General features: G+C 39.9%; 1 protein-coding gene and 1 long non-coding RNA gene across 8 annotated transcripts; one reads left to right on the top strand and one right to left on the bottom strand.

Moving 5' to 3' along the window:
* Positions 1 to 49,184: 49,184 nt before the first annotated feature.
* TMEM260 (transmembrane protein 260) lies at positions 49,185 to 133,429 on the bottom strand. 7 transcript variants are annotated; one of them, XM_064292529.1, is made up of 17 exons: positions 133,270 to 133,429; positions 127,699 to 127,730; positions 126,818 to 126,969; positions 97,508 to 97,685; positions 96,195 to 96,308; positions 92,244 to 92,423; positions 90,692 to 90,732; positions 87,158 to 87,241; positions 85,904 to 86,018; positions 83,794 to 83,966; positions 81,353 to 81,524; positions 78,497 to 78,645; positions 69,282 to 69,458; positions 67,682 to 67,735; positions 64,705 to 64,795; positions 55,365 to 55,479; positions 49,185 to 54,009 (listed from the first exon to the last, which is right to left on the bottom strand). In XM_064292529.1, the coding sequence occupies exons 1-16, from the start codon at positions 133,427 to 133,429 to the stop codon at positions 55,411 to 55,413; spliced, it is 1,941 nt and encodes a 646-aa protein (XP_064148599.1). In that variant the 3' UTR covers positions 49,185 to 54,009; positions 55,365 to 55,410. The 7 variants fall into 7 exon arrangements, with proteins under 7 accessions (XP_064148599.1, XP_064148598.1, XP_003408713.3 ...); XM_064292528.1 differs by having other exon boundaries at positions 49,185 to 55,479; XM_003408665.4 differs by lacking the exons at positions 49,185 to 54,009; positions 55,365 to 55,479 and adding an exon at positions 58,482 to 60,970.
* On the top strand, positions 133,378 to 140,295 carry LOC111750160 (uncharacterized). Its single transcript, XR_002785307.2, has 4 exons — positions 133,378 to 133,487; positions 134,543 to 134,563; positions 135,478 to 135,724; positions 138,835 to 140,295. It is a non-coding gene; the product is annotated as an uncharacterized LOC111750160 (long non-coding RNA).
* The last annotated feature ends 3,884 nt before the right edge of the window (positions 140,296 to 144,179 follow it).

Here is a 144,179-nt window from a genome sequence, read left to right as displayed (position 1 = left end):
GAGTTACTAAAGGGAGTCCTTTGGTTTGAGAACAAACAACATCAGATGACAACCTGAATCTAAGAGCAAGACCACACCAGCCAGATACCAACCTAGGAAATGAACTCTCAAGGATTAATCAGAACTAAAAGATTTACAACAGGGAACCAGAGAGGTTAATTTGTAAATGACAGCAACATCAGAACAATACAAGAGGCAATAAATAAACAGTGTAGGTATAGAACTTTCTAATGGAGAGGAAGGCAAGGTGATACCAAGTAATAAAAAGACTGGTTCAAACTTAGGAATATAACCACCAAGGTAACCATAAAGTTAACAAACCTATTCATCAAAATAAAGAAGAAAAACATAAAATCTCAGTAAACACAAAATCTACAAAAGCAAAAGAAATGAAAAAAAAAATACACAAACAAAAGGAATTCAGCACAAGAGAATAAGAGGAACAAAGAAAATGTCAGCACCACAAAAGAAGGCACTACAAAAATGACAGCAATAAACTCACACATATCAATAATTACACTGAATGTAAAAGGCCTAAATGCACCCATAAAGAGGCAGAAAGTGACAGAAAGGATTAAAAAAAAAAAACAGGATCCATCAATGTGCTGTCTACAAGAGACACACCTTAGAAGACGTAAATTTATTAAAAATCAAAGGACGGAAAAAATTTACCAAGCAAACAGCTACTGAAAAAGAGCAGGAGTAGCAATACTAATCTCAGATAAAATAGACTTTAAAATAAAATCCACCATAAAAGACAAAGAAGGATGTTATATAATGATTAAAGGGACAATCCATCATGAAGACATAGCCATAAAAAATATCTGTGCACCCAATTACAGGTCTCTAAAATATATAAAAGAAACTCTAACAGCACTGAAAACAGAAATTCACAGTTTCACAGTAATAGTAGGAGACTTCAACACACCACTGTTGGTAAAGGACAGAACATCTAGAAAGAAACTCAACAAAGGTACAAAAGATCTAAAGACCACAATCAGCCAACTTGACCTCATAGACATATATAGAACACTCCACCTAACAGCTGCAAAGTATACATTCTTTTCCAAGGCACATAGAATGTTCTCCAGAATGGACCACATCTTAGGCCACAAAGCAACCCTCAACAAAATCCATAACATTGAGATAATACAAAGTATCTTCTTTGATCACAATGCCATTAAAGTAGAACTTAACAACAGAAAGAGCAAGGAAAAAAAAATCAATTTCATGGAAACTTAGTAACAGCCTGCTTAAAAACCACTGGTAACAGAAGAAATCAAGCATGGAATCAAAACATTCCTAGAATCAAACAAGAATGAAAACACATCATACCAAAATCTTTGGGACACAGCAAAGGCAGTGCTCAGAGGCCAATTTATAGCAATAGATGCACATATCAAAAAAGAAGAAAGGGACAAAATCAAGATGTTAACTGTACAACTGAAACAAATAGAAAGAAGACAGCAAAAGAAGCCCATGGCCACCGGAAGAAATGGAATAATAAAGACCAGAGCAGAAATAAATGAAATGGAGAACAGAAAAACAATAGAATGAATCAACAAAACCAAAAGTTGGTTCTTTGAAAGAATCAGCAAAATCATAAAAACTCTCAATAAAATAGGTATAGAAGGGAAATTTCTCAACATAATAAAGGGCATCTATACAAAACCAACAGCCAACATCATTCTTAATGGAGAAAGGCTGAAAACATTCCCCTTGAGAACAGGAACAAGACAAGACCCGTTGCCATCGTGTCAATTCTGACCCATAGTGACCGTACAGGACAGAGTAGAATTGCCCCATAGGGTTTCCAAGGAGCTGCTGGTAGATTTGAACTGCTTACCTCTTGGTTAGCAGCTGTAGCTCTTAACCACTGTGCCACCACTGCTCCCCTTTATCACTACTCCTTTTTAACATTGTGCTGGTAGTTCTAGCTAGAGCAATAAGGTGAGAAAAAGAAATAAAGGGCATCCAGATTGGTAATGAAGAACTAAAACTGTCTCTATTTGCGGATGATATGATACTATACATAGAAAGCCCAAAACACTTCCTGAGAAAACTAACCCAAACTACTGGAATTAACAGAAAGATTAAGAAGATTAGCAGGATACAAGATAACCCACCCACTACCGTCGAGTCAATTCTGACTCATAGCAGTCAAATCAGTTGGATTCCTATACACCAATAAAGAGAATGACTCAAATCAGTTGGATTCCTATACACCAATAAAGAGAATGACTCAAATCAGTTGGATTCCTATACACCAATAAAGAGAATGACTCAAATCAGTTGGATTCCTATACACCAATAAAGAGAATGACAAAAAGGAAGTCAGGAAAACAATAGCATTTATAATAGCCCCTTAAAAATAAAATACTTAGGAATAAATCTAACCAGAGATGAAAAAGATCTATACAATGAAAACTACAAAACACTACTGCGAGAAACCAAAAGAGATGTACGTAATATACCATGCTCATGGATAGGTAGACTCAACATTGTGAAAATGACAGTTCTACCCCCCCAAAAAAGCAATCTATAAGTACAATACAATCCCAATCCAAATAACAACAACATTCTTTAAAGAGATGGAAAAACTAGTCACTAACTTTATGTGGAAAGGGAAGAGACCCTGGGTTAGTAAAGCACTACTGAAGAAGAAGAAAGTAGGAGGACTCACTACCTGACCTCAGAAGCTACTCTACAGCTACAGTAGTCAAAACAGTCTGGTAGTGGTACAATGAGAGATACATCAACCAATGGAACAGAATTAAGAACCCAGATGTAGATCCATCCACCTACGGTCACCTGATCTTTGACAAGGGCCCAAAGTCCATCAAATAGAGAAAAGTCAGTCTTTTTAACAAATGTTGCTGGCAAAACTGAATGTCCATCTGCTAAAAAGTAACAGGACCCATGCCTCATACCATGCACAAAAACTAATATGAAATGGATTAAAGACCTAAATATAAAGCCAAAAAGTATAAAGTTCATAGAAGAAAAAACAGGATCAATGTTACAGGCCCTAATACATGGCATTAACAGGATACAAATTATAACTAACAACACACAAACCCCAGAAGATAAGCTAGCTAACTGAGATCTTCTAAGACAGATTTGTTCGTTCTTTTGGCAGTCCATGGTATATTCAATATTCTTCGCCAGCACCACAATTCAAAGGCGTCAACTCTTCTTCGGTCTTCCTTATTTATTGTCCAGCTTTCACATGCATATGATGTGATTGAAAATACCACGGCTTGGGTCAGGCGCACTTTAGTCTTCAGGGTGACATCTTTGCTCTTCAACACTCAGAAGAGGTCCTTTGCAGCAGATTTGCCCAATGCAATGCGTCTGTTGGTTTCTTGACTGCTGCTTGCATGGCTGTTGATTGTGTATCCAAGTAAAATGAAATCCTTGACAACTTCAATCTTTTCTCCATTTATCATGATGTTGCTCATTGGTCCAATTGTGAGGATTTTTGTTTTCTTTATGTTGAGGTGTAATCCATACTGAAGGCTGTGGTCTTTGATCTTCATTAGTACGTGCTTCAAGTCCTCTTCACTTTCAGCAAGCAAGGTTGTGTCATCTGCATAACGCAGGTTGTTAATGAGTCTTCCTCCAATCCTGATGCCCTGTTCTTCTTCATATAGTCCAGCCTCTCAGATTATTTGTTCAGCATACAGGTTAAATAGGTATGGTGAAAGAATATAACCCTGACACACACCTTTCCTGACTTTAAACCAATCAGTATCTCCTTGTTCTGTCCAAACAACTGCCTCTTGATCTATGTAAAGGTTCCTCATGAGCACAATTAAGTGTTCTGGAATTCCCATTCTTCGCGGTGTTATCCATAGTTTGTTATGATCCACACAGTCGAATGCCTTCACATAATCAATAAAACACAGGTAAACATCCTTCTGGTATTCTCTGCTTTCAGCCAGGATCCATCTGACATCAGCAATGATATCCCTGGTTCCAAGTCCTCTTCTGAAACCGGCCTGAATTTTTGGCAGTTCCCTGTCGATATATTGCTGCAGCCGTTTTTGAATGATCTTCAGCAGAATCTTGCTTGCGTGTGATGTTAATGATATTGTTCTATAATTTCTACATTCGGTTGGATCACCTTTCTTGGAAATAGGCATAAATATGGATCTCTTCCAGTCAGTTGGCCAGGAAGCTGTCTTCCATATTTCTTGGCATAGACGAGTGAGCACTTCCAGCACTGCATCTGTTTGTCAAAACATCTCAATTGATATTCCAACAATTCCTGGAGCCTTGTTGTTCGCTAGTGCCTTCAGAGCAGCTTGGACTTCTTCCTTCAGTACTGTTGGTTCCTGATCATGTGCCACCTCTTGAAATGGTTGGATATTGACTAATTCTTTTTGGTATAATGACTCTGTGTATTCCTTCCATCTTCTTTTGATGCTTCCTGCGTTGTTTAATATTTTCCCCATGGAATCCTTCACTGTTGCAACTTGAGGCTTGAATTTTTTCTTCAGTTCTTTCAGCTGGAGAAATGCCGAGCGTCTCCTTCCCTTTTGGTTTTCCATCTCCAGCTCTTTGCACATGTCATTATAATACTTTACTTTGTCTTCTCGAGAGGCCCTTTGAAATCTTCTGTTCAGTTCTTTTACTTCATCAATTCTTCCCTTCGCTTTAGCTGCTTGACGCTCAAGAGCAAGTTTCAGAATCTCCTCTGACATCCATTTTGGTCTTTTCTTTCTTTCCTGTCTTTTCAGTGACCTCTTGCTTCTTCATGTATGATGTCCTTGATGTCATTCCACAACTCGTCTGGTCTTCAGTCACTAGTATTCAATGCATCAAATCTATTCTTCAGATGGTCTCTAAATTCAGGTGGGATAAACTCAAGGTCATATTTTGGCTTTCGTGGACTTGCTCTGATTTTCTTCAGTTTCAGCTTGAACTTGCATATGAGCAATTGATGGTCTGTTCCACAGTCGGCCCCTGGCCTTGTTCTGACTGATGATATTGAGCTTTTCCATCGTCTCTTTCCACAGATGTAGTCAATTTGATTTCTGTGTGTTCCATCTGGTGAGGTCCATGTGTAGAGTCGCCATTTATGTTGGTGAAAGAAGGTATTTGCAATGAAGAAGTCGTTGGTCCTGCAAAATGCTATCATTTGATCTCCAGCATTGTTTCTGTCACCAAGGCCATATTTTCCAACTACTGATCCTTCTTCTTTGTTTCCAACTTCCGCATTCCAATCGCCAGTAACTATCAATGCATCTTGAATGCATGTTCTATCAATTTCAGACTGCAGCAGCTGATAAAAATCTTCTATTTCTTCATCTTTGGCCCTAGTGGTTGGTGCATAAATTTGAATAATAGTCGTATTAACTCGTCTTCCTTATAGGCATATGGACATTATCCTATCACTGACAGCATTGTACTTCAGGATAGATCTTGAAACATTCTTTTGGACGATGAATGCAACACCATTCTTCTTTGAGTTGTCATTCCCAGCATAGTAGACTATATGATTGTCTGATTCAAAATGGCCAGTACCAGTCCATTTCAGCTCACTAATGCCTAGGATACCGATGTTTATGCGTTCCATTTCATTTTTCACGATTTCCAATTTTCCTAGATTCATACTTCGTACATTCCTGGTTGCAGTTATTAACGGATGTTTGCAGCTGTTTCTTCTCATTTTGAGTCGTGCCACATCAGCAGATGAAGTTCCCGAAAGCTTCACTCCATCCACGTCATTAAGGTTGAGTCTACTTTGAGGAGGCAGCTCTTCCCCAGTCATCTTTTGAGTGCCTTCCAACCTGGGGGGCTCATCTTCCAGCCCTATATCAGACAATGTTCTGCTATTCATAAGGTTTTCACTGGCTAATGCTTTTCAGAAGTAGACTGCCGGGTCTTTCTTCCTAGTCTATCTTAGTCTGGAAGCTCAGCTGAAACCTGTCCTCCATGGGTGACCCTGCTGGTATCTGAATACCGGTGGCATAGCTTCCAGCATCACAGCAACACACAAGCCCCCACAGTACGACAAACTAACAGACACGTGGGGGAGAAGTTCCATAGACATGTCCAAACTCCCTGAGGGACGGAATTACTGAGCTGAGGGTTATGGCGACCATGGTCTCAGGGAACATCTAGTTCAAGGCATGACATAATTCATAAAGAAAATGTTCTACATTCTCCTTTGGTGAGTAGTGTCTGGGGTCTTAAAAGCTTGTGAGTTGCCATCTAAGGTACTCCACTGGTCTCACTCCATCAGGAGCAAGGGAGGATGAAGAAAACTAAAGACACGAGGGAAAGATTAGTCCAAAGGACTAATGGACCACAGTTACCACAGCCCCCACCAGACTGAGTCCAGCACAATTAGATAGTGCCTGGCTACCCCCACCGACTACTCTGACAGGGATCACGATAGAGGGTCACAGATAGAACTGGAGAAATATGTAGAACAAAATTCTAACTCATGAAAAAAGACCAGACTTATGGACGTGACGGAGACTGGAGAAACCCTGAGAGTATGGCCCCAGATACCCTTTTTATCTGAGTAATGAAGTCACTCCTGAGGTTCACCCTTCAGCCAAAGATTAGACAGGCCCAGAAAATAAAACGAGACTAAAGGGGCACACCAGCCCTGGGGCAAGGACAAGAAGGCAGGAGGGGGCAGGAAAGCTGGTAATAGGAAACCCAAGTCTAGAAGGGAGAGTGTTGACATGTCATGGGGCTGGTAACCAATGTGACAAAACAATACGTGTACTAACTGTTTAATGAGAAGCTGGTTTGTTCTGTAAACCTTCATCTAAAGTACAATAATTAAAAAAAAAAAAAAAGAGAAACATGGAAGGAAAAAAAAAGCAAATCAGATCGTCTCACTCCTCTGATTATACCCTCCAGTGGCTCCCACCTCACTCAGCGGAGTCAAGCTAGAAACTCTGCTTTCTTTACCTCTGCTTCTCTGAAAACAAACAAAAAACCAAGGCCCCTCCCTTTTTTTCTCCCTCTCTCTTACTGGAGATCACCAGGGCTGTTGAAGTTTTCAGAAACGCACCCTTCCTGCAGCTGGAGCTATCTATCTTCACACGCTAGTCAGTAGATAATTGTAAAGTTAGTCAAGGTTAGATTTGCTAAGAAATGTATGTATGCCTCAGATCCGAGAGCTCTCTACGCTATGCCCTAGAAGATAAGACCATCACATGAGTAAGGAAAGATTGTCTGCCTTTGCTCCTACGCATATAGGAATTGCCATTCTTTCTCCATACAGCAACTCAGACCCCACACCTATAGCAAAAAAAAAAACAAAAAAACGCAGGCTTATTTCAAGTAACATTGGACCCAGCAGCTTTTTTCTACTTGGCCCCTCAAATACTTCTTCTCTTATTTCCCTTTATGAAAACTAAGTCCATTTTAATTTTATGGGTTTGACAGAACTAGGACAATAGGACAATGTTTCTTCAGATCGTATTTTTTGTGCGTGAATTTGTTTGGCAGAATCAGTGTTTGCAAGGAGCAGATAAAACTTGACTGTTGGAGAACCTCACTGTAGCAAGCAGCTGCCTGCCAGCAAATCTCCAGTTAACAACAGAGCTGGAGTCATTGTTAGCCAGGTAGAAGAGATGGGGGGAAGAGAGCCCAAAAGCTTCCTTGTTAGTCTCTAAATAGATTGGTTGTTTAGCAATTACTGTGAGACAGCAGATCTGGGTACATGAGCTTTCTAAAGATAACATCTCAACTTGGTTTGCCCTCCTTACACAACACGGTACACATACATCAAGGAAGCCCCACAGCCCTGAGATATTTTATTCACCTCACACTCAGAGGGGCTCACTGACTGGAATTCAATAGAAACTGTTCTCTGTGTAAAAGTAATTTCAAAAAGTAATCTAGTTTATGGAAATGAAAGGCATCAAAACACAAAAAAACACTGTTTCTGAACAAGTGCTTTGCCTCAAATATTTGACATGGAAATTTGTATAATCCCTCTGGGGGCATGTGGGTTTCACCAGTGTTAACATCTTTTGAAATGAATTTCACAAATGTTTATTTGCTGTGCCAGGCTGACAAATAATTTAGACTATGGAGGCATCTTACTGGAATCAAACTTAATGATATGGATCTCAGGTGATTGTGGAGGTTAAAAGGTGTGAATTTGAATTGGGTAGTGGGGGTGATGTCACTTTCTAATACCACTCCAGGGAGCAAAGGTGTCATTTAGCTGCTCAGGGCCCCAAACCTCCTTGCTCTGCAATGCACCTCACAAATGACAATGGATTGTCCACTGCCACATTCTGCTTGATTTCTTACACAGAAATAAGTCTTGTTGGACATGTCTGGAGGGAGAGGGAAGGGAAGGAAGTAAAGCATCTGCAGGCTGGGCTCAGGTTTGATGTGGGTAACTAGTAAAGTGGGTTGAACGCCTTCCCACCATCGTTAAGAAAAGAGTTGGCACTAGACGAGCAGACCTTAGGTTAGAGTAGAATCAAGGAAGAGCCAGAGAGGAAAGCTTATCATCTGCTGAATCTGAATGCCCCTTGAGCACCTCTTTTCTTCCCTTGGGGGAGCACTGGCTTGTCATTTTAGAAACCCCCATGTGGTCCTGTGAGACCCGTTTCCCCACATACAGTGGGTCCTCAGGCCTGGTAAAGATGGCCCCTTCCCTGGAGCTGTGGTCCCCAGGCAAAGATTTAGAGTTGACATAATCCTTAAGGCTCATCTAGTGGTTCAAAGTTAAACCACTGTTCAAAAACAATGGCTCCTGTTTCATAAAAGAAGAAACTGAGACCCACAGAAGGATTCCCAGCTTGCCTACGACTGCATGGTGGGTTAGGAGCACAGCCAGTTGCAGATGGAAGTCTCCTGCCTCTTGGTCTAGCATCTTCTCTGCCCCATAACCACCTTCTCAAGCCACAACGATCACTGCATACTGATTGTTGTACCCAGGCCAGAGAGGGATCTGCTGGAGCAGGGAGATATGCACCTTATATAGGACCTAAAACGGGAAATTATGCAGATCCTCAGCCACTGCTGCCCCCTGGCTGACCTCACAGAGTGGTGGAAGCCACAAATGGGATAGTGGGCTCCTGGCTTTACAACATCCTGCTACCTGTGGATCATCTCCATCTGGAGGCCTCAAACCCTTCAGCATCTGCCCAAGCCTCCTCCTTTCCCTGAATTTCTGTCTCTATTTATGACACTAGTCATCTATTCTTGAAACTTCTGCATGGCCGTTGACTCATATTTAACCCCTTGCTCCACCTCTGTTGAATTACTTGCTAAGTTCTAATGACTCCACCAGGGTAACATTTCTTCTGTCTACCGTTATTCCTTAGCAGTGCATGGTGGGTAGGAGGATGTTTCATTCTGTGGAACTGTCCTATGCATTGCAGGTCATTTAACTTTCTGGCCTTTCCCCATCAAATGCCAGTAATGCCTCCAGTCACTATGAGACACATAAACAGCCCCAGACAACCCCAAATGTCCCCAAGTTCAACGTCATCACATTGAAAAACACAGGAACTTTTCTTCTGTCACTACCCTGGTTTCTGACAATTTACTTTTCACCTGAGATGCTGGATTTTGGATAATCTAACTGGATTTCACACTCCCTAATCTCTCCCTTCTTCAATCCATTTTGGACAAAACTGTTAGGTAATGTTTGTAAAGCATAGCTCTGATTACATTATACCCTGCTCAAAATATTTAGTGGTTCCCTACTCCCTATGTTATAAAATCTGACTTCTTAGCCTTGAATTCAATGATTTGTACAAATTGGCCTTAATATTTCTTATTCTCTACTGCTTCCTTTTGTTGTTGTTAAGTGCCGTTGAGTCAATTCCAACCCATAGCGGCCTATAGGACAGAGTAGAGCTGCCCCATAGGGTTTCCAAGGACTGGCTGGTGGATTTGAACTGCTAACCTTTTTGGTTGGCAGTCGAGCTCTTAACCACTTTACCATCAGGGCTCCTGCTTCCCTTTAGAGACCCTATACTCCCAAAGGAATGGTTTGTGTCTAGTGAATATTGTCCAGAATGCTGGTGCTGTCCTGCAAACAAAAAACCAACAGTGAATGGTTTGCTGGTTGTTTAGCTAACTAGTGCTGCATCATAGACCACTTAGTGGCTTGAAACATCAACAATCTTTATTTTCATCATAAATTTTTGAGTAAGGAATTTGTGCAGTATTCTCATGGGTGATTCCTTTGATCTACATGGTGTTGACTGGGTGGTATCAGCTGGTGGCTGGTCTGGTGGCTTCACTCTCATGTCTGGCGTCTTGATGCACACAGTTGGCAGGCAGGGCTCAGTCGGTTCTCTGCTTCTTCAGGTAGTCTCCAGGCCTTTCCATATGTTCTTTCCAGAAAGGTAGCGGAACTTTTTACATGGTGGCTCACAGCTCTAGAGGAAGGGAGCAGGAACTGCTGGCCCTCTTAAAGGCTAGAACCCGAACTGTCAGAGTGGCACCTCTGCCACACTCAATAGGTGAAGGCGGTCACAGAACCTGCCCAGATTCAAGGGGAGGGGTCACAGACCCACCTCCTGATGGGAGGAGTGTCGAAGAATTTGCAGCTGACTCTAACCCTCTGCTATTGTTGCTGGTTGCCATCCTGCGCCAACTTCACAATTATTGGTATGCTCAAGTCCCTGGCTGCAGCCACTGTGATCTTGGGTGTCTTCCAACCTAGGGGGCTCATCTTCCAACACTGTATAGGACCATACTCTTTGTGATCCATAAGGCTTTCACTGGCTAATTTTCAGAAGATCACCAGGCCCTTCTTCCAAGTCTGTCTAAGTATGGAAGAGTCGCTGAAACCTGTCCACCATGGGTGACCCTGCTGGTATTTTAAATACTGGTGGCACAGCTTCCAGCATCATAGCAACAGGCAAGGAGCACAGTACAACAAACTGGCAGATGGGTGATGGAACCCTCCACAGCAGGGTAGATTAAACTGTGTGGGTGATATGACGGTACAGACGTCAATCTGCTACTTCCAGTTTACAGTTCTTCCCATTTCGTTCATACACTCAGTTGTCAGCATATCCCCATAGTGGAGCTCAGGCTGCTAACCAAAAATGTCGGCAGTTCAAATTCACCAGCCCGTCCTTGGAAGCCCTGTGGGACACTTCTACTCTGTCCTAATGGGTTGCTGTGAAGCACAATCGACTTGATGGCAATGGGTTTTGGTTTACACTGACAACACATCTCCCTTCAGACTAGTCTCATTTCAAGTGCTCAGTAGCCACACATGGCTTCCATATTGGGCAGCACAGGTTTAAAATTGTCGCTACTATTTGCTGTTCCACCTCACTGCCCCCCCCAAATCCTCTGCAAGTGGGTCATGCTAAAATAAACATTCAGGCATCCTTGAAGGAGAAAAGCCACCACAGATGTGCAGATGAAGAGAATCCTCCCTTTTTGCTTAGGAGGGGTGGGACAGAACAGATGGAAGCCAATTGGAATATTTTTTGATAAGCTGCAGACCCACCACCTGCTCCCTCAGTGGTTGCCCTTCTAAGTTGGGATCCTCAGTCTTTCTCACTTGAGCAAAGCACTTGATATAAAAATTCAGATTGTGAAGGAGCTTGGTGGCCATTCAATTTAAATGGTAGTCAGCTTTACAAAAGGATTCACTTCAAGATTGCTGAAGCTAGAGCATTTCTCTTGTGTATTTACAGTAAATCCATTTATTTTTAAAAGATTTAATCACATCTGTTGAATAAAATAAATGATCCCTACGTGTGAAGTCTTCCAGCAAGTTGATTTTGGGGTTGCACATGAGCACAGAGACAAAATACTTGAAGAAGTTAGGGCTGCAAGAGAACTTGGTGCTTATAGAGTCTAGTCCAGGATGGCAAATACAGAAAGCTTGGCTGTCACTCATGGCAGATTGTGTGGTGACCCGCCCTCCTTGCCATCTGGTGTGGCCCCAGGCACCTTCTCAACACATCCCTCTAGGCAAAAAAGAAAAGTTGCTGTGGTCAGGGGCAGATTATCCAATAAGTAAAGTAAGCACAGGTTTACTTGTGCTTATTCACTCATTTGTAGTGAAGTTGTTCACTACAGATGAGTAAGTAAGCACAAGTAAACCTGTGCTTACCTTGCTTACTGGGTCATCCGCCCTGTCAGGGATTATAAATTTGAAAAGAGGCTTTGAGTCTGCAGGAAGGTGCTGTGGGGTTGGGAGAGAGACAGATGCCACCCACTCCTAAAAGCAGAACCTTTGATGTGGTAAAAAAAAAAAAAAAAATGTGGAATTGTTCACTACGGATTAGTAAGTAGCACAAGTAAGCTCATGCTTACCTTACTTATTGGATAATCTGCCCACATGGAGTCCATTCCTACTCGTAGTGATTCCATGTATGTCAGAGTACAGCTGTGCTCTATAGGGTTTTCAATGGCTGATTTTTTGGAAGTAGATAGCCAAGACTTTCTTCCAAGGTGCCTGTGGGTGGTCCGGAATCTCAAATCATTCAGTTAACAGCTGAGTACAGTAACCATTTGTACCATTCAGGACTTCTCCCTCTAGGCAGCAGCTACCAATCGACCAGAGGCAGCAGTGACATGAAATCTACTATCTCTGTTCTTAAAACGTGTAGACCACCTGTGGGATTATCTGTCAAGACCGCACCAGTATTCTGAAGATCACCCTAGGCCCCCCATCCATGGTTGATTGGTCCAGAGTGTGTACCTGACATAATATGAGACAGTGAGGCTCTTCCCAGGTGTTATGGATTGAGTTGTATCCCAAAAAGGATATGTTGAAGTCCTAGCCACTGTTACATGTCAGTGTGACTTTATTTGGAAATAGGATCTTTGAAGATGTTACCAGTTAGGTTAACATGAGATTATGCTGGAATGGGGTGGGTCCTAACCCTTTGTGACTTGTGTCAGATAGAGACAAGGAGAGGAAGGATGCCATGTGACACTAGCTGCAAGCCAAGCCAAGAAACAGCTGGAGCTCCGAGAAGCTGGGAGAGAGGCATGGGCAAATCATCCCTCATGGCTTCAGAAGGAATCGAAATAGCCGAGACCCTAGTCTTGGACTTCCAGCATCCAGAACTATGAGACAATATATTTCTGTTCTTGTAAACTACCCACTTTGAAGCATTTATGGCAGAGTTGGGTACTGAACCCACTTCCAGCCCAGTGGAGCTTGGGTTGAGACTGAGAAATTGACATAAGCAGGTGAAAAGAGGGGAAAGAAAGAATAATTTAGTTTCTGTTGCTTCTTCCGTGACGCAGATGCTCCCCAGCCCCAAATTTTACTGCCATTGTATTGTTCCTCAGTTTTCATATAAATCAGCAGAAGAAAGGGTAGGTAGAAAAAGAAGGCCGACTAGTGTCACAGACCAGTTGTTCTGAGAGAAGGAAACATTTGCCATTTTGCCAAAGCCGACCTCATTTCCCAATTTCTCAAAGACCCAATTTCCCCAGCTGCTTTGTTGACATAGCAACAGTGAATTCTGAAAGGGTTGTTATAATATTAATATGTGTTTCATGGAGGGCTTGCCTTGTGTTCTTCCCTGACCTTGTGATTCAGGTCAGGACGGAGGTGCATTTGGCTTCTGGCCACTGAAAATAAGAAACCCAAGGGCCAGGTCCCTGAGTGAGATGAAGAGTAAGGAGCATGTGCCTCTGTCAGCACATTCTAACAGTGGGTGGAGAAGTGGGGGACCCCCAACCCCCAGGCTTCTCAGCCTTCCCTAGAGAGAACGGGCTGACTATGTAGATATTTTAAGTAATAGCTGCACCTTGGGATACATTTCCATCCTCCTACTACTCAGGGTGTTAAACGTAACACCTGTGAGCCATTGTGCAGAAAAATCAATTATACCTTGGGCCCAGTGATAAGAATTCATCCCCCTGAGCTCAATTTTCAAAAGGCTTCAAAAGGCCTCCCACCTTTTTCCCTTTTTCCAATGCAAATGAGCAACACTCAGGAAATTTGCATGCCAAATTCCAGCATGGGTTTCAAGGGAGTAAATGGTCATATTTATTATTAATAGCAGTAGTAGATGGGTAAGAGGTATTTAATAAATGTATGTTGAATATGTAGAGTTTCTATAGCACTTAGTTTACAAAGCATTTTTTCCTGTACATCATTTGCTTCTTAAACAAGCAAAACAAATGCAGAAGTCCTATGAGGAGGACAAAGGGGATGATTCATAAGTGTCAGAACTCTGATTAGAACTTGGGTTTGACTTCCAGTCACTGCCTTTCCACTGTATCGCATTGCCTTGTGCTATTTCAGAAGGGACAGAGGGACAAAACAGGAATCGCATTAAGTGGTTGCAAGAAAGTGTAATCAATAATAGCTAAAATGTATTATAGGCTACTGTGTGTAAAATGCGGCGTGGCTGCTAACTGAATGGTTGGAGGTTCAAGTCCACCAAGAGGTGCGTTGGGAGAAAGGTCTGGTGATCTACTTCTGAAAAATCATCCGTTAAAAACATTATGGAGCACAGATCCACTCTGACACACATGGGTCGCCATGAATCAGAATCCACTCAAAGGCAACTGGACAAAAAATGTGTCTGTGATGGATATTATCTTGTTTGGTTTTTTTAATTAAACTTTTTATTTTGAGATATCGTAGACTGACATACAATTGTAGGAAATCATGTAGAGAGAGCGCTTGGCTGCTAACCAAAAGTTTGGCAGTTCAAATCTACCAGCCGCTCCTTGGAAACCCTATGGGGCCATTCTACTCTGTCCTATACTATGAGTCGAAACCAACTCTTTGGCATCTAACATTAGTGACATACAGAGAGATCCTCTGTATCTTTTAGCCAGTTTTCCCAATGGTAACATCTTGCAGAACTGTTGTACAGCATCACAACAGGATATTGACATGATAGAGTCAAGATTCAGAACATCTCCATCATCACAAAGAGCTTTCATATTGCCCTTTTATAGCTACACCCACTACGCTCCCCCAAGTCCCACCCCACCTCCTCCTTAACCCCAGAAGCAACTAATCTCTTCTCCATTTCTCTAATTTTGTCATTTCAAGAATGTTATGTAAATTCTGTATGTAATCGTCCAGAATTTTTTTTTTTCCACTCAGCATAATTCTCTGAAAATCCATCCAGAATGTTGGGTGTAATAATAGGTCATTCCTTTTTATTGCTGAGTGTTTTCCATGGTATGGCTATAGCATGGTTTAACTAGTCATTGGTCGAAGGACATCTAGGCTATTTCCAGTTTGGGCTATTATAAATAAAGTTTCTGTAAACATTTGTGTACTGCTTTGTGTGTGAACACAAGCCTTGATTTCTCTGGGATAAATAGCCAGGAGTGAAATTGCTGGAGTGTATGAGAGTTGCATGCCTACTTTTTTAGGCAACTGCTAAACTGTTCCAGTGACCCAGTTTCTCTGATCCTCACCAGTATTTGGTGTTGTTACTATTTTTTATTCCAGCCCTTCTGATGTATAGTGATATCTCATTGAACATCTTTTCATATGCTTATTCGCCATCTATATACCTTCTTCAGTGAAATTTCGCTTTGTCTTTTGCCCATGTTCTAATTAGATTTTTTTTTCCACTGTTGAGTTTTGAGAATTCTTTGTATCTTCTAGATACTAGTCCTCTGTCAGATATATGATTTGCAAATATTTTCTCCCACACTGTAGTTATTGTTACCCTCTTAAAAGATTCTTTCACGCAATCCCACTCCTTGGAATATATCCTAGAGAAATAAGAGCCTTTACGCGAACAGATAAACACACACCCATGTTCATTGCAGCACTGTTTACAATAGCAAAAAGATGGAAGCAACCAAGGTGCCCATCAACAGATGAATGGATAAATTATGGTATATTCACACAATGGGATACTACACATCGATGAGGAATAGTGAGGAATCTGTGAAACATTTCATAACATGGAGGAATCTGGAAGGCATTATGGTGAGTGAAATTAGTCAGTTGCAAAAGGACAAATATTGTATAAGACCACTATTATAAGAACTCGAGAAATAGTTTAAACAGAGAAGAAAATATTCTTTGATGGTTACGAGAGGGAGGAGAGAGGAAGGGTGGGAGAGGCTAAGTAATTAGATAGTAGATAAGAACTACTTTAGGTGAAAGGAAAGACAATGTACAATACAGGGGAGGTCAGCACAGTTGGACTAAACCAAAAGCAAAGAACTTTCCTGAATAAACTGAACACTTGGAAGGCCAGTGTAGCAGGGGCGGGGGTTTGGGGACCATAGCTTCAGGGGACATCTAAGTCAATTGGCGTAATAAAATCTATTAAGAAAACATTCTGCCTCCCACTTTGGAGAGTGGCGTCTGGGGTCTTAAACTCTAGCAAGCAGCCATCTAATATGCACCTGTTGGTCTCGACCTACCTGGAGCAAAGGAGAATGAAGAACACCAAGGACACAAGGTGATTACGAGCCCAAGAGACAGAAACGGCCACATAAACCAGAGATTACATCATCCTGAGACCAGAAGAACTAGATGGTCCCCTGCTACAACCGATGACTGCCCTGACAGGGAACACAACAGAGAACCCCTGAGGGAGCAGCAGAGCAGTGGGATGCAGACCCCAAATTCTCATAAAAAGACCAGACTTAATAGTCTGACTGAGACTAGAAGGACCCTGGTGGTTATGGCCCCAGACCTTCTGTTAGCCCAGGACAGGAACCATTCCCGAAGCCAACTCTTCAGCAGGGATTGGACTGAACAATGGGATGGAGAGGGATGCTGGTGAGGAGTGAGCTTCTTGGATCAGGTGGACACTTGAGACTATGTTAGCGTCTCCTGTTTGGAGGGGAGGTGAGAGGGTAGAGGGGGTTAGAAGCTGGTGGAATGGACACGAAAAGAGAGAGTGGAGGGAGGGAGCGGGCTGTCTCATTAGGGAGAGAGTAATTGGGAGTATGTAGTAAAGTGTATATAAGTTTTTGTGTGAGAGAATGACTTGATTTGTAAACTTTCACTTAAAGCACAATAAAAATTAAAAAAAAAAATTCTTTCACGGAGCAAAAGTGTTTAATTTTGATGAACTTCCAGTTAACAATTTTTCCGTTTATGAATTATGCTTTTGGCATCAAGTCTAAAAACTGTATGCCTAGTCTTAGATTCTGAAGATTTTCAGCTTTTTTTTTTTTTCCGCTAGAAGTTGTGCAGTTTTCCATTTAAGTCCATAATCCATTTGGACTTAATTTTTATATAAATAAGGTGTGAGACTAAGGCTGAGTTTTTTTTTTTGCCTATGGATGTCCAGTTGCTCCAGTACCATTTGTTGAAATTCAATTTCCTCTACTGAATTTCTTCTGACCTTTGTCAAAAGTCAGTTGGACATATTTGTGTGGGATTATTTCTGAATTCTCAGTTGTGTCTCATTTAATTTTTAACAACTCTTTGAAATAGATGTTACTACTGTCTCCATTTTACAGATGAATAAACTGAGGCACAGAGAGTGTAAGCAAGATAGCTATCACCCAAGGTTTGTTATTGTAAGGGGTAAACAATGAATACTAATAAACACTTCTTGTAATAAGAGAAAGTGATACTAAAGATGATCTTAATTATACTAAAATTCACTCTATAAAAAAGTATATAACAATTCATTCTATAAAGAGTCAAATCAGAGAGCAGAGTCTATACTTTCCTTAGAAACATCTTCATCAAGCTCATCAGAAAAGTGTCAAGAAACATAACCAGTCTTGGACACAATAAAATGTCTACAAACTGGATTTATTCTGTTAGACTAAATAAACATCACCTTGTCACCCTAACAAGCTAATGAGAACAGCCATTTGTTAAATAAACTAACCAACAGGTGAAGAAAAAAACTGTCCCTAGGAGACCCATTACCTGTTGTCAGACAGCTGTGATGTAAAACCTGGTAACACATCATGATTACTTGAAAAGTTTTTTTAAAAATGCAGATTCCTTAGCCACATACTATAGCCACAGAAGCTCAATCTCCAGCCTTGAGCCTCTTCTGCTTATATTTATTTACCTTCTTTTTTTTTTTGTAAATGTGTGTGGGCATGGTTTTAAAGACCTCCAGGTGATTTGGATGTAGCTGGCCACTGGATGGGTTTTTGGGTATCACTGAATAAACAGGCAGAGGCTACCTTTTGGAGACCAGGCCAGCTCCCACTTTGAGAAGTGGAGAGGACATGAATAATTCCCTTATGGTGCTGCATATTTGGCTTTGAAGGAAAAACAAGATTCCAAAAGATGTCCACCAGCTTCTTCCTCATATCTAGGACTGAGTTTCCTCTCTCTGTGAAGAGAGTTGCCAATCTCTATTAAAAGAGTGCTCTGCAGGACTAAAAAACATTTTCTAAATCCTCAGATATTCAAATGTGATTTGTAAATGAACCCTGATGCTGTGCAGAGTACCTACATCTCCAAATGAAAATTGTTTAAGCAGAAGGGACTTTTCTTGTGGAGGGTGGTGATGTGTTTCGGTGAAATTCCTAACATGGATGACTGAAATCATCATTCTTCCCCATTTTTCTGATGATCAAATCAAAGTTAGGGCAATCAATACATGAGCAATATAGAATGAACTGCTTTTTGATTTCTGTATCATCTTCCAAGAGTCTAAAAGGTTTGTATTTGTTGTCTTTTTAGTCTTCAAACCACATGAAATGGATTTATGGTTTATTCCCCAACATACATTCCACTTTAAAAGATTAGCCTAATCTTAGTTCACTGCCCTCCCACCACTACCCTTGCCATTGACTGGTCAGAATTGGCCATGGTAGTCGAGACCGTCCAATGCTGTCCATATTTGATTCTACCGTCTTTCCAAGCACATAGGAAAATTACACTTCCTCATTCACTTGCAATTGTATGGGGTCATGAACAAAAGTGCCAAGTACCATTCTGGGATTAAGCATTAATTGTTGTGCAAGATCCTCTACCACACTCTTCCTCTGCCACAGGGATTGAGGAGGAATATTTTGAGATGCACAAGACTTCTGAGCCAACCCCTGGAGACAGCACCCTGAAATGTCTCTGGACCCACTGCAGACTTCGCATGAAGCACAAGACAAACCTTTGCTGTGTTAAGCCCCTGAGGTTTTGGAACTGTTACTAGATATAATTTAAACTATTACAGCAGGTGATCATACTCTCGATAATGAGGTGTGAGATATAAAGTCTGAATGGGAGAGTTTTAGAAAATACTACTTCTCCTAAAAAAGACAGCAGGAAGAGTAGTCTCTTTTTCTTCTGGATTTTGGGTCTGGATATGAGGCCTTCAACTGGTACAGCCATGTCATTCCCAGCCCAAGAATGAGGCTTACATCTAAGAGAGTGGAGTAGATGATAGAAAAGCTCAGTATCAGTCAGAACAAGGCCAAGGGCCGACTGTGGAACAGACCATCAATTGCTCATACACAAGCTCAGGCTGAAACTGAAGAAAATCAGAGCAAGTCCACGAGAGCCAAAATGTGACCTTGAGTATATCCCACCTGAATTTAGAGACCATCTCAAGAATAGATTTGACGCATTGAACACTAATGACTGAAGACCAGAGGAGTTGTGGAATGACATCAAAGACATCATACATGAAGAAAGCAAGAGGTCACTGAAAATACAAGAAAGAAAAGACCAAGATGGATGTCAGAGGAGACTCTGAAACTTGCTCTCGAACGTCGAGCAGGTAAAGCAAAAGGAAGAGATGATGAAGTGAAAGAACTGAACATGAGGTTTTTTTGGCTGTACATAATCAGCCTCAGCAGCTACTCTTTTTTTTTTTTGTCATTGTTGTAAGTATATCTATCACACTAATTTTGCCAGTTCAAATTTTACACGTCTTCAACTTATTGACAGCAAGTAATTAACTCTTTAAGACCCCACTTAAGCTACTGAGATAATTCATCTTCAGCTGTGGGGACAACACAGTGGTTCTAAGCTTTGCTGGCTACGGAGGGGTATTCAATCACTGGAGCTGCATTTGCTCTTAGAGCTCCTGCCTGCAGGCCTGCTTGGTTCAGCATCTCCCCAAATGGAATGTTCATGTTGCAGAGATACACATGATATTACCGATGGAGGGTAAGAGAACCTGAATTGTGGGCCCCCTTGAAAGATGATTTTCTCTTCTGGGTGCCAGCTTCCCAAGATGGGTTGGTCTTTTATTATGGGGTAGCTCAGGCAAAGTATGGACACTATGTGACTGGTCACTCCACTTGAGTGCTCCTAAAATTCATAGCCCCCACATGTCTGTCAGTTTGTTGTACTGTGGGGGCTTGTGTGTTGCAGGGTCACCCATGGAGACAGGTTTCAGCTGAGCTTTCAGACTAAGACAGACTAGGAAGAAGGACCTGGCAATCTACTCCTGGAAAGAATTAGCCAGTGAAAACCTTATGAATAGCAGCAGAACAGAGTCGATATAGTGCTGGAAGATGAGCCCCCCAGATTGGAAGGCACTGAAAAAATGACTGAGGAAGAGCTGCCTCCTCAAAGTAGAGTCAACCTTAATGACATGGATAGAGTCAAGCTTTCAGGACCTTCATCTGCTGATGTGGCACGACTCAAAATGAGAAGAAGCAGCTGCAATCATCCATTAATAATCGGAACCTGGAATGTACGAAGTATGCATCTAGGAAAACAGGAAATCGTCAAAAATGAAATGGAATGCATACATATAGATATCCTAGGCATTAGAGAGCTGAAATGGACTCATTGGCCATTTTGAATCAGACAATCATATAGTCTATTATGCTGGGAATGACAGCTTGAAGAGGAATGGTGTTGCATTCATTGTCAAAAAGAACATTTCAAGATCTATCCTGAAGTACAATGCTGTCAGTGATAGGATAATGTCCATACGCCTACAAGGAAGACCAGTTAATACAACTATTATTCAAATTTATGCACCAAACACTGAGGCCAAAGATGAAGAAATTGAAGATTTTTACCACCTTCTGCAATCTGAAACTGATTGAACATGCAATCAGGATGCATTGATAATTACTGGTGATTGGAATGTGAAAGTTGGAAACAAAGAAGTATCGGTAGTTGGAAAATATGGCCTTGGTGATAGAAACAATGCTGGAGATTGAATGACAGAATTTTGCAAGACCAATGACTTCTTCGTTGCAAATACCTTTTTTCACCAACATAAATTGTGACTATACACATAGTGGATCTCGCCAGATGGGACACAGAAGAATCAAATTGACTGTATCTATGGAAAGAGACGATGGAAAAGCTCAATATCATCAGTCAGAACAAGGCCAGGGGCCGACTGTGGAACAGACCATCGATTGCTCACATGCAAGTTCATATGAAGTAAAAGAACTGAAGATTTCAAAGGGTGGCTTGAGAAGACAAAGTAAAGTATAATGACACGTGCAAAGAGCTGGAGATAGAAAACCAAAAGGGAAGAACACGCTTGGCATTTGTCAAGCTGAAAGAACTGAAGAAAAAATTTAAGCCTCAAGTTGCAATAGTGAAGGATTCTATGGGGGAAAATATTGAAGTTTCCCTGGGGTATGGCCTTTACCACCTTTTATCTTACAAGACATAAAAGGAGAGGGAAGCGTGGGGGAGGCAGGAACCTTGAACCACCAAGAAAGCAGCACTGAGAGCAGAGTGAGTCCTTTGGACCTGGGGTCCCTGTGCCTGAGAAGCTTCTTGACCAGGGGAAGATTGATGACAAGGACCTTCTTCCAGAGCCAACAGAGAAAGAAAGGCTTCCCCTGGAGCTGATGCCGTGAATTTGGACTTCTAGCCTACTAGACTGTGAGAGAATAAATTTCTCTTTGTTAAAGCCATCAACTTGTGGTATTTCTGTTATAGCAGCACTAAATAACTAAGACAAAACCAAAAAAACCCAGTGCCGTTGAGTCAATTCCGACTCATAGTGACCCTATAGGACAGAGTGGAACTGCCCCATAGAGTTTCCAAGGAGCGCCTGGCGGATTCAAGCTGCCAACCCTTTGGGTACCAGCCTTAGCAGTTAACCACTACGCCACCAGGGTTTCCAATAACTAAGACAGGAGATGATAATTATGGGGCTGAGAGGAAGGTTGCTGCCCCATCATACATCCCATAGCACCGAAATTCCACCCCGGAGAATCTATTGTCTTAGATTAAGGGAGCCCTCTTAAAAATGATTGTGTTTAAAAGGAAGTTTTACGTTGGTATCTTGGTTTCCTGGGGCTACCATAATAAAACGTATACAAGTGAATGGCTTTAGAGAACAGGAATTCATTGTCTCACAGCTTTGGAGGCTGGAAGTCCAAATCAGGGTATCAGCTCTAGGGGAGGGTCCTTCCTTGTCAGTAGCCCCAAGTGTTCCTTGGCTGCTTGCAGATGTATCTTCACCTGGCTTCTCTTTCCCCCATCACCCTTCCTATGATGTGTTTGTTACTCTTTTTATAAGATACCACTCAGGAGTGATTAGGTTTAGGACCCACCGTACTAGGCATGATATCATCAACATAACAAAAGAAAACTATTTCCAAACAGGGTCATATTTATAGGTACAGGGGTTAGGACTTCAGCATAACTTTTGGAGGGACATAATTCAATCACAACACTTGGGTTCTTCAAAAAGGAAAGTCTGAGATAAGGGCCATGTTCAGGTAATTAATTTTGAGATGTGATCCTAGGGATCTGGAGTGGGGAATTGGGAAGAATTACACAAGAAGGAGGGTAATACAATCCAAGGGTGCATTATGAGCTTGTTACCACTGTGGGCAACTTGGGATCAATCCCACAGTAGGACCTGCTGAGGAACCAGGTAGAAAGTCTTAGACATGGGAAAGGGGAATTTTTACCCATTGACTCTTGTCTCTGTTGGTCAAAGTTTGCTCTGGAAAGTGTGGACTCCTTCACACATACAGACTGGTAGAGGCATACACCCATAGGGCTGAATTGGCTCCCCAGGGCAGTGGAGGGAGAGATGCAGAAAGCTTAAGAAAGAAAGTACAGCTGAGGAAATGTGTTCTTAGGCGACAACTGTGCATGGGTAGTTTCCACAGTAACCGCTGGAGCTGAAATGTGGGCTGAGTCTATGTGAGAAAGGGCATAAAAGAGGTGTGGCATCAAGGAAATATTATATGAGGGAGAGTAAGTCACTCTTACTTTAGGCTAGTGCCAATCATTGAATATATATATTCAGTTTGGATCAAGCATTTATTGAGCTATTAGTCCTTGGATGGTGTAAATGGTTAACTCGTTCAGCTGTTAACCAAAAGGCTGGAAGCTCAACTCCACCAAGAGGTACCTTGGAAGAAAGGCTGGCCATCTACTTCAGAAAAATTAGCCCCTGGAAACCCTATGGAGCACAGGTCTACTCTGACACACATGGAGTCACTGTGAATTGAAGTCGACTCAATGGCAACTGGTATTTTTATTTATTTATTTTTTAGAGTGCCAGTTTGCTCATTCAGTGTCCTCCTGAGGGGATGGAACAAAGGAAAGGTACATTTTGATGGGAGGAGAATAGTTTGAGAGGTGTAAGCAGTAGTGGAAAGGGAAGACCCAGGATAGCAGACTCATATCACCAGCTGCCTGAGGAGAACACAGAAATGAGCTCAAGCATTCTCCTATAGACAAGGAGGAGAAAAGTGCCCAAGGCAAACTTCTCGACTTTCCTCAGGAGTCTCTCTAAAAGGAGCTGAAGTGGAGATACTTACAGACATGAATGAGGACATCAGGGGCTTCAAGGAGAGATAGGTTGACAAATTTTTGAGTTGTCTGAGAAGCCTGCATCCTTAGCATATTTTCTGAACTAAGGCCACGCTGCAAACCCAGGACATTCCACATGCTTGAAACACAAGACACATTTCCCCAGAAGGTAAGGCCAGTTTCTATAAAGATTGGTCACAATGAATAGCCTTCTCACTGCTGCATCTAACTTGGGTTTCATTGGAATTGAGTTACACCATTGCTGCTTTGAACATACAATACTCCTCAGCTGGGATGTAAGACACCACCTCTGTGGCCTGAACTATGCACTCTAATAGAAGAACTGTCAGAACCATTAGGCATCAATTCTGACCCCTTTTTCCTTATTGGTGCTGGAAAATTCTTTAGATGTGTTTAAGAGTAAATGCCCTAGTGCTTTATCTCAGAAGGCCAAGCACAGCCTGGAATTCCTCAAGCAGCGTGTAGCCCCAGATGCCCTACTTGGTTTCTAAAGGCATGCCCAAACCTACAGTTACAAAATCCCATGTGCATGGGCCGCAGTTCCCAAACCAGGAAACAGTAAAATAGAGATCAGGATCCAAAAATAAATGGAGAGTTAAAGTTTCAAGTTTTCCAGAGTCATAATTTTTTTATTAATAAAAACCATCATCTCTCGCAGGTCCCTGAGTGGCACAAGCAGTTTGCAGTTGGCTGCTAATCTAAAGATTGACACTTCGAACCCACCCAGCGGTGTCATGGAATAAAGGTTCAGCTACTGCTTCTGTAAATAGGTACTGTGGTTGATGTTAGTTGCTTTTGAGTCGATTGCAACTCATGGCAACCCCAGGTGTGCAGAGTAGAACCACTCCATGGGGTCTTCAAGGCTGTGACTTTTCAGAAGCAGATAGCCAGGCTGCCTTCCAAGGCTCCACTGGGTGCATTTGAACCACCAACCTTTTGGCTAATAGTCCAGTGCTTAACTGTTTGTACCACTCAGGGATGAAGAAAACTCTATAGAGAAATTCTACTCTGCAACACATGGGTTGCCATGAGTCGGAATTGACTCGAAGGCAGTGAGTTTGGTTTTTTTGTTTTTAACATTTCTTGCACGTTTCTTCTGTGCCAGCCCTGTACAAGAGGTAGTTATCTCATTTAATTCTCACAACAGTGTGAGATTAGGTGTTAGTTTTCCTATTTTTATAATCAAGGAAACTTGGTAAAGAAACTTGCCTGGGATCACACGGTTTGAAAAGGAAGAGCCAGGATTCACATTGACTCTGAAGCCCAGGCTCTGGGGAAAATATGATATTTATAAACCATGCCTTCAAACTGGTTCACTCCAGTTCGAACCCCTGCTGAGAATTTGCGTTTCCACTCCCAGATATACTGAATCAGGATCTACAGTTTAATAAGATCGTAGGTGATTCTTATGTATAATAAATTTTGAGACCCACTGCTCTACTAGTGGTTCTCAGAATTGGTCCCTAACCAGCAGCATTAGCATTGCCTGGGAACTTGTTAGAAATGCAAATTCTCAGCAAAAATGTGAACAGGAAGGAACCATTTCGAAGCTCTGTTATAAACAAGAATAAAAATATCTTCCATAAAAACACCCTTCTGCTATTAATCTCTCTGAAAGGATAAGTGTTGAGACTTTTCTAATAATTTGTTATAACTGCTCCAGGTTCTAGGAGCCCTGGTGGCACAGTGGTTAAGAGCTCAGCTGCTAACCAAAAGGTAGGTGGTTCGAATATACCAGCGGCTCCTTGGAACCCCTATGGGGCAGTTCTACTCTGTCCTGTAGGGTCATTATGAGTCGGAATCGACTCGACGGCAATCGTTTTTTTTTGGCTCCAGGCTCTTGGCTCCATGAGCAGAAAGCCTTACGCTGTCTCCTTTTGACAGTTCTTCCTGCGAAACCAAGCCACCTAGCCAACCCACCAACACAAAGCCAATTACTCCTACACATTCCTGCTGATTACTCCAAGTTACAAGTTATTCAAGTGCTTTTGGGGGCAGAGGGAGTGAGTGGTAGGGTCAGGGTGAGTGTTAGTCAGGGCCCCCTCTAAAAACCAAACCAGCAGCCACTGAGTCTCTTCTGACTCATGGGAACCAGTACTCCATAGGGTTTTCAAGGTTGTGGACTTTGGAAGCAGATTGCCAAGCCTTTCTTCCAGGCTCCTCTTGGTGGGTTTGAACCACCAGCCTTTCAGTTAGTAGTCAACCGCTTTAACTGTATGACCCAGGGACTCCAGGTAGGGCCAGTCAGCCATAAAATATCCACTTTCCACAATATTCTTCTCTTGGGCTGAAGACTGTTTTTGGCCACCCAGAGTTGAGTCCTTGAGCAGAGTAGAGAGACTTTTTTCTTCTTTGTGACCCCAAAAGATGCTTGATTGCATGCTGTAGTGCTGAAGGGAGACTGGACTGGGTAGATAAGTAGTTAATTTTGACTCTCCTCTGTGGTCTGGGTACAGGATGATTGATTCGCCTCCCTTGATTATGGAGACTTCCTCTTCACACACATGGATGCCCACTGAACCTGTCAGAGGCCACTTGTCAAGTAAAATGAGGCACTTGAAAACAACTAAATGAACAACCTCCCTCTTTTTAAAATTTTAATCAATTCTTTCATTTTGATTTTGCTCTTGGTAGGTGACTTAGGATGTTAAATGCACACCTTTTCTCTATTATGCCCTCTTACCTGCTCATGGTGGCTTTTACCTCCTTCTTGTGGAGCACAATCAATATTCTGTTATTCTCTGTCATTTGGATGTTACTTTGTGGAAACCGTAGTTTAGGGGGGAAAAAAAATGTCAGGAGCTCTGCTGTCTACACAAATCAACAACAAGGAGAAACAAGAAGTGGATTACTACCAAAATCCTTTTTGTTCTAAATTGTAATCAACTATATTGGATGCGAGGTTTGTCCATTTTAAATTTAATAATGGGTTTTGGTACTCTTGGTTCTATAAAAAGGGCATTTATAAATATTAATATGGAATACCAGGGAAAGAACAATACATAACAATAATGAGAATCACAAAATCCCATCACATTTGACACTGTCATATCACCAGCTTAAGGCTTAGCAGGTTAACCTTAGAGTTAAAAATACGGCTTCATGATTAAAAAAAAAAAAAAAAATCTCAGAATAAAAAAGCTCCTTGTTGCATTATATATTTATATATTCCTTTTGGCTTCCTTATTTTTCTTCAGGTTATGGAATCACTGCTTCGATTACCATTTTTGGGGAGAGTGGGCTTAGAGGAAGGTGGTGAGTTGACTTATCTGCATTCTTACCTCCCCTAGTCGTACTGAGCTTGGCTTTTGTCTAATTCTAACCCCTGACACTCCTTGAGTCAAAGGCCTCATGACTAATATCCCCATGTTAGCTGGGGTTCTTTATCCACCCAAAGCTTCATTTTGAATGATAAAGTTACCCAAGGTGTCAGTTTTCACCAGTATTTCTAAATACATCTAGTAAAAATGCAGCAATTTCATAGAAAATCCAAGCTATTGAGATCTAATCACTGCTTAAGCTGAGGCTTTATTCAAATCTGGATCACCAATATGGCTTAAGATGTAAATGAAGTGCAGGGAGAAAGAAAGCAAGAAAACCTCCGAGGGCCTTTCTCTCTGCTATTTGATGCCCAGCTCCTTATCAGCCAGTTAATGCAGCTCAAGTTCAGTAGCAGCATCAGTTCAACAGCTCCAACAGCTGTCCTCCTCCAGCCTTAGCCACACAAAACATACTTGCCGGAGCCTTACTATGGAACGGAAAAAAAAGGTCAAAATAGACAGGCTTTGCCAAATAAATCCCAAAGATCCATTCTAATTTCCAACTCAGGATCTTTTAAGTTGTCCTGGATGCTCTTTTTGATACGTTGATCCACATGTAGTTTCATTAAAACTTTGTGACTTGGTATTTTTCAACCTGATAGCTTCGCTAAACTAGTTGTCAAAGTATTCGCTAAGCCGCTCTGCATAAAACCACTTTGCTGTCATGGTGGCTTCTAATATCACCCAAACGCAGGCAGCGGCAGTTCTGGCAATGCACCTGATCTACATGCATTCCATCTGAGCTCAGGAATTACTTTGCTTTTGCTTTTACTGGATGTCTTAGGAGGAAGAGGTGCTGTCCTCCACAGCCCCCTTCCCAAGCCCTCCTGAAACCTAATGCTAAATTATCTACTACCCTGTATTTGTTCTGGAAGCAATCTACACAGAACACGACTTTTATCTGCTAAGGTTTCCAACTGGGATTAACAGATGCTAAAACATTTGGGGAGGAGGGAGAAAGGGAGGGACCTGCAGGAGAGAAAAGAATTAAAATTAAGGTCTCTTCCAACAATGGCCTGGCAAATACAGAGGAGATTCAGATGAAGCTTAAAAAAGCAAGAGGTTTCTCAGAGGGGCACACCAAGAACCTGGCTTTACTGACATGAATTTAAAAATGGTCAAAGAAAAAAAGAAAAGCCACTCTGGGCTCTTGGGTCCCCTGAAAATTACTTCCGGGCTGGCTAGGTCTCCATCACCGATTAGTGCCCCCTAGGCTTCCCTCCGCCCCAAGGTCTGACAGAAGCCTTTCTTTCTTTATCAGTTGCTGTGGTCAGTGTACATTACTGCAGTCAACAAAACTATTGGCAAAGGGTTTCAAAAGAGGTAGAGATCATTTTTCTAGGGGAAAAAGGGATTAAACTAAAATAAATAAACCAGCACAGCAGAATAACAGATTCCTAGCCCCGGCTGAGCACGTGGTTGTCCTGTGTTCAGGTAACACAGTATCCCCCAAAGCACAACCCAACACCCCAGGTGGACGGGCTTCCTCAGCAATCACTTGCTGGGATAGAGGGGGAGCCCAGTCCTCACTTTGGCTGATGGAGCCTTCCTCAGTGAGCTCTTTCTCAGGCTGTGGGAAACAGAGGCCAAGACCAGATGCCAGGCCTGCATTTACACTTATCAACAGTCCAGCTTTGCAATCAAATACACCCGGGTTGGAAACCTGACTCTAACCGTGTGACCTTGGGTAACTTCTGTGATTCCCAGTTTCTTCCTCTATAAAATGGAGATGATAACAATACCCGCTTCTAGAGGATTAGATGAGATAATTTACGTGAAGCATCTAGCCTGGTGCCTGGTACCTGTTTGATGCTTAATCCATGACAGCTAATATGACACTGTTGTTGAACAGTGACTTGACAAGGACTGAAGACTGGGCTGAGCGTGACTCTTCACTGGGTCTACTGACTGAAGCAAACCACATCCTGTAGCATAAACCTCCATCTTTGTTAGTGTTGTTGAGACTCCATACGCTTCCTACTATAACCAAAATGGAATCCCTGGGTGGCACAAATGGTTAAGATGCTCAGCTGCTAACTGAAAGGTTGGAGGTTTGAGGTACCACAGAAGAAAAGCCTAGTGATCTATGGCAGAAAAACCAGCCAAGAACCTTACGGAGCACAGTTGACACACATGGGGTTGCCATGAGTTGGAGTCAACTCTGTGGCAATTGGTTGGTTTTAACCAGAATGACCTGGATTCTCCCCATTACCTGGGAATCAAAGATATTAATTCTAAATTCTACCTACTCCCTATCCCTTCACCAGATTGTATGTTGTAGAAACATAGGCCAACCATGAGTAAGCTGCGGTCCCCAGGAATATTGGGAGAAGGTGAACAGACCTTTGGAAGAACTCTTTGGAACAGCACATGGGCTCTGCTGGGGGCTGAAGCGCTTCCTGCCTCGCCCTCTCTCATCTTCATATGGCCCTTTCCAAGACGGCTGTGCTGTTGCTAGCTTGCCCACCCGGAGACATTTATGGAACATGCTCAGGTTTCTTTCTGCATTGGAATGCTGTAACCTCTGGGAACCTGGTTCAGAAAAGTGGAGCCTGGTGATGAGAAGTTGGTGGGTAAAATGGCCAGAGGGGTGGAAGAGGAATCAGCCACAGGGTGAGTCTGCTGTAATCCAGAAGAATCTGGCTTTGAGGTGTGGTCTCAGGCTTCCAGATCAGTGTGCTGGCCAACTTTCTGATGCATGAGGAATGGTTTAGTCACCTCCTTGTTGATGGCATCAAACAGTTCCTGACAGCCTGGGGTGCTGGGAGAAGCCTCCTTCAAAGAGGAGGGTGGTGTGGAAAGAGCACTGGGCCGGGCAGGGGTGTGGGGACTTCAGGGACTCCTGTCCTTGCTTTGTCACAGAATCACTGTTTGACTTCACCTCTCTGAACCCCAGTATCCACATCTCTAAAATGAGACGGTTGATACCATTAACAGGGATTATCTCTGAAGGTTCAGAGTACAGGGAGGATTTTCACTTGCCTCTTTAGACACCTCTACTTGTTTAACATTTTTTTTCTTTAAACAACACACTCATATGACTTTTACAATATAAAATTTTCACTAAAAATACAACAAAGGTAAAAGACTAGGACTAGGTCCCTGTAAGATCCAGAGATGATGGTGAGTAAGCACCTCAGAGATGGCTAGCATAGGAAGAAGCTTCTGAACTCTTATCCTGACCAAGACAAGATAGGGGCTGGAATATTAGGCATTAAGATGTTGTTAGCTACTGTTGACTCGACTTCACCTTATGGTGGCTATTGTGCCAGTCCATGTCACTGAGGGTCTGGTATGCCCTCATTGACCCTCTATTTCACTAGACACGATGTCCTCCTCTAGCGATTGATTCCTCCTGATGACACGCCCAAAGCAGGTGAGTCAGACAGTGTTCTGTTGTGACCCATAAGGTTTTCAGTGGCTAATTTTCGAAAGTAGATCACTAGGCCTTTCTTCCTAGTCTGTCTTAGTCTGGAAGCTCTGCTGAAACCTGTCTACCATGATGAGCCTGCTGGGATTTGAAATACCAGTGATGTAGTTTCCAGCATCACGGCAACACACAAGCCGCTGAAGTACATCAAACTGACAGGTCGTGGGCCACCAAGATAACCAGATGAGAGTGGGTCTGTTAAACCCAGTCTCACTGAGACCTTCTTCTCACAAGTTGGATAATCACATGATCAAATAGGTTTTCTCCCCTAGGCCTGCTGGTCCTTGCAAACACTTCCTGGCACCCTGAAATGGGATCCTTGGGGGAAGGGGAGCAATGGGGCTGGAAGCCACTCTGCAGTCTCTCTTGGCTCAGAGAATGACTTTACTGCTCAGGGTAGGTGCATAGGATGGTCTTTTAAAGCGAGGGTTCATTTGTACTCTGCAAAGAGTGGTACTACCTCCTAGCAGCTTCAGTCTATACTCAGAGGCCATGGGTCTAATGTCCCTTTTTTAGCGAAGACTATCTTGCTGGGAACTCCCACCCTTCTCTCCACTTAATGCTCATGTCCTCTCACCAACATAAAAAATGAATAAAGGACTTGAACAGACATTTCTCCAAAGAAGACGTAAACCAAAAAACCAAACCAGTTGCCATTGATGTGGGAGCAGATTGTCAGGCCCTTCTCCTGCAGCACCGCTGCATGGGTTGAAACTGCCAAGCTTTAGGCTAGTCGTCAAGTACTTAATTATTTGTGCCACCCAGGGATTCCTAAAGAAGCTATTCAAATGGCCGACAAGCACAGGAAAAGATGCTCAACATCATTAGTCATTAGGGAATGCAAATCAAAACTACAGTGAGATACCACCTCATACTCACTAGGATGACTATTATCAGAAAAATAGACAATAACAAGTGTTGGTGAGGATGTGGAGAAATTGAAGCCCTAGTGCACTGCTAGTGGGAACATAAAATGGTGCAACTGCTATGGAAAACAGTTTGGTGGTTTCAAAAGTTAGATATAGAATTACCATGTAACCCAGCAATTCCACTCTTAGGTATTTACCCAAGGAACTTGAAAGCAAGGACTTAGACAGAGATGTGTTCATTCACCAATGTTCATTACAAGACTATTCAAAATAGCCAAAATGTAGACACAACCCATCTGTCCATCAACAGATGAATGGATAAATAAAATGTGGTATATTCATACAATGGAATATCATTCAGCCGTAAAGAGAAATGAAGTTCGGATACATGCTAGAGTGTGGACAAACCTTGAAAATACTATGCTGAGTGAAACAAATCAGATACAAAAAGACAATTATTGTACGTTCCCACTTGGATGAAATATCTAGAATAGGCAAATACAGGCGAAAGTACGTTAGTGATTACCAGAGACTGGGAGGAGGGGGAATGAGAGTTATTGCCAAAGGGCACTGAGTTTCTGTTTGAGGTGATGTAAAACTTCAAAAATGGATAGTGGTGATGGTAGCACAACATAGATGTAATGAATGTCACTGAATTGTACAGTTAAAAATGGTTAAAATGGCCAAAAAAAAAAAAAGGTTAAGATCAGACTGCCTATCAGAAGTAATTGGGTGGTTTGTGTTAATAGCACAGATTCCAGAGCCCCAACCCAGGAGGTTCTGGTTCAGTAGGTCTGGGGTGGGATCCAGAAACCTGCATTTTATTATAAAGCACCCCAGGTGTCTCATGCCATGAGGCCTATGCAGTGACATTCACTAGGAGGACATGTTACCAGATGGCTCCTTTAGGTCTTCCCAGGTACAGTAGTCCAAGCCTGAGAACAGTCACCCATGGAAAGCCATCTAGACAGGTGAACCTAAACATTAAACCCAACCAGCCAAGGCTGGGTGGTTAGTGATGGGAGCTCCACATGGGGCTGCTGATGTTTTGATAGTAGCAAGTGGGCCTCTCCCCTGTTCCACCCACAACGCACCACTTCCTCCCCCTCCTCTGCCATCTCCACCCAACGACAACGCAAGCATGCATAAATAAACCTTGTAAAGCAAGGAAAGCTCTGCATGAAGCCTTCTTGGCTTTGGGAGAATTCAGTCCAATTTGCCACCAATATCAAGGCTTGCTTTTGATTATGTTGATGATAAAGACTGTAAACAAACAGTTTTCTCTAGTAATTAATTCCCTTCGAAGTACTCCAAGGATCTTTAATTACGCAGTTTGAAAAGCAGCAGTTAACCTGATTGGGCTGATGGGCCTGCGCACTCCTCCCTCTGCCCACCTGAACGAAATATTTTCTTGTTTTCCTTGCTTCACACACCTAAGATGGGCCTGCAGTAAATCCTGTCAACTAAATGCCTGATAAAAGTGCTCTGATGTCAGGTATAAAGAATGCCACCTACAGCTTAATGTCTGGAAAAAAAATACTGAGCGTTGCCGACAATGAAGGTTTTTGTCTTCTTAATGCCCTGTATGCAATCGAGTGGAAATGCTACTTCCATCTGTAATCTACAAATGAAATTAAAGTTGTTGAAAGACACAGGGTAAACCAGAAGCCTTTGTTTCTTTGTGGGACAGGAAGAATTTAAACCACTAAATGTTTTAGCAGATTTACTAAATTTCCAATTAAATCATGACATCTATGATTGGAGTGCTCTGAGAGGTCTCTTTTCATTCTGTCTCTGTCTCTCATTCTCTCCACAAACATACTGTGTAAGCAAGCCAAACTCCTATGCACCCCAACATATATATAGCCTCACGCTATTTGACCTGTGAGGAAGTTAGGGTGCAGAGACGGGTGTATAAGATTGACAATGAATAATGTGGGCTCAGCAGGTCTTGGGCAGGGCCTAGGCCAGCTTTCGGGAGACTACAATTTGTCCCACGTGGAGGGTTCCTAGGCCCCCAGCCAGTTGAGGCAGCCTGGCTGGAGTGGTAAGGCCCTGGGAGCCCGGGCTGGGTAGGAAGTCCAATCTGCTATACAAGAGCACCCTCTGCCAGTTGGCACGGAGGGCTGGCTAGAGGGGCCTGTGGCCCAGAGTCGGGAAGGGCACGGGACCCTGCATACAAAGCCAGTGGGGCTGGGGACCAGGCAGGAGCGAGATTCTATCTGCAACAAAGAGAGCGAACACTTACCTCCGGAACAATAGCCAGTGCAGGCAGGGGCGATGCTGATTTTCCAAGGGCTCTCTACTTTAATCCTCCCCACCAAATCCAGCCACTAGGAGCCTGAATGGTCCTCCAGACCCCCATTCAGTAGAAAATGACGGGTGATTTTTGCCCTTGTCTCCTGAGATCTCCGGTGAGCACCACTGCTATGGCTGACATGTGTTTGTAAAGATAAAGCACCAGGCTACTTTGGGGCCCTCCCAGGCTATTACAAAGAGCAAGTGGTGCCAACTTGGGCTCTGCATGGCTTTTTAGAATTGAGCTGTTACAGTTTTTTTTTTTTTTTAAATACTCACCTCTTTCCGAAAAGGATTTGAAGTAACTTACAATAAAAGGCAAACACAATAAGGTCATTCAACTAAAACTAGAAAAAAGCAAAGCCATGGAAAGGAGGAAGAAGCAAGCACTGATAATGAGATGTGACATAGTTACGGTGATTTAGCATTAGATTAGACCCTGAGCTTCCTGGCAGCCAGGGCAAAAAAGAATACCCAATTAGATAGTCCATACAGCCTACTAGAAGGAAGCAGAAGAGTTCTCCGACAGGGATATGCCTTTGCCTAATATTGTTTCTTTTAGGATATTTTGTATACAGAATTCTGAAAACATCATAAAACGTATTTGACAGTCTTTTTATGTAGCAAATACAGAAGATATTCTGATATAGTTATTTCTATAATCCTTGGCACTTGCTAAGGGCATAACATCAAATCACAACAATGGTAAATCTTAATGGAAGATAATAACCTGGGGATCGGGTGGGGAGCAGCTAGATGAATGTGATTCAGATTTCACTGTGTGGGTGTTTCATTTGTTCACTGATGTATTAGACATTTATCAAGAACCTGGTAAATGTCAAGTTCTGGGTATGGAGGAAGGAACAGTGAACAAGACAAGCAAAGACCTGATCTTGATACTAAGACAGAATTTAGCACCACCAGTGCGGCAGGTGTATAGCAGACAAGCATCCTGTGACTTAGTTGCCAAATAAGGACAGGTGGAGCCGAGAAGATGGTTTCAGATGTAAGCCTCAAATACCCCAACTCAAACTACCTGACACAATAAAGCAGTGTGGTTGGGTTGATTCAGCAGCTCAGCAATGCTTTCTCTATGCTCTGCCGCCCTCACTATTGGCTTGATCCTTGAGCTAGTAGCTATGTGGCCACAGCAGGTCCAGGAATCACAGAGACAAGGACAACCTTCAGAACAGGGCAAGAGACCATTTCCTCCTGTGGCTTTCTTTTAGGATGGAGGAAAAAATTTCCAGCCTCTGTCTCTGCCCCATCCAGAAGACTTCCCTTTTTGTCTCATTGGCCATAATTGGCCTGTGTTTATTCTAGAACCAGTCTTGGTAAGTTGTAAAGCATTGCCCTTAGGCCCCTAGGAGGAGGAAGGGTGAAGAATGAATTGGCGGGTCCCTTGCATCCCATCTCCCCATGAGTAGTTAACTTTCCTGCAATGTGCATTGCAGTATCCAGCCTCTCTGCAGCGCTGGGAAAGCCAGAGCACCGTGGGAGCCATCCGGCCAGTGGCAGTGCAGCCACGCATCCTTGCACACAGTGTCATGCGTGAGGCTGCTGGGTCTGCCGCGGTGGTGGCAGCAGCCATGACCTGCTCCACCACCTGGTAACAGTCAAGGACTGCTTTGGCCAGGATAGCACACAAACTGACTTCAGTACCTGCAGAGCTCAACCCGAAGGCTGTGTAACTTCCTCTGTGTTTTTCATAAAACACAGAGAAATACACTGTTTAAGAACAGGGGAAGGAAGGGAAAACAGGTTTGAAGAGCAACTCTGCCTAGTCCTATGATATGTGTATAATAATAGCAGTGGATTTTGAATAACCACTTACTGTAACCCCAAAACCCATTGCCGTTGAGTAGATTCTGACTCATAGTGGCCCTATGGGGCAGAGTAGAACTGCCCCACAGAGTTTCCAGGGAGCGTCTGCTGGATTCGAACTGCCAGGCTTTTGGTTAGCAGCCACTTACTACAGGGTCACTATACTGATGGCATAGCTTCCAGCATCACAGCAACACACAAGCCCCCACAGAAGTCCAAGCTGCACTGAATGCATTGGTGAAAAACAAGGCCCTGGGAATTGATGGAATACCAATTGAAGTGTTTCAACAAATGGATGCAGCACTGGAAGTGCTCACTTGTCTGTGCCAAGAAATTTGGAAGACGGCTACCTGACCAACCAACTGGAAGAGATGCATATTTATCCCTATTCCCAAGACAGGTGATCCAACCAAATGTGGAAATTATATAACAATATCATTAATGTCACATGCAAGCAAAATTTTGCTGAAGATCATTCAGAAGCGGCTGCAGCAGTGTATTGACAGAGAACTGCCAGAAATTCAAGCCTCATGTAGAAGAGGACATGGAACCAAGGATATCATTGCTGATGTCAGATGGATCCTGGCTGAAAGCAGAGCATACCAGAAGGATGTTTACCTGTGTTTTATTGACTATACTAAGGCATTTGACTGTGTGGATCATAACAAATTATGGGTAACGTTGCAAAGAATGAGAATTACGATATACTTTTTTGTGCTCATGAGGAATCTGTACCTAGATCAAGAGGCAGCTGTTTGAATAGAACAAGGGGATACTGCATTGTTTAAAGTCAGGAAAGGTGTGCATCAGGGTTGTATCCTTTCACCATCCCTATTCAATCGGTATGCTGAGCAAAAAATCCAAGACGTTGAACTATATGAAGAAAAATGGGGCATCGGGGTTAGAGGAAGACTCATTAACAGCCTGTTTATGCAGATGACACAACCTTGCTTGCTGAAAGTGAAGAGGACTTGAAGCACTTACTGATGAGGATCAAAGGCCACAGCCTTTAATACGGATTACACCTCAACATAAAAGAAAAATCTTCACAACTGGACCAACAAGCAACATCATGATAAACGGAGAAACGACTGAGGTTGTCAAGGATTTCATTTCACTTGGATCCTCAATCAACACCCATGGAAGCAGCAGTCCAGAAATCAAAAGATGCATTGCACTGGGCAAATCTGCTCCAAAAGACCTCTTTAAAGTGTTAAAAAGCAAAGATGTCACCTTGAGGACTAAGGAGCCCCTAACCCAAGCCATGGTGTTTTCAGTTGCCTCATATGCATGTGAAAGCTGGACAATGAATAAAGAAGACTGAAGAAGAACTGATGCCTTTGAATTGTGGTGTTGGTGAAGAATATTGAATATACCGTTGAGTGCCAGAAGGACAAACAAATCTGTCTTGGAAGAAGTACAACCAGAATGCTCCTTAGAAGCAAAGATGGTGAGACTATGTCTCACATACTCTGGACATATTATCAAGAGTAATCAGTCCCTGGAGAAGGACATCATGCTTGGTAAAGTAAAGGGTCAGAGAAAAAGAGGAAGACCTTCAAGGAGATGGACTGACATGGTGGCTGCAACAATGGGCTCAAGGATAGTAACAATTGTGAGGATGGCACAGGAACAGACAGTGTTTTGTTCTGTTATGCATAGGGTCAGTATGAGCTAGAACTGACTCCATGGCAGTAGGTATAGGCCAACTTCTACCACCTGTCAGTTTATCTTACTGTTGTGGCTTGCATGTTGCTGGGATGCTGGAATCTGTTCCGCCATCCAGCAGGGTCACCCATGGTGGACAGGATTCAGCAGAGCTTCCAGACTAAGACACGCTAGGAAGAAAGGCCTGGTGCCCTACTTCTGAATATTACCCAATGAAAACCTTAGGAATCACAACAGAATAGGAGGGATCAATTGTTGGGGGACGACATCATGTTTGCTGAAGTAGAGGGACAACAAGGGGAAGGGAGACCCTGGGTGATATGGATTGGAACAATAGCCACCTCGATGGACTCAAACACGCTAGTGATTGTAAGGATGACATAGGACTGAGCAATGTTTTGTTCTATTATACATAAGGTCACCATGAGTTGGAGTTGACTTGATGGCACATATCTACCTATCTGCTTGTCTACCTATATATCATGTCGGCCAGTTTACATTTGTTACATCATTTACTTCTTTTAAACCCCTATGAAGTAAATACTATTGCCCGCATTTTACAGATGAAGAAACTGTGTCTCAGAGGTTTAGTAACTGGTCCAAGACATCCCCCCCCACCCTCAACTGGCAAATGGTAAGGGAGGATTGGATTACTAGCTCATGCTCCTAAATACATGCCACACACCAGCACCTCACCCAGGGACCAGTGCTACTGGAAAAGGGTGCTTGGGACACAAAGAGTAGATGCTCTGCAAACACATAAGCTGGAGTGGGCAGGCTGAGTGCCATCTTAATAACTAGGGAAACACAAGGTCATCTCAAGGGAGCAAACAGGTTATGTCAGTGCAACACCAAGATGTGTCAGGCAACCGACTTAGCGAATGAAGTGTTTGAAGGCTCTGTGTGGCTCACTGAGTTCCCCTGGGAAAATCTCAGTTTACAATAAAAATTCTACACTTTGTTCTGAATGTGTGCATAGGGAGCTATGTGGGATGGTTTCTGCCAGTCTCCTAAGAAAAAGAAATAGGACTGTAGTCAGAAAGCAGTACTGAGTTGGGTGTTCCTCTGGAACTTTGGGGTGCTGGGGGTGTCCTGCTTCTGGTCTTGCACAGGAAAACAAGGTCAGTGTCAAGCCCTGAGGGGCCAAGGAATAGTGGGGTGACATTCTGACCACACAGACACCACCCGCATTGATTCTGAGCTGTGGAATAAAGGACAAAAGCATACTAACAATTTAGCAAAGAAACAGCATCATAACGCTGAGGGGTCCCTTTCTCTTTTTGAGCATTTAACAAATAGCATCCAGAACACACAGGGTGATGTTGAGAGAGACCCTGTGATAGGGACTGTCATTACTGCCAATCTAGGTTCCAAAGGGAGCCATGGAACTCTCTGCCAAGCAAACTCAGGCTTCTGTGGAGGGTGTCTGCAAACACTTTGGGAAGATGTAGGAAGATGAAAGTCATTTTTTACCCCTCATCAAATTAACTATAAGTTGAAGATCAAGTCTAAGTTAGCAGGGCCTAAAAGGACACCCCACTCCCTGGCAGCAGTAAAGCGGGCCTGGTTGGTGCTCGCACAGCCCCATCCCAGCATAGGGAGGCCATTGTTCAGTACTCCAGGAGGTAGTTAGGAGACTCCAGGAACTGTGGGAATGGGGAACCACCAAGTCATCTCAAAGATCCCCTGTTCTGATTTGGGCTGAGGTATCTTAATCAGGAAAGCGGCTCTCGATACACATTTAGCATTTGGGTCCCATTTGTAGGGCTAAAAACCCTCATGGGTAACCCTGAGAACAAACATACACCCCCATGCGTTCTCCTCTGTCCCCTGCTACCCTAAGAGGTTCAAACTCATGAGCGTGACACACAAAGCCCTTCAGTCGATGGCCTTAGCCAATCATTTCACACTCTTTCCCTGTGACTTTAGCCCTCCCTCCTATTTATGAGGTAGAGAGACCTACTTGCTGTTTCCCAAACTCACCCCATTCCTTCAAGTCTCTGCCTCTACCAATGCTATTCTCTCTGCCTGTAGCATCCTGGCCCTTCTTCTGACTAAAATAACCTCGTTCATCCTCTGGATCTCACCTTCTGTTTCCTCTAAGTCTGGGAGGGGATAGTGTCCCTCCTCTGGGATCTCATGACATCCCATGCTCACCCCAGGACAGCATTTATCAGTTTGTATTGCAATTACCCCTTGATCCATCTGTTCCCAATACTCAATGGGAAGCTGAGCAAGGGCAGGACTCTGTCAGGTTTACCACTCAACACCCAGCTCCTGGCATAGGCCAACCAAATATTAGTTTGTTGACAAAAACAAAAGGATGTTGAGCAAATGTTTGTTCAGTAAATATATAAATAAAAACATATACATAATTCAAGTCCCACCTCACAACTCTCAGTTTGTCATACTGTGGTGACTTGCATGTTGCTATGATGGTGGAAGCTATGCCACCAGTATTTCAATACTAGCAGGGTCACCCATGGTGGACAGGTTTCAGTGGAGCTTCCAGACTAAGACAGACTAGGAAGAAAAGCTTAGCAATCTACTTCCAGAAATTTACCAATGCAAACCTTATGGATCACAATAGAACACTGTCTGTCTTGCTTGCTTCGGACACATCATCAGAAGGGATCAATCACTGGAGGAAGACATCCTTTTTCGTGAAGTAGAGGGCCACCGAGGGCAAGGGAGACACTAGGTGAGATGGATTGGCACAATATTCATCACAACGGACTTGAATAAGCTCGCAACTGTGAGGATGATGCAGGACAGGGCATTGTTTCATTTTGTTCATAACGTCACCATGAGTCAGAGTCCACTTGATGGTAGTTACCTACCTACCTACCTATCATCTATCTATCTATATTCAAGATATATAATTAAGTTTTAAAAGGGTAACATAGACTCTATTGACATGTAATTATGGGAGTGACTATATGACATGAATTATAATTCAGAGGAGAGGTTGAGGACTTTGGGATAAATTTATAGAAGCTTGACCTTAGGTGAGAAACCTTTAGGTACCTGATGAAGTGGTTAAGAACAGGAGGTTCTGACAAAGGGTTCCAAGGGAGGGTGAGTAGAGTTAGACTGGCCTGAGTGGAGAGTTCATCTCAGAGAGTGAGGGGAATACAGTGGAAAGGTTGGGTTTGAAGGACTTACTTGGATACCTGGCCAAGAACTTTGGGCTTTATCTTATAGGCGGAGATTTGGAAAGTGTGACATCATGAAAATGGCCTGTGAGGAGGATGAGTTTGGTGTCAGGCAGAATCAATCAGAGGTGGGAGGCTGGTTGAGAGCTGCAGCACTTGTAGCACAAGGAGCCTAGATGAGGTGATAATAATAAAAATGATAATAGCATTGCTGTTGTTACGTGCTGTTGGTTCCAACTCATAGTGACCCTATATACAACAAAACGAAACACTGCCCTGTTCTGCACCATCCTTATGATCATTGTTATGCTTGAGCCCATTGTTGTAGCCACTGTGTCAGTCCATCTCGTTGAGTGTCTTCCTCTTTTTCCCTGACCCTCTATCCTACCAAGGATGACATCCTTCTCTAGGGAGTGGTCCCTCCTGATAACATGTCCAAAGTATGTGAAACGAAGTCTTGCCTTTCTCGCTTCTAAGAAGCACTCTACCTGTACTGCTTCCAAGACAGATTTGTTGGTTCTTCTGGCAGTCCATGGTATATTCAATATTCTTTGCCAACACCATAATTCAAATGCATCAATTCTTCTCTGGTCTTCCTTATTCATTGTCCAGCTTCCACATGCATATGAGGCAGTTAAAAACACCATGGCTTGGGTCAGGCACACCTTAGTCCTGAAAATGATATGTTTGCTTTTAACACTTTAAGGAGGTCTTTTGCAGCAGATTTGCCCAATGAAATGTGTTATTTGATATCCTGACTACTACTTCCATGGGCATTGATTGTGGATCCAAGTAAAATGAAATCCTCGACAACTTCAATCTTTTCTCCATTTATCATAGTGTTGCTTATTGGCCCAGTTTTGAGGATTTTTGTTTTATGTTGAGGTGTAATCCGTACTAATGGCTGTGGTCTTTGATCTTCATCAGCAAATGCTTCATATCCTCTTTCAGCAAGCAAGGTTGTGTCATCTGCATAAGGCAGGTTGTTAGTGAGTCTTCCTCCAATCTTGATGCCCTGTTCTTCATATAGTCCAGCGTCTCAGATTATTTGCTCGGCATGCAGATTGAATAGGTATGGTGAAAGGATACAATCCTGATGCACACCTTTCCTGACTTTAAACCATGCAATATCCCCTAGTTCTGTTTGAATGACTGCCTCTTGATCTGTGTACAGGTTCCTCATGAGCACAATTAAGTGTTCTGGAATTCCCATTCTTCACCATATTTTCCATAATTTGTTACGATCCACACAGTCAAATGCCTTTGCATAATCAATAAAACACAGGTAAACATTTTTCTGGTATATTCTCTGCTTTCAGCCAGGATCCATCTGACATCAGCAATTATATCCCTTCTGAATCTGGCTTGAATTTCTGCAGTTTTCTGTTGATGTACTGCTGCAGCCACTTTTGAATGATTTTCAGCAAAATTTTACTTGCGTGTTTTTTTAATGATATTGTTCGATAATTTTCGTATTCAGTGGGATCACCTTTCTTGGGAATAGGCATAAATATAGATCTCTTCCTGTTGGTTGGCCAGGTCGCTGTCTTCCAAATTTCTTGCCATAGACAAGTGAGTACTTCCAGCACTGTATCCATTTGTTGAAACATCTCAATTGGTATTCCATCAATTCCTGGAGCCTTGTTTCTCGCCAGTGCCTTCAGTGCAGCTTTCTTCCTTCAGTACCATTGGTTCCTGCTCATATGGTACTCCCTGAAATGGTTGAACATTGACCAATTCTTTTTGTTATAGTCACTCTGTGTATTCCTTCCATCTTCTTTTGATGCTTCCTGCGTCATTTAATATTTTCCCCATAGAATCCTTCAATATTGCAACTCATCTATGGCAAGAAATTTGGAAGACAGCGACCTGGCCAACCAACAGGAAGAGATCTATATTTATGCCTATTCCCAAGAAAGGTGATCCCACTGAATATGAAAGTTATCGAACCATATCATTAATATCACACGCTTCAATTTTCTCTTTAGTTCTTTCAGCTCGAGAAATGCTAAGCGTGTTCTTCCCTTTTCGTTTTCCATCTCCAGGTCTTTCCACATGTCATTATAATACTTTACTTTGTCTTCTTGAATCTCCCTTTGAAATCTTCTGTTCAACTCTTTTACTTCATCATTTCTTCCTTTTGCTTTAGCTACTTGATGTTCAAGAGCAAGTTTCAGAGTCTCTTCTGACATCCATGTTGGTCTTTTCTTTCTTTCCTGTCTTTTTAATGACCTCTTGCTTTCTTTGGTCATTAGTGGTCAATGCATCAAATCTGTTCTTGAGATGGTCTCTCGATTCACATGGGATATACTCAAATTTGTTCATACAAGCAAATTTGTCTTGGAAGAAGTACAACCAGAATGCTCCTTAGAAGCAAGGATTATGACACTACGTCTCACATACTTTGGACATATTGTCAGGAGGGATCAGTCCCTGGAGAAGGACATCATGCTTGGTAAAGTAGAGGGTTAGTGAAAAAGAGGAAGACCCTTGATAAGATGGATTGACACAGTGGCTGCAATAATGGGCTTAAGCATAACAATGATTGTGAGGATGATGCAGGACTGGGCAGTGTTTTGTTCTGTTGCACATAGGGTTGCTATGAGTCAGAACCGACTGGATGGCACCTAAGGAGAGCAACAACAACAACATACTCAAGGTTGTACTTTGGCTTTTATTGACTTTTTCTAACTTCCTCAATTTTAACTTGAACTTGCATATGAGCAATTAAAGGTCTGTTCCAAAGTTGGCCCTGCTCTTGTTCTGACTGATGATTATTGAGCTTTTAAAAAAGGTATCTGCAATGAAGAAGTTGTTGGTTTTGCAAAATTCTATCATGTGATTGCCAGCATCCTTTCTGTCACCAAGGCCATATTTTCGAACTACTAATCCTTCTTTTTTGTTTCCAACTTTTGCATTCCGATCTCCGGTAATTATCAATGCATCCTGATTGCATGTTTGATCAATTTCAGACTGCAGAAGTTGGTAAAAATCTTCAATTTCTTCATCTTTGGCTTTAGTGGTTGATGTGTGAATTTGAATAATAGTCATATTAACTGGTCTTCCTTGTAGGTGTATGGATATCATCCTATCACTGACAGCACTGTACTTCAGGATAGATCTTGAAATGTTCTTTTTGACAATGAATGCAATGCCATTCCTCTTCAAGTTGTCTTTCCCAGCGTAGTAGACCATATGATTATCCAATTCAAAATGTCCAATACAAGCCATTTCTGCTCACTAATGCCTAAGACATCAATGTTTATGCTTTCCATTTCATTTTTGACAACTTCCAGTTTTCCTAAATTCATATTTTGTACATTCTGCGTTCTGATTATTAATGAATGTTTGCAGCTGTTTCTTCTCATTTTGAGACGTGCCACATATGTAAATGAAGGTCCCCAAAGCTTCATTCCATCCGTGTTACTAAGGTCAACTCTACTTTGAGGAGGCAGCTCTTCCCCAGTTATCCTTTGAGTGCCTTCCAACCTGAGGGGCTCATCTTCCAGCACTATATCAAACAGTTTTCTGCTGCTATTCATAAAGTTTTCACTGGCTAAATCTTTTCAGAAATAGACTGCTGGGCCCTTCTTCCTACTCTGTCTTAATCTGGAAGCTCAGCTGAAACCTGTCTGCCATGGGTGACCCTTTTGGTATTTGAATACTGGTGGCATAGCTTCCAGCATCACAGCAATGCGCAAGCCCCCATAGTACAACAAACTGACAGACACGCACCTGACGTGTAGTAGATACTAAAAAAAAAACAAAAAAACCTGTTAAATAAATATATAAATGAAAAGATTAAAACAGTAAATGTCTGTGTCAAAGGTCATAAGTAACTCAAAAAGTTTTAGAGCAGTTGACTCTACTTCCACTCAAGGCACAATGGGATTGGAAGTTACACAAGTGACATCAGAGAACTGTGCTCTGTGTAGCTATCAGGACTCAGTCCTGGTCTCAGTTGGACATCTGACTTTCCATCATAAATTGTAGGAGGCTTTGGAAGGGTTCTTTGCAGGATAATCTCGGCTTATTGCCCCATCCACTTCCTGTCTCTTCTGTAAACTATGGTCCCAGTTCTGTGGTTGTTAAGTGGTCCTCCAGCTTCTGAAAGCCTTGGAACAGTGTATGCCTTGCAGTCTCTATCTACATAACCACTTGGGTCACTTGATTTTGTGTTCCCAGAATTTCTTCTTTTCAGCTGTTCTTCTCCTGGAGCATAAAGAGTTTTGTCCCAGTGCTGACACCAGTGCAGCATTTCCTACTCTGCCTTTAAGTGGCATCCCAGGATGTACTTATTATACTCATGTCTATGTTGTCCTAGGACGGCTTCTCAAATGACAGTGGGAAAGAGAAAGATGCTCTGACTTCTGTTTCATGTTTCTTCTCTATTTGTAGCCCCCAAGCCTTGCTCTTTCTGGAAGAATGCTGATTCCATCAGATCATGCATGCAGACCCAATTCCTGCAGGCCGACCATGACCAGTCACATCTTTAGCCCATTCCATTGATGCTATAATAGATTCCCTTCTCAGTTCTGGTCTTCACAGCAAGGGAGGCCTGCCAGCTTTTGCATCGTTAGTGGCTAAAACAGGCTACTTTTTGCTCTTCTGCTCCATGTTCTAATCAATGTACTGATCACTGTGTTCTAGATGTCATGTAAACAGATGGAATTGCATCAACTTTTGCTAATTCCTCTGTCATTTGGGTAAAAATAAAAGAATTCTTATCCTTCTTTATTTTGTGTTGACCTCAGTACCGATAAACCCTTGTTGGAACAATCTTGCCTTACCAATTTGTCCATTTCTGAACGTGCACTTAATTTTGGTTCTATTTTTGGTTTATTTTAATTATTTGTTCTTGTGTACGGTTTGTAAATTTTTTTTTAAATAAAGCATGTTTTCATTTCCGTAATTGTTTGAATTGTGGCAGATATGGTGTACTGATGTTCAACATTTAATCCAGTTACCCTCTAGAATGCCTTCTGTACTGTGGAGGTTGGAAAATTAAAATATTTCCCAGACACCCTTGCAGCTAGGGTTCCAAATGTGAATGAGGTTCAGCCATTCAGATGTACTCCCATGAGATTTGGAAGGCGGCAGTGAGACATATCCTACATTTCTGTTCTTCTTGCTGGCAAGCACAGTCAGGGACATTTAATTTCCTGTATGTGTTGACAGGCAGTGGTGGGGTCAGCCATTTCATTGGCGTGGATTCTAGTGACACTGGTTGGTTCTAGGTGTAGCAGTTGCAATGACTTTCCAGCCACGGTGGCTTCCTGATAGTGGCAGTAGTGTCATGGTTCTTGAGTTGGAAGCTGGAGCAATAGCTTCCCTTTCAGCAAGCAGCTTTCTGGTAGTAGAAGGCTGCAGTTCTCTTGTTGGCCAGGCTCTGCAGTACAGTTTTGAGAGTCATCCTGGAAAGGTTAAACCTAGAGCCTATTTCTTCAGCCCTCCTGATGATTCTATAAGCCACTTAATTCCTTATAAGTCCCTTTCTGCTTCAACTAGCTAGAATGGATTCTCTTCTGTGTAAGAGAACCTTCACTGATACACCATGGGAGTTGTTATTTAAATATAACTAGTAGTTATTTAAATACAACTTTTGACTGGAAGGACTTTACTACAAGAGAAGCAGCTATCTGAGAAAAGGGGCAAGATGTAAATTTTTTATCAGCAGTTGCAGCTATGTAGAAGCCAAATCACAGCTCTTGCCATTTTGGGTATATATAGAACTTTCCATGACAGTACTTCCAATTGGACAGGTGGAAGGGAGGCAGAGCTCTGGAGGCTCTAACTTTCACATTGAACTTAAACCCATCCAAGAACTCAACCCTAAACTCATTAATCATTGAAGTCAAATTCTTCTGCCATAAACTTTGTAATAACGAATGGTGTCTCTCCTCTCTCCATGTCTTCTCTGTTCTCGCTTTCCTTCCTCCTTCTCCTGTAGGACCCTTTACCATCAACACCTATTCCCACCACACACACACACACACACACACAACACACACATACAAACACATGGGGGAGAAGCCCATTTGTCCATCTGTAAAGTAACAGTATGATGTAAGCGACACACTGAAGTCTCAGAGGAGAAACAAGATCTGCAGTAGAGCAGGTTTCTGTGAGAAAGGATACCTGTATGAAACACACAAGAGGGAGAAAGCAATTCAGGTGGCTGGGAGAGTGACTGACAAGAAAACTGGTGTAGGAATGGGCAAGTCACTCCTTATCTATCAGTCACAGTTCCATTTTGCCACAATTTTCATTCTTTTACAAAAGCAATTTAGATTTTTTTTAAAACTAGGTAATACTTGCTGGGGATGGGGGCTGATGGTCCAGTGGTAGAATTCTCTCCTCCCTTGTGGGAAACTCCAATCTGATTCCTGGCCAAGGCACCTCATGTACAGTCACCACCTGTCACTGGAGGCTTGCATATCGCTATGATGCAGAACAGATCTCACTGGAGCTGCCAACTAAGACAGACCAGGAAGAATGGCCTGGCAATCTACTTCTGAAAACCAGCCAATGAAAGCCTATGGATTATATGTGCCCAACCCGCAGCCAATCACGAGGATGGCACAAGACTGGGCAGTGTTTTGTTCTGTTGTGAATGGGGTCACCAGGAGTCTGGGGCCCACTCCATGGCAGCTAACAATACTTGCTTCTGGTAGAAAATTCAAAGATAAAAAGAGCACAGAGTGAAAACTGGGTCTCCTGCCACCCTTGGACTGGCGATCACCAGAAGCAAGCACTATAGTGTGCTTCTTCCCCAGCTCATTTCCCCAATCTGATCTGGGATTGTACGGACACATTCTAAGCTGTGGGAAAGAGCTCCAGAAGGGAAAGGACGAGTCTGGTGAAGATGGCTGTGACAATAACCAGGACCCGGGCCCACCATACTGGTGCTTGGGAGACTGTTGGATCACATGGGGCAGAAAGGTCTTGCCCTACTACTGAGCATGGGGCAAAAGCAAGGCATGGTCTGGCGATGCCACTCCCAGCCACCTGATCCTTCTTCAAGAAATAGCTGATTCCTGGGGGCGGGGGGGTGTAGGCCTATACCTTTTTCTATAGTATTATTGTTCATTGGTGCAGTGGTTAACCGCTCAGCTGCTAATTGAAAGGTCAGTAGTTCCAACTGACCCAGTGGCTCCCAGGAAGAAAAGATATGACAATCTGCTTTTGTAAAAATTACAGCCTCGAAAACCCTATTAGGTAGTTCTACCCTATCCTGTAGGGTCGCTATGAGTCAGAGTCGACTCGACAGCACACAACAATATTGCCTGTTAGGTTTTATTATTTTTATTCCCCAGCTTTCCCTTCAGCTGCAGATTAGAGTGCTTATGGGTGAATGTTTGTTTATATATGTCATGTTGCTTGTCCCTTCAGGTCCCAATACGTGCATTAGAGGCACAAGACTTTGTTTTTTAAACTAACTGGAAATGCCAAACACCCTCTGCCTAGATGGTAGAAAGATGCTCTGTGAGGAGCTTACACAAGAAAAACCTGTGCCAATTATGACAGGTAGAGAGAGAGAGAGACGGAGTAAGAAGGAGAGAGAATAATAATCCTTGGGCAATTCTGAGTGTGATACAAAATTCCCTTCCTTCTTAGCAATTCCATGCCTCGTTCCTGATAATTTTAGGGTCTGCCATATCTCTTGCTATGAGAATTAGCATCAACAGCTTTCAAAATGACTTACCAGTTAACCCCTCCAGAAATCTTAAGACATTATTCTTTTCTTCTTCAAATTTCCCATCTCTAAGCCTTCTAATTCTCCTTCAAATTTCCATCTGTAAAGTTAATACAATCCAATAAGAAAATAATGTGCTCTTGAGACATTGACATGCTCAGAGCCATTTTATCCTGCCCTCAAGCCTGGAAAGTTTGAATTTTCCTTGGGATAAAAAAAAAAAAGTAAGAAATAATAGAATAATTCACTGTTCTGTAACAATTAAATCCAGCAATTTAACATCGCACATTGGTAAATATAATGCTTGCAACAACCAAAAGTCTCCTATGTATTGACAGATGAAAACAAAGTTATAAATCTAAACCTCCTATTCTCAACCACATTCCTAAATGTAAATAAGCATCCAAGCATGCTGTTACATATCTTTACAGAAGCAATTACAAACAAGCCTTATCAGTCGCGGTAAGGCACCAACACACACAACGCTTATCTGCTATGCCCTCTACTGGACAGAGTACATGAGGCAAGTCGCCATGATTTCCAATTAATTTCTGGCATCGCCGCACTGCATCTGCTTTAGGAATGCAAGGCGTGAAATTTATAGTAGCAGATTTAATATTCCATCCAGCCAAAATTATTTTGCTACAAGGACTTACCTTTGGTGGAATATTTAGGGCTTTTTTCTTTTTAATACATCGATTGTGTCTCCCCTTCTTGCAAGTCACTGTCCAAACTCTCAAGCTGTCACCAAACTCAGTACGTGGCCGGAATAATTTCATGCTGAGGAAAATGTGTTTAATTTCACATCCTGTAAGAATAATTACTTAGCATAATGCTACTTAAAAATGTATTTCTATCTGCAAATGCTAATGAAGCTACAAAAACCTGAATCATCTTTTGAAAGCATTAAGGTATTAAGGGTGCTTTACCTCCACTCCGTCTTTTCCCATAGTGGCTGCCTGAAGAGAGCAACCTGGACCAGAGGAATAATCCGAGACTGGATCCTGCTGGCCTCAACTGGGTGCGAGCCCAGTGGCTTGGAGGGAAATTTAATCCCATAGAGCCATCCCAAGGTGCTGGAGACAGCCTCACAGCTCCCTGGAGAAGCCTTGTCCTCACCAAGGTCCCATTGGACAGCCACTAGGAGGGAGCTTAGGTCTGGGCCACTGTGAGCCACCTACCCTAACAGCTGGCTAGCAGCAGGCCTGTTGCTTTTGGCTGTATGATCTTATTTGTTTGATGATTGGTGCACCCAAGTAATGAAGACCACAGGTCCTATCTAGTGCTCATCTTGAGGTCTACAGGAGTCAACAAAGAATGACAAGGGGTAAGAGGGAAAAGGTGTGCTATGCTTTTTTTTTTTTAGCTTTTTATTTTGTCATAATTTTAGATTTACAGAAAAGTTGCAAAAATAATAGTGTTCCTGTATACCCTTCACCCACCCAGCTTCCCCTAATGTAACATCTTACATAACCGTAATACAATTATCAAAGCCAAATAATTAACATTAGCAAAATATGCTTAACAACACTATAGATTTTAATTCCCATTTCACCAATTTTTCCTTTCCAGGATGCAATCCAGGATCCTGCATTGCATTTAGTTCTCCTATCTCCTTGGAGGAAATCCTGGTGGCATAGTGGTTATGAACTGTGGTTGCTAACCAAGAGGTCAGCAGTTCGAATCCACCAGATGCTCCTTGGAAATTCTATGGGGCAGTTCTACCCTGTCCTGTAGGGTTACTATGAGTCGGAATCGACTCGACAGCAACGGTTTTTTGGTCTCCTTGGTCTAATCCAGTCTGTGACAAATTCCTCAGTTTTGCCTTGTCTTTCATGACCTTGACACTTTTGAAGAGTACCCATCAGGTATTTTGTAGGCTATTTTCAGTTTGGGTTTCTCTGATGTTTTCTCATGATTGAGACTTCGCATTTTTGGCAAGAATACTATGGAAGCAATGATCCCTCCTAGCTTTGTAGAAGCCAAAGCAGGACCTGTTCTTCCAGCAGTGCTGTTAAGCAGGAGCAAGTGCTGAAGGCATGAATGAAATCAGCCAGCCCCCCTAGTGGACCTTGAGTGGGGGCTTGAGGAGAATTAGACGCCAAGCCTCAGGGCAATTGATACGCTTCTCTTCCTTCCCTCTCCTTTGTCTGTTACCATGAGTGGCAGTGGGAGAAGTGAAGATATTTCTTTGCTACAGGTAGACAGTGCTAGTGTTTCCTTAATCCAGGGCTGTTGAGATGAGCAGAGGGATGAGAGGTAGCCCCTCGCTAAACCCATTGCCGTCAAGTCGATTCTGACTCATAGTGACCCTACAGGACAGAGTAGAACTGCCTCATAGGGTGTCCAAGGAGCGCCTGGTGGATTTTAACTGCAGACCTTTGGGCTAGCAGCCATAGTTTTAAACCTCTACTCCATCAGGGTTTCCAGGGTAGCCTGGGAAGACAAAATATTATAAATGTTGGTGTGTGGGGAGTGCAGGGAAAGGTACCCCATAATGAGAGTTTTGTGGCCCAGGACAGCACTTTGTGCATTCCGCAGGGCTCCAGATAACCTGAGGATGAGATGCAGACAGCTCAAGGGGGAGAAACCCTGCTACTTTGTGTTGAGGGTGTGGTGCTCAGCATGTCTCAAGCAGCATTTTCAACAGTGAGAGAGCAGGCTTGAGTTTCCTGGCTGGGTAACATGTGCTTGTTATTGTTAGCTGCTGTAGAGTCAGCCCCAGTTCATGGCGACCCCATGTACAACAGAACGAATTGCTGCCTGGTGTCGTGCCATCCTCCTGACTGTAGGCATGCCTGAGTCCATTGCTGCCTGGTGTCGTGCCATCCTCCTGACTGTAGGCATGCCTGAGTCCATTGCTGCCTGGTGTCGTGCCATCCTCCTGACTGTAGGCATGCCTGAGTCCATTGCAGCCTGGTGTCGTGCCATCCTCATGACTGTAGGCATGTCTGAGTCCACTGCAGCCTTCTAACCTAGGGGCTTATCATCTGGTGCTATGCTGACCAGGATTCTGTTGTGATCCATAGGGTTTTCATTGGCTAATTTTTGGAAGTACATCACCAGACCTTTCTTCTTAGTCTATCTAGTCTGGAAGCTCTGCTGAAACTTGTCCGCCATAGGTGACCTGTTGGTATTTGGAACACCTGTGGCATAGCTTCCAGCATCATAGCAACACACAAGCCACCACAGTATGATAAAGTGACAGACAGGGTTGTGGTGATGAAAAAGGATCTTTGGGGCAATTTTTAGACTTGCTTTTTGGCTTTCTTCCCCCCTAGAAGGAGAGCTCCAGAGGGGACAGGGCCCTTGTCTGCCTGGCCCCCTTCTGTAAACCTAGTATCCATGCCTGGGACATTGTAGGAACTCAAAAAATGGCTACTAGATGATTAAAGAAAGAAATGGAGTGCAAAACATACTCATGGGCACACCATTCATCTCCACTGGGAAATCTATGACCACTTCCCCCAGTATGATTTTGAAAGTCCAGCAGCAGTGGCCCCTGAGAACTCCAAGATTTCTGTCTTGTATCAGTCCTGTAAGTACGTGGAGAAGCTAGCTGTGTTGGGAGAAGACTGTTCTTTGGGAAGTCTCTGGGGCCAATGGAATCCATCACCATTTGGGGGAAAGTGGAATCAGATCAAATGTATACAAGGCCAAGTCTAAGTTTGGGAAGGAGGCCAACAGTAGTAGTGCTGAAGCTTCCTGTATGGTGGGCCATAATTTAGGACAGCCAATAGGAGGGAAGAAAGGCCGTAAAGGTCAGAGTGATGGTGACATGAATGGACTGTGGACATTGGGATTTTGCTCCTTGTACACGTGGGTGTGTTCATGCAGATTGAGACATGTTTCTCTTGTTGATGGAACTATTTCATTTCTTCATCTTCTCAGTGCTTCTTGGTTACCCTCTTATAACTTCCAATTATGCATATAACTTAACACATTATTTATAACTGTAATTTAACTATTTTTTGAGTTTTCCAGATGCATTTTCAGTAAGGACTTTTTAAAAGCATTTAGGAGAGAAACAAAACAGCAGGAGGTTTTGAAGACTTGTTTTATACAGGTGCCTGAAGTAGATGAGAAATGGTTTTTTCTGGCGTATTAATGAAAACAGCCAACACTACGATCTCTTGGTATACACCAGGCACTGTTCAATGCACTGCATATATACCAACCTATTTAATCCTTATAACCACACCATTGGCTAAGTCCACTGCTGTTGTTGTTAGTTGTTCGTAGAGTTGAGTCTACTATATCCCTATTTTACAGAAAAGGAAATTAAGGCACACAGCACTTAAGAAACTTCCTTCAATAATAGCTAGTAAGTGGCAGAGCTGGGAGTCCAGCTCTAACCACTATACTATAAAGCTCCTGAAGTGTGATCCTGAGAAGGTATGTACTTGTGGGACAGTTTGCAACTTGGAAATGCAAAAACTTGGGGATAGAAAACTTGGGAAGGACTAAGTTTCTGCTCTTTGCTCTTTTAGGGACAAAATGAACACACCAGGCATACATCCTTGCGTGTGCTTCTTCGTGCAGGTAATAAGAATTACAGGTGTCCCTCTCTCACTGGGAGGTCGTAGGGAGCTCCTGTAGGAGACAGCACACTGGTTTTAGAGGCATTAGGGATGACATGAAGGTGTTTGTTAACATATTTATTTGACCCAGGAGAACCAAAATAACTTCGGAACTATATCTTACCAAAATTTCAAGCAAGTCACACAATTATGTTTCATATGACAATAAAAGTACAATAATTATGGGATCTCATGTATTACTTTAAAACAAAGTTCTAGTTTTGCTAGATTCTTGCATTGTTGTTGCGTGCTGTCAAGTTGATTCCAACTCATAGCAACCCCACATGACAGAGTAGAACTGTCCCATTTCATTTTCAAGGCTGTAATCCTTATGGGAACAGATTGCCAGGCCTTTCTCCTGCGGAAACACTGGGCAGGTTCGAACTGCCAACCTTTTGGCTAGCAGCCGAAAGTTTACCTGTTGCGCCACCAGGGCTCCTTAGATTCTTGCACAGGTTCACATATTCACTTCCTACAAATTAGCTCACAGTATTCAACAGGTTTAGGCTCTGTAAATCAACTATTTGTCCACAAGGAGACAAGCGAAAGGAGGAAAGTACTTTGATATAAATGGTAACCTTGTGAAGTAGGTCATCATTACCAAATGCACAAAATACATGTAGCAGTTGTTTGTGTGGTGACATCAGAAGGGTCTGTGTCTCATGAATGGCACCAAATTTACTTCCCTCCAAAAGATGCAGGGCCAAATTACTTCTGACTCTGACACTAACCAAATGCAGGAAACCGGGTGATTTTGAATCACTGAAGCCATTCGGTGGGTAACAGGTCTCACCAGAGATTAGTTGTTACAATAACAATTGTTGCTATTATTACCACACATTTTTACAAATCATACATATGACTCAAGAGCCAAATTTGGAAGAAGTCATTATCACCTAAACACTGATTTGGTAAAGTTCATAATTAGGAAATCAGCCACATAGGTCTTCAGGAGCCCCTGTAAAAATTTTAGTAGAGTGGCTGAACCAAACAGAACAATCATGAATGCCAGCTCTGGGTTTCTCGGAGGCCAAGTCTAATTCCCAACTCAACGAACATTCCAGTGGAATTGGGATGTATTTCCTTTTGTGAAACATAGAAATATGATTGTGTTTTGAACCCTGCGTAAGAGGGGAAGGAATACATAAACTAGTGCATCATTTTTCAAATGGACCTTTCAGCAGCTGATTCAGCTGGAATGTAGTTTATGCTAATAATTTCCTGGATTTCAAAGTGACTTTTTTCTATCACGCCAAAACCCTTTAATTTGGGTATGTATTCCTAAATCCAAAATGGGTAGGGAAATTCTCTGTCACAAGCCGGGGCTATAACTGGCCCTGTCTAAAACAGGAGGGAAAAAAATTTACATTCCAGTGGGTTGGAGGAGGGGGAGAAAGAATTCAGTACATGACTTTGGCAAGCATTTCAGGCAGCTAGTTCTTGATTTCACACACCATTTGCCTCTTGAAAAGTTTATCGTAATTTTAATATGGCTTCATTATTTGGGGACTTTAATGTAACGAAGAGTTGATGGTGGAATGTAGGCGGTTTCATTTAACTGCAATGGAAGAAGGGCAAGTATAACAAATGGAGCCAAGAAGCTCATGTTCTCTAGTCCCAGTTCTTAAGTCACTTTTGTGGTACAGATCTCGGTTTCTTCATTCATAAAACCAGATTAGTCATGCTAGTTTGTACTAGATGATTCCTTACTATCCTTTGTGGTATTAACATTCAATAAAGCTGGTTAAGTTCTCCTAGGCCAGTGGCTTTCAAACATATTTTTTACTGCAGCCCCAAATAAGTATATTTTATGTTGTGACCCAGTACACACATTTATAGATTGATACGTAAATTTTTTATATACACGCACATATCTGTATGATATATAGGTTGTATACATATAAAACCAAACCAAACCTATTGCTGTCGAGTTGATTTCAACTCATAGCAACCCTACAGGGCAGAGTAGAACTGCCCCACAGGGTTTCCAAGGAGTGGCTGGTGGATTTGAACTGCAGACCTTTTGGTTGGCAGCTTAGCTCTTAACCACCACGCCACCAGTGCTCCAGATCTTTATGGAAGCAGACTGTGACATGTTTCTTCCACAGAGCAAGTGATGGGTTCAAACTGCTGACTTTTCAGTTAGCAGCTGGGTGCTTAACCACATCAGGGCTCCTCCTATATACACACATATAATAAACATATAAAACTGAAATGAAATTGGAACAAAAAGTTTCATGAAACAATACCTAACCCTTGTTACCTCAGATGCACTCTGATATTTTTATTCTATTTCATTAAAAAGATGCTGGTTAACTCCCACTAAACTGATTTGATGACTGACAGTTTGATAATCACTGTAACTAGTTACAATCCTGCACTGTGAGGAACGGCTCCAGATGAATACAGATGACTTTCTGATCACAGAAAGCACAACTGTGCAGATACTAGTCCACATAGTGAATTAATATAATTTTAGCAAAAAATAACACTCACTAAATGCAAGCACTCTCCATCAATGAACTGTTTTAAGCTCCGCATAATTTAACTTTGGTTTTTCATTCTTCTATAAGCAAAACTGAAAGGATGATTGAAGAAGAACTGATGCATTGGAATTATGGTGTTGGTAAAGAATATTGAATATACATACCATAGACTGCCAAACAAAGAAAAACCCAAACTCATTGCCGTCAATCCCGACTCCCAGCGACCCTACAGGACACAGTAGAACTGCCCCATATGGTTTCCAAGGGACGCCTGGTGGATTTAACTGCCCACCTTTTGGTTAGCAGCCTGGGTTCTTAACCACGAGGCCACCAGGGTTTCCATGGACTGCCAGAATGAAAAATCTGTCTTGGAAGAAGTACAGCCAGAATGTTCCTTGGAAGCGAGGATGGAGAGACTTTGTCTTACCTACTTGGACACATTATCAGGAGGGACCAGTCCCTGGAGAAGGACATCATTCTTGGTAAGGCTGAGAGTCAGTGAAAAAGAGGAAGACCCTCAAGGAGATGGACTGGCACAGTGGCTGCAACAGCAATTCAAACACAGGAATGATTGTGAGGATGGCACAGGACCGGGTAGTATTTCTTTTTGTTGTGCAGAGGGCCACTGTGAGTTGGAACCGACTTGACAGCACTTTTTTTTTTTAACTTCCTCTTACCACTAGACTGTCTTTTAATTCTTCAGTCAAAGGAACTCCAGTTTTTTTTTTTAATAAATGATTGTTCCTTTTATAAAAACCTCCTTTTAAAGCTTCTGTAACTTTTGCTAGATTATTTTAAGAGTCCTTACTTTTTTACATTAGCTTTTAAAAGCACCATTAATAATAAAGTTTTCTTTCCACTTTCAAAACTTAAAATCTTATGGGAAAGACAGTATAAGAAAATTCTAGTCCTTGCCTCTTTTCTCCTTCCTCAGAATTCTCAGTGTTGCAGATTTTGTGTTCAAGTCTTGGCATGCCAATGTATCATGGGGATTTCTTGAGTCTTAGAGGATATTCAAGGTTCTGGGGTGATGGGTGGGTGATTTATTTAGGATCAAAACTTCTTTGTCCTGATTTAGAGCCTGGGTATAGGCTTTGAGGTTTCATAATACTGTAATCTAGGGATGAGGAAATTGGGTCTCATTTCCCAAGCAATGTCCTCTTTTTGGTTTTGCATATGAGTAATGACCACAGGTAGGAAGGATATTTCCAATAGTTCAACCCTCTAGTGAATATTTAATTTAGATGAAAGAAATCTCAAAATGTTTTCTTTAAAGGATTACATTACAAAATAACCTCTTTCTAGGTAACACTTATAGATGATTTTTTTTAACAGAACATAAACTGTCTTTATTAGTTTATGAAGATTGTACTCCACTTCCATCCATAGTACTTTTTCCCAGTACTAACTATAGCTATAGCAGACTTATACAAATTCTAAACAATTAAAATTATGAAAGTGCTAAATCCTAGATTTGGCTTATTCCTATATACCGTTTTATTAGACCTTAACAACAGTATCCTCCTCTAATGGCAACCATGTACAAAGAGACTTGAGACTTCTCGGGTGCTCTGTGAAATTGGACCATTGGGATAGGAATATGGTCCAATTATTTGCCTTTGTGTTCTTGACCTGTATCTTGAACCTTTCTCAGCCTTATCAACTCAACTTTTCTAAAAACAGCAAAATACCTGTATTGCTGAAAATTAACCCTCACCAAGAACACCCTGGATCTATAGAAAAGATCCAAATAACTCTGCTTATAGGTCAGCAATTGTTGGATTCACATTTACAGTTTTGGAATCTCTACCCACCCATCCCCCACCCTTTTTTTTGGTAACATGACATAATCTAATATTTCTAGTACCTATAATTTCCACAAAATAGATATTACTTTATTTAAAAGCAGTCAGGATTCCCCCCCCCCAGAAAAAAACTCTTACACAAGATATATTCCTGTTAGTTTACTTTCCTATATCCAAGTAATCACACGCTACTATTCCTGGGCTTTTTTTTATGCCATCCATGTTGATCCAAATCAAATAGACCTTTAGAGGGTACTGACAATGACGTCTTCATTGAATATGATCACTGCAAAAACTTTAGCTCCTTGTTGGTGCTGTAACGCTGTGCCAAGATCTTGGCCTTCAGATGTTCCCCGAATCCCTGGAAACGTTATTTATCTGTTTGTGAGTGTAAGCTTTAGAACTGTGGTGCAGCCACAAAAAAAAAAAAAATTGAGGATGAACAAAGCAATGTGAATCTCTTACTGGGTTGGAATATTTTTCATGATGTAGCCATAGGGCTTGGAGCCTGGTAGAATAACATTATTTGAAGTGTGGCCCTATGTTGGTGCATCTGTAAAATATACCCAAAGTAAAACAGAGTGAAAGAATTTGCTGCAACATGATCCATTTTTTTCAACCTGTGGTGTTAAAACTTTTTTTCTTGTGAATATTTAAATTAGTGTTAACTCTGAGGGATTTTGGTGGGAATGATGAGACTCATATTGTTTAACTTTCAAAATATAAACTTAAAAAAACTACTGTTCACATCCTAGCCTGATGACTTAAAGACAGTATCTTATAATAAAACTCTCAAAATGGGCCTTATTTAAATATCATAAAGGCTAAATAGCACAGTGGCATCATCAGAAAGTACTAGCATTATGAACATAAGTAACATTTCACAATTCTATTGGAAGATTTCAAAATAGTTCACTAATAATTGACTGCCTTCTATTTTGGCTACAATTTGAGTAATAGAACATAAGCTTTTTTTTTTTTTTTTTTAAATGGGTCATTTAAACTACAAAGCAAAAAGGAAAATCAATTCTAAGAACCAAGCATATCTCCCATCAGAGGGAACAGGAATAGGGAGTCAGCGTGTACTCAGCGGCTAGATAACATGGAAGTCACAAATCCCTTCTCCCCTCACCCTCGGTGCCAGGGCAGCAGGGCACCAAAGCATGTGGGAAGGCAGACAGTTTTGCTGGCTCCCACTTGCTCCTCAGGCCAAAGTCCAGGCAGAAGTTGGCTTTGTGGGGTTCCTGTCGCCCTGCCAACCCATCCCACTCCTGGGACATGGCTAGGAGAACGCTCGCCAAAGCCTGCATGAGAAGCCACCTCCTTCACATTCTCTTCCATGTCGGGGGGTTAGACTAAAGGAAACCCCTTCTGTCAGATTTTATGGTGCTGTGAACTAGCCAAGGGGAGTATGAGAAAGAAAAAGAGAGACTTGTTTACCCTCACACAGTAGAAAGGAAGGAATGCTTCAAAGTAGTTGATCTAAGAACGAAGCCCAACATCCCTAACCTCAGCACAGGTTACTAGTTTTCCATTAACCAATGGATTTTAAAGATTTAAGTAATTACGATCCTCTCGACTTTTGGCCATCATGTCATTGCTTTCCCAAACAGAGTGGTCCCAAGCCACTGTTGCACAAATACAGAATATCTATGTCCTACTTGACAAAAATCAATACATAAAGCATATTCAGACACGTATGTTGTTCCATAGTGTAGACACAAAATTAAAAGCAAGCATTCTCAAAAAGAGGTCTTCATTTATCATTCTTAGTGGAGTATATACAGGAAATATCACATATAATAAGGTTCCTCAAACACCACACGGATACTCAGATACTCAGATGAATATTCACCTACGTATATGTAGATATTCAGAAACAAACATGTTCACCTCACACAGGCACCCAATCTCTTTTCTAAACCAATAAAGACATTGCATTTTGGGGGGGAAAGTTTATTTTGAATATTTTCCCTTTTTTTTAGAAAAGTGAAAAATCATAATCTTACACAATTTCTTTCAAATGGGTAAACTTAGACATTTTATCAACGCTTCTTTAAATTTTTACACCACACTGAACCCCAACAGGTTTTTGTTTTAAGGTAAACCAGGTTTTCACTTCTTCCCTGTGGAGAAGTTACTTTCAAGTCAGTGAAAGTTCTTGGCCTGTGATTAAAAGTCTTTGCCAATTAGTACTCAACAACTTCAATTCATTTTTTTCTGGTTCAAGATGAGTAGGAGCCTAATAAGGCTGTGATAAAAGGGCAAAAGGCACTGAGAGCCAAGAGCGGATTAATGAGCTCCTCCGTTTATTTGTCTTCCTAACAGCTGAACTGTTACAACTATTGACACTCTTCAAAAGGGTCCGCTCTGAACCCTGGCCAGGCCCTGCAGGCTCCAATGGACATCTTCAAATCCAGAGAATGGCGGGGCAAGAGCTTCCCCTGTGTGATGCCAAAACCAACAAAGCCCCATGGATCAGGTAATGAAACTTCAGCTTTTCCCCCTTTGAGATTTATTTACTGGCAGCTGACAAGGGGCAAATTCAGCTCGAATTGTGCAGTCAAGGCCCTGTCAAGCTTTTAGAGGCACCCTTGTCTTGAAGCACCTTCATGACTGGCATTTCACTCAAAAGCCCTCGGCACTGGTCCTTAACAGCTTATGACATCACAAAGGACACTCCAGACAGATGCCTACATGGCATCCTGCAGCATTTTAAAAGAGAATTAGTGGTTTTAATTATGGTCGTAGTATGAAAGGGAACCATGCAAGCTCCACAGGAGGCCTTTGATCAGACCCTTTTGCTAGTACAATGCCACGGAACTGTGACTATTCCTGGTAAGGGGTCTTTTCTTGCTGAATGACTCACCAGTGATCTTTGAATGCAGACAAGCTTCTAGCCCTCCCTCTTCATTAGTGAGCATTTCTATACAGGGGCCTATATAGTTCTTGGAGTCTAGGAGCTATACAATTGGGGGGAAAAGAATCCCTACAGATCCTGGCCTCTACTTAGGAAGTGGTGAAGGACTCTGAGTGACTTTATTCATTAAAACAGGTTGCTATTAATTAACTGTCATAATAAAATAAAGAACTATTATTTGCATTTCTTTCTATGTTCTCTTTAGTAATATGTATAAAAGATGCTTGTAACAGAAATGGATTTATTTGAACCACTTCCCCATCCCCCTGGTCCTCCCTTTTTTTTTTTTCATTTTGGCCATAGGAGCCTACTAATTATTGGGCCCAGACCTGAGTCCGAATAGAAGTAAAACATAAATATAAAATTAAGGAAAGACAAAATCCTTTTTACTTGTCCGTCAGTTTATGCCACTGAAATCAGCAAACATCAAATTAGCTTTCCTTTCTGGTGATGTCAGAAAACTCTCTAAGACAATAAAACCCAGACTTTTTTCCCCAAAATATCACCCAGTTGGTGTTTAGCTTGACGTGTGAGATTATGTAACAACCACAGTTACTTGAAAGAAAAAAAAAGTATTCAAAGTAGAAGCATAGCAAGATTCACTTTTTTTAAAAACTATTTCACTTGCAGGAAAAAGAAAATGACTTTGGTCTGGTATTAATACTCTAAGAATTTACCTTCAAAACCGATTCCACTAAGCAGGGCCCTTAAAAGGTCCATGGCAGGTATTTTAAGTATATGAAAATAGTTCATTCTCTTCTAGAATCCAATCAAGCGCTGTCATAAGGGGAAAGACTGTAGAAGTAGGAAGATTTTTCAAAAGATCCTCACCAAAATGCTAACTTGGTAACACAGGATGAAGGGAATTTTGTATAAATAGCACATCTCAGTCCCTAAACACTTCATTAAACAGTACGGCTGCCCCCCGTTACTTATAGCTGAGAGAGGACTTAATTTTCAATTTTTATACACTTCCTTTTTTTGGAGGAAAAACTTTTGGACTTCAGAATTCTGGAAGCTGAATGACAGGCAGGTTTTCCCCATTTTGCTATCTCAAACATTTTTCATATTTCTCAGACTTTGCAGCTCTTTTCTTAGGTGCTTTAGAGCAACTAAAATATCAGCCAGCTGGGGGTCATTCTGCGCTTTCTGAGTGTAGAGACGGAAATGTCGGATGGTCTCAGATAGCAGGACCTCAGGGTCCGCGACCCTTTCCGGAAGACGCAGCATCCGCTCACAGGCGATGGCATAGTTCTTGTGCCAATTCACCGGGGGGTCCTTTTGTAAATAGACAATCTCCTTATAAAGCTAGAAAAAAAGCAAAATGTTGGTATCCCACTGTTATTCCTTGACTTTTTTCAAAAACAGAAAACACAGAGGAATTAATAACACGAGGGGAAAAAAAAACGCGAGCAGCCTGCAGTAAAAATCTAATTGTTGCTAGGCCATGCAGAAAATGCAAGGACGTGGCTGTAATTATTACAGTAGCAGGAGGCAAATATGCTTCATCTCAGACTGCTTCTGGGTTTCTCCGGATGTTGCTGGGGGAACCTGAGACACACTGTGTCGGGACAAAATGCTCTTCCTCCAGAAGGATGTTCTGGGAAAGGGATTTAGTTCTAATTCATGGAAAGCGATTTACTCAACAGGCAGAAAGGTTGCAAGTCTAAATTTAGCTGTTGGAGGAAAAAAAGATAGCTTTCTTTAGAAGACTGCCTGAAAAAAGGACTTGAAGGTATTTACATTTTGTGTCACGTGATCTACATACATTTCTCTCTGCATTAAAAACAACAATAATAACAACAAAACAACCCAAACCGATCCATTACCAAGTAGGCTGGGCATAAAAACGAAATGTGAGAGACTTGCTTACAGTAAGATATTTAAAATCTTGACAAGATCCTATAACTACAATTTTGATGGTCATTAACTTTGCCTGCAGGAATTCAGAGTTTTGTTTTTTAACATCAGCAATAGTATTAATTAGACAAAGAATTTCTGATATTGAATTTTCCAGAGGAAAAAAAATCATTAAAATTTAACAAATAAAAAAGCAGACCCAAAGCTGCAAAATGGAATACTACACTTGTTTATTGGGAATTTCACAGCCTTCTTAGGGACTGTCAGATTGGAATCGCATTTCCAGGAACTTGAGTTTACCAAGCAAGAATGCTTTATTCAGGGGCAAGTGCTTTTTGGATTAAAACTGTATTCATAAAATCATTCAGTTGAAAGGAAGCCAGTTAGATTACCTATTTTCACAACTCCTACTCCAGAGCAGACAAAGGCATACCTAACCTATTTTACACAAGTTGCACTTGAAAAATTCCACAATCCACATCTGATATGTCATTTTTATATTTTATAGTCCTCATTCTTCAAGCTGCCTTTTAAGGTGATTTTTCTCTTCGTTCCCTTCATTTTATAAAACGGCAAAGAGCCACCACATATTTTCATACACATCAAAGCTATAAAGTCAGTCTACCACCTTTTTATTTTCTTGGTAAAATAGTCAAAGTTTCTCTGTCCTTTCCTCAGAGTCCTTTTTGCTCTAACCATTGTGACCGTCAGCACATTTCCAACCGCCCGGGAGAACGAGAGGCTCACTCATGGCTGACCTACTTGGGTCACAACCACACCGCCTTCTTCTGGAGCACTGTGTTACTGATGCATAATCCACTTATTTTTGATGACCCACTGAGCCACATGTGGCAAATCTTAAGAAGCAAGTCATTTTCTGTCATGCGGAATACGTTTTCTTCTGTGTGTGTGTTGCCTGCCATTATTCTTAGTGGACTCTGTTCTCTTTATTGGGGCCATCTTCAACTTATCAAATTTATTCCTAAGGAGTTGGCAACTCTGTGCTTAGCCACTACAGTGTAATGTTAACTGAAATTAATGTCCTTTATAAGCTACTGAGTGGGATAATGTAAATAATAACAAAATTATACCTAACAAGAATGCTCTTTAAAAACCCGTACCAGGGGTGGATTTGGGTTGAACCATTGAGTATTTGGTCCCATTTGTCTTGTATACAATGGCACACATCCGGGGACACACATGAAGGAGATACCTATAGTCTATGTTCACTGAAAAGAGTAAAGCTAACTGGCCTAAAAAGACAATAAATCCACAAATTAGCATCAGTAGTGGCCTAAAAACTGACCATGGAACCAGAACACTGATGAGAGTATTAAATATTAGTCAAGTCTCAGATCTCTCCCAGCTAAACACTTGTCTTTCACAGAATCACAGGGCATTAGGGATGAACAGAATGTGAGATGACCAGGATATGAGAGATAATCTGGAAAGGGTAAAGCGCAGAGTTTTTTAAGACAAAATTGAGGCCAGGAAAGGTTAAGAGACTCATTCACAGTTGACAGTGAGTGGCTGGGCAGGACTAGTGCTTGGACATCCTGACTGCCAGACAGCTCTCCAGCATGCTGTCCCCTGCAATCCAGTCCCTTACAGTCCTCCATGGGGCACCTTGGAGGGCTCTGCCTTTGTCCCTGGGGCTCTCTCCGTATGGACTGCTCTCCCCTCCCCACCCCTTGCTTGCCCCACCATCTGTCTGGCTAGCTCCTTCTGATTTTTCAAGATGACACTCACGTGACATGTCCTCTGGAGGCTTCTCCTACCTTCCTCACCAGTCTTCTCTCCAGCTTGCTCTGACTAAGGTATGGCTATGTCCAAAATAGAAGTATATACCTCTCATAGCACTTATAGCACTGAACTCTAACTGAGGATTTTATCTTCTTTCTCCTCTACTAGCCTGCTAGCTCTTGAGAGCAGGGACAATGCTTGATCATCTCCAACACCTTATTTGGTATGGAGTGGGTGCTCAGTAAATGCTCTGTCAATGAACAAATAAATGAATAAGCAATAAACCAGTCATCACAAAATCAAGGAGGAAAATCAGTCACACTAATTGGACACCTTGCTATTTCGACTCAGCACAAACCAAGTCCTGCCTGAGTAGATCCACAGTGGTCTAGAGGTAGCAGAAATACCTGGGCTCTTTTCATTACTCCTTGCTGGCATGTTTGCTTCTGACAGAGCAGGCTCCCAGACTATCTCAGAAGATGTCTGAAGAGCCCAGCACTATAAATAACAGAAAAGTAGGTGCCTGCTCAAACGCTGTCCTTGGTGCACCCATATCCCGTCAGAGACGACAGATTTGTGTAAGAGCCTCATGATAGTGCAACTGTCTTCTGCAGGTCTGTTCCGCTTCCTGGGGCCCTAGTTAGAAAGCACAGCCACTCTCCATGACCCTTCATCTTCCCTTATGAAATTTCAACCAGTCATGGACCATCATTTAAAGTGAAGCCAGCGTCATGGTTTTGCATTTGGTTGGGACTTGGTTTTTACAAAGTCATTGTATTAGTTTCCTATCGCTGTTATAACAAATTGCCACAAATTTAGCAGCTCAAAACACAAATTTATCATCTTACAGCTGTAGAGGTCAGAAGTCCTATAATCAAGGTGGCAGCAGTGCTGTGTTCCTTCTAGAGGCTCTAGGGGAGAATACATTTCCTTGCCTTTTACAGCTTCTAGAGGCTGCCTGCACTCCTTGGCTCTTGGCCTCTTCTCCATCTTCAAGGCCAGCAGCATAGCATCTTCAAATCTTTCTCTCTCTGATCTCTGTTAGCATTGCCACATTTCCTTCTCTAACTCTAACCCTCCTGCCTCCATTTTATAAGGATCCTTGTGATTACGTTGGGGGTACCTGCATAATCAAGAGTAATCTCCCCATCCAAGATCCTTTACATTTGCAAAGTCCCCTGTGCCATGTAAGGTGATATATTCACAGGTTCTAGAAACTAGGATATGGATATCTTCAGGGGTGGGGGTATTTATTCTATTACAGCCATTTAATTTAGAGAGTATTTATGATATACAGATATTTTTCCACCTACTCTGCCTTATAATGCCCAAATTAAGCTGGAAACAAAAGAATACAAAGTCTACTGTGATACACCTTTTCTTTATCCCAAACAATCCCACCTGTCTAATACTTATATATGTATAAATTTATGACATACATTATATGCGTGAGTGTAGAGTTGAGTTTTCACATTTGAAGGCACATTAGCAGTTTCTGCCAGGTTAAAGATGAAGAAGGCTGTTTTCATCCTGGGGGTGGGAGATCAGAATCTTTGTTAAAATCATGCTGTCAATTTCACTTTCAAAGATAAATCTGCCAGACTTTTCCATTGATAAGGAATGCACAAAGCCCTTTACTATGTTAATTTTAATTATCTCACAACGATGGAAGTTTACTCTGAAATAATATCAGCCCTCCTTTTCGCCCACTGCCAAGACACTGCATTCACACTGATTACCAGACCTTTTAGGAAAAAACTGACATTCATCATCACAGTTGTACAGAGTTCTTCCTCCAGATGTGCACTATTATGCTAGAGCATCTGTGAAGGGGAGACTCGCTGGGTTCATCAGCACATCCCTGAAGGTTTGCATCATGACTGCTCAGGGCACGTGTGACCAGTTCTTCAAAGGTGGCCAGGCTGTCTGACTAAATGAACACATCCAGACTATATTCAGCACACCACTTAAAGGAATACCTGCCTAAATGATGACCTGCTTTCTTATTTTATGTGACCATCCCCCTAGCTTTCCTGCAGTCACAGTGAAGAATTGTATAAACATATACCTTTGATCAGTTTTTCAAAGCAAGTATTTGTTCCTATAACTAGACTGATATTCAAAATATGCTTTTTTCTGACTTTTTCAAAATCATCACTGCATAAATTATAGTATATCTAGTTTTTTTTTTTTAATTTATAGAAAAATTTTAATGTATTATCAAAATCTTAACCAAGTAATTGTCTGGAATAAGAAAATTTTATTTATAGTTTCATTATGTAATGGACTATAACATGTAAGTAATATTTTTCCCAAAAGTACCTAACATCATACATTTAGCAGTTACTTGCTAACACCAGTTGAGTTCTCTGGCTTTTTTTTTTTTTTTTAAATATTTCATTGAGTTTTTAGTAAAAGTTTATACAACAAATTAGGTTCCCATTTAACAACTTCTACTCATATTGTTCAGTGACGTTGATTACATTCTCCACATTGTGTCAACATTCTCATTGTTTCCATTCTGATTGTTCCCTCCCCTCCCCGACCTTCTCATCTTTGCTTTAGGGTGAATGTTGACCATTTGGTCTCATATAGATTATAATTCTTATTTTAAAAGGAGCACAGTACTTATGGGTGGTATTGTTTATTTTACGAGCCACTCTGTTATTTAGCTGAAAGGTGACCTCCAGGAGTAGTTTCAGTTCAAAGTTTAAAGGGTATCTCAGGGTTATAGCCTCAAGGGTTCCTCTAGTCTCTATGGTCCAGTAAGTGTGGACTTTTTTTTTTTTTAAGAATTAGAGTTTTGGTCTATGATATTCTCCATTCTATCTGGGACCATCTATTGTGTCCTTAGTCAGAACCGTCAGTAGTGGTAGATGGGTACCATCTAGTTCTTCCAGTCTCTGGAGAGATGAGGCCATGGTTTGTGTAGGCAATTAGTCCTATAGACTAGTTTCTTCTTTGAGTCTTTGGTTCCCTTCTTTCTCTTTTCCTCTAGATAAGTAGAGACCAACAGGTGTATCTTAGATAGCCACTTGCAAGCTTTTAAGACCCCAGATGCTACTTACCAAATTACAATGTAGAGCATAAACTTTATAGACTATGTTGTGCCACTGACTGAATTGGCCCATGAGACTATGATCCTAAGCCTTCAAACTCAGTAAACTAATCCTGCGAGACGTTTGGTTATGTCTGGAAGGTACCCATGACTGTGTCCCCTATGTGCTTTATTATATAAATATTTGTGTAGTATGTATTTTTGAAATCATTATTTTGGAGCTGTACTTAACAATTTTTTAAAAACTTACTTAAGCTCTTTATATTATTGTCATTAGCTGCCACTGGGTTGACCCTCTGATTCATGGTAACCTCATGTATTACAGAGCTGCTCCATGGGTTTTCCTTGGCTGTAATCTTTATGAAAACAATTTGCCAGTCCTTTCTTCTCTAGAGCTGGTGGGTGGGTTCAAACCACCAACTTTTAGGTTACTAGCCCATCGCAAACTGCTTGGCCACCCAGGCTCCTTAAGTCCTTTACATCGTAATCTAATTCTCAGTGTAAAGCACTGTCCCTGGCACTGAGTGGGTATCAATACATTTTTGCTGAAGGAGGTAGTTTATATATATATATATAGTGCCCTGTCCATATCACTTACATTGATATTTCACTTTAATATTTAAGCCAGAGTTTGTTAGTGTTAATTATTTTGACTATTTTAAAATAATGATAGGATGTTAACCAAGAGAATCAGTACCATCGCTATGAAGTGTTCCAGCCATTTCATAGTGTATGGACAGTATGACCTCTTTTTCCAAACAACAGTAAATTACAGCATCTGTCACCTTAATATTCAAATCTTTTTTTTAACATGTCTATCTGCTCCATCAGACTATGAGCTTGTTGAGGGTAGGGACTGGATCATATTCATGTGTGTGCCTTCAATGCCTAGCACAGTGCCTGGCCTCTAGAAGGTATTAAAAAGTGCTTAAATAATGAACTGCCACATTAAAAATGGAGACAAGATTGTACTTATCAACTTTTACTCAACCAGTTGTATATACTTTGGTTTAGTTGAGGTAGTACAGACAAGATTAAGAGTCTTCCAGAGTCAGACACACATGAGTTTTAGATTCTAACACTAATGGCTGCATGGCTTTGGAAAAGTTACATAACCTCTCTAAGCTCCAGTTTGTTCTTCAGGAAAATGAGGATAATAACAACTTCTTCATAGGTTGTTGTGAGAATGAAATAATTCATGTATAATGACTAATATAATGTTTCAAATAAAATAATTGCTCAATAAATGTTATTTTTATTGACATCACTCACCCTACTCCCAAAATGAAAAGTGCTAAGGCTACTTCTCTGAAATATCAAAAAACAGACTGAAAACACAAAAATGTGGAATAAGTTACCTTGCTTGCCACATCTCCTCATTGGCCACAGATTCCCAAGAAGATGGATCAAACCTATAGTTGTGAGAAAATAATGATTTTTTTTTTCTGTTAACTACATTTACTGCTATGGGCATGTAATCTCTGTTTTATAATTACAAGGCCAATACAATAGGCAGGATCTTTAGTACTGATAGGGACCTCAGTCATGTTAGTAATTTTGGGTTCTGGTAAATATGTTCTTAATCTGTTAATGAGCCAGAGAAAACAAAGGATTTATGGGAATAGGCTGGTGGCATTTGGGAAGTCTACTGCTCCTAGAAACCATGAGAAAGGCAGAGATGAGTCACACTATTAGCACAGCTAAGAGCCAGAAAGCTGTGAACTAAGAGGATGAACCTGAAGAGAGGGCTGCCTGCCTCAGCCAGTCAATACTGGAGCTATGATGCTACTGGAAGAACACTGGCCAAAACTTTTGCTGATTTTTCTTTCTCATAATTAAACTTTGTCTTATTATATATCTGTTGTAACAGAATGAAGACAATGAGTGATGATGATGATGTATACTTGTACTGTCTTCAGCTGTTTAAAGAATCCTATTTTCTAGCTTTTCCTCCTGATTGTCACAAAGTGCTTTGATTTAGACCTCACTGTCCATCTCTGGCTGTTATACAACAATGTGCTGTTAGCTAATACTGAAACGAAAAACCTTTGTAGTATTTTTCCATATGATCTTGTCTGTTGTTCTTAAATTATAAGCAATCAGTTATATAATCTTTAAATAATTTTAAAAACAGGCAACGGAAGCACTTTTCCTTACATAGTAACCCATTTTTCATATTGGAGAGAGTAAACACTATGTAGAAATGCTTAAAAGAAGAACTAAAAATGCTCAAAGCAATATAACTGGGCTGAGATCAAACAACTATGAAGACAAAGTTACTCCTACAGAGAAGCTATCTGTCATATATGAAGACAGGAAAATACGACAAGTGTATGCAGGTAGAAACTACCATGGGCAACCCAGGGCCTTTTAAAGTCCAACTGCAGTTAATGAATCTCTTCCACTTTTAGGATAATGAGACATAGGATGGAGGCCAATATTGCATGGAGGAGTTGGAAGTGGAAGATGCCATGGCACCTAAGGATTGTGGTGCTCACTCAACCACAGCCTCCCTTTCCCTTCCATCTCCCATTGTCCTTCAAACAGAAGGTCAAGAAGGACACGTTCTCTTTCTGTATCATTCTTATGACTAGTTCGGTCATAGCTAGCAGCTGCTTGAGTTACTCCTGAGGTCACCAGGGACTACCAAACCACCACTGGGCCTTGTGAGAATAAAGCTGTTATGGTGGCTAGTTTGTACACCAAGTAAAAGCTGCCAAAATACTCTGAGCTTTACCAGCGGGGAACAACCAGGCTAGTTAAAAAATGACTGCCCAGAAGTAGATGCTATGGGTCCTGCTTCAGCTTATTTATTTTATGATACTTTGTGGGCCACAAATAACAATATTAGCAATTAATTAAAAAAAAAAAAGTGAAAAGGCATCTCAAAATTCAGTTACTTTTTTTAGGCATATAAAACTACTATCCTCCGATTAAAAATACAACTGATGTTCATACCGTCCATATTCTTCAGTCCAGTTATAGATATTTCTTGTAAGTTTAATCCATTCCTCAGGGTTGAATACAATCTCTGAAGGAACTAATTTGTCACAAGAGCCCCATGGCCAAAGTGAATAGTTCTTTTTCCAAGTGGGGTCACCTTCATGAATTCCTATGCAAACAAATGTTTCTTTTCTATTGAAGACAGAAAAATATATGATATACTTTTAACTTAAAATTCTAAATGTGAAATAAAAATAATTAATGATAGATCATGTTTTAAGTCCTTAAACTTTGGTTACCAATAAACCATTTGTGAACATTTTGGTTTTTTTGACACTTATTGTAAAAAAAGCTGTTTTTTGGGGGTGGAGGGAAGCAAAGAGACACGGCCAATAAAACCTAGCTATTCCTAACAGTTTAAGAATTCATTTGAGGACAGCATTCTTATAAGGAAAACTCTTGTGGCACCGTCTCACATGCAAACATAAATATTTTTTGATACTTAAAAAAAATTTTACAGTGGAAATATGTCTTCTTTTGTGTTCCTACTAACAAGTAATCTCTCCTTCCTCTAATTCCCATTGCACTTTATTTTTGTTACTCTTTTATCACTAGTGTATTATACGTATTATCTGCATTTGTAATTCTCCCTGGTTAGCCCAGAAGCCTCCTAAGGATAGGAAGGATAGGCACTCTATCTCTGAATTAGCTCTGAGTCCCACACAGCATGATGCACAGCTAGCACACAATACATATTTGTGAAATGAAATTAATTAGATTTGAATGACTATTAGGAGCTTCAAATGCTGCAAAAAAAATTGGTACAAATCCTGCAGAAGAAAAAAAAATATAAATGGCTTTGGTTAAAAAAAAAATTATAATCAATAGTTCTATTCCAATTTTCACTTTATGCCTCAATAACTCAGTAGAGAAAAAAAGGGACATATTAGGGGGATCATTTAAAAGTAAAAACTTCATGAACTTTGAAACAAGACACTTGAAGAAACAAGGCAAATCTGGCTTAGAATTTTTTTTGTCCACCATTTAATACCTCTATGATTTGAAGAAAATTACTTAACTACTTGTGTCTATCTCTACATCTGTGAAATGGGTATGATAACTATCTTTCAGAGCTGTTTAAGGTATCAAGTACAGTCTTAAAACATAATAGGGCTCGGTTCTGGGGGAGATGGAGTAATACACACACAGCCCTGTCTATCCCACTGGACACAATTAAAATTCCTGGACAGAATACACGAAGCAGCTATCTGAGGACTCTGGAAATAAATGGTAGAAAGAAGACTAAGGAAGGAGACCAGAACTCGAAGTTCCACCAAACCATGAGTGAGTTTATCATTTTCCCTCTTCAGTGTTGCCTGGCCTGGATTTAAGGACAGCCTGAAACCCAGAAGTGTGTACCAAGTGAGACAGAAAGAGCTCCAAGAAAAGCCCTTTCTTTCTTGCCCAAGGAGCAGGCAAGGGGACTCCTAAGGGTCAGAGAGAGGAAAAAAATCCCTGGGGAAATCCCTCCTCTCTATGGCTGCTAACCAAAAGGTAGGCAGTTTGAATCTACTAGGCGCTCCCTGGAAACTCTGTGGGGCAGTTCTACTCTGTCCTATAGGGTCGCTATGTGTTGGAATCAACTCGATGGCAACAGGTTTGGCTTTTTCTTTGGTCTCCTTTCCCAGGCACTGGGCAATGCTGTGGCAGTGGTGCAGAGAACAGCACAGGGATGACAGAGGCAGCTGGGCCCATGCCTAAAACTCTGAGGGAAGGGAACCCTTTTCTCTGACCAGAAAAGCTAGCTGTGAGTTTAGCAAGGTTGCAGGATATAAGGATTATACCCCCAAATCAATTGCATTTCTATACAATAAAAATTGGAAACGGAAATTAAAAATAGTATACATTAGCTACCAAAATTAAATGTTTAGATATAAATATAACAAAATGTGTAGGGTCTGCATGCTGAAAATCACAAAATGTTCATGAAAGAAATCAAATTAAGGCCTAACTGAATGAAGAGACATACCATGTTTATGGTTGGAAAGATTCAATATCATTAAGATGTCAATTCTCCCCAAATTGGTCTGTAGATATAAGCAAACCCAATTAAAAATCCTAGATTTTTTTTTTTTGTAGCTACAAAGAAAGATGCAAATGAAGTTCAATGGAGAAAGGACAATCTTTTTAACAAATGATGTTAGCACAATTTGATACTCATATGCCAAAAAAAAGAAAAAGAGACCCTCATCCTCATTCTCACACCTCACAAAAGTTAACTCAAAATTGATTATAGATCTAAAATGTAAAACTATAAAACTGTTAATGACCCAGGGCTAGGCAAAGAGTTCTTAGGTATGACACCAAAAGCATGGTCCATAAAAAAAAAAGGTAATTGGATTTCATCAAAATAAAATTTTACTCTGCAAAAGACACTCTTAAGGGAATAAAAAGATGAGCTATAGGCTGGGAGAAAAAAATTACAAATTATATTTGACAAAAGATTTGTATCTAGAATATAAAAAGAAATCACAAAATTCGACAATAACCCATCAATCCCTCTCCTAAGTATGAAAACTTACAGATACACAGCAGTCTGAACATGAAAATTTATAGCAGCTGTATTCATAATTGCCCCAAACTAGAAACAACCCAAATGCCCTTCAACAAGTGAATGGATAAACAAACTGTAGAACATCCATATAAAGGAATACTACTCAGCAATAAAAAAAGGGACAAACTATTGGCATATGCAACTTGAACGGATCTCGGGGCATTATGCTGACTGAAATATGCCAGTATCAAAAATGACATACTTATGATTCCATTTATATGACTTTCTGGAAAAGACAAAACTGTAGCAACAGAGAACAGTCTGTGGTTGCCTGGGATTAGGGTTGAGGGGACAGTATGACTACAAAGGAACAGCATAGAGAGTTTTGGGGTTATAGGCCTATTCTGTATCCTGACTGTGGTGGTGGTTACATATATCCACATATGCGTTGTAACTCTTACATCTGTACACAGACACAAAAAAGGTCAATTTTGCTGCATATTAATTTAAAAATAATAAAAAAAAATAATAGGTGCTCAATAAATATCAACTCCCTTCCTTTTAAAAGGGAGTCCCTGGGTGGCACAAATAGCTAAGTGCTCAACTACTAGCCAAAAGGTGCTTCAAAAGACAGACTTGGTGACGTGCTTCTGAAAAGTCACAGCCTTGAAAACTCTATGGAGCAGTTCTACTCTATACACATGGGGTCAGATGAGTTGGCATCAATTCAATGGCAACCAACAACAACAACGTTTTATTAAAAGTATCCACTTAAGAGGGCTTCCATATGATGCTGATGGTCCAGTGCTGTGGGGAAAAAAATCTTGATCAAATGTCTTTAAATCATTCATGTCCTTTCACTTAGTAATTTCACTTCTGAGAATCTATTCTATCTACTGATGCAAAATTCTACTTCCTACACACATATCCACACACACACAAACTATATACACCAAGGCATTTATTATAGCTCATAATTTTAATATAGTTAAAAATTAGATGACACATTAAATATTCATTAATAGTTCCATTAATTACTATTATTAAATTATACTACATGTGCCTACTAAAAATATTTACAAAGAGTTTGTAAAAGCACAACAAAATGGTTATATCATACTTAATGAAAAAAACACAATTCTATTTTATATTATGCTTTCAACTTTGTAAAAATTATGCATTTTTAATATATTGGTTGTTTCTGAATGACAGGATCAAATGTGATGTTTAAAACTTTAGCTTTTATAATTTATTTCTGTAATGAATATATATTACTTTTTAAATTAAAAACTATTTTAAAAACTGAAACCAACAGGCAATATTTATCCTGAGGCCTTTGGGAGTCAAAAATATTAATGAAAATTTATGTCCCAGAATGTGCACCACCATGTTATATTACAATAACAAAAATCTAGAAACAAAAATCTCCAAAGATTGAGTATTTGGTAAATTATCATGAACCCACAGAAGAATATTATACAGTGAAAAAATGATGGTTATTAAGAGACTTTAATAATTACATGGGGAAATGCACATGATATAATGTTAAGTTAAAAAAAAAAAAAGCAGAAAAGGTAATATCTCAGTTATATAAAATACAATGTGCATATGTTGAGTATATGTATGTGTGTGTGTGTGTGTATAAATATTTAGTTCCCTGGGTAACATAAGCCGTTTGTGCTTGACTGCTAACCTAAAGATTTGTGGTTTGAACCTGTCCGGCCGCTCCACAGGACAAAGGCCTGGTGATTTGCTTCTGTAAGATTACAGCCAACATCACTGAATGTTTTGATCAAAGATTCTATAGAAGAATTTCAAATTCTCATGGAATCCAGACTTGCTGGAGCCATTGAGGCTGGATAACCCCACAAAACCACTGCCCTTAGGAATTCTTTAAACCTTAAACTGAAACTATCCCCTGAAATCAATTGTTTAGCATAATTAGAAAAGAATGTTTGCCTTGACCATTGTGCTTTTTTAAAGAATTAGCTACATGTGATCAAACCGACAACAGCAACTCAAAAGGTTAGGGAGCGGTGAGTTTGTATTAATGATGGTAAAATAATCTGGAAAAGGTGGCACAACTTGAAGAATGTAACTGAATCGTACATGCAGAAATTGTTGAATTGGTGTATGTTTTGTTGTGTATATGTTCACCAAAAAGAAAGAGGTAACAGCCAAGAAAATCCTATGGAGCAGATGGGGTCACTATGAGTTGGAAGCAACTAGACAGCAATGGGTTTGGTATAAACACATAATTTACGTTAAAAACAAATGGAATAGAAAAATGTCTATCAAAATGTTAACAGAGGTTGTCCTTGAAAAATAGATAATACTGATCTTCTTTATACTTTTCTGTATTGCCTAGATTTTCCATAAGGAGTATAAAATATTTCCTTCATGAGGAATCCCAGGCCTACAGGATAAAGGCCTTCACAGTCTGTGCCCCATCATCCCTGCAGACTCATCCCCTCATCTAGCCTGCTAAACCCAGAGCTCCGAACATACTGAGCTACTCCAGGTCCTCCAGAGGTCAGCAGACCATTCCCATGACTTTGCACATGCAGTTCCCCTGAGTCAGCCTTCTGCCACCCACTTACCAATTTCCTACTTAGCCTTTAAGACTCAGTATAAGTGTGCAACAAATTTTACCCACAGTCTATCACACTTACCAGATGATATTATAATTTATCTGTTTCATATTTAAAACACCATCTGAAACTCTCTGAAAGGCTGCAGCAGCAGGGATCATGCCTCATTTATCTTTGGCTAGTATAGTTCTTAGAATATTTTGAACACACAAAATGTATTAAATAAATGTTGAATGAATGGCCCCAGGCAGAATTAACTGCTTTCTCATCCATGCTCCTAGAACACTTTCATTTTTTTTTATAACAAGAACACTTCATTTATACTGTCAGTTAAATCACCCATTCAGTACATACTGAACGTTTACTATGATGCTTTTACGAGGCAAGTATATAGCTTATCCCCCAATATTATGATTACTTACATTCATATCTGTGTATTTATATAACTAAATTGTGATCTAACTGAACTTGGAAATGAGTGTCATTCACCTTTTTATTGCCAGGGCCCAATATAAATTTGGACACAGTAAATATTCAACACTGTTTATGGGACTGAGTTAAATAAAATTAACATAAATGCCTATTTGGGGATTTTGATGGTTCTTACTATTTTGTTCCAAAACAGAAAAATATTACTCTCAATGAGAAAGCCCCCATGAGATGGAATGACATAACAGCTGCAATGATGGGCTCAAACATACCAATGATTGTGAGGATGGTGCAGGACCAGGCAATGTTTTGTTGTGAATCAGAGCTGACTGGGTGGCAACTAATAACAACAAGCACATTTATATCCATTACCTTCATAAGTATTATTCATGAGTCACAATACACTTCACACTCTGAACACGAAAAGTACCACATTATGATGTTCTTAGCATAGGATAATTTAACTTTGGAATTTACAAAGAATTTCTGAGGTTTCCTTTACGAGAAAATAGAAATAATGAAGTAGATCTTTTTTTTTCAGCTCTGGACAATCCCAAGAATTTCATAGACAGGAGAAATGTTCAACACTATACTATTGAACTAAGGCCCAAAATGAAGAAATTGAGGATTTTTACCAATTTTTGCAGTCTTAAACTGATCAAGCATGCAATCAGGATGCAGTGATAATTACTGGTGATTGGAATGCGAAAGTTGGAAACAAGAAAGATCTGTAGTTGGAAAATATGGCATTGGCGACAGAAACAATGCTGGAGATCACATGATAGAATTTGTAAGACCAACAATTTCTTCACTGCAAATACCTTTTTTCACCAACATAAATGGTGAACTGTACATGTAAACCTTGCCAGATGGAATACACAGGAATCAAATCAACTACATCTGTGGAAAGAGATGATGGAAAAGCTCAATATCATTAGTCAGAACAAGGTCAGGGGCCAAGTGCAGAACAGATCATCAATTGCTCATAAGCAAGTTCAAGCTGAAACTGAACCAAATTAAGTTCATGAGAGCCAAAGCATGACCTTGAGTATATCCCACCTGAATTTAGAGACCAACTCAAGAGTAGATTTGATGCATTGAACACTAATAATGGAAGACCAGACGAGTTGTGGAATGACATCAAGGACATCATACATTAAGAAAGCAAGAGGTCATTAAAAAGAAAAGAAAAAAAGAAAAGACCAAAATGGATGTCAGAAGAGACTCTGAAACTTGGTCTTGAACATCAAGTAGCTAAAGTGAAAGGAAGAAATGATGAAGTAAAAGAGCTGAATAGAAGATTTCAAAGGGTGGCTTGAGAAGACAAAGTATTACAATGACATGTGCAAAGATCTGGAGTTAGAAAACCAAAAGGGAAAAACACGCTTGGCATTTCTCAAGCTGAAAGAACTGAAGAAAAATTCAAGCCTCAAGTTGCAATAGTGAAGGATTCTATGGGGAAAATATTAAATGACACAGGAAGCATCAAAAGAAGATGGAAAGAATACACAGAGTCACTCTACCAAAAAGAACTGGTTGATGTTCAACCATTTTAGGAGGTAGCATATGATCAGGAACCAATGGTACTGAACTGAAGGAAGAGGTCCAAGCGGCACTGAAGGAATTGGCAAGAAAAGCAAGGCTCCAGGAATTGCCGGAATACCAACTGAGATGTTTCCACAAATGGATGTAGCGCTGGAAGTGCTCACATGCCTAAGCCAAGAAATTTGGAAGACAGCTACCTGGCCAACCGACTGGAAGAGATCCATATTTATACCTATTCCCAAGAAAGGTGATCCAAATGAAGGCAGAAATTATTGAACAATATCATTAATATCACATGCAAATAAATTTTGCTGAAGATCATTCAAAAGTGGCTGCAGCAGTGTATCAACAGGGAACTGCCAGAAATTCAAGTCAGATCCAGAAGAGGAGGCGGAACCAGGGATATCACAGCTGATGTCAGATAGCTAAAAGCAGAGAATACCAGGAACAAGTTTACCTGGGTTTTACTACGTAAAGGCATTCTGCTGTGTAGATCATAAAAAATTATGGATAACACTGCGACAGATGGTAATTCCCGAACACTTTAATTGTGCTCATGAGGAACCTGTACATAGGTCAAGAGGCAGTCGTTCAGACTGAACTAGGGGATGCTGCCTGGTTTAAAGTCAGGGAAGGTGTGCATCAAGGTTGTATCCTTTCACCGTACCTAGTCAATCTGTATGCTGAGCATATAAACCAGAAGCTGGACTATATGAAGAAGAACGGGGCATCGGGATTGGAGGAAAACTCATTAACAACCTGCATTATACAGATGACACAACCTTGCTTGCTGAAAGTGAAGAAGACTTGAAGCACTTACTGATGAAGATCAAACACCACAGCCTTCAGTATGGATTACACTTCAACATGAAGGAAACCAAAATCTTCACAAGTAAACCAATGAGCAGGATCACAATACATGGAGAAAAGAGTTGTCAAGGATTTCATTTCCCTTGGATCCACAATCAATACCCACAGAAGTAGCAGTAAAGAAATCAAAAGACGCATTGCTTTGGGCAAACCTGCTGCAGAAGACCTCTTCAAAGTGTTAAAAAGCAAAGATGTCGCCTTGAAGACTAAGGTGCACCTGACCCAAGCCATGGTGTTTTCAATTGTCTCATATGCATGCGAATGCTGGACAATGAATAAGGAAGACTGAAGAAGAATTGACACCTTTGAATTGTGGTGTTGGCCAATATTGAATATACCATGGACTGCCAAAAGAACAAACAAATCTGTCTTGGAAGAAGTACAACCAGAATGCTCCTTAGAAGCAAGGATGGCGAGACTACATCTCATGTACTTTGGACATATTATTAGGAGGGATCAGTCCCTGGAGAAGGACACCATGCTTGGTAAAGTAGAGGGTCATTGAAAAAGAAAAAGAGGAAGACCCTCAATGAGATGAATTGACAACAGTTGTTCCAACAATAGGCTCAAGCATAACAACGATTGTGAGGATGGCTCAGGACTGGGCAGTGTTTTGTTCTGTTGTACATAGGGTTGCTATGAGTCAGAACCAACTGGACGGCACCTAACAACAACAACAACATACTACTGAAGGAGATACTTATGCTCGACTTTAACTACAAATAATTTTGTGTTCCCAAGTAGAGAATTCACAATTCTCATATTTTATCTCAGCTAGCATAGCATAACTGGAGGTGTTTTTCTTCCTTATAAAAATTTCTTATCCTTTAAAAAAAAAAAAACCTAGACTATTTTTACACAGTGATTATTCCTGGAAAACATTTGCTGTACACTTAAAAGTGGGCCCTGGTGTGCATCTGGGGAAACTATAATTGCTTGTGATCCACCTGCAATGATTTCAAGTCGGCAGACACATCTCCAATTTCTCTGAATTGTACTAAGATCTTATTTGCTGTTCTTGCTAATCTGTCTTTATTTTTCCTTTACCCAGAACAATAACATTTATTTCTGCCTGGTCTCATTTATGTGCAGATATTCAATTTAATTACAAAGATAATCCCACCAGTGACAGGGAAATAGGTGGAGAAAATTGGTCTTTTGGATGAGGCACAGCTGCTACATAAACAATTTTAGAAAAGCTTAAGATTTTAGAAAGGTTATTATATGAAAATAATGCTTACGGTTTGTTTATTTCAAGAAAATGATAAAGATTAAATGTGACCATCCCACTAGGTAATATGCCTTCCACAGGATTCCACCGGTTCCCAGGAAAGTTGACACCTGGTAAATGCTTTGCCGTCTTAGGCAAATACCACTCGTAAGTCATCATCTGTCAGAAAAATCACAAATAATGTCAGACTTTTAATATATTTCTTAGAAGAATCAAGTGTATCAAGTACAATGAAAAGAGTTTAACATGTAAATACATTCAGTGAACAGAGACATACTACAAAAAAATACATACAAGCACAACTTTTCTGTGTGGTACCGATTACTTTTCTTATGACTTGGGTTTTGTATCTTAATGTATGATTACCACTGATAACATCAGCGCTTCATTTCATTTTACCTCCACGCATTTGGCTAACTACCTAGAATGACCTTTCCCCATTTTTATACCTACAGAATGCATACTCAATTTTCAACACCAGCTTAAATATCACTTCCTCTATGATGTTCTCCCCAGTGTCCACGGCCAGAATGATATGCTCCTGTAGCACTTCGTATCTGCCCCTATTATAGCTCTTAGCCTATTCCTCACTAGACTGTGAACTCCTAAAGGGAAGAGACTGTATCTTGATTTTTATGCATCTGCATCTAGCACACTGCCTGGCACAGAATATTTCTCAAAGCTGGTTTGCTGAAGTTGAGATTTCTTTGATGGCCAGGCTAGACATGCCTAGACAAAATATAAAGATGTATCATTACTGTTATTTTATTTTTTCAAAAAACAAGTGTTGCTCACCTATAATAAGACATAATCCCTGCCCTTGAGAAGCTCAATCACATGATAATCTAGGTCTCAAACTGAAAAGCCTTTTTGGCTAAATTATCTGAATTCATTTTGTTGTCATTATTTGCTGTCGAGTCAATTCCAGTTTGTAAACCCAAATTAATTACATGTCCTTAAGTCTTGAGTCTTCCTGTCACCTCGAGGACTAAGGTGTACCTGACCCAAGCCATGGTATTTTCAATCGCCTCATATGCATGTGAAAGCTGGAAAATGAATAAGGAGACTGAAGAAGAATTTACACCCTTGAATTATGGTGTTGGCGAAGAATATTGAATATACCATGGACTGCTAAAAGAACGAACAAATATGTCTTGGAAGAAGTACAATCAGAATGTTCCATAGAAGCAAGGATGGCAAGAATTCATCTTAAGTACTTTGGACATGTTATCAGAAGGGACCAGTCCCTGGAGAAAGACATCATGCTTGGTAAAGCAGAGGGTCAGTGAAAAAGAAGACCCTCAACAAGATGGATTGACACAGTGGCTACAACAATGGGCTCAAACATAAGGATGGCACAGGACTGGGCAGTGTTTTGTTCTGTTGTACAGAGTGTCACTATGAGTTGGAACTGACTTGAGGGCACCTAACAACAATAACCTTATATCTTCCTTTAAGAAGCCCTGGTGGTGCAATAGTTAAACGCTCAACTGGCTGCTAACCCACCAGCCACTCTACAGGAGAAAAGACCTATGATCTGCTCCTACAAAGATTACAGCCTAGGGAGCACAACAGAGAATCCCTGAAGGAGCAGGAAAGCAGTGGGATGCAGACCCCAAATTCTCGTAAAAAGGCCAGACTTAATGGTCTGAGACTAGAGGGATCCCAGAGGTCATGGACCCCAGACCTTCTGTTAGCCCAAAACAGGAACCATTCCCGAAGCCAACTCTTCAGACAGGGATTGGACTGAACTATATAACAGGAAATGATACTAGGAAACCATATGGAGCAGCTCTACTCTGCTCTATAGGTTTTCTCTGAGTCAAAATTGACTCAATGGCACACAATAACAACATCTTCTTTGGATTAAAATAAATCAGTTATACCAGAAAGATATCTCTGAAATAATAATTATATACTTTTATATGTACAGGTCTCTTCTTTCAAAGTCAAGTCTCCTGCTTATACTTTTAAAGCCTTATTACAGTTTAGAGATCATCAGCCTAAAAATTATGTTTATGTTTTGCTTAGCATTTAACTAACAAATGACAAATTAATTTTAGTCTAGCTGTACATTGTAAGAACTCAAAAATACTTACTGAATTAAATTTTGTTTGGGTATATTAATAAGTACCCACTGTGTGCTATGACCTTAACGTATTTCTATCATAGGATCAATAAACCAAAACCAGACTTTATACAAAAGTTCCACAGCAGAACTGTGGTTAATGATTTCTATTTTGAGTAAAATGTTTACTTACCCACAGTATTATTATTTTATATTTAACCTCATTTATTTTAATTCCTGGACCAGTGGCTACTATTAATCTGAATGGCTGAGTTGACTGAATGGAAAGAACAATTTAAAAATAAGCTCACAATACAATAAATATTTCCATTGTATGTCATATGAACTAGTTGTTGCTAGTTGCCATTGAGTCGATTCTGACTCAGGTGTTGCAGAGTAGAACTGCTGCATAGCGTTTTCTTAGCTGTAATCTTAATGGAAGCAGATTGCCAGGCCTTTTCTTCTGTGGTACCGCTGTTTGGGTTCAAACTGCCAACCTTTAGGTTAGCAGTTGAGCACAAACTGTTTGCGCCACCTAGGGACCTACAGGTGAACTAGAGACTTAGAATATTACTTGAATCCAACATGAAACACATTAATTCTTAAAACATTCAGTTAAAATGAGAAAAAAGCAACTCATATGACTTATATTATTAGTCAAAATACATAAAGGAATGTGTATGTATTCTACCTAAGCGTGAGCATGAAAACTGCACCCACCTACTGTTAAAAACAGTTTTTCAAAAAATGCTTTAAAATACTATTATTATATTCTAAGTATATTTTTCATATACTTACTTCCTGATCCACTAATGAAATATCTGGCCTCAATCCCTCACAGTAATGCATGTAACGGAGAGAATTCCCTGGCAAATCTCCTCTGAGTAAAATAATTGCATCATGAGGCATAGAGGCTAGAAGGTTCTTTGCAAATTTATCAATCACATAGTTGGTCCTTTGGTCACAAATGCTAAATAAAAGGATGAAAAAGCATTAAAACAGCAACACTTTGCTATAGCTTTAATAAAGACTAGGCTTATTTTCCACCCCATTCCTTTCCCGTCACACAATCTACATCTAATATGTCAAAGTATTCTAATGTATTTCCTCTGAGAAGATACATGTATTTGAAAAGAGAACACTATCACCTGAGAAAAAGGAGAACTAATTATGCAGTTTAAAAAATTAGTCTACTGCTTTACTCACGGAATTTATCATCTTTTCCATAAAAAGGAATCATTTAGTGCTCAAGAAAAGGGTTTTTTTCCCTCTAAAAACATGTTAGTTCATTAAAAAACGTTTCTAATTCCACTTGGAATTTAAAGTAATTTCATGTTACCATATTTTTTCTCAAATAATGCTCCCAAGTAACTAACGTAGCCACATGTATAATGTTCAGAAATTGGCATAGTGCGCTTACAAAAATAAAGTGTACAGGGTTGGGTAGCTGGCAAAAAACGTATAATGCATGCTTTTTTCGTATAAAAATACGGTAATTCCACTTACTCCAAAGGACTTTTGAGAAATGCAAAGGAAATCTGCCAATTTCTGACATAAATTTAGTATTTGTATGACTCTCTTCCATCTAGAGTTTGACCCTTTCCACCGCTCCCCTGAACCACAGGCTCCCTGTGTTTCTCTCTCCCATCAAGACCAAAAAAAAAAAAAAATCCCACTAGGAATGAGGCCATTGAGAAAAAGGGGAAGGAATAGTTGGTTAAGTTGTTTACTTCTCTCAGGCATTATTTGCTATTACCAACAGCAGTACAACTCTTTTCAATAATGAAGTGGACTTTCTAACTTGAATGAAAAACTGGCATGCATTCTGAAAGCATTCCATGAAAAAAGAAAAAGACTGAATAAGAGAGTAAATGCATCAAAAAAAATGGAACAAGCAATTTCCTTCCTGCTATTATCAGGTTCATTACATTTAAGAGAGCTGAGAAACAACCTAAAGTTGAAACACTGGGTTAGTATCAGAAAGCAAGTAAATACTTCTAGGAACAAAATACTATGCCTGTCTTTGTAATTGAGGAAATAATGAGCATTTCCCTGTTATGATGCCCTGTTTTGCACTGTGATGCCTCACATTTTGCCACTCAGCAAAGATGCTATCTTTTCCTTCCTCTGGGGCAAATAAAGAAATCTAAACAAAATAAAACCCAAGCCTGTGCAAGCATCCCTGGTGTTGAACTTGAACTGCCCTAAAGACCTGAGGCAATAGACAACTGGGATCGGGGAAAACAAACAAACAAACAGTGGGCTTGACGAACTCTTCTTAAGCCAGCTTGCAGAAGTATCCGGGAGCCTCAATCCCTTCCCACAAGGCCGCCTGGTGATGCAGCCTTCCTAACACTGGCTCTATCCGGGTATTATAATGAACATCAGTTTTTAAAGCGGACTGTGCAAATTTAATCTTCAAAAAATAATACTGGTATTACTTTAAACTTGAAAGACCTCGCCTACTTCTGTTATGGTTATTCAATAGTGCTGGAAATAAATGAACTTTCAACTGAAACTTGGACATCTTTTCTGTTAGATGGAGATTTTCACTGTCATGGTTATGAAAACAATTAAATATATATATATATAATGCATAAGGGTTAAAAACTTTATTTTAAAATTAATATTCACTTCTACAGGGTGTACTAGATAAGAGCCAGGCATTATTCAAGATGAAATCATCAAAGTATAAAGTGAATTATTTTAGAGCATACCAAAAGCCCCAAATGCCTTTCCATCTGAGCGGTGTTTTACATATACACCAGATGCCACAAAGTATCTCTAGGGGTCTTTAGAGGAAAAGACACAGATTACACATGCCACGCCACTCAAATTCTTGCTTGTCACAGTCTGGAACTACACATCACCCATGTTGACATTCTGGTTCAGGAGGTTTAAAAACCCAAAACCAAACCTGTTACCATAGAGTGAATCTTGACTCACAGCGACCCTACAGGACAGAGTAGAACTGCCCCACAGATTTCCAAGGATTGGATGGTGGATTTGAACTGCCAACCTTTTGGTTAGCAGCCGAGCTTTTAACCACTGTGCCACCAGGGCTCCTCAGGAGGTTTAGCAGCCCCAAAATTTTAAGAATCACTGCATTCAGACCAAGCTGCCTCACTTTGAGCCTTGAAAAATCAGTGGGAGTTAAAGATGAAGTAAAATCCTAGAATCTAAATACTCAAATGTCTCTGGCTTGAATGCTACTTTTCATAAAAATAACCCTGTGTTACCTGTAATTAGAATATATTTGGTAAGTTACAAAAATCATTGCTGAAAGCCACTCCAAACACTGAAGCCCAATGCTGTTGTGCAGCACTCGGTTACTCTCAGACAGAAGTGCAGCCAACCCAGTGCCGGCAAGGACGGCCACCACCGCATTGCTCTGCATCCAGAATCGTTCTACCTGCAAAACAGCACGTGCAAAGAGTGTGTCCAGTTGACCAGCTCGTGCACTCAGTCACATGCTTATACATTGAAAAATGTATTGCATACACTCAGTTGCTTATGCCTCCTATCATTCAGGTGCTGTTAAGTGACTTTCCCAATCTAACTCCATGGCACTTCATTTTTCAATTTCCAAACATTCCTCCTTCCCCTTTTGACATATGTGTCTTCCATTTTGGGTCCACACATTCATTTCAATACTGCAGCTTTGCTTCTGAGCTCCTGGAATATATAAACAGGAGGGACTAGAGAAAGGCTTTTGCTTTACTCCTCATGCTTCCTTCCATGTGGAGAAGCCCGACTAGTATACACTTGTCTTAGCTGTGTAGTGCTGCTGTAACAGAAATACCACAGGTGGGTGGGTTTAACAAACAGAAGTTTATTCTCTCGCAGTCTAGTAGGCTAGAAGTCCAAATTCAGGGTGCCAGCTCCAGGGGAAGGCTTTCTCTCTCTGTCAGCTTTGGGGGAAAGTCCTTATCATCAATCTTCTCTGGTCAAGGAGCTTCTCAGTCCATGGACCCCGGGTCTAAAGGATGTGCTATGCTCCCAGTGCTTCTTTCTTAGTGGCACGAGGTCCCATGTCTCTCTGCTCGCTTCTTTTATATCTCAAAAGAGATTGGCTTAAGACACAACCTAATCTTGTAGATTAAATTCTGCCTCACTAAAATAACTGCCTCTAATCCTACCTCATTAACATAATAGAGTAGGATTTATAACATATAGGAAAATCATATCAGATGACAAAATGGTAGACAATCACACACTACTGGGAATCACGGCCTAGCCATGTTGACACACATTTTGGGGGACACAATTCAATCCATGAAAACACTCCTGGCCTCTATGTCCTTTCACTTATTTTTCCCTGTAGCAGTACAGGGACTGATTGGACTAGGGGGTTTGGGAGATAGGATGGGCATGCATAGTCCTGTCCTTTCCTCTCTTTCTCTGGGAAGTGAGCTGCCCACAGGAGACACTTGTCTGGGGCAGACTCTGTCCCTGTGGCAGCACTGCCTGTGACTAGTGGGTAAGTCTGACAATTCTAGGATTTGATATGAGGGAACTCCTTTAACCACAGATATAAGCCATGTTCTCCAGTCCCAGCACTACCTGTAGTAAAGGTGATTCTTTCACCATTTGTGCTGGTTTATATTGTTTCTCAACTGATTCAGAATTCAGGTAGTGGAGTGGGGTATTATTTATTAGGCCTCTTGAACACAAAACAGTTTGTTGGTTTCAGCTGCTAAAAAACAGCTACCTAATTTACAGAGTTTCTATATAAGACGAAATACCCCAAAACTCAGAAATGGTAGCCAGGGAAAAACAAAAATGTGATTGATCTTATGTTCAGGCCTAGGACTTGTGAGGTAAGAAATAAGGAAATAAGTTGGTAAGAACCCTCAGTTAAAACCCATACTTCTTTTGCTATTTCAAAAAAAAATTTTTCAGGAGAAATACAGTAGTGCGTATGCACTTATATAAGTAAGTATATAGGCACTATTCGAATCTGCAAGGCGCTCCTTGGAAACTCTATGGGGCAGTTCTACTCTGTCCTATAGGGTCGCTATGAGTCGGAATCGACTCGACAGCACTGGTTTTTTTTTTTTTTTATATATATACTTATAAGCATACACACACACACACACGAGGACTAACTTAAATGTACCTTGGATTTTTTTTTCCTGACTATTGTGTTTATTAAATGTTACTTTTTTTTCCCCTAAAATTTTTTTTTAGCTTTACTGGTTCAAGAATTTTAACTTTTGAATTATAATAATGTATATAAGATTCCGACTATTCCAGAAATAATTTGCCCTTCTACAAGATTCATGAGGGACACATTTGTACATTCTTCACAAATTTTCTGGTCAAAGGATATAGCTAAGTAAAACTTACCACACCCATGAAAAGTGGTTTCGAGATATCTAAATTTGCCCTCCAAGCAAAGAACAATGAATAAACACAAAACATCCCAGTAAAAAGCCATACTAATGATGGATTTGGTCTGTCCCTAAAAAAAAAAAAAAAAAAAATCCAAAAATTATTTATTTGTGTGAATATCAATAATAACATTATACAGCTTAAGCTGCAGAAAAAATATTTGGATCTATACAAGTTTCCATTTTTAACTAGTAACAGGGAAAGATCTTGGTTTTAAAAATCTGAGAATGGGCAAACAAAACAGAGTAATGAGCTACATATTATATACAACTTGGAACTATGCAGCAAAGAACACAAAGTTAAAATTCACAAAAGAAATACAAACTATATTTAGGAAGTAATCAAACATGCAAAATAAAATAACATTTTTATGCATCAAAGTGACAAGTTTCAATGCTGGTGAGAATACAGTAGAATGCTCGTACAATCTTTGAGGAAAGGAATTTGATGATACATACCAAGAGCCTTAAAATATTCACATTTGTTGACTCAGTAATTTAACATAGAGCCGTAACTCTTAAAGAAATAAGCAGATATGTAGATTAAGGTTCAATCCATAAAGATACTTTAGTATTACTGATAATAGTAGAAAAAGTGGAAGCAATCTAAATATCCTTGAGTAAGTGAACATTTAAATAAATTCTGCTATGGTCAGGATAGAATATTATACAGTTATATGATCTTAAGAATTGTTTGTACTACAGGGAAATGCTTGCATGCAATGTTAAGCAGGTGTTAAGGAAACGGAACTGTAGCTGTATGTACCTATATATACTTTAAATACACTTCATGTACAGATGTTAAGTACATATACTCAACAGATTAGAAAGTGACAAAAAAGGTAAATGGAAGCCAACGGTCCTATATTTTTTAGGTTTTCTTTTATCATCAGAGAAATTTAAATAATTATTTGCTTCTTTTGCAAGGCAACAGTAGAAACGGTATTGGCAGGGTAAGGGATCAAAACAGAAGTTTAAGATATCAAATGACTTGTTTAGTTAGATTGTAATATACTGTTAAATTTTTCAAAATCATTTGATTTATAATTGGGGGAAAAACACTGGCAAAAAAACAATATATATTTGTCTTGATAGAAGTGAGCAAGAGTCATTTATTTGAAATATAAACTAATACCGGCAATATTCTACAATGACATATTAAAAACATCAATTCAATTAATGAGCATGGGAAAAGGAATACATTACTTACTTTCTTGCTAAACATATATTTGCCCAAACTGCAAGGACTTGGATGTTGAATGAGAGCTCTGTCCTCATATTTGTTACCTGAGAACTATAAAAGACAATCTAATTTATTGCTGGCACAAGGAAAATCTAGTTAATCCCAAATAAAATATTCTTTGAGGCATAAATGATTATGCACTGAACAACTTTAAGGGCTGGAGTCAGATTTTAAAATTATTTTCTGTTCTTTTAAAGATAGGAGAAAAAGCATCAGAAGAAAGAATTAAACAGTTCTAAAATGTCTCCCAATTGTAACATTTGGTTACCAATTTGTATACCTTAGGATAGGATCAGAACAAATAATTCTTATGTCTTTCTGATATTGGTATACTTTATAGGCTCTCCCTGACTGGGTTGATAATAAGTTGTTTGGAATGGGTTTTGACCTTTCTCCTGGCAGCAATGTAAACAAGGCCTGCGGCAATATAGCAATTGGAAACAAACTTAATTCCAGTAGTTTGCCAGAGATTAAATCATGAAGAAAAAAGGAAAACAGGAGTGATTTTCAACCATTATTTTCTGAGTTACCTTCTTCCTTAAAGGCTTCTTTGTTTTCTGTAATACTTGGTTTTAAAAATGTTTAAGCAATCTCAAAGAAATGTGTCTTTTCCTTCTGTCTTAGTCATCTAGTGCTGCCATAACAGAAATACCACAGGTGGATGGCTTTAACAAAGAGAAATTTATTTTCTCACAGTCTAGTAGGTTACAAGTCCAAATTCAGGGTGTCGGCTCCAGGGGAAGGCTTTCTCTCTCTGTAGGCTCTGAAGGAAGATTCCTTGTCCTCAAAATTCCCCTAGTTGAGGAGCTTCTCAGGAGCAGGGACCCCAGGTCCAAAGGACACGCTCTGCTCCCAGTGCTGCTGACTTGGTGATATGTGGTCTCCAACTCTGTGCTTGTTTCCCTTTCGTTTTATCTCTTGAGAGATAGAAGGTGGTGCAGGCCACACCCCAGGCAAACTCCCTTTTCTTTGGATCAGGGATGTGATGTGGGTAAGGGTAGTGTTACAATCCCACCCTAATCCACTTTAACATAAAATTACAATCACAAAATGGAGGACAACCACAGTATACTGGAAATCATGGCCTAACCAAGTTGACACTTTCCAATCCATGACACTTTCCTACAGTTAAAATTCTTCCATTAACTAATATGCATTTTCCAGGTGTTATCTGAACTCTAAAATAGCACTTAACTACTGCTCTAGCAGTCTCCAATTTTTTAAAAAAGAAATGACTATATACTCACCATCTCAAAGAGCTTTCTTCTCCCTAGTGGCAACTTTACCAGAAAAAATGTGATGCCCTAATTATGGGAACCACACAATGTGCATTTTACTAATGGAGACTCATCTACTATGAGAAGACATCCTTATGAATTTTCAAACACACTTGAAAATTGATTGCTGCATGCGGCCCATTTCAAACCATTCTTCAAAAAGGAATGAAGTCAGTCCTTAAAATTAATTCTTGGAGACCTGGTGCTTAAACGTGAGCTCTAAAAGATGGTCACTGCCTAGGGTTAGATTCAATAATTTCCTTGTCCAGGATTGCAATTTAGAGATATCATTGGGAATGAATTTAATTTGCTTGACTGGAAAGGGATAGATGATTAGGTTCCATCATTTCGAAGGGTTTTCTTGTACTTATGACTTGCCTTTCTCAACATTCCTGTCCACCTGAAGCAAAGACTGGAGATTCTCTCACTCACTCAGAGAGTGCTAAGATTATGCCTCTATTCTACCTTATAATTTGGTTCCAACAAATAGTGTAGATATGAGTGGTCATTATGTATACCAAGTCTTTTTGAGAATACAACGTAAATGCTAATTTTTAAAGTAAAGAAGGCCTTTAAATTCCCAAATAGAGTACTTTTATGTGCAACTAATATAAGTTAGATTTATGGTCTAGGCTTACTCCTCAGCATTCATTTGGAGGTCCTGTGGGATTTGTTAAGGCAAAACGTATCAGTAATCCAGAATGCTGTAACAGCTACTAGAAGGCAGATAGAAGAGAATAGGGAGTGGGTCTTCTGGCACAGAGAAAGCAGAATAAAGCCAAAATTTGGAAACACTGATAAAATAGGTAACAAACGGAGCTTCTTGCTACCCTCTCTCCAACAACAACAACAAAAGGAGCCACAAAAGTTATTGAGACATTAAAATAAATATTTAAAATAAAATGTGAGAACCATTAAAATGTTATATAATAACCAATAATGGGGAAATACTTTTAAGATATAAGGTGAAAACCACAAGCTAATAAAACAGTATATATAGTATAAGCCCAGGTTTTACAAAGTTTTTCATATTTGAAGGATATACATAAGAATGTCAATAGATTAACAGTGGCTCTCTGCATATTGAATGATAGGCAATTTTACTTTAAAAAATTTTGCTTATCTGTATTTTCTAAAATTTTTATGATTATGTATTGTATTTAGGAAAAGGAATAAAGTTATTTAAAAAGAAAGGAAGAATGGAAGCAAGCCAGCTAGCAAGAAATTGTGAAAGCCTATGAACTGCCTCATTTATAAAAAATTGAAATATTTTCCCCATATTTTTAAAATGTTTCTGTTAAAAAGTCTGGAGAGTCCCAAATCAATAATTAGTTAGTAGATCACTTTAGTGTTATAGAAAAATATTCCCCTTCAATATTATATTGCAAACATTATACAAGTATTACTGGATTGGTATAGATATTTTTCAAGTTTTCTTAATCTGTGTGAGGTTTAAAGCAAATATTAACCCATTTTTCAAAGAACGCTAGTAGATAATATCAGTGAAAATACTTTGCTTAAGCTGGTTCTAATAATAATGTTGGATGCTAAAAACACTGAAGTAAAAAACACAGCTTACTACCAGACCAGTCTAAAGGAAAAGTCTCAAGAGACATTAGGAAACGATTAAGCTTTGAAGGATTAAAAGAGCACTACACAAACAAAAATAATTGTTCAAACTTTGCTAAATATAATGTTATAAAATGTCTCTAAAAGGAGATATAAAAACCAGAAAAAGGAACAAATTCTTTCTAAAGCAACACTACATTGGCTAATTTTGAATACAACTAAAAGTTGAAACGTTTTCATTTTAAAGACTCCATATATTCATCATGGACATCCTGGCAGCGTAGTGGTTAAGTGCTACAGCTGTTAACCAAAGGGTCGGCAGTTCGAATTCGCCAGGCACTCCTTGGAAACTCTATCAGGCAGTTCTACTCTGTCCTATACGGTCGCTATAAGTCAGAATCGACTCGACAGCACTGGGGGGTTTTATATATTCATCTAACATTCTCATTTGCTGGTGTATTTATTGCTCACTTTAAGCTTCATCTTGTTGAAGGAAATGCTAGACTATTTGACAGTGTACACAAACAACTCTTAACTGTAGAGCTGAAAACTATTTCTCAGGCATACTTCACAAAGAGATAAACTCAGCAATCTCTAAAACCACTTAAAGGAATAGAGAAGTCATTTAAAATAGTTTCAAATATTTCATACTCACAGCAGTATCTCAGACATACTGGATCCTATTTCAGATTTTGCCTAAATACAAAAGAGAAGAGTTTATTTGTACAAACATTAAAATGAAGCTTTGTTAGACTATTGTATTTTAGCATCTTGGTTTAAAAGATACATGTTTTAAATACACAATTCAACACCTCTCTTGATTCAAAGTCTTTACTTCAGTGACTTACAGAATTTTTACAGAGAAGTCACTGAAAACTAACCCTCAACGTCCTTTAGGAAGAATTTCAGAAATAATGCCCTGGCTACAGACCAGCTAAACTATTCCAGCAGGAACAATAACACGTCAATGAATTAATATAATTTTTACACTTCTGTTATGCACTCTCGGTCTTTCTGGGCACTTTGATTAGAGTTCACTAACTTCTGGTAGCTTATAATTTCACACTTATGTGTGAATTATATGATTTTCAAATATGGAATGGCCCTAACATAATAATTTTATGGAGTAACCAATATAAAGTAAACAAGAGTATAAACTTAAAAGTATCAAACTCTCTGTCAAAATAATAATTATCCTCTTATTAGTCCATTACGAAATACTTCCTAAATAAAAAGTGTGTAAAGTATATTTAAGGGATAAAGACCTAAAAAAAATTACAGACTCAACATTCATTTAAGAAACAGAACCTCATCAATACAAAAAATTATCGCGCAAAGCCCTCGAGGACCTCTCTTTCTCTTTCTCACCCTCCCCCCACCCCCGTAACTACCTTGAATTTTGTGCTACACGATATATTAACAAAAATTTTTACTACTTTTCTATGTATCCTTAAACAACAGTTTAGTTTTTACATGGTCTTTTAGAATTTGTATAAATGATATCATATAATATGTACTCTCTGGAACTTACCTTCTTAAATAAGAGACAAAAAGCACAAACCATAAAAGAAAAACCTGATACAACTGCATATATTAACATAAAAAACCTTCAGTTTATTCCTTCATTTGTCAGACAACATTTACTGTAGCCACATTTAACATTTTCTCCTGATTTGTGCCTTAGGGAAAGCAAGACCTTTTGAACTTTTTAAAAGCACATTTTCTCCATTAAGTATAACCATATTTTACGAAGCATTTAAAAATACGTCTTTGGTTTTAAAAATGAAATACTAACGTGAACACTGTTCATCAAATATGTGGAGGAAAAAAAAGTGTTTTGGTCAAGGTAAATTAGAAAAAATTCTTTTTCCCTCAATCTTTTCCAAATATTTTGATTCACAGACCAAGTGTCCACAGTGACACTCGATGCTAACCAGTCCACATTGCTTCCACTGCAAGCAGCGGAGCCCCAAATGTTTGTCATCCTGAAAAGTGCGCTCTACCACAACAGGGTGATGTTGGCTTAAGGGATTACAATTTTTTTTCTAAACCATTTTAATGGCCACATTCCAAGGACACATTTGTTATGTAAATAACTGAAATAAAAATTCTATCAACTGTCTTTTTTTTTTTTTCAATCAAGGTCCAAGCAGAACACTGAAATTTTGTAACTCATTTCCTTAAAAGGACTTTAAATACAGATTTACCAGACTGAATGTTCCATATTCTTCCCTGAGAAAATGTGTCAAAAATCCTAGCACCGTTGTCTGGTCTCCCCAGGTCCAACGGGCTTGACTGAGGTAGGATGAGATGGGAAGGTGGACATAGGGCAGCAAACCAGCAGAGAAGTACAGACTCAACTTCAGCAGGGAACCCATGGACAGCTCCTGCATTAGAACACAGCGGGTTGTATAATAATGTTTATTTTAGTCCAGTCATCCTGGAACTTCAAGAATGCATCAAGGAAAACATCAAATATGTTTACACAGAGCTGATCTCTCAATTTATATTAAGTCACGACAGAATACTATGTTAAACCTTCTGATTACTGTAGATTACTAGAAAATTGCATCAGCCTGAACTACTTTGCATGGCAGGTGAAATATGAATGAAGCAAACAGTATTAGTATTTACGCTTCAGTATCATGTTTGGTTGATCATGTTTATTGCATCTTTTACATTTAAAACCATGTCATGACATGCAGCATTGTAAGCTGAGATAACACACTTGGAGGTGATTAAGTGTTGTTTGGTTGATTTTAAATATGCCCAAAACATCGTTCTAACGTCAATGTGCTTCACTCATTACAATCATCCGGCGTAAACTTAGAACCATTAACTTTATCATGAATATACATTTTCGTGATTCTTTATAGAAGAGTTCTGGATATTTCATGGAAATGTTTGGCACAGATTAAGTTAGCTTTTATATAACCTCCAACCTCAACCAAATGCTCTTAAAAAAAAAAAAAGATGTAAAAGAATATGAATTCTGGGATACTAGAAAGATTCAAACATTGGTTGCTTCAGTAGTTGTGGGTTTTAGTAGTTGGGAGTCTATTACAAATATCATAAATGGAAATTATATTTTTTCCTTTAAAAGTAGAGAAATTTATACATAAGAGTGAATACAAGAACTAAGGTTCACATTCACCAGAACTAGAAGCAGTTGACTTACATTAGCATTTTCAAATAAACATCCTTTAATTGAGAATGGAGTGTTTTTATTACAGTATTGATTTCATACGTGATTTCTATGGTGGTAATGAGATACATAAAAAAGGACAGCATGAAAAGAGTATAAGAAATAACTAACGCATGCCTTTGCTGTTCTTGAAAATGGTATTACAGAAAGTAAATGTTTATATTTTAGCAGTTTCTGTATGTTGTAAAGTTGAATGTAGAATGGCAAGAGGTGGTTGATGAATTTTCTGGTTTTGTGTAGAAATAAACAGGTAGACAATTAGATAAGAGCTACTACATAGAGTCCAGAAGAGTGGTTTATAGCCCTAGCTACACATTAGCACCTGGGGAGCTTTTTAAAAATACTGAGCCCAGGTCTCACCTCAGATTGATCACGTCAGAGTTGTTTTGCAGTGGGGCCATGATCAGCATACGTATACACATGTATGTAAAATCTGCACAGGTACACACATACATACATTAACACATGTATGTATACACCAGCTGCCATCAAGTCAACTTGGACTCATGGCAACACCGCGTGTCAGAGTAGAATTGTGTTCTACGGGGTTTTCTTTTTTTTAAAACAATTTATTTTATTTTTGTTGTTAAGAATATATGCAGCAGAACATACACCAATTCAACCATTTCTACATGTACAATTTAGTGACACTGATTACATTTTTTGAGTTGCACAACCATTCTCACTCTCCGGTGTTAATATAAACTCACTGCCCCCCAAACCTCCTATTTAATCTTTTGGGTTGCTCTTGTCAGATCTTAAAAGAGCACACTGCTCAAGGCAGCCATTCTTTACTAGTTAACTTAATCTATTGTTTGGTTTTAAGAAGACTTCAGGTGAAATTTTTGGTTTAAGGTTTAAAGATTATTTTAGGGCAATAGTTTCAGGGATTTATCCAACTTCCATGACTCCAGAAAGTCTGGATTCCATGAGGATTTGAGATTCTGTTCTGCATTTTCCCCCTTTTGATCAGGATTTTTCTGTAAATCTTTGATTAAATGTTCAGTAATAGTAGGTGGACACCATCCAATTCTTCTGGTTCATGGCAAAGGTGGCAGTTATGGCTGATTTTGGAAATAGATTGCCAGGTCTCTGGGTGGACTTGAACTTCTAATCCTTCAGTTCACAGCTGAGCACATTAACCATTTGCACTACCCTTGTATGTATATATGTGTGCACATGTATGTGTATATATATACATATATATGGGTATGCATGTCGCACACAAGAGATATTTTTAAGCTTCCCAGATAACTCAAGTGAGCAGCCAGGGTTGGTACCAACTGACCCAGGACTTCTTGCTCTGCATTATATCACCAAGATCCAACTATCACAGTTGCTCTGGTATTTAAATAATGGAAATGAAAAGTCTGTTGAATAGTCATAGCTCCCAAAATTTCATCATTTATTGGAAGCTTACTTTACTACAAGGCAAACAGGTCCCCAGTCCAGGTTTCTAAACTGTCAACTCCGAGTCCTGCATGTTTGTATACAAAGCATATGGCTTGTCTGTCAATCAACTAACACAAAATATTTGCCTTGCAGGTTCTTACCAGAGCGTACACCTGTCTGGTCTCTGCTGATGCCAGAAGCCTGGCTAAGATGATGGGCACAGAATGAGAAAAGCTATGGGATATGCTATCCACCCTGTCTGTGCAGCTATCCAATTCACAAGAAAATATTTGGGTGTCCTCAGTTAGGTATTCTATGGAAAAGTCTTCACTGAGGTATACTTTTTAATGTTATATTTCCATTTTTTAAATCAGTGGCTTATGTAAGACCATATAAAGAACTTTCTGTATACTCTATAAAACCCCTATTAAAGACATTGCCTGTTATGCTATTCAATGTCCTTACTACATAAGGACTTGTATGATTGACTTAACAGAAGTCAGTTCCAAGAAAAAGTTTATCTTTCCTGCCAACTGTTATGTTTTCCTTTTATTCATTTTTTTTCAATCACATAATAAGAATCTCGTAACTGCCACATTACCCCCTTTGCTTTGCTGCCAAGAAGCTAAGAAACAAAATGAGTTCAAGTATAGTAAATACAGTTACCTAAAACTTTGGTATAATTATTTCCCTATTTATGCACAATAATTTTATCATATGTGTGTTTTCTATTATGATTCTGATTATAGCTGGGTGTAACTGGCAAATAATAAAACGATACATAAAAGCAGCTGAAGTGTAATTCACAAACACACAAAAAATAAATAAACTAGTAGGTAAAATGACCTAGGACTGGCTCTGTATATAGACTATTTTAACCTGTGGGAAGAAAGATGGGCAGAATAAGGGACATCTATCCTGCTAAGGGAAACCTTGGTTGTGTAGTGGTTAAGAATTCAGCTATTAACCAAAAGGTCAGCAGTTTGAATTCACCAGGCGCTCCTTGGAAACCCTATGGGGCAGTTCTGCAATGTTCTACAGGGTCACTATGAGTTGGAATCAACTAGACAGCAATGGGTTTGGTTTTGGTTTGGTTCTTCCAAGGAACTCTTGGCTAATTTAACTCTCTGCCTTCTCCTTACCTACATCTCCCAGTGCTTTAACAAATTTCCTTACCTTACTTTATAAACAGCCATTTTAATTTATAATCACTTTCCTCACAGTATTATTGGTACCCCATCCCTGGCCTTAGGATATATAATAAAACAACCAAGGAAATTTGACATTGTTGTTTTAAGTCCTTTTTAGCCTATCCTCTTTGAGGTACTGTTCAAAATCAGTTAAAGGAAATTATGAAACATGCTAGATGCCACTGTAATCAATACTGCATAATTTTTTTACATCTTCTTTTTTCAGTCAGTGTTGTTAGGATCTAAGGTTATTTATGATTTACATAAAACACAAGAAAAATTAAAGCCCAGGTTTTCTGGTGCTCTGAGTGTTATATTGGGCCTAAGTAAAATATTAGAAATTTTGATTTTGACAAAGTTAGAAAACCTACCTTCTCTTTGAAAAGTCGAAAGAGAATCCATGGTATTATGCAGAGAACATAGAGTACTATTGTATGCTGGTTACATAAGCTGAGGCCACAGCAGAAGGCACCAATTTTAACTATCTGAAAATAAATAAAATGAAAAAAAAGTCTAAGTTAAAAATTCACCTGGAATTCTAAGTAAGCACAATAGTAAAAAGCTATTCTTTATGTTAAAACCAAGCACTTGTACCACAGGTAAGATTTAAATCAACCTCTTAGGTGCAAAGAGTCATGCTTTAACAGTTACTAATATTTACATCATTATTTTTTACTAATACCTTTTATTCTCACTAAATCACTGCAGTTTGTCCTTAAATGTCTGTCTCCAAACTTATTTATAGAAAGTCCCTTGTGTTGACTAGGTAAGTCCTAACTATAATGGTTAGGACTAATAAAAGCAGTCCTTAACTGTAATTCTTACTCAAGCAAAACTATAACTGAAGCTCAGCAATTCTTTCTGTTTTACTTTTTCTCCTATTAAATACATGGAATATGGCAGCTTTTATAGAGAAATATGGTTATCTGTAGGGTTTTTTTTCCTTGAACATGTATTATTTTCTAATTAGAAAAAAGTTATCTTAAACAAAAAAACTGTAACAATATCACAGATCTGTTTATGTGAAACACAGACAAACCATGATGTTCTTTTGTTTTTGTATTCTTTAATGAGACAAGGCTGTCCTTACTAGGATGACTTGGTATTTTCTACTGGGCGGACTATAAACTCCTGGGTTCCTGCACATTTCCAATGATTTTGATGATGATGGTTGCCTTAGAATACATTGTAATCTCTTCTAAACTACTTTTTTCTACATTTGATATTTTTCTTTTTGCTAAAAAAATTATAAATTTGACTTTTTGCAATTAGGGAGTAAGTCTATGTATGGTACATAATTTAAGTTAGTCAATTTAGAGCTTGGCATTTTATGATCAAACACACACACACACACACACACACACACAAATACTGGTGGGATTAGCCAACACGCCTATCATCTCCATAGGACTCACAGTGGATTTGATAATTCCCTCATCCTCTTCCCCTCCCCCAAAAACTTTTGAGCTCTGGGAGTGAGGGAGGGGAGATGAGGTCCCACGTTTGATAAAGGCTATAGTGGTTCCATTCACAACAAAAGAACTGAGAACAGTTTCTCTTCTAACATGCCTAGATTACTTTGACAGTAATCGGGATAGACAAACAGTATCTAAACTTTAAGTAATACAGTGTCTGTCTAAAAATTAAAACAAAAAATTATTTCACTTTGATCAAAATAGGTTACCTTTGATCTCTCTTTTGCAGTTGCTGCCTCCTCAAAATGTACAGTAAGAGCCATAAGCAGCCCCACAAACAGATTGTTTAAGCTGAAAACCTCTGCTGAGATGGACCACTGCCATGTTAGACGAGAAAATGAAAACACCCCCGCAGCAAGGATTCCTCCAGCATATGAGCCAGAAAGCCTGCAAATACAGATAACAAGAAATCTTCTTTCCTGACAAAAGCAACCGACTTTATTTTCCTTTCTGTAAACCAGCAGCAGCAATTATGACAGCCGCCCAGCACTATCCCAACATGATACATGGTTAATACATTCCTTCATGGAACAATTTCTTTCAACAGGTTTTAATTAGGAAGTCCACATATTAACCTGTTAAACAAATGAACAGACCTGCTGGGTACCCTATAGATAGAATGTGGTGTAGTCCTCAGATGTCACTTTTAACACTTCAGCCAGTTCAGAAAACCTGATAACAAACCTAGCTAAAGAGGTAACAAACCTGTGTAATTTTTCTTGCTATATCCATGAAGGAGAATGATGACCTGGTTTTAGATTAAGAACAAAGTAAGTTTAATTGTAAAAATTAATAAAATGGTAAAATATTTAGGAACATTTGTTCTCACTTCTTGTGGAATGTATGAAACTAGGTACTTTCTACCTTTATCTCCCAATAGATGGTAAAGAACGTCTTGGCTGCAATATTTGGCAATTTAAAAAGCTTGTATAGCTAAGTTCTTAGTTTCTGATGGTTTCTTCTTTAGACAAAGTTGAAGTTAACAATAATTTTTTTTTAAATGGGGGAGAAAAATGTGAGTTTCCGTAATACCCAAAGAATCAAATGCCGCACTTAGAAACTAATGTCTTACCCCAAGAGCCACACATTTGAAAGTAAGCAGGAATCTGGATCTCAATCCAGAGATCTGATTTTAGACTGGTAATGTGGCTGAATATACTACAGCATATCAAACCAAAACAGTTTTCTATTATTACTATAAACCTGAAACAATGAAAATTAAAACTATTACCAAATATCTATTTCCAACATGGTGTTGTGAAATTCAACAAATATTACTCTGTCTAGTAATTACGATATTGTATGCCCCCAAGTTGTTATTCTTCAAGCATACTGTTTTGTATAAAAAGATATTGAGTAATTCTACGGCTTTTACTCGATCATTGTAGAAAAAAAATTAGTTAAATAAAAATTTCAATATCACTAAATCTGTTTTTCTTTGAGTTTCTATTTGCAGATGAATTCTGTTTTTTTCCCTCGAACATCATCACTTTCCCATTTCTCTGAGTTCCCTATTCTCCAAGTGATCCTGATTCAAGGACTTGAAGCACTTACTGGTGAAGATCAAAGACCACAGCCTTCAATATAGATTACAATGCAACATAAAAAAAAAAAAAAATCCTCACAACTGGGCCAATAAGCAACTTCATGATAAATGGGAGAGGAGATTGAGGCTGTCAAGGATTTTATTTTACTTGGATCCATAATCAACACCCACGGAAGCAGCAGTCAGGAAATCAAAAGACGCACTGCATTGGGCACACGTGCTGTAAAAGACCTCTTTAAAGTGTTGAAAAGCAAGGATGTCACCTTGAGGACTAAGATGCATCTGACCCAAGCCATGGTGTTTTCAATCGCCTCATACACATGAGAAAGCTGGACAATGAATAAAGAAGACCGAAGAACTGACACCTTAAAATTGTGGTGTTAGAGAAGAATACTAAATATACCACAGACTGCCAAAAAAAATAAACAAATCTGTCATGGAAGAAGTACAACCAGAATGCTCCTTAGAAGGATGGCGAGACTACATCTCACATACTTTGGACATCTTTTCAGGAGCGATCAGTCCCTGTAGAAGGACATCATGCTTGGTAAAGTAGAGGGTCAGCAAAAAAGAGGAAGACCCTCAATGAGATGGACTGACACAGTGGCTGCAACAATGGGTTCAAGCATAGCAACAATTGCAAGGATGGTGCAGCATCAGGCCAATGTTTTGTTCTGTTGTGCATAGGGTCACTATGAGTCGGAACTGACTTGATGGCACCTAACAACAACAACAAAGGCATTTCTTCCTTCCAAATTATTTTCATATCTATCCATTCTTACTTGTACTCCTACTATATTAGACTCAATTATTTTAGGGATTTCCTAATTATCTTCTGTTTTCCAATCTATTCCGCAATATAACATCAGATTAAACTTCCCAAAGCATACGCTTTATGACTACCCAGCCCCGAAAGTTTAAAGAATATTTCATTGCTTGCAGAATATATTCTAAATGGGTCAGCCTGGAATCCAGATTCCCAATAACCTAAACCCTATTCATTAATTCTCAGTATTTTTATCTCTACCAACTAGTCATGCTCCTTAAAATTCCCTAATAAACCATGCTTATTGTTGGCTCCACATATTTGCTCAGGCTGTACCCCTGAATTGAATATTCTTCCTGCTCCTTTCTATCTATTCGAATCCTAGCCTTTTCTAAATTTCTCTTTGATTCCAAGTTTTCTAGCCCATCTCTGTACACCTATAGCATTTAATTGTCTGCACCAATTATTTTGATGTTGTTTTGAAATGTGAACTGCAGTTTGTATTATGAGCACCTAACCCGAAGCACACAAAGGAAGCTTAATGATTTAGAGAATGAATGAATCTTAAAGTGTTTCTAACATATATATTAAGGATCTTCTCAGTTTCATCTGTAAATATCATTTTGGAAAGCCAGCATAAAATACGAGATTCCTTCCTCTGCTTAAAACATAAACCAGCATCTTTGGTGAAATGGGTGATTCCAGGGCTGGGGCAAAATGAGTCTGAAACATCTTGTGCCAGAAAGTAAGGAAGCGCTCAAAGAATGATGGGCACAGGACAAGAGGGCACATGAAGCCAGCTTGAAGGAGCTCCAGATGCCCAAATGGGGGATAATTTGAGTATAAAAATAATTATTGTAATAGATTATAACCCATTTAATAAAAACAAGAAACCATGAATCTATAGTGATATAAGAGGGGAGCGGGGAAAGCACTTCCTTTCTGTAGAAAGTCAACTAACAATTGTAGGAGAGATGAAGGAATTAGAAATCACCACTTGGCAACCATCACAGTTATAGTCAAAGAATGCCAAAACTAGTGGGTGAAAGTCGATGGAGTAACGTGATATCTGTGCATAGTCTCCAAGTGTCTCCCTGTAAGTATATTCATTACAAAGGTAAAAATGGTAACTTTAGAGTGGCAAAATCTGCCAGACATAATCTTAACCAAGTGATCAAATTTAACAGCACTAGTAATGAGACAAACAAACATCATGTGCTTCCTGATATAGTGCGATTAGAAGAATGCAGCATCATTTTCATAGTTTTCCTGCCAGAAGTGCATTTACTCAAATTAACTATGAGACCAAAAAAAAAAAAAAAAAACCCACGGCCATTGAGTCGATTCTGACTCATAGCAACCCTATAGTATGGAGAAGAACTGCCCCATAGAGTTTCCAAGGAGTGCCTGGTGGATTTGAACTGCTGACCTTTTGGTTAGCAGCCACAGCTCTTAACCACTACACCACCAGGAAGTATGAGACAACTTCAGACAAATCCAAAGTGAGGGACATTCTACAAAATAACTGGCTGGTACTTAGCAAAAACGTCAAAGTCTTTAGGGACAAAACCAAACAAACCAACACCTGAGGAGCTCTTCCAGATTAAAGGAGGCTAAACGGCTATGACAATGGAATGAAATGCAGGATCTGGAATTTTCTTCTGCCATAAACGGTATTATTGGGACAACAGGCAAAATCTGAATCAGGTCTGTAGATTAGATAATACCAACTAACCAACCAACCCATTGCCATCGAGTCGATTCCAACCCACAGCAACCCTATAGGACAGAGCTGAATTGCCCCATAGAGTTTCCAAGGAGTGCCTGGTGGATTCGAACTGCTGACCTTTTGGTTAACTGCCAAAATCTTAACCACTAAGCCACCAGGGTTTCCAGATTATATAATAGTGTTATATTAATGATAATTTCCTGATTTTGATTATCGTACTCGGATATGTAAGAAAATGTTCTTATTTTTAGGAAACACTCTGAAGTATTTAAAGGTAAAAGGGCATCATGTATGGAACTTACTTTCAAATGGTTAATGACAAAACAATACACATGTATACGCAGAGTCAAAGATAAAGCAAATGTGGCAAAATATTAACATTTGGGGAATCTGGGTAAGGGTGTACAAAGTGGGCTATTTTTGTGACTTTTCTGTAAGTATGAAATTACATCAAAATGAAAAGTTAAAAAGCTAAATCAACAAATTTCTGAAATAATAATTTGCTAGCTTTTTTTTTTTTGCTATGTGCCAAGTATTATATACTAAGTGCTTTCCTCATATTAACTCATTTAATTTTCACAATAACTCTAAGAGTGGAACCCTGGTGGTGCAGTAGTTAGTAACCTGGCTGCTAACCAAAAGGTTGGAAGTTCGGATCCACCAGCTGCTCCTTGGAATCCTTAAGGGGCAGTTCTACTTTGTCCTACAGGGTTGCTATGAGTCGGAATTGACTTGACAGCAATGGATTTGGTTTGGTTTTGGTTTATGGCAATTAACTAGCAGATCCAGGATTCAAACTGTTGCTGGCTTCTTAGTGCTACTACGTTATGGAGTTGAGACAGTTATTTTAGTTTTATTATAAAAAAATTTATATCAGATTAATAATAGCACTTTTATTTGGTTGAATATATTCCTCCTGGGGTGAACAGTAGGATAGTATAAAATTTTTGTGAATTATTAGATTTATGTATATTGCTATGTTTTATTGAAACAACATACTACCAAGCTTGAATTGTATTCAAAACCTCTTCAGTCTGGTTTTAACCTTTTTTTTTTTGAAAGGGCAATTAGTCAAAGTTTTAAACCACCGAACAGCTAATTAAAGAGAACTGAGAAAAAAAGTCCTGTTATCTATGAATCCTCATGAAGAAAACTTAAAATTCACCAACCTATAATGTTATTATTATTATTATGCTTAGGAAGATATCCTAAGGTGTTTGAATTGTTGATATTAATTACTGGAATTATTAACTGCCTTTTCAAATACTTTATAATGAAATTTTAAAAACTGAAGAGTAAGGTAAAATTACCAACTTCAGTGATAAAATTTATCCAGTTACCTTACAGGCAGGCATGTATATTAGCATTTTCTTGAAAACTAACTCTACATCAGCAAAATCTATAATCTGAATTTTTTCTTCCTAAGGTCAAAATGGCTCTACAATGACTAATCCATATATTCTTTTATCTGACTTTCTTGGCATCAGAGAAATAATTTGTGAAACTGCTGAGTGAAGTTATGGAAGAGATGATAACGAACTGATTATAACCAGGAATGGAAATCAAACCTATAATCTTGAACTTTTTAACTTCAAATGAGTATGCTTAGAAATCAAACTAAGTCTGTAGGAATCTGGAATGTAAACTGAAATAGTGGACCTTTTTATTTATTTTTGGCTGCTCAATATCTAAAGCCTCACCCTATGTTTGAGGGACACCCAGCTTATGAGGCACACCCCCTTCCATTACACATGCTGAAAATACAGTCTCCCTTGCAGCTAGAGCACAGGCATATGACCTAGGCTCTGCCTGTCAGAAGCACCTGCTCCGTGCTTTGAACTGGAAACTAACGAGGTAAAGAAGCAGGGACAGGGCAGAGTCCATTCAGACATTGCTGGTGGCATCTATGCCTCACTTCCATAGGCAATGATGGCAGCGTTTCCGTGGCAATGTCCAGAGTTCAGTCTTGGTGGTGACTTCACTAGAACATACCAGCAGTGGGACTCTGAATGATGTTTCAGGCTCCGAGCCTGATAATCCAGCCCTCCTAGAGATTCTTTTCTCTTAAACGCAGCCAACAACAATTGCATGCAACCTGAAGGAAACACGCTGCCTTACTTCTTTATTATTTCTATTAAGTTTTCAAAGGAAACTTTTTGAAGACATTCTGAAAATAAATGCTGAAGTTCTCCAGTTATTGTTGTTAGTTGCCATCAAGTCAGCCCCCGACTCATGGCGACTCCAGGCACAATAGAAGGAAATGCTGCCTAGTCCTGAGCCATCCCCATGGTGTCTCACAGATTAGACTGTTGTGATCCATGGGGTTTTGACTGGCTGATTTTTGGAAGTAGATCACCAGGCCTTTCTTCCTAGTTCACCTTAGTCTGGAAGCTCTACTGCAACCTGTACAGCATCATAGCAACATACAAGCCTCCAGTGATGCGCAGGTGGTAGCTGTGCAGAAATTCTCTTACCCTTGTGGAAAACAGAAGAGAGGGCAGTATGGCTGAGAGCAAAGAGTTATGAGTATATTCATATGTAGAATAGCAGACATTGGAGGCCCCATTGTTTCACTATTTATGTTTTCCATGAAATAATCTGTATAGGCTAAACCTGTATAAATTCCTTGATTTCAGTCTTTTTAAAGTCAAACTGTGAATGCTCCTTAAAATGAACATATTTTAACATGCTGCCTTAAAAAGTCTGCTTTATGCTAAAATCCAGGATTAATCAACACTGACTGACACATGCATGTACAAATTAGTGGACTAAGAAAAGCAGAAATGCATTTGAAACATCTGTTGTGGAAAACTCAACAAGCTGAGAAGGGAAACATACAACATTTGTAGGTAGCAATAAACAGCTGAGGTTGGAGACCCTGGGCTGTGTAAAGGTCTGCTGTAGCCTGAATCAGGCCTGGAGAAGGTGGATGGAGCCAGGATAGGGGGTGTTGCCAGGTCAGTGGGACAGAAGGACAAGAAAGGAAGGGAGTTAAAATAATGAACCATGGCCTTAGGTGGATAGGAAAGAGAGTAAAGCCAGGAGGGGGCTGACAGAGGAGATAAAATGGATGAGCAAGAAGTTCTAGGTCTCAATTAAACTGAAGACAAGTGTGTGGAGCATCAAGAAAATTAGAGGAATGAAAGCAAAAATCATGCCAGGGAGTGGAAGGTGAGTTGAAGAAGGGGGCATCAAATTGCTAGAGGATGGAGTAGGCCAGTTAAGCAAGACTGGACTCCATTATTGAAAAAGCTCATGATGGAAAACAGTTTACTAAAGCTGGCTTCAAAGTCACAAGATTTTAATCAAAACTAAGTATCCTGAAAGCCAATCAGTGCTTGATGCACCATGCATTAATAACCCGCAGACTGAGTGCAATGTAGGAGTACAGGTGCATGGCCCAGTGCCAAGACATCACACTCATGTTGACTGGGAGACGTGAGCCACCACATCAGTACACAACTAGCTCAGTCTGTTATCTGCGCTGACAAGTCAACCGACGAAGTCAGCAAGAGTAAAGATGATGATTTTCTGGAGACTTTGGAGAAGGTCTTTTATTTATTCACTGACTCTATAGTAAGACAGTCTCATTATGCTAATCAAGTCATGTTACCTGAGCTTTATTTGAGCATGCTTCATTTCACCTTAACGAAGAGATAAATGACTGAAAAGCATGCTGACGTCAAGGATGTTTGCATGAAGACAAGATTCAATAGTGGCTAGGCTCAGTATCAGCCTCCCACTATCCACATAAGCAGCCTCTACCGTCAGTTCTCTCCCTAGCCCTCTACTGAAATTCCTCCTGCTGAGGCTGACCATCTAACTGCCACATACAGTGGGCTTTTGTTGATCACTGTTGATGATCACTCCCTGAGACACACTCTGCTCAATTGACATTTGGAATCCCACACTCCTCTGGTTTTCCTTCTATGGCTCTGAATCTTCCTTCTGGGTTTTCTCTGAGTAGCTCCTCTTCTTTCATCAACTCTTTTAAAGCTGTTATTTCCCAAGATGCCATTCTCAGAAAATTGCTCTTCTCACTCTATACACCCTGCTCGGGTAGTTTTATCCACTATCTTCATTTCAACTGCCAATTACAAACTGAAAAAAAAAAAAAATCTGTCTCCAGCACTGTCCTCTCCCTTAGTTTCAGACTTACATACCTCCAACTGACTGCATTACACCCCATCCCGATACCACTCCAACTCTGGGTGTCCCACAGAATCCTACAGTCAACATGTGGACAATTAATTTCTCATCCTCTCCACTAAAATTATTCCTGCTCCTGTATTCTCTATCTTAGTGATCTTCACTATATACCTATTTTCTTTCCATCACATTCATCATAATTATAAGGAGTCCATGGGTAGTGAAAATGGTTAAGCTTTTGACTGCTAGCCGAAAGGCTGGCAGTTCGAACCCACTCAGAGATGCTTCAGAAGACAGGCCTAGCAATCTGCTTCTGAAAGGTCAGAGCCTTGAAAACCCTAAGGAGCAGCCCTACTCTGCACATATGGGGTCACTGTGAGTTGGAATCAACTCTATAGCAATTAGCAACAACAACTAGTCATCTAAGTTTAGAGACCTAGGAGTTACTGTCAAAGATTCCTGTCTTGCACTCTCAAACATGCCACATCCTGCCCATTTTACTTCATAAATATTTTGAGACTCATCCTCTTCTCTCCATTCATACCATCACTACCCTATTTCAGCTACAGTAGACCCCCTTAACCTGTGGGGGATATGTCTCAAGACACTTCCTCACCCCCTGCCTCCATGGATGCCTGAAACTGCAGATAGTACCAAGCCCAATATATACTACGTATTGTTTTTATTGTCCTATACATACATACCTAAGATAAAGTTTATAAATTAGGCACAATAAGAAATTAACAACTAATAATAAAATAACTATAACAATATACAGTAATAAAAGTTATGTGAATGTGGTCCCCAGCCGGGATGGAGCTGGACAGCCCAGGATTTCATTACACAACTCATTTACAATTTTCTGACTGCGGTTGACCAAGGGTCACTGAAACCTCGGAAAGCAAAACCACGGATGAGGGGGAGACTTGGGGTGGGGACTATTATACTATCATCACTTCAGGCTCAAAACAATGAAACAACATCATACGCTGTCTACCTCCAGTCCTATGGTCCCGTTGCCATCAGAGTGATGGGGCTTAAACATACCTGATCCTGTACTTCTCTGTCCCCAAGCCTTTAATTCAAGCCTCGAGTTGCAATAGTGAAGGATTCTATGGGGAAAATATTAAACAACACAGGAAGCATCAAAAGAAGATGGAAGGAATACACAGTCATTATACCAAAAAGAATTAGTCAATGTTCAACCATTTCAAGAGGTAGCATATGATCAAGAACCGATGGTACTGAAGGAAGAAGTCCAAGCTGCGCTGAAGGCCCTGGCAAAAAACAAGGCTCAAGGAATTGATGGAATATCAATTGAGATGTTTCAACAAACAGATGCAGCGTTGGAGGTGCTCACTCGTCTATGTGAAGAAATATGGAAGTCAGCTTCCTGGCCAACTGACTGGAAGAGACCCATATTTATGCCTATTCCCAAGAAAGGTGATCCAACCGAATGTGGAAATTATAGAACAATATCATTAATATCACACGCAAGCAAAATTTTGCTGAAGATCATTCAAAAACACCCGCAGCAGGATATCGACAGGGAACTGCCAGAAATTCAGGCCGGTTTCAGAAGAGAACGTGGAACCTGGGATAGCATCGCTAATGTCAGATAGATCCTGGCTGAAAGCAGAGAATACCAGAAGGATGTTTACCTGTGTTTTATTGACTATGCAAAGGCATTTGACTGTGTGGATCATAACAAATTATGGATAACATTGCGAAGAATGGGAATTCCAGAACACTTAATTGTGCTCCTGAGGAATCTTTCCATAGATCAAGGGGCAGTTGTTCGGACAGAACAAGGGGATACTGATTGGTTTAAAGTCAGGAAAGGTGTGCGTCAGGGTTGTGTTCTTTCACCATACCTATTCAATCCGTATGCTGAGCAAATAATACGATAAGCTGGACTATACGAAGAAGAATGTGGCATCAGGATTGGAGGAAGACTCATTAACAACCTGCGTTATGCAGATGACACAACCTTGCTGGCTGGAAGTGAACAGGACTTGAAGCACTTACTAATGAAGGTCAAAGACCACAGCCTTCAGTATGGATTGCACCTCAACATAAAGAAAACAAAAATCCTCACAACTGGACCAATGAGCAACACCATGATAAACGGAGAAAAGATTGAAGTTGTCAAGGATTTCATTTTACTTGAATCCACAATCAACAGCCATGGAAGCAGCAGTCAAGAAATCAAAAGATGCATTACACTGGGTAAATCTGCTGTAAAGGACCTCTTTAAAGTGTTGAAGAGCAAAGATGTCACCTTGAAGACTAAGGTGCGCCTGACCCAAGCCATGGTATTTTCAATTGCATCATATGCATGTGAAAGCTGGAAAATGAACAAGGAAGACCGAAGAACTGACGCCTTTGAATTTTGGTGTTGGTGAAGAATATTGAATATACCATGGACTGCCAAAAGAGCGGACAAATCTGTCTTAGAAGACGTACAACCAGAATGCTCCTTAGAAGCAAGGATGGTGAGACTGTGTCTTACATACTTTGGACATGTTGTCAGGAGGGATCAGTTCCTGGAGAAGGACATCATGCTTGGCAGAGTACAGGGTCAGCGGAAAAGAGGAAGACTCTCAAAGAGGTGGATTGACACAGTGGCTGCAACAATGAGATCAAGTGTAACGACTGTAAGGATGGCTCAGGACCAGGCAGTGTTTCGTTCTGTTGTGCATAGGGTCGCTATGAGTCGGAACTGACTTGACAGCAGCTAACAACAACAACAACAAGCCTTTAATGACGTCCCTTTGATTACAGAACATATTCCAAGCTCCTCATCATGAGATGAGACCCTCGTTATCTGGTCTCAGCCTACCTGTAGCTTCATTTCTTGACATGACCCACCTCAAACTTTAAGTTCCAGGAGTACTAAATGATTTTTAAGTCCCTATACTTTTTTTTTTTATATATACTTACATGCTGTTTCTCACCTCTGGGGTTTTTTTTGCACATGTTGTTCGCTGTACTGGAACACTATATTGCCTTCACTTGGGTCACTCCTGCTATTGCTTACACTCAGCATACACATCACCTTTCCCCAAAACTTTTCTTTAGACTATTTTCACCAAGACTGGGGTAACTGCCCCTTCTCCAGGTTCTCATAATACTGTCTACATATCTCTACCATTCTCTATTAGACTGTAATAAACAGGCAGTAGATAGATTTTTCTATATTTCTAAGAAATTATGACCCAAAGAATAGGAATTTTTAATTTTTACTTAATCAAAACATAAGGAAACCAGATTCGAAGAACTTAAAATCCTCTATATAATGCATTATAAAGCCAACAGAATTATTTTTAGACTATTGATATCACTGGAGAGCCATGCCATATTAATGAACATTTTTAATTAGAAAAGCTATTTGATTTTTGAACACTAAATATTTTCCCACTTATATACATGTTTTAATTCAGACATACTTTATATTTAGTTTTTAATGCTCTCTAAATAGCAATGTGTCTTAGGCTGGATTATCTAAAGAAGCAAAACCAGTGAAGTGCATACAGAGAGAGAGAAAGAGATTTATCTCAAGGAAATGGCTCACAAAGCTGCAGGCTGACAACTCCCAAGTCTGTGAGTCAGGCATCAGGCCGGAGATTTCTTCTGACTCATGCAGCTGTAGGGGCTGATGAACTCAAGATTCAAGGGGTGGCAGGCTGCTGGCTCACAGGCTGCAAAGGTTTACGAATCCCAAGATCAGCAGGCAATATGGGAGGCTGCTGGCTCAGGTCCCAGCAACTAAAGGTCAGATGATGACAAGCTGGATGCAGGATCCAGAACAAGAAAGTAAGCTTTGCCAGAATGTCCATATATATATATATATATATATATATATATATATATATATATATATATATATATTGGATGCAGGCCACACCCATGAAGAAACTCCCCTTAGAACTGATTGGATGATCACATCAGATCACACCATGGAGGATGATTACATCATTATATAACTGCCAAACTACATCATTACACAACTGCCAAACCACTGAGAATCATGGCCCAGTGAAGCTGACACACGTTAACCATCACAATCCACCCCTTGTCAACTTGGCACCTGTACACATCTCCTTAAACCATACACAATCTCTAAATAAGGATAATTACAAAGTCATACTTGTGCCTAACACAACTAACATACATACAACTGAAAACGCACTGGCCCCATTTATATCTTACAAAAGTGAAGGAAATAAAAATATTTGATGTACACATACAAGGAAGAAATAGTCATAACAAACAGTTTTCATTTCTGCAGCTGGTCAGGTGGTTGCAGCTGGTCAGGTGGTCGTAACTGGTATTTAGAACTACCTTCTTTCACCACCCATTCCGTATTTCCTTTACGCTCAGCAAGCACCTCAGTAATTCATGGTTCTTTGCCTGGTGGGGTGATTCAAACCTTCATTCCTGAAGGGTTTGGGCCATTAGTAGTCGTGTTGGAATTGGGATGCTGTAGTTTTCCATTGACTTTAATCACAGGGCATGTGTCTTACTCATCTAGTGTTTCTATACCAGAAATACCACAAGTGGATGGCTTTAACAAAGAGAAGTTTATTTCCTCACAGTAAAGTAGCTAAAAGTCCAAATTCAGGGTGTCAGCTCCAGGGGAACGCTTTCTCTCTCTGTCGTCAATCTTCCCCCAGACTAGGAGCTTCGCTGCACAGGGACACCAGGTCCAAAGGACACATTCTGCTCCTGGCGCTCCTTTATGGTGGTATGAGGTCCCCAACTCTCTGCTTGCTTCTCTTTCCTTTTTATCTCTTGAGAGATAAAAGGTAGTGCAGGCCACGCCCCAGGGAAACTCCCTTTACACTGGATCAGGAATGTGACCTGGCTAAGGGTGGTGTTACAATCCCACCCTAATCCTCTTTAACATAAAATTACAATCACAAAATGGAGGCCAACCACAGAATACTGGGAATCATGGCCAAACCGAGTTGATACACACATTTTTGGGGGGATGTAATTCAATCCATGACAGCATGGTAGTACTAAGAGACCCTAAGGGATCTCCTGTATTCCAGACATACTTTTTTTTTTAACCTACATTCCAATTTCCCCTTGACAGTCAGGGCCAATCACACTAGCCAGTATGGTATCTCCCTTCTTTGCCTGTTGATCCAGAGGCATGAGGAGCCCAAAGTGGCTGGGTGGCATTCTTAACTTTCAGTTCAATGGAATACATGAACACTGGACCACTTGTTGTGTCTCCAGGTTGGAACATTCCTCACTTTGGAATTAAGACCTCTAGACCCATAGAGCATAGAATCATGGAGACAGGAAGCAAAAATTGTTCAACTTGGTCACTAAGGTAATAGTGAGAGGTGCCCCTCCCATCTCCATGCCTTGATTTCTGGAACCACGAATCCTGGCTATGGCAGAAACAGCACCATAAGCTGGACACTGGTTTAGAGCATATACAGCCTCCTGGGGAACACTGCCCCAACCCTACAAAGTCCTGCTACCTAGCTGGCACTGTAATTGTATCTTTAGAAGGCCATTCCATCTATTAAGTCCGCTGCTTCAGGATGACAGGGAACATGGTAAGACCAGTGAATTCCATAAGCATGGGCCCATTCCTGCTCTTCATTTGCTGTGAGAATGAGTCCCTTGATCTGAAGCAATGCTGTGTGGGTTACTGTGACAGTGGATAAGGCATTCTGTGAGTCTACAAGTGGTAGTTTTTGCAGAGGGACTGCATTCAAGGAAGGCAAATCTGTATGCAGAGTAAATGTATATCCCTGTAAAAATGAAACACTGCCCTTGCCATGATAGAAGCGGTCCAATGTAATTGATGTGCCACCAGGTTGTTGGCTGATCACATGGAGGAATGGTGCCGTAACAGGGATTCGGTGTTGGTCTCTGCTGCTGGCAGACTGGGCATTCAGCAGTGGCTGTAGCCGAGTCAGCCTTGGTGAGTGGAAGTCCATGTTGCTGAACACATGCATAACCGCCATCACTGCCACCACAGCCACTTTCTTCACGAGCCCATTGGGCAATGACGGGAGTGGCTGGGGAAAGAGGATGACTGGTTTTCAGAGAAGGCATCCAAAATCCTAAAGGTCCGCACTGTGATTCATCAATACAGGCCTGCCAAAGACTCCAAATAACATCTGTACCTGTCACTGACACTTCAAGTACCATTGGATCAGCCAGATCATACGGCCCGAGTGGCAGAGTGGCTTGCATGGCCGCCTGAACCTGTTGCAGAGCCTTCTCTTGTTCTGGGCCCCATGCAAAACTAGCAGCTTTTTGAGTCACTTGACTCAAATAGAGTAGCACACCCAAATGAGGGATATGTTGCCTCCAAAATCCAGAGTACCACTAGGCATTGTGCCTCTTTTTTAGTTGTAGGAGGGGCCAAATATAACAACTTATCCTTCACTTTAGAAAGAACATCTCAACATGCTCCACACCACAGGACTCCTAGTAATTTCACTGAGGTGGAAGGTGCCTGAATTTTTGTTGGATTAATTTCCTACTCTCTAGCATGCAAATGTCTTATCAGTAAGTCCAGAGTCATCAACACTTCTTCCTTACTAGGTCCAATCAGCATAATGTCATCCAGCTCCCTGAGAACTAAATTTTGACATAGGGCTGGAGTGTTGATGTAGCCCTCAGGTAGGACACAGCAGGTGTACTACTGGCCTTGGCAGCTGATGGCAAACTGCTTCTGATATTCCTTCAAAATTGGAATCAAGAAAAAGGTCAGATCAATAGCTGCATACCAGGTACCAGGAGATGTACTAATTTGCTCAAGCAATGAAACCATGTCTGAACAGCAGCTGCAACTGGAGTCACCACCTGGTTAAGTTTATGATAATCCACTATCATTCTCTAAGTTCCATCTGTTTTTTGTGCAGAACAAATGGGCAACTGGAAAAAGAATGTGGTGGGAATCACTGTCCCTGCATCCTTCAATTCCTTGATAGTAGCAGTAATCTCTGCCATCCCTCCAGAAACGCAATACTGCTTTTGGTTTATCATTTTCCTAGGAAGGGGAAGTTCTAATGGCTTCCACTTGGCTTCTCCTACCATAATAGCCCTTACTCCACTTGTCAGGGATGCGATACTGGTGTTCTGCCAGTTGCTAAGTCTATTTCAATTGTGCACTCTGGAACTGGGGAAATCACTACAGAATGGGTTCGGGGACCCACTGGACCTACTGTGAGATGGACATGAGCTAAGACTCCATTAATAACATGACCTCCATATGCTCCTACTCTGACTTATGGGGCACAGTGATGTTTTGGGTCTCCTGGAATTAGCATCAGTTCAAAGCCACTATCAGGTAATTTCCGAAAAGTCTTATTTCCTTTTCCCCAGTGAACAGTCACAAAGATCCCTTTGGGGAAGGCTGGGAGAAAGTTTAACATTATAAATTTTTCCAGTATATTGGGGTCCTTCCTCAAGGGGGCCCAGCATCCCCTTCATTCAAGGGGTTGTGGGTCTGTAAACTAGCTTGAGTCTGGGAATTGATTGAGGGGCTGTGACTATCTATTCTAGTGATTCGAGTTAGACTCCTGTTCACGTGACCTAGAATTCTTCCAACTGTACAAATAAATATCTAGTAGATTTCCCATCTATTTCACTCCTAGGGACACCATGACTAAGTAGCCAACACCATAAGTTCATACCATCCATACTATTCCAATTACTGCTTTGACTCCACTGTCCACTACGGTAATCACATCCACCTTGTCTTTGTCGAATGAGCGCTGCCACTTGGCCCCTACCACCACAGGGTCCAAACAGCCCTGTTGTAGTTAGGTGTCTTAATTCAGCGAGGCCAGTTCCCACTGTCAAATATGACTTACGTAAAATAGCAATCACAGCAGTCTTCAAAGATGCTGGGACTCCCTTCGCAAACTTGTCCCTCACCATTGTGGTAAAAGGTATGTCTGTGGATGCTCCACATATGGGTCTATGGGTATAACCTAATAAATCCACTCTGACATGCCAATTTCTCTAAGCTTTTGGATACCTTTTCTACAGTATACCAAGGCAAGTCTGGTACTTCAACTTGATTTAGTGTAGGCCACTGTGTAATCCATACTGCAGTGAACCAATGAAATAAACTATTAGATCCATTCCCAACCTCTTGAGCTCAAATACTGAATGAAGAATCTGTGCTTAGTTGGCCTATATCAATAAACTCAGACTTACCTGACATTATGTTCCTTCCTTGCACCATTATCCCAAACCCTTAATAGCCATTCCGACACATATTCCCCAGGTTTATGTTTGTACAAGCAGTTCTTTTGGAGTATAGCATACCTTCTCCTAGGTCACAATTTGTACTTTACCTTTTGGGGCACACTGGGACTTAAGTCTAGTTACAGGGCTAGAAGTAAAAATGGGTGATGGGGTGGTTACTGGGAACACTCGACTATGTCCTGTAAAGCATTTACCCCAGGCTATGCCCCAGGCAATGACTCAGATGCCGCCCCAGGCAATATCCCAAAGGCTCTTCAGACACAGCTGGCTAATCTCATTAGATTTGAGTGCAGGGAGTAACAGTTTTACTGGGGAGGGTGGCTTAGTAGACAAAGATGGAGTTATCTCTTCAGATGGGAGGAAAAGGGCTGGTTCTATTGGCAGAAGTGATTTAATGGAATTTAGGGGCTCAGTGTTCCCAGCTTCCTGATTATCTGCCATATGTCCCCATCCCAAGTTTCAGGATCCCATTTCTTTCCAATCAATGCCCTCACTTTAACTTCAGGCACCACTTGAGGTTGGGAATTCAACTGGCGTTGTAATTTAGCCCTCTTATGATAAGAGTTGGAAATCCTGGTGGCGTAGTGGTTAAGTGCTATGGCTGATAATCAAAGGGTTGGCAGTTTGAATTGGCCAGGCGCTCCTTGAAAACTCTATGGGGCAGTTCTACGCTGTTCTATAGGGTCGCTATGAGTTGGAATCGACTCGACGGCACTGGGTTTGGTTTTTTGGGTTTACGACAAGAGTTTGGGTTTGGTTTATAGCAACATCAGCTCTGTTACCATGTCATGGATCCAACTGTGTCCCCCCCAAAAAACATCTGTCAATTGGTTAGGTCATGATTCCCAGTATTGTATGATTGTCTACCACTTTGTCATCTGATGTGATTTCTCTATGTGTTGTAAATTCTATCACTATGATGTAATGAGATGGGTTAGTGGCAGTTATTGATGAGATCTACAAGATTAGATACTGTCTTAAGCCAATCTCTTTTGAGATATAAAAGAGAGAACCAAGCAGAGAGACATGGGGACCTCAAACCACCAAGAAAGCAGTGCCAGGAACAGAGGACGTCCTTTGGGCCTAAGGTTCTTGTGTTGAGGTGCTTCCAGGTTAAGGGAAGGCTGACAACGAGGACCTTCCTCCAGACCTGACAGAGAGAAAACGCCTTCCCCTGGGGCCAGTGCCCTGAATTCGGACTTCTAGCTTACTGGACTGTGAGAGAGTAAAATTCTGTTTGTTAAATCATCTACTTGTGGTATTTCTGTTATAGCAGCACTAGATGACTAAGACATGCTACAAGAAACAGGGCTTTCTTTCAGGGCACAAGTGATAACTTAGAGGTATTTTATGCAGCACTTAGGCTGTGACTCTGAAGTCCTGAACACACCTCTTTCTTTCACCACTTTGTGTAGTGAAAGTGGAACTGAACAACCAACTTCCCTATACATCTCATTCTGACAAAACTGTAAAAGGATATCAAAGATGTGATCACCTAGAGCCTCGCTTCTTGCCAATAACTGACCTGTTGGTGGTGATATTTTATGTATTAATATTGCCATCTCACACCATAGATTGGCAGCACCCCCTTTACTATTGGAGGCAGAGTCATCAGCACCTTTAAAACTAGTCAGACTTGAGACTAGAAGGACCCAGGTGGTCAGGGTCCCCAAACTTTTTGTTGGTCCAGGACAGGAACCATTCCCGAAGCCAACTCGTCAGACATGGATTGGACTGGACAATGGGTTGGGAAGAGATGCTGATGAGGAGTGAACTACTTGTATCAGGTGGACACTTGAGACTGTGTTGGCATCTCCTGTCTGGAGGGTAGATGGGAGGGTAGAAGGGGTTAGAAACTGGCAAAATGGTTACAAAAGGAGAGACTGGAAGGAGGGAGCGGGCTGACTCACTGGGGGAGGGTAAATGGGAGTCTGTAGTAAGGTGTATATAAGTTTATATGCGAGAGACTGACTTGATTTGTAAACTTTCACTTAAAGCACATTAAAAAAAAAAAAAACTAGTCAGACTTGAGAACCAATTTGGAAAGCTCATCCTTATGATTTTTACTCTCTAGAACCACTCTCAGTACTAAATGTCTCAGGCTGGTTTCTCCAGAGAAGTAAAATCAGTGAAGTGTATATACACCAAAGAAACCAAACCCACTGTCATCGAGTTGATACCAACTCAGAGAGACTATACAGGAAAGAGCAGAACTGCCCCATAAGGTTTCCAAGGAGTGGCTGGTGGGTTCGATCTGCTGATCTTTTCGTTAAATACAGGGAGAAAGAGAAAGACATTTATGTCCAGGAAACGGCTCACACAGCTGTAGAGGCTGGCAAGTCCCAAGTCTGTGGCTCAGGCAGCAGGCTAGAAGTTTCTCCTGACTCATGTAGCTGCAGGGGCAGATAAACTTAAAATCATCAGGTAATATGGCAGAGTGCTGGCTCACAGGCTGTGGAGGCTGATGAATCCCAAGATCAACAGGCAATATAGGCCACTGGCTCAAATTCCAAGAACTGGAGGTCAGATTATGATGAACTGGGTGCAGAATCCAGAGCAAGCAAGCAAACTTTGCCAGAACATCCACATATACATTGGATGCAGGCCACATCCCAGAGGAAACTTCCCTTGCTACTGATTGGCTGGTCACATCAGATCACATCATGGAGGATGACCACATCATTACATAACTGCTGAAGTACATCATTACATAACTGCCAAGCTACATCATTACTTAAATGATAAACCACTGAGAATCACGGCCCAGCCAAGCTGACACACAACCTTAACCATTATACAATGGTTTCTAATTACCTCAACCTAGGTCCAACCATTTTCAAACAATGCTTTATAAAATTACTTATGCTCATTATTTAGAAATAAACTTTTTAAAAACTTGCAAAAAAAACCCAAAAAATGCCTTGGTGTTGGGGTAAATATTCTTTTAAAACCAAGTTCTTCATCGTTGCTGTTCTTTAATGTTATAAAAATGGTATCTGTGCAAAAATATATATGAGATTAAAGGGGGAAATTAAGATTTTTCTTTATTGATTTTTTTAAAAAATAAAGTGATGTGCATATGAGTATATCCTCCAGTAACTAAGGAATAATCATCTTACCATTCTGTTCTTTAATTCAAGGATTTAAATATTCTTTTGGCAAGAGTACTGAAATAATAATTTACCTAAAACATTTTTTTATTCTGCTTTATTTATTCCTTGTCTATATTTCAAAGAAAATAATAAAATACAGAAGGTTCACAGTTACTTGTATTGTCTTTCACACACAGATGTGTAAATAAAGTCCTTTACGTTTTCTCAAATTTTTGTGAAATTTCAAACAAAATTCCTCAAAGTTTATAACTTATGTCTTATTGAGCCAAATATCAATGAACCTCTCATATGATAAGCCACTACATATTTAATAGGAGCCCTGATGGCACAGTGGTTAAAGCATTTGACTGCTAACTGAAAGGTTGACAGTTTGAAACCACTAGCAGCTCCCCAAGAGAAAGATGTGACAGTCTGATTCCGTAAAGATTTACAGCCTTGGAAACCCTATGGAGTTACTATGAGTTGGAATCAACTTGACGGTAGTAGCTTTTGGTTTGGCATATTTGATACAGAAGAAAAATTAAATATATAGAAGGCTTAGGTAAGTGATGCTACAAAAATCACATTGACAGAATATTTCTCAAGGTGAATCTAGTCTTGGACTTGTAACATAAGAGAGGTGACTTAGCAAGCACTTTTATTATCTGTTTATGAGTTTAAAAGAAAGGTATTTTCCTGTGAGTCTACAGAATTCCTAGTCTCCAACGAATCTACTCTCCCTATAGATCACTGGTACCTTTGTCATCTTATAAGCCTGGCCAAATATTATCCCTCTCAATGAGTGTGCCCTGTATGATTAGACAAACGTTGTAATCTCTTTTGGGGAATAACTCTAACCAGAACAAACTAACTCTATAATTTTTTTTTTTCCTGAAAAGGCTACACATACTTATAAAATTTTTGGCACAGTTAAATAAGTAGAATGAAACCCTATTAATAAATTTTACTGCTTGTAATACTGTTAAGTGAATTGGCAGCCCAAATTTCTAGGTAAGTAATCTTTCTTTTAAAAAGACATAGACAGAATGTCCATTTTGACCTTATTATTTAAGCATGAGCTTTAAATGAAATTGTTCTGAGCCCATAAAACAAGCTGTCTTGTATCATCCATAAAGTCTAGTGTGAAGATGAACTGTAGATAAACTAAGTAACCTAAAAAAATCAGACAAAATAATTGTCACCTACCTATAAACCATGTCTGATTATTATCTTTTTTCAAATAAAAACGACATAATCAAAAACATCATTGTTTTTCACTTGGCTCACCCAGGAGATCTAATTTCAAGTTTCATTTATTTCTTTTTAATAGCTATGCTAAAGCAATTATAAAAAACAAGAAACTAGGAGCTAAAAAGTTTACTTAACATGCTAAAGTGGCATTATAAAATTAGCTCATTAAAATAAAAACATACTTTTCTACTGAAATTGATGAAATGACTTCAATCAAACCAACAGTAAACTGGAGAAAAAGAAGAGAACTTCAAATGACGTTGTAAATTAAATGAGAACTTGTTTCATCAGCATTTACTAATATGTTCCAAAATAGTCTAAACCTATTTCCCATTTTAACTTAAGAATACCTTATTATGAATTAAACATATTATCAGAAAAAATGTTTTCTATTCTCAGTTTAATTATCACATAGAGCCTCATAGAAGATCGAAGGAGAGATTTCTCCAAATAAAATACGCATTTTTAGAATATAAGCTGACCTGTAGAAAGATAAAATTTTATAAGGTCATATGAAGAAAAGATCATATCCTCAAACACTAATCCTATAGTAATTTTAATAACACAACCATTGTATTGAAAAAGATAGTCACATGTCAATAACAATAATCAAAATCAAGTTTTTACAGTATTAGAGAGGTATACTTAATTCTCAAGGTTTCACACTAATCAGGGAAAGCAATGATATACATGATTCAAAACATCAAATAATCCAAGTCATTGTAGTATGTTTTAATTTATATACTAAAACATTTATTTTATATAATAAAACCGTGGCTAGTCAATGAGGAGAGATACACCAAGAGTATGATAGATAGCATGGGAAGCATAGTGTAGTGTTTAAAATTTCACCTAGATAATCCACATAACAGCAATCCACATAACAGCAATTGGGTAAGAAGATGTGACGCTTTTAAGAGCACGCTAACAAATGTGAGGGTCTGAATCCTTTGGTTAAAGCATAACCGTCTTCTTTTTCGTCCAAAAAATCCATGAGACCTAAATAAGATCCGTAGGAAAGGTACTGACTGTGTGGTAGTTTTTTCACTGATGGAATACTATTCATCTGTTGACACAGTGGGTAAATCAGGAAGTTACAATTTATACCACTGACACAGGTTTGCTATTGATGTTAGGTATATTTTTCTTTCCACTTCAAGGTATTTGATTTTCATGTGTAGTCACATGTTTGTAGAGCCCTCAATCAAAAGGCAAATAACAGAAACCTGAAATTCTTTTGGGATACATATTTGACGTGCATCATAAAATTCATGAATGTATTTGTCTTCAGGGCAGGCACAAAGAAAAGAAAGCCAACATGGAAGGTACACTACCCACACCAAGGACTCCTATTTGAAGTAAGTGGATTTTGAGTATGTAGGCCACAATGCAGCATCTGAGCACTGCTGTTAAATAAATTACTATGGTGTCAATGTATGCTGATGACCAAAAAAATACAACGAATTAGCAGGATGAATATCATAAAGCAGAATGTAATCAACAGCAAATCTCACACCCTAAGCCTCTCAAGTTTTTATCTTTCTAGATCTTTTTCATGAAAATGATATAAACACTCCTGTCCTCATTCACATAATCAACACCCATGTGTCGATCTCTCAGTCTACCTGGAACGCGGTCAACCTGGGAAGCCAAGATGCTAAAAGGTACACTACTCAACTTCTCCCACTTCATGGCAGTTCACTCAACATTTTTTCAACAAATACGTATTGGGCATCTAATATGTGCTCTGTGAGCAAATTATCGTCAGTGGCCATTTAAGAGCAGTAGATCTAAACCTTTTCATTTTCAAGTTTAGACGTAATTAACATAAATCAATAATTTAGGGCATAGTATAAAAACCCACTGCTGTTGAGTTGATTCCGACTCAACAGTGACCCTACAGGACACAGCTGAACTGCCCCATAGGGTTTCCAAAGCTGTAATCTTTATGGAAGCAGACTGCCATATCTTTCTCCTGCAGAGTGGCTAGTAGGTTCCCACTGCTGACCTTTCGGTTAGCAAAATCTCTGAAATCACCATCACCCACCTAAGAAGACTAAAAACATTTTCATCTTTAATGAAATCACATAATAACCCCCTTTTTCCACATTTTATAAAAATTTGCTGTCACTCCAGATAAAATCCTACCAAGGTTAATTCTATTTCACCAGATTCAATCAAAAGGAGCACTGTTTCTACCCTGAATTTTCAGCTACATAAATATTAACTCCCAGGACACAAAAAGGAAATGTACAAAATCTTACTCCTGACTTAAAACCACTAAGTAAAATTGGGGAAAATGAAAAAAGCTTCAGAAAAGAAAAAACACAACAAAAGATTATGAATAAAAAACAAACCTACTTGCCACCGAGTCGATTCCGACTCATAATGACTCTATAGTACAGAGTGGAACTGTCTCCCTACGGTTTCCAAGGTTGTAATCTTTATGGAAGCTAACTGCCACATCTTCCTCCTATGGAGTGGCTGGTGGGGTTGAACCACTGACCTTTTGGTTAGCAGCCCAGCGCTTTAGCCACTGTGCCACCAGGGCTCCTTAAGATTATGAAGATTATGAATAGCTTCCACAAATAAAATATAATCACACCGTTTCCATTAGAATCAAGATTTTTGCATTAACCAATGAATGATAAAGCTATTCAAGGTTCAGAACAATTCATTTTATTATATCCTATAAACTCATACCTGAATATCTATTAAAAATAAACAAAGAAAACACTGAACTTGGCTTTATAGGAATTATCACCCTTTACACTGTATTAAGTTTTCACGGTATGCCAAATAACTTGCACAGTGGGAAGCAATATCTAGTTGAGGCACAGCCTAATTAAAATGACGCCAAAATTACAGATAGTAAATTTTGTTTGAAACGTTAAAAAATAAGTAAGACCTCAACAGTAGCTTTTTATTCAATCTTGACTGTGTATTTTGCATTCAGTAGAAAAACTGAAATTGGTTAAAAGTATATTCCAGCATATTTTCCTCAAAGACCCTAAGGCATGTCATCACATTAAGTTCTTTTTAATTGAAAATTAAAAGATGTTGCATAACTTTAAAAATTTTAAGATACTAAAAGTATACAAAGTAAACTAAGACATATAAATAATTGAAACCAGCAGAACGAGGGTATAAAACCACTAACCAATAATAAACAACAGAGATTTAATATTAAACAGTCTTAATATACAAAGTTATGAAGTATATTTTAATATTTCAATTCATTAAAATAGTTCCGTTTTTACGGCTTTGAAAAGCAGCAAATTTTTTTGAATTATGATCTATAATTTTATTTGTAATTTTAAGAAATATATGTATTTATTATCACAGTCACAGTAAGTGATGACTAGTTCCAGTGGCAAGATCTCGGCAGGAAACAGATTTAGAAATTTAAATGTTTTATAAGTTTTTGTAATTGAGGAAACTTTTCATAATCTGACATTTGTTAAAACCACTTATTAGAAATTATGCAGCACAGTAGCTGTGGAAATATGAGCTAGCTTCACAATTATAAAGTCAGCCTATGCAGCCCTCTTCTATTGTATATAGTGGCATAAACCCCACCGCGGCCTATCAGCTAACTGGCAGGCAGGGGGCTGCTCTATTCAAAGTGAGAGATACAAGCTGCAGGGCAAAAACCTGGCAGCTCCCATCTGACCCCACAATCCCCTACTGGTGACAGCTCCAAGCTCCATGGCAAATTAGGCCTTCTCATATTACAATTGGAGAAGACAGATTCCATTAGCAGTATCTGAAATTGAGTGGAGAGCTGCACTGTTATCAGACTTGACTCATAAGCACTGCTATTAATCAGAGCTATGATAGCATTTATATATTTCAAGCTATCTGCTGCCGCTGTGATATTCTGCTACAAAGGGTTGATGGGACTTAGGAAAGTGAACAATAGAGCTTTCTGGGAAAAGCAGAGTAAATCAAGAAAGTCTATGACTTCCGCACATTCTGAAGGGATTGCGGTTTACATAAATTTTCTCCCAATTGGAGATTGAGCTCTTCCTCATCTTACACATGGGATTTAGTTGTCACTCAATGGTAACAGCTGTGAAAAGGTGAAGCGGCCCACCGCTCGGAATATTGCCTTCGCTTTTAAAGCAATTAACCCATGAACAGGAGGATACCTGGTGATATCAAAGGGATTAGGCCAGGCAGTGCATTATTAACATTTCCTTGAACTAATTCTAACTCTGACTAGCTGTCAGAAAAGACTCCACAGTCTTAAAAAAGAGTTTTTGCCCCGCTTTTTTTCCCTTCAAAATGAGGTGCTGCTATTTGAGCCTAATATGTCCTTCTACTTATAAGAAAATGCAAATGAACCAAGCTCTTAATATGCTTAACCAGTCCGAGTCAGTGCAATTTTAATACGAGCACGAGAGAAATATATGATCAATTAACCAGGGATCAAGGCAGATATTCTCCTGAATGGAAATTAATGCTCCAGTACTTTCCATTCTTCTTCAACTACAAAAACTTGGTGACAATTCATTACTTATGCATAGTTACTTTTGAAATTAGGAAGAGCTTCACATTATTCTCTATGGCAATAATCTAAAATACTTTTTAAGCTGGAAAATCCAAATGTCCCTTAAGCAGGAGATTCTGCACTCTCTAAGGCATGGTATTTTAATTTTCTATTCTTTATTGAACGGAACCTTAGCTGAAGCTATAAGAATAGCAGACAGTATTCAGAATCAAGTCTTCAGTTTCCAAAAGTTTAATCAAATTAGTTCTTAGCAGCAACATAATGGTTAGAAACGTAGAACTTCTAAAAAATATAAAAACTCAAATAAAATACTGGCATAAGACAATCTGCCAGAAGCTATCCAGATATAACTGAAATTGACTGTAAGTTCCTTATAGTAAGCAGGAATAGTTTTGAGAGTTTCAAGACACCTTTAATTATTATTAATATTCATGTATTCTAGGTAACCTGATCAACATTAAGAGACCTGATTTCTTACTGTATAATCTTAATGGTGTTAAAAGCTTTTTATGCAAGTTTCCTGAAACAGTGCCTTTTAGAAAAAAAAATTTGAAAAATCACTTTAGTGCTAAGTGACTTTAAATATTACTTTCTTTAAGATGAGCACCGAATTTGTATTATAAAAACTAAAAGAGTTTTACTTTCAGTTCACAGAGGTACTGAACAAATATTGCTGAATGAATTCTTCTAGAGTTCCATGTGGCCTGTAATGGTCTGAAAAGAATACCCTGACTTCTATACCTGTTGAGAATATATTCCTTGTCATGTAACTACCAAAATAAATGATATAAGATATGCCCTCATCTGAGATCAGAAGCAATTTGAATCTTCCCTGAGGTAAGGAATTTTTATACAATGCTATCAACATTTTTTTTTTTTAACCAACATACTCCACTCTCTTTTAGTGACACCACAACACATGAAATGGGAACATGGAGATATTTTACGATAGTGATTTCAGCACTCCTTCCTGGGTTAGTATATAAGATTAGTTTGATGTTTTGAAATTCAAGTTGTGTTAAGTGGTGCTCATATTCATGATTTCCATTACCTTGAACTTTTTTACTTTATACTAATAGGATTTATATATTTCAAATAGAATAGGGCACTTCGAATACCATACTATCAAATTAAAAAATCTTTTACTTCAATGGCCTTAAAGGAGAAAATCCCAGTTCCTGTAAATCACTGACTGTATTACATAGTCTTAAATACACAGATGTACACATTAATAAAATGAATACTATTTCTTACAGATAAAATGTATTAAACTCCCATAATATAATGCTTAAATGCTTATCAAGGCTTAAAAATATCCCCGAGGGCGAAATTCCATAAATACATACATAAACAACTGTCACAATCTTGCTATTTTTAATTCAGTAAACTAGAGTGATACGTAGAGCTTTCTATGTGCTATTTTCCTCATACGTTTTCTACATTAGAGCAAAGCAAATATATATGAGCTCTTGCCAACCATTAGGAAAGACTGACAAAAAAATGCAGTGTTAATGACTTCTTACGGCTTTTAAAACCATGAAAAAGATGCAAGAAAAGCAAAAATTACATGGTGATTGAACAACGAAGAAATTGTTCTTTCAATCTAAGTCATGTTTACTGAAAAAATGGAGTTTTTTACATCAACACGTTTAAACAGAAATTTGCTTTTGAAATACAATCTTTATTTAAAAGGTACAGAAGGTCTTTATGCCCACCCCAAGAGCTAAATATAGTGAATGCTATGTGAACAATTACCTGAAAAAAACTTAAACCTGTTAAAAGAATTAATTTACTGCACACCAGTCAGCACTAATCCTACATGTACAGTAATGTTCTTTTAAGTGATGGGGCGGAGGGGGGGAATGAAACTGTTTCCTGGATGAAAACCCTTCAATACTCAATGACAAAATGGAATTATGATTTGGCCTGTAAATGAAAAAAGTAGTGAAATGTCTCCTAAACAAATTCTGGTAAAGGAGTCAACCCGTAAAGGAATATATTTACTGTACTCTGGGACTGAAAAAAAGCTGTCACTGTAATGGCTGTACAGAACTGTGTCCTGCTGTTGGGTTTATGTTCACAGAAAAAAGGTTTTAAAGGTTAAGTTCGGGTCATACAACAAATGAAATTGTAACAAGCCAGCTGACATTGTATAATGTCTTCTTCCACTCGATCAATAGGCTACTGTTAGTCCTATTACCATAGAGATGGCTTGCTCCTTTCTGAAGGGTGTCCATTGTTTGACAAAATAGATTTGCCACTTGAACTAGGTTGTTCTCAAAGGACTTGTACCTTGTCAATTATTTGTATTCAAAATAATGAAGTATTTTCATATTAAAATGTACATAAGAGATATCATTAGATTTCTTTTTCTGAAAAAAAGCAACTTTTTACTTCCAGAGTACTAATACTAAAACTACCAAATATCCACTTTAATCATATTAAGTAAGAGTTCTGATTTAAAACACATCAGAATAGGTAGGAAAAAATTACCATTAAGACTGTATATTAAAAGAAAAGGGTTGCAGGCTAGTGTGCTAATCTAAAACTCATTATAATCAAGTATAATAATTAATCAAACTATTCTAAAATGGTATTCTAAAATGTGGACAATCCAAATGAAATTATTGTTCAAAGCTATCTGGAGTCTGTAAAGATTTTTATATATGATTTTTACAGCAGTTCTCATACAGAATGGTAGCAACAATTATTATGTTGAAAAACTTTTAGAAAACTAATCACTTTATTTGCATAGTAGCTATTTATATAAATGTAACATTTAAAATATATGTTATATAAAGGATCTTCTAAAATACAGATACAAGTATTTCATTAAGCATTTATCAAAATAGATACAAGTATTGGTTTTCTTAAAATGTCTCTAAAAATATCTTGGTAAAATTAATAATTCATACATTAAATAAAGAATAAGTTCTAAATTTCAACCTAAAGAACAAGTTCTAAATTTCAACCTAGACGCTTAAAAATAAAAAAAAAGATCAGTTTTCCTCTCAATAGAAATACTGACAGATTCTTAATTACTAAAGACTCAGGAGTAATTCTAATAAAGATTATTCTAACCACTTTGAAAAAGAAAGTATTCACAACACTAATCAGTATAAGCAGAGACGTTATTTTAAATATCTCACACTTAACTAAAAATTTAGCTATCCCTGAACATCTGAAAGACTGACATAGAAACAAATTAAACAATATAAACATTTAGTAAATGAATAACAATTATAATATTTGAACCTGAAAGCTCTAAACAAATAGATTTAAAAGCAAATTTTAGAGTCAAAATAATGTTAGCTTTTACCTTTCCAAGAATAAGAAAAAATTTAAAAAGAATTTATCTAAAGAACATTATTATGACTCTAACACAAATAAAAATATTAGTCTCCAAAAATTATATCTGAAATTATGTCTATTCAAATTATAATGTATTTGCAAGCAAAAATGATTTGTTTTTATAATAAAATCTGTACTGTAATAGTTTTTAGAAGAAGTGCAGAAAATAAAATTTGTATTTTTCACTGTAATCCTTTTAGGCATTGGTTTGGCTGGGTTAAGAATGTCAGAGATAGAACATCAAAGACAAACAAGTTTATCAATATCCTAAACTAATGACCAATTTTTAAAAAGCATGGTACCTTCAAACTAAGAAAGCCTTCCATCAACGAAAAATTTTGCCTACCTTACTTAGAACTATAATGGAACAAAGTGACACATCACTAAAATCACATCCCAAATTGATTTCCTCAGCTAATAGCCTTATTTCAAAACAATTTACATGTTCATGTTTAGAATACAATATAATTAGATATTACCACTGGACCTGACGGGCAGCTACCCATAAACAATACTGTGATTAATTAAATGCTATTTACCATTTACCAAAAGATGAACTTCATATTGCTGAATTAACCTGGCCCATCTGCATCTGCATAAAACGACAAACCTCATTAGTTCTGCCTAACCAGAGAATTGTGATAATGAGCTGGTGACACCTTCACTCCATTGTACGAAGTGGAACCAACTGCATAATAATCATTTGAGAGGTCAAATGCATATGAAATTACTGTAAATTTGAGAAAGTGAAATCACATGAGTTAGGAAAACCGTTCGAGCAACATTTTTTTTTTTTTAACTTAATCTACTTGGGTGATAAGAATGCTACATCTCCAACTACTAAGATTAATTTTAGCTTATCAACTATTTACCTGAAAACAGTGAAAAAAAGTAACGATGCAGCTACTGCTCCAAATAAGCCACAGAGAAGATTGACTCGGTAGGCAACTGAACCAAAAGGAAATAGTACAATGGCCAGTTTAGCCACCAGAGTGAACAAAGGGTAGCCAGGAGGATGGGCAACCTATGGAAAAACGAGCAACAGTTAGAAGGCTTTCATCTAATGATGGAATAGTCACACTGGCTTTAATTGAAAAGTAACCCTTTTCCTCAGACCAGTATAACGATTAAGCGCCAACGACTAAATGTTTGAATAGTGGTTTTCTATTGTAATCCTCTTGTGCCAATACAAATACATATTTTCTTTAGTGGATTTGGCAGCATCTATCACATGGTGCATTACCTACAGAAAGGGTGACATATTTCATTGTCAGTTCTTAAGCAGTTTGTTCTCTGGGTTCACAGTACATTAGGGTCATTTAAAAGGCTACTGAAAAAAAGCAGGTTCTGAAATATCGTTTTGGTTAGGAAGTTGAAAGACCACACTGCTATCGGATTACCACCATGCTGACAGTCTTAAGGTCTTGCCTAAAGGGATCATACACCATAATAAAGTTTATTAAATAATAAACTTATTAAAAGTGTTAACCCGATTTATTTTATTCTCCACAGCTTATACAAAATTTGGGGTGATAATAAGTCAGCTAGTGTATATATGGTAAAGGCTTTGCTTTATAATTTAGTTTAATTGGATTTAAAACTTAAAGTAAATTGTCACATACTGTACTTATAAGTTAGTAAAAACCAGGGTTTGAAAATAAATTAATCTACTTTACTCCATGCTTAATTAAACTTTCTTAATTCCTAAAATTGTTAATGAGAGCATTGATTAAACAATAAAACTAATACTTACTCCAAGCTCATATGCAGCTGTGATCAGTTCCCCTGTGAAAAAATAATGTAAAACCAATAATTACTATTAGAAAATGACACTCCTCCAAAGTTTTCAAAATCCAAATGCTTGCATTGGGGTTTTGCATTAATTTGACTGGATAAAACAGTAAATCTGTGGGGATTTAACAGCATGAAATAGTCTAAGAATATTTCTCTCTTAGTTCTTACTGAACAAACTATCTGTGGTAGTTTTTCATAACTGTTCAGTGGAAGTATAGGTGAATTTTGGTTTTAAAAAACGCTTACTTTCCCTCCTGAAAGAGTTGCATTCACTTGCAAATATACTATTACTGTTTTGAAGCTTTAGTATAATGTGACATAATATCCCTCCAAGAATTTAGCATAAAACCGTCTATAAAGATGCAATTTTATGCTACGGAAAATGTATACACGTTGTCTGTACTCCTTCATAAAATGTGCCGTGCTACTTTAACACCGGCATTTGGATACCTTCTCTACAAAAACTAGGTTGGATATCTTGGCATAAATTCCAAGTGTTTATTAACTCCAGGTTATTTTGTTAAGCTCTACCATAACGCATTTTTCAAGCCATTAAATCATTACATGATTACATAGTCCTCCTTTTTAGTTCCTCACCATTAGTAATAATTTCTACAATTATGATGCAGTAATTCAATACTTATTTGTAAAACAATATTTTAAGTAGCTAGAGCACAGGCATTACTACTGATTTGTCCCTATATGCACACAGTAGGAAATCAATCAATACAAATGATTTATGAAAGTTACTATTACCTATTTGGAAATGTATTAATGTTCATTTTCTACCCTTCGATGGATATCAATACTTTTCATTTCTACTGCTCCAGCCACAATTTACCCTGTCAGGCCTAGACTGCAGCAATAAACTCAATCAACATTCATGGGAAAATTTCTAGATGGCTGCTCTCTGCTTGATGAATGAGGTCCAGATTCCTCAGCATCACAGGCCAGCTTCAAGTTTCCTCGTCTAGGCTGACATCCATGAAGCCTACGTTCACCCAGTCAAATCTGATCGTCCACTCTGTTCCTCTGGAGTGCCCCTCTTTTGCACCTGTTATCGCTCATTTTCTCATTCTGGAATACTTTTCTCAGCACTCTCCCCTATATCCTTCAAGGGCTAGTTCAATTGCCACCTCCTCAGTGACACTTTTCCTCTCACCCTCCCTCTCTCCTCCTCTGGCAAAATTAATCACTTCAGCCTTTTCCAGAATCTTGCTCAAGCTTAGTTAGCACTAATTTAGATTGCTGTTTATTTTGGTTAGTTGTTTTCATCCCTGTCTCTCTCCCAGTAAGTTAAAAACATTATCCTATCCAGTCTAGGATCCTGTGAAGACATCACCTCCTCTTCCTCCTCTAGCCATGCTCAAAAAACCAAGGCAAGTCCTGCACACAGTGGCTGACAAAATGACACCACATTGTCAGCCCTGCTGCTGAGCACTCCTATCTGAGGTGCACCATGGAAACCTCATGTGGTTGTGGTTGTCATTGTGTGCCGTGGATTTGATTCCAACTCATGGCGGCCCTACAGGACAGAGTAGAACTGCCCCATAGGGTCTCCTAGGCTGTAATCTTTACGGGAGCAGATTACGAGGTCTTTTCTCCGCAGAGCCACTGGTAGGTCTGAACCACTGACCTTTTGGTTAGCAGCTGAGCACTTAACCATTGCACCACCAGGGCTTCTGGAAATCCCATTAAAAAAAACTCCTTTGCTGTTACATCGATTCTGACTCATAGGAATCCCCCCCATAAGGTACCCAAAGACAGACATCTTGCCGAAGTGAATCACTTAAAAACATCTTTTAAGTTTTCTGGAGACGTTCAAGAGCACCCTGGAAACCAAAGCTATCTTTTACATGTTAAATGCTTTTTAAAGAAATTTGTAATGGTCTAAAAATGTTTAAAAGGAGTGTTTCTTAGCCCAGAATGGTTTAAAAACCCATCGCTGCCGAGTCGATTCTGACCCAGCAGATTCTGACTCAGCAACCCTATAGGACAGGGTAGAACTGCCCCACAGGGTTTCCAAGGCTGTAATCTTTATGGAAGCAGATTGCCACATCTTTCTCCTGTGGAGCAGCCGGGGGGGTTGAAGGTCAACCTATCGGTTAGCAGCTGAGTGCTTTAACCACTGTATCACGGGGCTCTGCTATTAAGTATATGTAAATTCCAAATTTCAAGGTTACTATTCACTTTCCTCTATTTAAAATCACTATTTAGAATTATACTTAACATTAAAAGAGGACTACTACATCATATTTACAGTAATAGAGGCTGTTTTCTCTAACTTCTTATCACCACTAAAAAGTCAATGTGCTGTTTTTCTTTGCTGGGGTTCTGTTGGTTTAGTGATAAATCTGCAATTCAACAAACTTCCACCATCAACTATTCCCAAATGTTAAACTAAAATCTAAATAGAAGATATGGCACTATTCAAAGCCTATAGATATATCCTTGACAAAGAGCTAAAGTGAAACAACTGCTCTTTAAATTTAATAAGACGAAGTAAATAGTAAAAAAAAAAAAAAATTCACTGAGCCTCCTGGGTACTTGCTTTCTCCTAATCCTTCACACGAGGTTTTCCTTAAAGTTCTACGACTACCTGTATGAGAACTACCTGGATGCTTTTTAAAAGTGAAGAGTCCTTGACCATACTCTACACCTACCTAATCCAATAAGATCTCCAAGCTTCCAAGGCAATTCTGAAGTCAAAGTATATTCAAGCTTGAGAACTACCACTTTGTGACAGAGTTGTCAGCAAATGCTTAACAGTTTAAAAAAGAAAAAAAAAAGTTTGCTTTATATGATACCTTTTATATCAGTTACACTATTCTCATATCAAGTCTGCTAAGACAGTACCTTTAAAATATACAAACATCTATATAAGCTAATTTATTGGTCCCAATAATAACAAACAGACGTCAAGCCTAGATTTCCACCCTCCTACCCCCACAGAACTTAGAGCATTCCTGGCCTCACTTTTATACAAATGAACTATATGTGGTACAAAAATAATTCTGCAAGGCCAACAATGTGATGGACTTAAAGAGATTAATTTAAGACTTTTCAAGAGTAAGAATGCATGCTTTATATTGGTTTTGTGATGGGTTCTGTTTATTGATAGAAAATATATTTCAGAAACACAAACATTCAAGGAGTACATTAAACATATAAACAAAATTATCAAAGATATGATTATGCAAATTTTCCATACTGACAGATACGTGGAAAGCAGTTTATCATTTGTAAAGAATGAACACAGTATTAGAAGCAACCACTTCTTTAATGTCAAACTAAACAAACCAAAACCAAAATCAAATTAGAACACTCAAAAAGTTTGGTAACTCAAGGTAAATACGTAACTTTATTCTTTGGGGAAAAAATTACAGTATTAATAGAGGCAAGGCAGCAGTCTTAGACTTTAAACAGACTTCAAGCACCACTGTGTATGCGGCAGCAGATTTAACAAAGAATTTCATGAAATTCTTTGACAAAGAGTAGAGGTTAAGTGAGCATGTTTTAAAGTCAATCTACTTTTTTTCCCCCCGACTGCCTCATTTATTAGCTGTATGACTTTGGACATAGCTTAGCTTTAGTTTTCTCCTCTATAAAAGGTAATAATAGTACCTACCTCATATGATAGCTGGGAGGATTAAATAAGACAATCCATGTAAAGCACTTAGAACAGTGCCTGGCACACAGTAAGTGCTCAGTATATGTTATCTATTTAGTTATGCACCCCACCCCCTTGTTTCAGGCTCTATCATTCACGAAAAGTAGCTATCAATTATTTTTTGAAAGGTACAGTCCTACCTAACCTCTGAGTAATGCCCTCCAACGTCATAACTCTTACAACTATAAAGTTAATTCTGGTGTTTAATATAAACCTTGGAAACATGTAACTCCATCCCCACCACACTAATGAAACACTATCCCTGTTTGTCCAACAAGCCCTGAAATAAAGAGGAAAGTTAATGATTTGAAAATGGAACATCAACATGGTAGACAACCTCAAGGACAGTCCCCCAGGATTGCCAATTCCTAGTATTGTCTCTTGTGTAATCACCTCCCCTTGAATGCGGACTGAATTTATTGATTGACGTCCAGGAATAAAATAAGGCAAAGCAACAGGATATCCCTTCCAAGACTGGGTTACAAAATAACAGAGGCATCTGACTTAGGTGAGACTTAGGAGCCATCTCTCTGAGAGAAGCCAGATACCCTAGGAGAGGCCCACATGGCAAAGAACTGATGTCATCAGACAACGTCCACAGGACTGAGCTTGAGACAGCTGGGCAGCCCCAGCCCACACCTTGATAACAATCTTCTGGAAGACACTGTGTCAGAGGACCAACCTAAGCCACACAGATTCCTGACCCATAGAAATTGGTAGATAAAAAACTTTTAAGCTCTAAATTTGGGGGTAGCTTGTTATGCAGCAAAGATAGCTAATACACTCTAATATCTTTCTTAGTCTCACTACCTGAATTTACAACATTCTGACAAAATTACTGGTCATTAGTACCTATTATTGGTTAGTTACTTAATGTGGCAGTGAAACAAAACCTAACTCTCCACATCCCAAATATAAAACAATTATAAATGATTACAATGGCTGATGAGTTGTGCTTTCTTTTTATTTACAGCAGCCTGCTTTATGCTTCATCTGCCTTCCACTCTTTTAAGTGTTCTCCCCCACATTTCTGCGTCGCTGGCTCTTCTCCTTATTCACGTTTCAACTGAAATACCACCTCCTGCAGACACCTTTCCTGGCTAGCCATTCTAAAATAGCCAAAACCCACTCCCACTTGCAATGACATTACTTTCTTGGTGTCTCCGTAATATTTTTTTAGTATGTCCTTGTTTTGAGTACTTAAGTACTCTGCTGCTAACCAAAAAAAGTCAGCGGCTGGAACCCACCAGCTACTTTGTGGGAGAAAGCTGTGACAGTCTGCTTCCATAAAGATTTACAGCCTTGGAAACTCTACGGGTCAGTCCTACTTTTCTACAGGGCCGCTATAAGTCGGAATGGACACCACACCAACAGGGTTTTCCAGGTATGTTCTTGTTTATTCGGTAATTTGTGTACTTAATCTCTCCCCGAACTAGAATACTGTCCATGAGACTTGTTCATCACTCCTGTATTCTTTCTGTCTTGAACGCAAGGATTCAATAAATATTCTGTATATTAAAGGAACGGAAAGCAAAAACTTAGGAGCAGAAAAACGATCTGAGAAAGTGGAGAGGTCGTTAATTCCCATCAGGCGAAACCAACAAGGCCCGTCTCCCAAGCCTGAGAACTAAAGAAACCGGACTTAACAAGACTGGAAACAGAAGTCGATTCTGGAACGCAGAACCCTGCGCTGGGCACAGATGGGTGGACGGAAGGCCGGAGCAGACCAGACCCAGGGAGCAGGGCCGAGGACTGGAGGACCAGACCCATCCTCCTGAAGAGGCCGAGTGTCAGACGCTGCCCTTGCCCGCTCCGGGACCGGGGAGAGGCGCACGAGGGACGACTCTAAGAGTACTTTACCCGAGTCTCCCCCCGGCACCGACGGGGGTAGCGTGAGGGTGAACACTGCGGCCACAGCAGCGAACACGGCGACGCCGCCGCGGAAGCCCCCGGAGCGCCGCGGCCCTGCCCGGGCTGCCCGCCCCCGGGACAAGTCCCCGCCGTCACCATGGAGACCCATAGACCAGTGAGGGCCGGCACAGGAGGAAACACCGGGCCCCAAAGCCTCCGTGCGGCAGGTAGGTTGCAAGCAGAGGAGCGAGCTCAGCTCGCAGGGCCGCCGAGGCGACTTCCGGGTCCAGTGGGCGCAGGTCGGGCCGCACCATTCTCCGTGAGCGTGGGGGAAAAGAGAAAATGAGAGGCCTGGCAAGAGCCAGCGCCGGGGAGCTTTTCGATAACACCCCATACATTGGGGCTCACAATATTATAATGCAATTTAAAACAACAAATTAAAGAGGTGGAGAATTCTCTTAAAAAAGCGAGACTGGACATAAGGCTACCGTCTCTATAGCTAATCCCCCTTTCGTACTAATTTGGTCCGTTCTGATAGAGAGAAGCAAGGTCGAAAACTGGGAGTGAGGAAGGACATCTACTGCCCTCTATGGTGTGGGGTGGAACTACACAGAAAGGCCAAGATAGGTACCTAAACCACTGCCATAGAGTTAATTCCAACTCATAAAAAAAAAAAAACTCATAGCGACCCTATAAAAAAAAAAAAAAAAAAAAAAAAAAAACTGCCTCATAGGGCTTCCAAGGCTGTAAATCTTTAAAAGGGAAGTCGGCTACCAGATACTTCTCCCTCGGAACGGGCTAGTGGATTCTAACCTCCGGCCTCTTGGTTAGCAATCGAGCGCTTTAACCACTGTACCACCAGGACTCCAAGATACCTAACTAAAAACAAACAAAAGAACCGAACCAGTGCTTTGGAGCCTATTCTGACTCATAGGGACCCTATGGGACAGAGTGGAACTGCCCCATAGGATTTCCAAGGAGCAGCTGGTAGATTCTAACTGCCCAGCTTTTGGTTAGCAACCATAGCGCTTCACCACTGTCACCGGGGCTCCAGATAGCTAACTAGGTGCCTAAAATGTGTTAAAAAAGGGAAGTATCTTTACAGTATGTGTAAAAGAAAGCCAATAAATGTTAGTCGCGTATGTTTACTACGATTAATTATAAACCCATGTGCGAATTATTAAATCACTAAGTAATTTTCAGGGAGATTAAGATAAGCTAGTTTGTCCTTATTTCTTTTTTTTTTTCTTTGTCCTTATTTCTTTTTTTTTTTTCTTTGTAGCATGAGGAAAACTCTACATAGGTGAGTAGGGAAACGTCAGTTTCTGTATTCATGCAAATAACTCATCTCATGATAGAAGTTTCTCGTATTTAATGAAGAGAGATTCTGGCCAAGCTTTGACTACAAAGTGGGAAATGAAACACACAGTACTTTGCACTTAGCTGCAATGCAAAAGAAGAATGAAGGTTATTGGTCAACCACCGTAATACAGCCCATAGTAAGCTTTTAAAGCTTACGTTTTACATTATCATAGCAATTATTCAGCAGTGGGAGGAGAAGAGCATACCTTCCACAGAATGCACCTCAAAATACACTGAAAATCAGTGATGATTTAAAACGTGTTGTATGCAATCTGACAGGAACACAATGTCTCTACTGTAGAGAAACATACACCTATATTGATTGGCAGTCATTGTGCGAGACTACCTTAGTCTTTTAAAGGTACTTATATAATGGTTCCCCAGATATATTGTGAGTTCCTGGACTGAAGGACTGTGTGGTAGACTGCTTCTAAAATGGTTCCCAGTGATCTCTGACTCCTGATATTTAACCAGTTGCCCTCGAGTCATGGCAATCCCGTGTGTATCAGAGGAGAACTGTTCTCCATAAGGTTTTCAGTGGCTAATTTTTGGAAGCAGATTGCCAGGTCTTTGTTCCAAGGGGCCTCTGGGCAGACTCGAACCTCCAACCCTTTTGTTAGCAGCTGAGCACATTAACTGTGAACCATTTGTACCACTCAGGGACTCCTCCTGGTATTTAAGTCCTGTGTAATTCTTTTGCCTTCTTTGTGGGCTGAACCTAGTGACAGGTCCAGTCAGGAAAAAGCTATGAAATCACTTTTGAGATTAGGTTATAAAAGACTGACTTTTGCCTTGTTTGCACTCTCTTGCTTGCACTTTCCTCTCTTGCTCTCTCCCTTGTTCCCTCTGATAAAGCCAGCCACCATGTTGCGAACTGCCCCATGGAGAGGTCCACGTGGCAAAGAACTGAGGGATACCTCCAACCAATAGCCAGGGAAGAACTGAGACCCTCAGTCCAACAAGCTGTGAAGCGCTGAGTCCTGCCAACACCATGTAAATGAGCTAGGAAGTGGATCCTTCCCTATTTGAGCCTTGAGATGACTATAACCACTGCCAAGACCTTGATTGTAACCTGTGAGAGACCCTGAAGCACAGGACCCAGGTAAGCCTCACCTGAATTGCTGTCCTACAGAAATTGAGAAATAATAAATGTCATTGTTATAAATCACTAAGTTTTAGAGTACTTTGTTGTTCAGCAATAGATAAGATTGTCTTCTATTCCTTTTCTGAAAGAACATGCCGATGAATAATACTGATAGAGCCAAGCATATATTTCCTTCCCTGTATTGATTTCATCTCCTGTTCACGAGCTGTATAAAAAGATAAAATTTTACCATGGAAAACTACTTTTAAAAGGGCGTAATTCTTGGCCCATGTTTGGGTGGTAGGAATCCAAGCTAGAAGTACACATGTGGGAGTTGTTCATGCTAGAGCAATATAAATGAATAAGTTGACAAAAGTATAGTGTAGCAAGAACAACCAACCCAAACCCTGTCAAGTCGATTCTGACTCAGAGCGATCTTACAGGACAGAGAAGAACTGCCCTGTAGGGTTTCCAAGCTGTCAATCTTTACGGAAGCTGACTGCCACATTTTTCTCTCATGGAGCAGCTGGTGGGTTTGAACTGCCAACCTTTCAGTTAGCAACTGAGTGCTTAACCACTGAGCAACCAGGACTCCTAGAAAGAACAAGGATGAGATCAAACATTAGGTCATGTTTCATTTAGGGGATTGGAGGAGAATGAGGAGTGAACAGTAGAAGAACTAAGCATGAGGTGTCATAAGAAGCTAAGGATGAAATAATGTCAATGAAGAATATAATCATAGTGTCACAAAGAGGTGAAAAGTGGGACACATCTAGGCTTTTTGGGACCTAAGTTTATACAATTTGTAGAATCCTCTTTATGATGCTAGAAGCTATGCCACCGATATTCCAAATACCAGCAGGGTCACCATGGCGGAGCTTCCAGACTAAAACAGGCTAGGAGGAAAGGCCAGGCAATCTACTTCTGAAAATTAGCTAATGAAGACCCTATGGATCACAACAGACTACTGTCTGATATAGTGCTGGAAGATGAGCCCCCTGGACTCAAACCTGCCAGTGATCACGAAGATGACACAGGATCGGGCAATGTTTCATCATGCTGTACATAGGGTCTCCATGAGTTGGAGCCAACTAACAAACTGCAATTAAAAAAAAAGAAAAAACTACAAATAAAGATTAGGTACGGGCCTTGGAAGAGGCCCGTGTTAGTGAGGGGCTCTGAAGCTTAAGCTTCATTAGCTTCATCGTTGATCTCATTGGAGATGAAGAATGGTCAGCCTGTGCCTGACTCTACCTCTCAGTAGCATCTGACTATTCCCTCCTCCCCGAAGCATCTTCTTCAGGGACCCAGTGGCAGCAGCTCCTTTAGTTTTGCTTATACCCCTGGCTTCTCCTCCTCCAGCTCTGGTAGACCTCCAAACTTAGAGTGCACCAGGGCTTAGTTCTAGACTTCTCTCTGTTTCTTCCTTTTTTTCCCCAAGATGATCTTATTGAAGTTTAAATACTAATGATAGACTGATAAATCTCAAAATTACAGCACCCTCCCCAACATCTCTTTTAAGCTACAGAATTTTTTTTTAGCCCAACTAACTATCCCTTGGCTTCTCTATTTCTATGTCTAATCAGCATTTCAAACCTAGCAGACTGTATCTGTTTTATTTCCACTGTATCACCAGTGGCTAAAATGATGCTTGGCACAAAGTAGGTGCTTACCACATACTTATGTAATGAATGAATAAATGAAGAATGAGAGGTCATGGATGTATCCATTAGGAATTGCATTTAGCTGCTAGTAATGGAGACCTTGCTGCAGTGGCTTAAACATACAAGTGTTTATTCTCTAATATAAGAGTCTTGAAGTCATTAATCCAATCTTGGCTTGCCAATTCTCTTATGTCATTAAGGTCAAGACTGGGGTCCTTATATCTTTCTGTACCATCCCACTCAGTTTATTTCCTCAAAGTCATTTCCTGGTCCCAAGTGGCTACTAATGCTCCAGACGTTACATCTGTGTTTTAGAAAGAACGAGAAAGGATAGGAAAAGAAGAGCGCGACCTGTCCTTTTAAAGAGTATTCTGGAAATGCCATTCCATAATTCTGCTACATATCATTGACCACAGTGGAGTTACATGGCCACTATTGGGGCAAAGGAAGCTGGGAAATGTGCCTTTTTAGGTGGTCAGATTGCCTAGGATTCTATTCCAAAGGAAGAAAGGGAGAATGGATATTGGGAGACAATTAGCAGGCCCTGCCCCATTTGGATTTGGTGACCTGGAGGCATTTGAATCTTGAAAGTTCAAGAGGTCAGTTTCAGCAAGTAGTAGATATGGAAACCATGTAACAGTGGGATAAGAAGTGAGGGAGTGGAAAAAGTGAAAATAGAATACATTTGCGAGAAGTTTGACAGTAAAGGGAAAGACAGAAACAATCTGGAAATTCATGGGGATTGAAGTGTCAATGAGTTTATTAGTATTTTCTGTGTAATATAAGGAAATACCTGGAGAGAGATAGTCATGAGGTAAAAATGTGCAGGAGGCTTGAAGGGAATGGGTTCAAGGAAGAAAGAAGAAAAAGGTTCAAGACGGAAACTATTAAATAGTAAAATATTAAATTTAAATAATAAAATATTAAAAGATGGAAAATATTAAAGATGGACAATAAAAGGGTAGAGAGGAAGGAACTTGAGGTAACACATGACTCTCAGACTTGGTCCTGGGAAAGACCAGTAAGGTATACAAGGAGTATTGTTGTTTATGTTCTCCGTATTTGAAAAAATGGGAATAACAGTAGCGCCATCATGAGTTTGGTGTGAAGATTAAGTAAAAAAGAGCAAAGCTTGCCTCATTGTGAGGCCACAATAAACATTAAACCAAAAAAACCAAACCCATCACTATCGAGTCGATTAGGAGTAGAACTGCCCCACAGGGTTTCCAAGGCTGTAGATCTTTACAGAAGGAAACTGCCACATCTTTCTCCCAAAGAGTGGCTGGTGGGTTCAAATCACCAACCTTTTGGTTAGCAGCCAAGCGCTTAACCATTGTGCCACCAGGGCTCCTTACGATGAACATTAGCCATGATTATTTTTATCTAGCATTCATAAGATACACTGTAGGATATGATTTTAAAATAGGGCATGTAAAAAAAACATATTTTCTGCTTCTATTTCAGAGATGATTAGGTAGAAATAAAAATACATGAGGGAAACAGAGGTGGAGCCAAGATGGCAGAATAGACGGATGCTTGTCGAGCCCTCTTTACAACAAAGACCCGAAAAAACAAGTGAAACTAGTATATTTGTTACAAGCTGGGAGCCCTGAGCATCAAAGGCAAGCTTAGACAACGAACTGAGGGGCAGGGGGAAGAAGAGACCGTTCGGCAGCGGAGAGGAGTTTCCGGACCTGGGTCTCGGGGACCCCTCAGGCACCATTCCCGGAGCAGCGGCGGCGGAGGCGGGCTGGTCCTAGCGTTATGCCGCAGTTTCCTCAGGGAGAAGCAGCCAGCCACACAGCCCACTCACACCTCCAGAACCGAGGAGAACGGTGCTTTCGGCAAAAGCTAAGTACTTGCGGATATTTTACCGCACCCCCTACCCCCAAGCCTGGTTCAGCAGCTGAATCCCTGGGCCTGAGATAGACCCTGGTAAGCACGTAGAGCCATCCTCCCTGCCTTGGGGAAGGAAAGAATTTGCAATTGGGGGGAAAAGATAATTTGCCAGCTCCATTAACCAGGGGAACTCAGGACAGAAGCAGCTCCTGTCCAGGCATAAACCGTCTGTGGACCTTGAGCACCTTTCCCTTCTGCATGGACCTGTGTGGGCCTATTTCAGGAGAATAGGCCCTTGTTGGCAAACTCCAACCATTTCAGCTGTGCGGTGGAGAGGTGGGTGTTTGATGTTTGACATTGCTTTGCCTATTAAACAAGGTCTTCACCTACCCACAACAGGGACGTAAGGACTGGTGGCTCCACGTGGGTCACCCAGCCACCCGTGACAGGGGTCCAGGGATAACTGGTACCTCCCAGTCCTTACAGCAAAAACTTTGGGTGCCCACGATCCATTTGCTTCTGGGAACTCTAAATTATTTTCCGTGTGTATGTAGAGCAAGTCATCTTACCGTAAGGTCTACCTCCACACTGTTGTTGTTCTTGTTGGGGGCCGTTGAGTGGATTCTGACTCGTAGTGACCCTATGTGACAGAGTAGAACTTCCCCAAAGGGTTTTTTTTTTTTTTTGGCTGTAATCTTTATGGGAACAAGTTGCCAAGTCTTTCTTCTGTGGAACTGCTGGGTGGGTTCGAACTGCCAACCTTTGGTAGTAGCAGAGTGCTTAACCATTGCACCATTAGAGCTCCGTACCTCCACACTAGGTTACTCAGAGTCACCAAGGTATTTAGTTAATAGGGTAAAGGTCCTTCCATGTAACAGCATCTATCAGTTCTAGATTACAGAAATGATTAATAACCTGGTACCGGATTCCCACTCTAGTACATTTTCTTCTATCTCAGACTTCTTGCACTGATACTGTCAACATTTGAAGAAAAATAACTAAGGGATATGTGTTAGCATCTTCATGTGTTTAAAATCACTGATAAAATGAATTAGATACGTATCCAGATATGTAGCAATTCCACATATAAAATATACCTACTAAGGACTATGCAGTAGTCTCTCTGGATGTAGGCCGCTGGTTGGTGCAAATGGTTAACATGCTTGGCTGCTAACTGAAAGGTTGGAGGTTTCGGTCTACCCAGAGGCACATCAGGAGAAAAGCCTGGTGATCTACTTCAGAAAAATCAGCCACTGAAAATTCTGTGAAGCCCAGTTCCACTCTGACACACCGTGAGTCAAGTAGACTTGACAGCAGCTGTTTCTGTGGGTGCGAGCAATAGAGTCCTTGAATGGTGATCTTTGAGGATCAATAACACAGGAACCCAACGGCCATTCAGGTCATAATCCTGTTTTCTCCTTGTTCTTGATATGAAATTCTCGGGACTAGAGTCATTCAGCCACACTAAACATCAAAGCTGGGAATGTTATCTCCAGATGGGTTAGTTTCTTTGAGACTATCTAATCTTGGAAGCTGGGGAGGAAAAAAGTTAAAATAGGTGTCAGACTGTACTTTAAGGATTTTCTGAGACTGCTATTTTTCTTCCCCTTTAGAAAATAGTCATGCCAATAGGATTTAGAAGAAGGTACCTACTGGTTCAAAAATATTCCAAAAGTCAAAAGACAGCTTAGTGTTGTTCACTACCAATCAGATGGGTGTTTTCATTAAATTTGTCTTCATATGTAAGATGAGCTAGATCATCTGTTTCTTCTGCCTGGGTCTTAGGATCGAATAGGCCAAGTGAGCAGAAGCCCCTTACTTCTAACATAACAGCTTTGGAGGAGAAAGACCAGTGGGAAACTGGCTTTCCTCTGAAAATGGGAGCTCGAGGAGGGTATGGAGAGAGAGCCACTTCAGGAGGCCTGAGCCCCAACCATACACCAGGGCTCCTGGGGCTGGCATTACATCCTCTTAGAGAATGTCCTCGATCAATCCCTTGTACTTGTCTCTCCCCAGACGGGAAAGGTGTGGACCCTTATAGCTGAGTCCTCATCCTGGAAGGGTATTAATAGCAAGTCCACATTAAGCCGCATATGCGCCAAGACAAACAATGCCTGAACACATGTGAAACATCTGTCAGGTGTCAAAAGGAGAATGGCGGGCTGGGCATTTAATGCCATTGCTAGCATTTTCTTTTTTCCACAAACCCAATAAAAGGGCTTTCTTTCCCTGTGGTAATGCCCTTTGTTGAGTGCTTCATTGGGTAGAACCATGAGGATGGGTTCAGAACATTTGGAATAAGCTGACAGTGAATCAGTGGAGTTAGTCCAGGGGCTATTCTGTAAGTGTTATTATTGAGATTCAAATATGCTACACGAGGGGCAGATGAGACCTTTCTTCTTTGTGCACAAGATGGGTTTAGTACACATTATGGTCTTCATCTTGGAAGGCAAAGACTTAGACACCAAGGATAGCACATAAAACATAGATGTTTCTAGAATGCAGGGAGATTGCAAGAGCACAGGGGTAGGAGCACCAAGTGAACAGACAACACGCACAGATTGCAGGAGGCAGTTAAGAGTTTGTGAGATAGGCTTCATGGCAGATTGGTAATCCCACCAGAACCCACGAACATGGTGTACCTGGTCTACTCGGGAGCAGGAAGCTTGCCTTGTCCAGGAATATAGGGAAATGGTTAAGCTCATCCACTCTGGAGTCAGACTGCCTGAGTACAACTCCAAAAATTACTAGGGGAGCAATTTATTTAAGTTCTCTTAACCTTATTTTTCCCAACTATAAAATGGGAATATTGTGAAAATTAAATAAATAATCTGGGTTCAGTAGTAGAAGTCTCGCCTTCCATATGGGAGATCCAGGTTATATTTCTAGCCAATACACCTCATGTGCAGCTACCACCTGTGCCTCAGTGGAGACTTACATGTTGCTGTGATACTGAACCCCCATGTGTCTGTCATTCTGTCGTACTGTGAGGGCTTGCGTGTTGCTGTGATGCTGGAAGCTATGCCACCAGTATTCGGATACCAGCAGGGTCACCCATGGAGGACAGGTTTCAGCTGAGCTTCCAAACTAAGACAGACTAGGAAGAAGGATCTGGCAGTCTACTTCTGAAAAGTATTAGCCAGTGAAAACCTTATGAGTAGCAGTGGAACATTGTCTGATATTGTGCTGGAAGATGAGCCCCCCTGGTTGGAAGGTACTCAAAAGATGACTGGGGAAGAGCTGCCTCCTCAAAGTAGACTCAACCTTAATGACGTGGATGGAGTAAAGCTTTCAGGAACTTCATCTGCTGATATGGCACGACTCAAAATGAGAAGAAACAGCTGCAAACAGCCATTAATAATCAGAACCAGGAATGTACGAAGTATGAATCTAGGAAAATTAGAATCATCAAAAATGAAATGGAATGCATAAACATCCATATCTTAGGCATTAGCGAACTGAAATGGACTGGTATTGGCCATTTTGAGTCGGACAATCATATAGTCTACTATGCTGGCAATGAAAACTTGAAGAGGAACGGCGTTGCATTCGTTGTCAAAAAAGAACATTTCAGGATCTATCCTGAAGTACAATGCTGTCAGTGATAGGATAATATCCATATGCCTACAAGGAAGACCAGTTAACACGACTATTATTCAAGTTTATGCACCAACCACGAGGGCCAAAGATGAAGAAATAGAAGATTTTTATCAGCTGCTGCAGTCTGAAATTGATCAAACATGCAATCCAGATGCATTGATAGTTACTGGTAATTTTAATGAGAAAGTTGGAAACAAAGTAGAAGGATCAGTTGTTGGAAAATATGGCCTTGATGATAGAAACAATGCTGGAGATCAAATGATAGAATTTTGCAAGACCAACAACTTCTTCATTGCAAATATCTTCTTCACAAACATAAACGGTGACTATACACATGGGCCTCTCCAGATGGAGCACGCAGAAATCGAATTGAATACATCTGTGGAAAGAGATGATGGAAAAGCTCAATATCATCAGTCAGAACAAGGCCAGGGACTGACTGTGGAATTGCTCATATGCAATTGAAGCTGAAACTTAAGAAAATCAGAGCAAGTCCACAAGAGCTAAAATAGGACCTTGAGTATATCCCACCTGAATTTAGAGACCATCTGAAGAACAGATTTGATGCACTGAACACTGGTGAGCAAAGACCGGATGAGTTGTGGAATGACATGAAGGACATCATACGTGAAGAAAGCAAGAGGTCAATGAAAAGACAGGAAAGAAAGAAAAGATCAAGATGGATGTCGGAGGAGACTCTGAAACTTGCTCTCGAACATCGAGCAGCTAAAGCAAAAGGAAGAATTGATAAAGTAAAAGAACTGAACAGAAGATTTCAAAGGGTGGCTCGAGCAGACAAAGTAAAGTATTATAATGACATGTGCAAAGAGCTGGAAATGGAAAACCAAAAGGGAAGAACACACTCGGTGTTTCTCAAGCTGAAAGAACTGAAGAAAAAATTCAAGCCTGGAGTTGCAATACTGAAGGATTCTGTGGAGAAAATATTAAATGACGCAGGAAGCATCAAAAGAAGATGGAAGGAATACACAGAGTCATTATACCAAAACGAATTAGTCGATGTTCAACCATTTCAAGAGGTAGCATATGATCGGGAACCGATGGTACTGCAGGAAGAAGTCCAAGCTGGTCTGAAGGCACTGGCGAGCAACAAGGCTCCAGAATTGATGGAATATCAACTGAGATGTTTCAACAAACAGATGCAGCGCTGGAGGTGCTCACTCATCTATGCCAAGAAATATGGAAGACAGCTTCCTGGCCAACTGACTGGAACAGATCCATATTTATGCCTATTCCCAAGAAAGGTGATCCAACCGAATGTGGAAATTATAGAACAATATCATTAATATCACACGCAAGCAAAATTTTGCTGAAGATCATTCAAAAATACCCGCAGCAGTATATCGACAGGG

This window comes from Loxodonta africana, chromosome 10, assembly GCF_030014295.1.
Source record: "Loxodonta africana isolate mLoxAfr1 chromosome 10, mLoxAfr1.hap2, whole genome shotgun sequence".
NCBI classification, from domain to species: Eukaryota; Metazoa; Chordata; class Mammalia; order Proboscidea; family Elephantidae; genus Loxodonta; species Loxodonta africana.
This window is presented reverse-complemented; position numbering and strand designations above follow the sequence as displayed.

Coding starts and splice junctions, on each gene's coding strand:
- TMEM260 (XM_003408665.4), bottom strand. CDS start 133,429: ATGGGTCTCCATGGTGACGGCGGGGACTTGTCCCGGGGGCGGGCAGCC. Junction 126,970..127,698: donor CAGCTGCATATGAGCTTGGA/GTAAGTATTAGT, acceptor GTTTTTCCATAG/GTTGCCCATCCTCCTGGCTA. Junction 81,525..83,793: donor CAAATATATTCTAATTACAG/GTAACACAGGGT, acceptor CCTTTTATTTAG/CATTTGTGACCAAAGGACCA.